Below are 121,896 nucleotides of genomic sequence, written 5' to 3'. Positions count from 1 at the left end.
TGAGCAGAACTTTACCATTGTGTTATCTCTGAGATGGGTTGGCTAAATTAGTGAAGTGAAAAGCCAGATTTGGGGGAGGGAGGTTTAATCTACTGAAAAAAACCCCAAGGGGTTTGACGAAGTTGTTTGTTTGTAAATGGTGCTAGACTGTTAATTACAGTTGGGGTCTTCTGTCCCAGTCACAAGACCATGCTCAGTCCCCATGACCTTGGGAACCTGGGAGTTTTTTGGTAACCAAGGCTTTTTATTAATCCCGCCTCCTGGCCATTCCTGTGAGTCAAGTTAAACCCCATTATGACAAATATAACAATAAAAGCATCCTCTGCCCCCATATAATTTCTGCATATCCTGAATTAGATGTGGGGGAAGGGGGAGAAGAGGCATAACAAGAATGTAGGACTGGAAAAAAGTTGGCAAGCAAAGCAGCTGGTATCCTGGCTGTCATCAATCTGGAGGCTGAGGGGGTCATGTATCCTCGGGAACCCCGGACAAGTCAAATGACTTGCCTAGAGTCACTCAGCTCACAAATGTGTGCAGCAAAATTAGAACCAGGGTCTGGTGGATGCCAGTTCCAGTTCCCTCTCCCAAGTTGCCACACTGCTTCTCACTGGAGGTGTCAGGAGAATTGGAGGAAGGCTCTCCACACATTGGGGGAACCCCCCAGCAAAGATTAATGGGAAGATGCAGGATGGGCATCCATCTGCCTTGTTGGAAGGAGCTGGAATCAGTGTTTGAGAAAGGGAAGGGACTTCAGGGGCCACTCTCTGGGAACCACACCAAAAGTGAATTGAAAAAGGAACCAATCCTGTGCAAAGCCTGTCCACCCATCCACCCAGAGAAGCAGCATCCACTGGACCAGTCAGGATGTAAAGCCCAGCTCTGCTTTTCATGTACTGTGTGGGCCTCAGTTTCCCCATCTGTGCAATCAGGGGGTTGGAGTAGCTGATTACTGATGTTCCTCCCAGCTCTCAAAGACTGCTGCTGTGGCATTCTATCAGCGGCCACTCACTCCTGGGTGTCCCCCCCAGTGCCCTGTGCTGCTGGGTGACTACACAAACATGCAGCCCATATTGGCATTCTCCCTATCCCAGCCTATGCCTTTTGCTTTGTGCTTTGAGACCTGGTGCTTTGCAGAACAGATGATGAGTCTAGCAAGGCAAGTGTGAGGAGAAAAGTGAGCTTCCAGTTGCCTTGGCCAAGGGTGAGGGGACCTAGGGCTGCACATGGTCCTCTAGGAGGGAGGGAGGGAGAAGGGAAGGAGTGTACCACAAGCAGAGAGGAATGAGAGCTTCCCACATATGGCAGATGTCTGGGTGGCAAGATGGCAGAAACCAAGGTCCTCATTCTTAGGAATCCGGGGTTAGCCAAGGCTGGAAGTTCTAATCTTGCCTCTGGCACTTGTTAGAACTACTGAGGCAGTAGTTCTTAGAATGAAGAGAAAGGGGGCTTGTGTGAGAGAGGGGGGGAAGATAGAAACAACAGGATGGGCAGTTGATTTATACCGAATGATTTGACTCTTTTCCGGAGGCTGGGATGCAAAAGGTTTGTGGCACCTAATTCAGTGATGGGGGAGAAAATTAGAAATCAAGGTGACGTTTTTGGTGGATAGAACAAAAACATGTTAAACAACTTCCCTGGTCTTGTCCCCTGGCTCAACACAAGAGGATGACTTTATGTAGTGTGCACCAGCACTAAAGGGAATTCTAGGACATGGGCTATCTTGGGTAGCTCTCCACCAAGGCAAGCCAGAGAGCCTTTTCTCTCAGGAGCTCAACCTTCCACAAAGAAGCAAAAATGTAAAAAGCAGACAGACTCCATTGTGCTAATAAAAACTGTTGCTTTCCTTTCCTTTTCTCCTCAGTTCTGGAGTAAGCCACAAATAAACAGTAAGGTTCTGTTGCAAGATCTTTATTAAAATATGAAAAAGCAATCATTTTGCACATAGAAATATTCATTTTTATTGAGTGTTGCAAGAGCAGCTTAATGCCTATTTCTGAGCGTCCTCTAAGCCATGAGAACTTTAGCTAAGGCACTTGACCCATTCTCATGTCTTTAATAAATATGCTACAAAAAAAAGCAAGCAAGCAGCTTCCTATAGAGAGACAGATCATACAGTGCTGAAGAAAGACCAGGCCAGCCAGGCTTTGCTATGTTTGCAATGAGGCACATTATGGCAAGAACTTTCATAGGCAAAAGGCTAAAATTTTGAAAAGAAACACTAACGGTGGGAGAAGTGCCAACGTTCTGTTCTTGCACCCATCTTTGCCAAAGAGATGGAGTCCATAAAGAAGGGCTGCTTTCCTTAGCAGTGGCAAGGAAATGAATTAGTGCAATCTGAGCCAGAAGAATGCTTTAGTTTCCATGAAAGATGGCCTTCCTGGAATGGACTTCATGAGATGAGCTGGACATACAAGATCCATGCAAATGGATCCCTCTGAAGAAAGTAGATCTCCTGCCTCTCCACACCCCCCCCCCCCAGGGGAGCCTGCTTTGAAGCTGTCCCCACCATTGGCTGGGGGGGGGGGAGGGTAGAGAGTCTGACCTACTGATAAAGGCTGTATTGTGGGTAGCAGGCGTCACTTTGGTCGGGCCTCTTTTGTCACATAGTTGTAACCTTGCATGATATGTGGAACCTGTTGGCCTAGGAGTCCAGAAGATGTTCTAGCCAAAGCTTTCCCACTAATCAATTGTGTGGCCTTGGACAAGTCCCTCACCTCCTCCCTTCTTCAGCCACACAATGAGGGAGTGAAGCTCAGTGGCCTAGGGTTCCTTTCCAGCTATAATATTCTAGGAACTGATGGACTCACTGGATCCAAGAGCCTGGTGGGATGGGAGAGCCCTAGTCCAGCTCTCATTTTACAGAGAAAGAAACTTCAGCCCAGGAAGGTAAATGGGTCCAAGGCCCTCAGAACTGGCAGTGCCCACAGATAGTTCATCATCCAGGATAGCCTGGAGCCACCATCTCCATGGGCCTTCTTCTGGGCAAAGAGACTTTTCCAAAGTGCTTCAGTACCAGGACAAGTTTTTCATGTGGCTGTTGATACCTTTTTGTTCTGAGGCACAGCAGGGCAAAGCCCAGGATGTAGATTCAGAGGACCTGGGTTCAAATCCCAGCTCTGTCACTGGTGATTTCTGGGCTATGACCTTTAAGTAAGTCCCTTCTCCTTCTTGAGCCTCAATTTCCTTCTCTGTAAAAATAATGGAGTGAGGAAGGACCACAATAGAATTGCTGACCACATGTGACTTGCCTGCCCAGAATAAAATAGTTGGGAACTATTTAACAAAATACATAAAAATACAATACCACATACATAATATTAAATTTGTGGTTTTCTAAGCCAATGTGGGGCCACAGGGATCTATGTCTATTTGAATTTGACCCCAGTTCACAGCATGGCCCAGGAAGCCACCCTCCAGCATGGAGTCTAGGCACCTCTGCTCTGACCTTGGGTGGATCCCTTCTCTAGGCCTCAGTTTGCTCATCTGTAAAATGAGGGATTTGGATCAGGTGAACTTTAGGAAGCTGTAGGACCTCAGGGAGGTCATAGGCCTTTTCAGGGTGTGATGACCCCTAAGGGCCCTCATGAGGCTGAGTCCTAGAAATGTGTGAGACCAAGATGCATGTTGGGGTTGGGGTTTTGTCTTGTCACACTCTCTCTCTCTCTCTCTCTCTCTCTCTCTCTCTCTCTCTCTCTCTCTCTCTCTCTCTCTCTCTCTGCCCTTTGGTCTTGCTTGCATCTGAGTCAGGGCTGTTCCCAGGGTCTGTGTCTCTGTGCTGTTTGTCTGGACTGATTCTTGCTTGTGGGCCCTGATCAGCCCCCAGGACCGTGTCTGAGCATCCTGAGGAGGGGGCTCAGCCTTCTCTGCCTCTGGTCCTCAGTGCAACGAAAGAGGAGAGATACAGACAACAGTCACTGAACTAGATGGGCACAGCCTTCCTGCCTGCCTGGGCTGCACTCTCGGGCACCATTCTTCCAGGTTTCAGAGATGATTCCTAATTCAGGCACATTTTGGCCCTAGCTAGAAAGTGTTCCCTTAAAATCAGGACATTACATGATTCCTAAGCCTCTAATCACCAAAGCAGAGAGATGAAGAGCAAAGGTCAGGGTGCAGAGAGGAGGGGCCCCGGGGGCTCTAATTCTCCTTCTCTAGGGATCTGTAATAGTCTGTGAGCACTTTCCAGGCTTTGGGGGCCATGAAGCCATCGGGGGGATTTTCTCCTTCCCGGGCAAGCTTCCTCATCCGTGTCCCCGAGATGAAATCGAACTCATTGTGCCTGGAATAGAATCGAGAGAGAGGTTGGCTGGACCAGCGGGGATCCTGCGCCCCCCAGGATGGGAGGTACAGCTGAGCTGGGCAGCCCCTGCTCTCAGGGGCCTTACGCTGGCCAAGGAAATGCTTTGTGAGGGCTGAGGAGAAGGCCTGGGGTAGAGAAGGGACCACAGAGAAGAATTCCACACAAAAGAAGTGTGGAATTCAGGGTGAGAAAAGGCATTCCATCAGCTGAGGAAAGAGAATACAACTGTTTAGGGGCAGGAGTGAGACAGGAAGGCAGACTAGCCAACCTAGCACAAAGCAGGATTGGAAGATCAGGGCAAGGGGAGGAGACCCTAGTTGGACCCCTCATTTACTGAGAAGTGACTTGTTCAAGGTCACCCAGTGAGTGACATGCCAGGATTTGAAAGCAGGTCCTCTGACTTCAAATCTCCAGCTCTTTCCACTGTACCCTGATGGGAGAGCCATGAAATAAACCTGAAAAGGAATGCTGTGTGATTCTGGAGGGTCCTCAGAGCTCAGCAGAGGAGTCAGAGCTTTTCTTGGGAGGAAATAGGGAGCCACTGAGGATTTGTGAGCAGAGGGCAAGAACAGGACCTTTTTTGGATGTGCAAACAGAAGCAACAGGTTTTGGAGGAAGGTGATGTAGGCTGAAAAGGTCCTAGGCAAACAGCTGTTCCTGTCTGTAGCTCTTAAAGTCAGGAGGGGGATTGGGGGTAGGCAGGGGTCTGCAGAGAATAAGGAAGAGAACGCTAAGGCACTAACAGTTTTCTCTGGTGCTTATCTCTGTGATCTATTTGGGTTTCCTGGTACCCTACGAAATGGATGCTGCCCAGTCAACACACAGTCAGCACCTAACTAAGCACTGGGGAGACAAGGGAAGGCAGAAGACCATTTGAGAGATGAGTGTTGGGGCCCCACAACTGCTCGCAGAGGGACTAGAAGCCCGGTGTCCTTGGCTGCAGCAGATCACCTCCCAGACCAGCCTGCCACTCCAAAAGATGTCTCCTGTCTGTCTGGTGGAGGGCTCAGGCCTCTGGAGAAGATCAGCGCAGAGGACCCTCCCTCCCTTGGCCACTGATTCGGGAGCTGGGGGGCTCACCTTGCTGGGTCGTAGAAGGCCATGGATTTCTGGGCCTTGTTGTAGGCAGCCACACGGAAAGGGATAATTTCCACAGATGTGAGACCAGGAGCCATGCCTAGGACCTTTCCCCCGTGAGTGGGCTCATACAGGTCTTTCTTGGACTCAGGATGGGGCATTCCCGCAGGGTCCCTGCCTACGATGTAGAAATTGGCCCCGGCCATCATTCGGGACCGGCAGTGCCACTGGACCTAGAGAGACAGTCCAGACAAAAAAGGGTGATTATCCCTCATGGACAGAAAAGCCTCCCCCTCATCAGAGGCCCAGAAGAGATCAGGGCTGAGGCCAGACAGACCTGAAAGAGTTGGACATGACAGAAGAGAGGGCAGGGTCAGGGACTGAGGGGGAAGGTGGTCACTTTCCTCCAGGTCATCATAGCCCTGACCACTGGAAGGGCCCTTTGGAACCATCTAACTCTACTATCTCATGTTACTGATCAGGAGAGTGAAGCCCAGAGCCTTGTGAGAATTGCATTTCAACCTAATTGGTTTCCTGTCTTTTATTATGGGCATTACAAATGTCAGTGAGGCAGGTTCACGCCAGCTAAAGGGATCCCTTCCACAAAAGAAGGTGGAGTGTCCCTGAGTTACAGGGTCTTAGGTAAGTTGAGAGAGAAAGGAGAGGACACTCAGTCCAGTCTGACCATTTTACATATGAGGGAACTGGAGGCTGAGAGGGATTGGGTGACATGTCTATGGTAATGTGGAGCCAGGATAAGAAGCCAGGTTTTCTGACTTAATCCAGGCTTCCCTTTGCCTCTTAAGCCCATTCCCTCTCAGAGACTGGATTTCTGCCTCAGGTTAGTCAGAGTAGGTCCAAGAAAGCCCTCACCTCTGTGGGGCCAGCATAGAGCATTGGTGAAGGGAAGATGGCCACAATGGTGGATTTGGGGTCCAGGACCTCCTCCTCCAGCACGGCCGCATGCTGCTTCATGCGCCACGGCAAGGGCACATCATCATCCTTGGTCCAGCCGCCCAGGGGATGCAGCAAGAGCACAGGATGCTTATAGCCTCTCTCCAGAAGGCGTCGGCGAGTGTCCTGCATGAGCAGCGCGTGGCCATTGTGGACGGGATTGCGAAGCTGGAATGCAAACACCGCATCTGCAAAAGAACCGTGCCAAGCCAAAGTTGGAAAACAGCCAGAACAGCCTGCACCTCGTCCATCTCCAGGTCGGGGATCGAGAGTGCCTGATCACAGCAGGCCAGTGAGGCCAGCTGAGGACCCAGATGCCCCAGCCAGCTTTACACAACTTCATATAGAAGGCCCAGGACAGAGCCAGACATGAGACCAAACCAACCCAGGGCTTCCAAACCCAGTGAGCCACACCACCTGGCCAAGGGCCATACACTCCTCCAAAGGGCAGAGGGAGGAAGAGAGCCCAGACTGGGGCTGCCTCTGGAAACCCCACACACACACATACAGCCCTGAGGGCTGCCCTCCTGGGACTGAGGAGAAGTGAGAGGCCGCAGCAGAGGGATACACCAGACCTGCATTCATTTCTTTAAACCTCTGCTTGAGCTCCAGGGGCGTGAGGCGGTACTGGTCCAGCCCGTCATTCCAGCGGATCCTCTCCAGGACCTGGAGGTCTCCACCGACTAGCCAGTCTCCACTTCCCATCACCATCTTCAAAGGAAAGCAGGCATTTCAATGCAATCCAAGCCAGACTGAATATTTGGGTAGCACCTACTGCAGACACCAGGAAATGGCCAAGGCTGCACCCAGGGAGCTCATAGTCTGACATAGAGACCATGAGCAACTCCCTGGGGCCAGACAAGATATATGCAGGAGAGGGAAGCAGGGGCCAGCTCCTGCAGAAGGCACAACTTTGCAACAGGCCAGGGAAGCCAGGGAATGAGGGTGAGGAGGGAGAGGGCTCAGGCCCTGTGGGCACTGACCCTGCTAATAAGAGCTGGGAACAGAATTCTCGTTCTACCTGGAACGCCTGGGAGAGGGGCGGCATTCTTGCCATTTCATAGATGAGGAAGGCCAGGACCCATGTCTTTAGCTTCATAGCTGGGAAGTGGGTATGTTGGAGGTAAAGAGGGGGTGGAGTTGGGCTTGAGCCCAGGGCCTCAATCTAACCACCACACACCTCTCAATGGAGAGTGTGTCAGAGATGTGCTGAGCGCCTGGGATGAGAATTCAGAGGTGGGGTGTCCCAGCGGCCTTCCTGGACAGCAAACATTTGGGTTGGGCAGGAATTCTGTCCTGGGATCATTGGTGGATTTCTGTTTGTTTTAACCTAATGTTTACACACCCTTAAAGGGGCCACAGAGTTCAACCTTCTCCTTTTGCAGAGGAGGAAACTGAGGCCAGGAGATGAGCAATGACTGGCCAGAAGTCTCTAGGAGAGGGGTTGGGTCTCAGTCTCCCTGTCCAGCAGGGGCTTATTCCACTGCACCTACCTCTTATGGTGGGATCTCATGAACAGTTGCCCTCAGCAATCCTGTGCTGCCCATGGACCTCCTTCCCCCCAGCTATCCAAAGAGCCTGACTTGGATCAGACTCCCATCCCTGTTAAAATTCTCTGAAGTGTTTGCTCGAGGTGACTTTCTTGTCCACTTTTTGTCATTAAGTTCAGAAAAACTCCTCAAATACATTTTCTTCTAAATGAGGTGGGAGTGGGGGCTCAGCAAGAGCTGGTGTGGGCCCAGATCACATCCTGGGACCTAGAATATGTCCAAACAGAACAGAGGACTGTCAGAGAAGCCCCTGCTTTCCCTGACATCTGCTGACTAAAATTACTGTTTTCAGTTCCATCTGGCCTCAATGGTAAAGAAGTGGAGTAGGAAGGTCAGGAGGAAACGAAAACGTCACATTTCTAGGGCACTTTTCTGGCAAAGACCTTGGCAGGTACGTATTATTATCCCACTTCACTGCTGGCATAACTGAGGCGCCTACCTCTGAGGCAGGTTTCCCATTGCCAAGTGTAGCACTGTCTCCAGGTTGACATTGCATCCTGGGCCATGCATGTCCTGCCATACTGATGAATATCAGGTCACTGGACCCAGATGGCTCAGGAGAAGAAAGTGAGGTTGGTGACCTTGCACAGCCCTCCCTCACTGAAATCAAAGTCAACTGCAAGTCATGTCATCATCTTGATGTCACGGTCCTCTTCCAGAACAAAGGACAAACACAACAACAACTCTCTCCAGGTTACTCTCCTAGGCTCTGCTGGCCCCATCTGAGCTCCTGCTTGCAGTGGGGGGCATCACATCTTCCAAGGGACCTGTAAAAAGCTCCTGGTCCCCTTAGAGGAACCACAACTAAAGAGTCTCGGGAAATGTACCCTCCTGGTCCCCACCCTGTCCCTGACTCCTCTTGGGGCCCCCAGGAAGCCACCTGCTGCTTAATTTTTGAAGGCAGTGAAAATCATACTTCCTCACTTTATGAGAGTACAGGGAGAGGTAATGAGTGGTTTGGCAAAGCTTGAAGAGTCCAAGATGAAAGACAGCCAAGATCCTGTGGGTTTTGTGATGACATTAGCGGTTCTGGTTCCTCCTGCTCCCTTCTCTGAACCCTGGCCCCTTGTCACACCTTTGGGGTAGGGAGGAAACTCAGGCTGGTTTCAGTCTTAAGTGGAGCCAGTCTCCCAAGTTGATCTCTGTCTTGTACCCTGACCCCCCAACCTTTCCTTGGGGACATCTGTCTGATGGGAACAGGGAGATTGCTCCTTGGCACACCCCAGCACAGGACCCCTGGAGAATTTCTTGGAGGCAGTCCTGACAGTGGTCCCAAAGTGAGGAAAGAAGAGGGGTGGGATTCGAATCCAGACCTGGCCACTTACTGTGTTACCTTAGACAAGTCACTTCACCTGGCTGGCCCAGAGAGGGGTGAGACTAGATGGTCTCTAAATTTCCTTCCAGTTTACAATCCATGAGTCCTTCCAGCTGTGTGATCCTTAGGATGTCACCTAATGGAAAGAGCCTCAAGTCTGGAGTCAGGGAACGTAACATGCAATTTACCAGCTGGGTGATCCTGGGCAGGTGATGTCCCTGCTCTGGCTCTATCAAATATGGGGTTTGGAGGAGATGTTATTTAAGGTTTCTTCCAACCTCTGATCTTTGACCCCTGAGGAAGGTGAAGGACTTATCCAAGGTCACAAGGCTGGGTTAACTTAAAGGGGGTAATGATGACACAGGCTGAAAATTGGGATCCCATAGACTACTGGCAGGGCCAACCCCCTTGGGAAGTTCTGGGCAAAGAGGTCTGGAAACCATCCCATGATCAGCATGCCTGCCTCCCTCCCCAGCAATCCCGGGCCAGTGAAGTGAAAGGTGCAATTACTCCTCTGCCCTTTCTCCTTCATCTTTCTCAAAGTGGTTACGGATTCCTTCTTGGGGGTCTTGTTCACATGCGCTTGGCATTGCTGGATCCCTGTTATGGCCTGGGTGGGGGTGGCTCTTCCTCTAAAGGCATCTCCCTCCTCTCCCTCTTCTGCTCTCCCCCCTTACTCCAAGGCCAATGGACCATAGAAGGACCAGGGACCCCAGGAAAGACTGGCCCTGGATCCAGGCCTCCCATTGTGCCAAAGATCCATAATATGGAACCATGGGAGGGTTTGGAGTCATTAGAGATCTGGGCCTGAAAATCTGACATACTTCTGACCTATCAAATGACCAGACTATGGGCAAGTCACACTTCCGAGTCTCAGTTTCCTTCTCTGTAAAATGGGTGACCAGCACTAAATCAGACTTCTTTAGTAGTCGGCAAAGGCAGGTGGGGACAGACCCTTCTTAGAATCATGTTTTTAAACACATAAAATGAAGTATGTGGGATTACAGAGGACACTGACTATATTGAAATACAGAGATCAATTTTTTTAAAGTTTCTCAGGACTCCAGGCTAAGAATTCCTCAATTAGATTGTCTCTAAGATCCCTTCCATCTCTAAACACTACAAAGACAGAACCTCTAAAACACTGCAGCCAGTTTAAATGAAAGGCTTCTTCTTTGTGTCTCTGGGTGGAGGGAAAATCACCAGCTTGTATAATTACAACCAGGGAAAGGATGAAAAAGATGCCTGATTAAGGTGATTAGTGCATGTGGCTTTGCTCAGATGGGTGCCCAACATGGAAAGAACTGTCTGGCTGAGCCCCCCCCCCCAACCTTCCCATTCAAAGAGGAATATGCCGAGGGTAAGGGTTTGCAGGTAACAAGCTGGCTCTTGTTTTCTGTCCATCCTTTTATTCTTAGAGAGGAATGAAAAGCAGACACAGCAAAGTATTTTGTCAAAAGCCCAGAAAGAAAAGAAAAGAAAAAGAAAAACATGGGAAGGCAAAAATGGGCATCATCAATGCTGGTGGACCTGGGGGAAGGCAGGTTTACTAACGCTGAATGGGCCTAGCGATTCTGGAAAGCAATTTTAAATTATGCTTTTTTTAAAAAAGTGACCAAAATGCCCATGCTCTTGGATCCAGAGCTCTCCCTACAAGGAGGTCAAAGGCAAAAAGAAAGAGCCCAGAGACTCCTCCCTGGCTCCCTTTATTCTCCTGAGCTGGTGATGACAGCACAGCCCCAAAGTTCCAATTCACTCTTATTCTCCATCTTGAAACCACTCCATTCAGTGGCTTTTGCCCTGTCTCTGCAGTTTGGCTCCTTCTTCTAGAGCCTGAGATTCACTTCTAAACCAGATTAAGGCCCATTGTAATCTAGCTCCACCCTACCTATTCTTTTTAAATTCTGAATTTAACCAACACTAAATAAAATGAACATTTATTCCCATATACATTGTGAACCCAGAGGACTGTCCATGAAATTGGAAATCTCTTACATAAAGCTTGTTTTTCTTCTTAAGTATATAAGAAGTCCAACCTGACACTTACAAAGCCACCTCACCTGTCCATGATTCCTTCTCTTTTTGTTTGTTTGGAAGGAGGGGAAGGTAGGAAACACCCTGGTACAGGGATGGGGAGGAAATGCCATCCCTTCTATCTCCCCTCCCCACTAAAAAAACAAAACCTTCTATAACAAACATGCCCATAGAAGCAAGACAAATCCCCACATTGACCAGGTCCCAAAATGTATGTCTCATTCTACATTCTGAGCCCATCCCTTCTATCTGCTGGGGGCAGGGCATCAGGTTCCTCCTCAATTTCTGGCTGGGTCCTGCCCAAGACACAGACCCTAAGTCATCCAAAGTTGCTGCTTCTGCAGTTTGGGAGATATTGTATTATTAGATCTGCCTCGGTTCATACCGGTCATCCCAGGTTTCTCTGAAAACGTCACATCCATCATTTCTCACAGTGCATACCATAATTTTCCCAGTCATTCTCTAACTGATAGGTACCCCACATGCACACATGTCCTCTTTGAGCTCCTCAGCTGGCATTTTCTCTGACTACTTCCCCAGGCCTAGAATTATCTTCCCCCCCATCTCCACCTACTGGCTCCCTTCAAGACCCCACAGAAATCCCACCTTCCCAAGTACTCCTTGAGGCCAGGGCCTTCCCTGGGTTGGTTATCTCCAAATGATCCTGTCTGTAGCTCGTTTACATGTTGTCTCCCCCATTAGACTGGAAGCTCCTTGGGGAGCAAGCACTGGCTTCTATCTTCCTTTGTATCCCCAGGGCTTAGCATTGTGCCTAGCACATAGTAGTTGGTTCATAAGTGTTTGATATACTTTGGTAAACACAGGTTTTTCTTTCTTTGATGGCTGATCTAGGCCTGATCAAAGGGCATGCCCACTTGAATGACTCTTGGGCCATCATGGTGTACCCTGTCTTTTGGAGGCAGTATGGTCTATTGGGTATTGCACTAGATTTGAATACTGCCTCAAATACTCACTAGCTGTGCAACTCTAGCCATGCCCCTGCCCTTCTCTATCTCAGATATAAAATGAGGGGAGGAAGGGTTGGATTCTTGGTCTCTTATAATTCCAAATCTAGAACTCTTTGACCATCATATGCCATTTCCTTCCATCTTCCAACCAACTGATCCCTTGAATACTGGCCTCTCACTGTCCAATGCTTCCCCAACAACTCCCAGCCCTCCCTGGGCCTAGAATGCCTTCCTTCCTCTTCTTTGCCTGTTGGATTCCTGCCCAGCTTTTAGCATTCTCGTCTGTAGAATGGGGCCAATCTTAAGGAACTCTGGAACTAAGCGGACATGGGCTTTTCTGGGTGTACCTTGATGTGGGGGTGCTGGGCACAGGTGGTCCCCCAGACGCGAGCACACCTCTCTTCCTTCCTGTGCTCATAGAATTCCGGGTCTCTCAGGATGGCCACCTTCCGTCCATCATATTCCAGGGCAAATTCACTGCAGCTCTGGAGCCGCTTCTTGTCATCCTCGGAGATAGGGAGGACAATGGGAACACTCAGGTTGAGGACACCATCTGTGGGAAGAACCCAGGGAGGTGTCAGTAGACGGCAACTTCCACACTCAATGGGCCATCCTTGGGATGGAAGTACACAGAGCCAGGAGGGACCTCAGCTATCATCTGGTCCTACTCCCTCATTTTACCGATGGGTAAACTGAGGGCCAAGGTCACCCAAATATCACCTACCTGGGGCTGAAAAGATCCTCAGAGGCCTCCATCCAAAGTCATCCAGGTACAGAGAACTTGGGATCCCTAACTCTAAATCCAACCTTCATACCATACTACCTGGACAGGAAAGGGGGGCCTAGGCTATCTTGAAAAATCCCCTAAAAGAAGCTAGAAAGTCTGAAGCTAGCACTAGCTTCTAGTAGTCTGAGAGGAGGAGGGCTCCTTGGTTCTGGACTTTGGGGAGCTATGGAGAAGTACCTGGGTGTAGTCTGGGGACCAGAGATGTAACATCAAAACTGGCAAATCCTCTTTAGGAGCCCTTCCTGGCAGAGCCTCGGGTCCTGCCCTTGTAACCCAGGAGAATCCCAAAGAAGGGACTCTACCACTTACAACCTGGGTGACCCAGGGAAAATCCCCTGTCCTCCCTGGGCCTCAATTTTCTTATCTGAAAAATGGGGGAATTGGACTCATTGGCTTCCTCGGGTCTGAAGATTCTGACTCACATTTCACCTGGCTTCTTTCAAACCAACCCTGTACTAGAATCGCTGTTTCCTCCTCTTCTGACTGGTCCTTGACAGTCCTCTGCCAGAGTTTATCCCAGGCAAGCCTCGAAGCCTTTGTTTCTAGCTCTGTAACTGGGGGTTTGTAATCCCCACTTTCCTGACAGAGTTTGGGTGAGGAAGGTTCTTTGGAAGCCTTAAAACTGTATAAAAACGGGGAGTTGTGATTATTTTAATCATACGAGAAACAGTTTGGAAAAATCAGCATACCTTGTTTGGCTGATCAGCATGGCCCTCTACATCCCATCTGACTTTTGGGATTGGTGATTGAATGAAATTTGAGTACTGGGAATACCCTAGCATCACAAAGGCCTTTTCCAATGACAGAGAGCCTTCATCGATCCAAGACCACCCAAACCACCTCAAAAAAGTCAATGGGGTCCCCAGAGTGGATTGCAAGAAGCCACATGGGACTTGAGTCATAGTATCACAGAACATAGACCTAGGAGGTTTCTAGTCCAACCTGTCATCTTCCAGTTATCTGGAAAACTCCTTTATCCAAAATACTTTGGTCCCCAAGGATACTAGATAATGATGCCTTAGTGCATGTTCCTCATAATCCATCTCCCTCCCACCCTTTCCCCCATTCCTGGTACTTTGAGGGGTGATTTCCTCATCTGCATCCAAATCTATGGTCCTCATTACTGCCCATATGAATGTCTATGTCCCTTTCCTTCTCTGGGTTGCAGTTTCCCCATCTGCAAAATAAGAGAGGTTGGAGTAGATGGTCTCTAAAGTCACATGCATCACTAATCTATGAAGAAACTGTGGAAAGAACGCTGGCTTTCAAGTTAGAGGCCTGGGTTTGTATCCTGGCAAGGATACTGACCAGCTGTGACCTTGGGAAAGTCACATTTTTTCCCCCAAGCCTCTGTTTTCTTCTCTGTGAAATGGACCATCAAGGTATGGCAAACTACAGCCTTTGGGCAAAATCTAACCCATATTTGCTTCTGTATAGAGCTAACAATGGTTCTTCCATTTAAAAATACAATAAAACTTTATTTTAATGTATAAAAATCAGTCTTAGCATTATTACTTCCCTCCAAAAGCAAGGTGAGCCCGGCCCCCATTCCCTGATCAGAAGGAAGTGTGCAGGCCTACTTGGGTATCATGAGCCACACTCTGGAAACAGAATCCAAGATGGAACAGGGCCTAAAAGGATGGAACAGGATGTGGGGACATGGCCTCCAAACCAAGATAAGCCTGTGAGCTGGGGTGGAAAGCCTCCTGCAGAAGGCATTTTATAGATTCCCTTGCTCTGTAAAGGCCTTCCTTGCCCCAGAGTCCCCAGAAAGTGGTGTCCAGGGAAGGAGACTGGGCCCTTTCTCCCCTCTCCCCCACTTCTCTCCTCCTGCAGGGGCAGGGACCAGACAATGCTATGTGCATCCCCTAGTGATAAAGTGATGTCATCCAGTCACCCAAGACAGTCTTTAGGACTCATGATTTCAGGGTCACAGATTCAGAGAAGTAAATTAAGGTGATCCAATCCCGGCCCTCACTATACAGCAACTGTCTGAGGGCTGCCAGTGATAAGGGGCAGAGTAAGGATTTGAACCCAGATCTTTGCCGTCCAAATTCACCTCTGTGTACTGTGCTAGGGTCCTTTTCAGAGACTTGCCCAGCATCCCATGGGTGAGACAAGTAGTACAGAGTCGTTATCTGAACCCCATCTCCCAATCCTACCCTCTTCCCTCCTCATCCCCTCTAATAACAAGGAGAAACCAACAGTCAAGGACATTTTCCATGTTCATCCTTGCTCATTTGGGACCATCCGAGAAGCATCCATTGGTGTCCAGTTCTATCATTGTCTATCAGTTGATGGTTTGAAATTACTTTCATGCAAAAATCACAGTCTGCCCCAGAAACAGCCCGGCAGTTCATGCAGAATCCAACCAGATGTGCCCACTTCAACTCCCATCTGAAACCCACTGGACCTTAAAGGTCTGGAAAAGCATAAGAAATATAGTGCTTGGGTTCAGTGCCCTGAGAAGAACATGGCCCAGCATTCAAAGACAGTGTGGCTGACAGCAGACCAAAAATGCTCAGGGCCTCCCCCCAAATCATTCTGAACCCAGAGGCCTTCTGCTGGCCAGAGGTGGCAGGATAGACCACAGTACATGGACCCGCTAATTTCCTGGACTTGACTGGTCCAGTCTTTGACCTCCCCATGCCTTTACTCTTCCACAACTGGTTGGATCATGAACTCCAATCAATCAGTACCAACTAATTTGGATTCACTTTTGGTTTTTGTTGGTGTTGGATATTTTGTTATTAAAAAATTCTAGTTCCGATTAATGTAAAATATCTAATTACAATAATTCAATTACTTGAAAAGTTATTAAAATACATACCAGGACAGGGCATGCCTAGAAAAACATAAACACAATTATCAAACATGTTTTCAGTCCCCACTGGAATCATCTCAGACTCATTTCAAGGTGATAGCTCCTGGGAACTTTCCTGATGTATCTAGCACACACAACCATATCTGAAGCCTAATTACTCTCCATGACATTGAGCTTGATGCATGGGGTTGTAGGTTGGGAAGATGTGACCAGGAGAGGACTTTGTGCCGCCAAGGGCTGCCATATGCCTGAAAACAATAGCAGCCCATGGTTAGTGGATTGGTTTTATCTCAATGGGGGCGCTGATTCCTAAAACCTGATTTGGGGGAAGCAGGTGTGGGTACATTCTGATCAGAGCATCAGAGAGTCCCACCCCAGAAGCACTAGCAGCAGTGTGAAAATGATGGCTCAATGTTGGAAGCTCCCAGCCCCTCCCCAAGCTCTAACCCTGTTTACAATCCTTCACTCCAGCTGACAGTTTCTGATTCGCCTTGTCTCATTTGGTCTTCATAACTTTCCCCTAGGTCAGGTATTATGGATCTGGTTATACCATTTTTCAGGAGACTGAAGCTCAGAGACATTATAGAGTTTGTGACTGTTTGGCGGCAGGATTTGACCCAGATCCTCCTGACATTTCCCACTATGCCAATGCTAATAGAGTATGTGGACAAATTGCTTTTTCCCATGGCACCACAACCTTGGGGCTGCTCATTCTTCATTGTTCTTTTTATAGCAAATCACAGTTTTCCAAGGCTGGAAGTCCTCTCTCTCTGCTAATACCAGGGCCCCCCAAAATGTCCCTGTCTCTTTTTTTCAGGAAGCATCTCCTACGCATGTTGGTCATGTAGAAGCTATACCCCTCCATGGGAGATGCAGAGATATCTCAGGAAGGTAGGTCTGAGTAAGACCCTGGACCCCAGCCTAGCCACCTTCCAGCTCAGACTGACCCTACCTCCTAGCAGCCACTGGGCCCTGAACTCCAGGACTGGGGCTAGTGTCAAGGGGTGCCCTGAGCATTGGGAGTGAGTCTCTGCCACAGAGCAGCTGATGGTGGAAGGAAACCATCTTATGGGCAATAATGGCCTGGACCCAGGTGTGTTTCTGAGAGCTTGAGCAGGTGGCTTTGTCCAAGGACTTAGGTTTCCTCTGTCCAGGGCTCAGGCAGCTAGCTTTACATGTGCCTTCAGGGCGAGAGTTTCATCTGCTACATTGTCTTCAATATGCATGCACATATACAAATATATTCATATATGTGCATAGCATGTATATATGTCATATATTGACATACACGTGTTTCTATGCATGTGTGTAAAAGAGATTCCAGGAGCCCTGGGGTCAAAGGCACAAGGCCCAGATCAGTGAAATCGTCATTCTCATCCTGCTTTGGGATGTGACCCACACAGCATCGCAGCATCCACAGAAGTGGTGCCAAGCCCCCATCTGGTCTGAGACCCCCCCAGCCTCTCCCTGCCTCAGCTGGCAGCTCTACCAGGAGACAATGCCCCCAGTGGCCCCTAAGTTTTTCAGACTGGCAGTCAGGGTGGGCATAACAAAGCAGCAGAAGGAAAACTGCCTAAAAGCTTCTCTGCTGGGTACAGAGGGCAGGGTGTCCTTCATCATCATTCAGTTCATCGACTAATTCATTGTTGGTGGAGCTGCGAGCGCATCCAACCATTCTGGAGAGCAATTTGGAACTATGCCCAAAGGGCTACAAAAATGTGCATACCCTTTGACCCAGCAATATCGCTACTAGGACTATATCCCCAAGAAATCATAAAAATGGGAAAGGGTCCCACATGTACAAAAATATTTATAGCAGCACTCTATGTAGTTGCCAAAAACTGGAAGTCAAGGGGATGTCCATCAATTGGGCTGAATAAATTATGGTATATGAATGTAATGGAGTACTATTGTGCCATAAGAAATGATGAACAAGAAGACTTCAGAGAGGCCTGGAAGGACTTATATGACCTGATGCTGAGTGAAAGGAGCAGAACCAGGAGAACTTTATGCACAGCAACGACCACAGTGTGTGAGAGTTTTTTCTGGTAGACTTAGATTTTTGTAATAACACAAGAACTTCTTACAAAAAAAAAAAAAATCCCAATGGTGGATCTCAAGGCAAAATGCCTTCCACACTCAGAGAGAGAAATATGGAAGTCACTCATGTAGCAGATCATGTTTGTGTATGTGTATGTGTTTGTGTATCATGTTCTGATTTGTTATACGATTTCTTTCATTTATCTTAGTCTGACTACATAGCATGACTATAGTGAAAATATACTCAATAGGAAAGTATATGTAGAATCTATACAGAATTGTATGCAGTCGTGGGGAGGGAGGGGGGTAGTGGGGGGTAGGTGGGGGGGGATAAAATCGCAATTGTATGGCAGTGATTGTTAAACATTAAAAAATAAAAAAAGTACGCAGGAAAAAAAAAATCATTCAGTTCATCATCACTGTGACTTCAAATTAACTCCCTGGAGCTCAATATGGCAGGATTTGGGGGCAGAAATCCCGAGTTTGAGTTTGGCTATCTAACCATGTGCCAGTCGGTAAGCCAGTATCTTCCACTGAGCCCCAGGTCCTTTATCTGTCCAACAAGGGGGTTCCCAGCCAGCTCTCAGTCCTGTGATTTTGTACCCAACCAAATTCAAAGTTTGGAGTATTGTGGTAAAACAAGTTAGACTGGCCTGGACCAAGACCTTTTTCTGTCCCACAATGTTTTCAGCTCAACCAAGAACATTTCTCAGGGCCTCTATAGACTTGGAAGGAAAGAATTCCCCTCTTCACTCCCCCACCCCCCACCATGATAAGAAATTGTGTGAAAGAAGAAATCGTACCATCCAGCAAAGTGTCAAAGTGTATCACTTGCAAAAATTCCTTCTCCCTCATGAAGCCTTTGAGGGGTGTGGCCCAACCTTCGCTAAGCACTTGGACCCATTGCAAATCCAGCTGCAAAACAGAAAGAGGTGTGTGAACGGGGGTGGGGGGCAGGTCTGTCCTTGGGGCAGCTCCTCACCCTGGCTGTTGCAAGGTGCTTTCCTGGTCCTAGCGGGCTCTGAGTTCACATCTATCCTAAAGGCCCAGGCTTAGGACATACTCATTTCCATGATCTGTCTTTTCTGGGTAATTAATAATCAGTTTACTAATTAGGCTAGCAAATAATCAACAAATTGATGGTCAGTGGTTTCTCTCCAGGAACCGAAGACCTCCCATGAGCTTTCTAAGGAGGTGGTGAAAAAGAGTTGGGGTTATTCCTCATCTCAACCTCCTCTGGTCCCTGCCCTGATGATAAGGGACTCAGAGATTGCCTGGTCTACCTGTTGTGACTGAGAAACCAATCGCCAGGTAGGTGGGCAACCAACCCCACTTCAGTATGAAGCTTCAAGAGCAAGCTTCCATCTGTTTGAACCACCCACTACAAGGGGATGGGAAATCACATGCCTGGACAGCTCCTTTCTTCCCCCAAGAGGTTGGGGCTTGGCTGAACAGAGTTTCAAGGCCACAGTGTCAGGCACTGAGCCTCACATATCTGTAGTGGCAGTGAGGTGTATACACACACACACACACACACACACACACACACACACACACCACATGATTACTCTTTCGTGTATGGGGGTATGATCCCCTCTTAAGACTGTCATTATCATGAGGCAGGAGCCCATCTTACCTGAATTCTGCCTCTGCCCTGGCTCTGAACATCAGGGTCAGGGTCATGGTCAGCGTTCAAGAAATGTTTGGGGAACAAATGGATGGATGGATGGAGGGATGGATGGATGGATGGATGGATGGATGGATGGATGGACGAATGAATGAATGGAACAAGTTTTACATGAGGCAGAAACATCCTGCGGTCAGGAGTGCTGGTAGGAAACAGTGGGGGGAGTGTGAGCTAAGAGGGAGAAAGGCTGGGAGAAGAGGAGAAGAGATCTGCTGCCCTGCTCACTTGCTAGCTTTGGGACCCTGGGACAGTCTTTGTTTGCTGGGGTAAGCAATTTGGAGTCAGAGGACCTGGAACCAAACCCTTCCTTTGTCACTTATTAGGATGGGTGACCCTGGACAGGTCACTTCAATGAACTTGGTCTCAGTTTCCCCATCTGTCAAATGAAGGAGTTGGACCATATGGCCTCTGAGGTCCCTTCCAGCCCTTGCTCAGTGCTAGGTTTGACTGCTAAGGTCCCTTCCAGTCGAAATCCTAAGATTCTTTCAGTCTATTCTACCCAGCGCCTAGCGCAATGCCTGGTACCTAGTAGGTCCTTAATAAATGTCTGTTGACCTACTGCTCTAACCAGACCAGAAGCTCCTAGTGAGCAGTCAGACAGAAGGAGGTTGGGCTTGGAACCCTGAGGAAGCTCTGGGATGAGATGCTCCAAGAAAAACTCTCTCTACTTCTCCCTTAGAGCTATTTCCCTTCTCCCCCGCCCCAATTCCCTCTTCCCTCCTCATCAACAGGGACAAGTGAGGGCCCTCACCTTGGTGATCAGTAAGGAAGGCAGCTTCTCGGCTTCAGCTCGAACCATATCAACTTCGTTTTCTGGGACAAAAAGCTCATGGATGCCTTTTGTCACCGAATGGGGCACGATGGTCTGAGACCAAAGAGAAACAGAGACACCCACCGTGAAACAGGATCTTAGGAGGCTGGACATCCCCAGAACCTAGATACGCCGCCCATCCCCCCAGCTTCTCTCCATTTATGGGGCACCCCCTCAGAGAAGCCCCCACCCACCTGCTCCTGAAGCAAGTCCACCACCTGCTGCACACAGTCGCTCACAGACGACAGGTTGGTCTTCACAACCAGTTCAGGCGTTTCCGGCTTTTCATATTCAGAGTCGATTCCTGTAAACCCTGTAAAGCAGGACAGGAAAATGGCTTTCACCAGGAGGTGATCTTTGACTTAATCAAAGGGGAAGCCCTTGGCAGGGAAATGGACCAAAACAAGTGCTAATGACGATCCTTGATCTCCAGTTCGTACACTTAGGATGAGTGAGACAGTATTTGTGCCCATCTCTCTCCCCGCTATCCCAAGCAGAATGGAAGCTCTTTGGGGGCGGATGCCATTTTCCTTTTTTTAATTAGGGCAGCTAGGTGGTACAGTGAGCAGAGTATTGGTTTTGGAGACAGCAAAACCTGAGTTCAAATCTGGCCTTTCGTAATCACTGCCCACCTCGGTTGCTTTATCTGTAAAATGGGATATAATAAGAGCACCTGTCTCCCAAGGTTGCTGTGAAGATCAAATGAGATAGTATTTCTAAAGTGGTTAGCATGGTGCCTGGCACCTAACAGGCATTATATGAAAATGCTAACTATTGTTATCATCAGCATTATTATCTTTTCCCACACAGGGACGTATCCCACTCTACTTTCATGTGTGCCAGGTACTGTGCCAGGTGCTGTGCCAGGTGCTCTGACTGAAAAGGCAAAATCAAAACTCTTCCTCCTCCCTCCCCCCATATTATTTTGAACTTTTTTCGTCTGGAACTGAGAACTTAAAATCCAGGAATTCCTCCACAAAAAGAAGGAAGCATTTTTTCTTTTGGAGGGCCTAGAGTTTCCTGAGTACAGGGAACTCCCTTTGCCTGTAGACTGGCACCCACTCTGTGACATATGTGACATATGAGTCAGGTCACGTCCTAGGCTTCTGGGAGGTGAGGGGTGCCAGGGTGCTTGAGAGGCAGGATTTGAACCCAGATCTCCCAGATCCGTCTCTCTTCCCTCTGACATGCTGCTGCACATAGCATTTAGAATGTGGGTGCTGTCTTTCTTTCCACCTGGGAAAGGGCTCTTTTCCTTCTCCCTGAGAATCCCCAAGTCTCTGAGTGGGAATGGGCCAGGGAAGCCCCCCAGCTCAACCCATTCTTGAAGGGTCTGTTGGAGGCCATATAAACATCGTTATCATCATTAGAAGATTTGAAATTAGAAGGGTCTTTGACATATGTGGAAACTGAACGAAACCCATCACAAGCAGCAAGTAACCAAGGCAGAATTTGAACCCCAGACCCCTGACTTCCGATCAGTGATTACAATATACGATCACCTATTCAGAGCAAGAAGGGACCTCCAAGGTCATCTGTTCCCACCCCTCATTTTACAGGCGAGGAAACTGAGGCCCAGAGAGAGGAGGTGACTCTCAAAGTGGCATGCTGTTTCATCTCTGTCTCCCCGGTGTCTGCACAGTGTCTAGCACACAGGAGGCACCCAGATCTGGAGTCTGAACCCACTTGGTGGTTGTTCTCTAGGTCTGCCATTCACTCTGAAGCACCATGATGGATGCCTGCACGCTGCTTCCATCTTACATAACTTGGGCAAAAGCCAGTCATCACTTCTTACAGGGAAGGAGACACCAGGAAGATCCTCCTAGTGGGCCATCTTACCTTTGATTTCCCCAGCCCGGGCTTTCTTGTAGAGGCCTTTCACATCTCTGCTTTCACAGATGTTCAAAGGGGCATCAACAAAGATTTCAAAGAAGGGGAGGCCCGCTGACTCGTGAATTTTCCGAGCATTCTCCCGGTCCTGTAAAAAAACAGATCACTGGTTTCACAGTGAAAGGCATTTGACACCACCAGGGAAGACTTGGTGGGTTTTTTCTCTGTTTGTTTTAAAGTGAAAGTCAAGTATTTAGCAACAAACCCCAATTGGTCAAAGCCCTGGGAGAGGGGGAAAATCTGAAGGCTATATACAAAGAGGAATAGGCACAGTCCCTGCCCTCAAGCATGGGACAAGCCACAGACGTTAGGAACTATGGCGGCAAACTGCCCATGATGGGCTCCTAAGAGAGCTCACAGACATGTCCCAGGAGCCACTTGACTGCTCCCTCCTGGAGGCTTAGGAGGCTACCCAACAACCCCAGAACCTGACAGGGTGCCTGGACTGTGTGCTCTTTCATCAGAGGAAGGAGAAGCTGGGCTTCAGAGCTTACACTCTCCCCAGAGCAGAGAACAAGGAAAAGGGGACTGTGGCATCAGGCACCTAGGATCTAAAGAGCGAAAGTGGAGGAGATTGTGGGCTGAGGAGGAAACAGGAGAGAGATGAAAGGCCCTGGGGCCCCTTCAGGCACCTCCTCCTGGTCAGGGGCCAAGGACCCCTTTGTCCCAGCCCCTGAAACTCAAGAATCCCAGAGAAGGGGAGCCTGGGAGCTTTTTCTGCTCCTCCCTTCCTTTGAGAGAATACATTCATCAGCCAGGGCCAGAGGTCTGAAACCTTCACCTTCCAGGGTGTGTTGCTGCAGAGATGGGCTGCTATCTATTTTCTCTACCTTTCAGAAGCCTTGTCTAGGGCCACAGGGACTGTGGGAGGATGCTGCCACTGACAGGAAGGAGGATGGAGGAAGATAAAGACAGAGGTCATTGCCCAGAAGAAAAGGACCCTTCCCCCAACTGCGGGCATTCTTGTCACCAAACTTGTCTTTACTTATCTGCCTAATATGGTAACCACCTGAGGAGAATAAATTCCTTCAAGGCAGAGACTATAATAAAACCCGAGATTAAAAGCCAGAGGAAACCCTAGAAGACATTCTCATCTGTTTTCCCCAGTGCTTTGAACATGATGGGCATTTCCTAAATGATGGCCAGACTGAATGGCCACCACCCTGCTAGCTCCTCGCAGACAGTCCACTTCCCATCTGTGAGCCTTTGTCTGAAATACAAAATCTCTAGTTTCCTCCAAAGCACAGCTCTGGGGTTGCCTCTTACACAGGACCTCTCATTACACATTTCCTCTTGAGATAATTTCTATTACTTGGCATTTATTTATATCCAGGCATCTGTTGTGTCTTCCCAGTAGATGTGAGCTCCTTGAGGGCAGGGAATCCTATTCTGAGTCTTTACATCCTTAGCAAAGAAACATAGTAGGTGCTTTGTCTATTGTCATCAAAAGGATCCATTGCAATGAATGAATCTTGAGCCAATTCACCTTTGCAAATGGAGAGATGAAGCTGGTGATGCAAACCAGCCCTGCGTCGGCAAACAACTTGGCCACCTCGGCGATCCGGCGAATGTTTTCTTCTCGGTCTCCAGTGGAGAAGCCAAGGTTTTTGTTGAGGCCATGGCGCACGTTGTCCCCATCCAGGGAGTAGCAAGGGATGCCGTGGGACACCAAGTATTCTTCTAGGGCAAAGCTGATGGTTGTTTTTCCAGCACCAGAGAGACCTGTTTGGGAGCAGAGGTGGGTTAGCTGGAAGCATCTCCTGAGTACAAAATGATGTGACTGTTTTAATTAACTAGCCATCAATCAAAGTGGCTCATTCAACAGTTAGCCAGGCCCACTTCACCCCAGAGCATCTGACGCCTTCAAACTGACTCTAAACGCCCCCACAAGGCAGGAATGCCTTAGAGACCCCTGGCTCCCAGGAAAGGAGGATTCCTGAACACCTTTCCCTCCCCAGGGCCTGGCATGATGCAGCGGAGGTGCTGAAGAAAGCATGCTGATTGGCTGATTAAATTGCTGAATCTAGGCCACCCTTTCCTTTAGAGATGCGGGAATTGGGGATTGGATAAGGCAAGCTGCACAGACCATAAATGAGGCGTAGGCCACGCAGGGGTCTAAACCAGGCTCCTCTGATGCCCACATTAGGGAGTGCAGGGAGTAGCTGCTGGTCTGGCTTCTCAGGAATGGAGAGCACATGAAGGACATTGATGGACACAAGACTCCAAAGGTAGGTTACAGCCAGGCTGAGGAAGATCTTTAATGCCAGAAACTCAAGTTTCTGGAGGGATGGGGTTGGAGGTGCCTCTGAATAGGAACATTTCTAGATGTATTTGAAGCATTTTCTTCTCCACAGGGCTTGGAGGTAGCATCATCACCTGTTGTGGCTGTCACCTATGAGCCAGAGCCACCGTCACTGTGGGAAGGCTTGGGCAGAATGGAGTACTGAGAGAGGAGGAGGCATGGAGCAGCCTTGGGCATGGAAGGACTGGGTGAAAGAATGCCAGAACAGGGGAAGGAGGAGGACAGGTTCCTACCAGTTGTTTGCTCTAGGATTGCCTTGAAGCAATTCTGCATACCAGACAGTCCTGCTAAGTAAGTGGATTGTAATAATAAATTGAATCAGCAGGTTTTTACATATTGGCTTGGGTCTACTTGATAAGTTGGGTACAAAAATGACTTCCAGTCTCCACTTTGCACCAAGAAACTCACATCCCCAAGTCCCCAGGGAAACTCTTTTCCTTCTTAGGCCCAATGTTGTTCAGTCATTTTTGTCAAGTTGGATGCTTTGCCATTTCCTTCTCCAACTCATTTTGCAGATGAGGAAATTGAGGCAAACAGGGTTAAGTGACTTGCCCAGGGTCACACAGCTAGTGTCAGAGGCCAGATTTGAACTCAGGTCTTCTTGACTCCAAGCCCAGCACTCTATCCACTGTGCCATCTAGCTGCTCCCTCAGACCCTTTGCATCATGGTAAAGAGAACCAGACAGGAGTCCTAGGTTCAAGTTTTGGTTGTACCAAAACCCAGCTACATGAGCTCAGGAAGGTACATTTCCTCTGGGCTTTCGTTTCCTCAGGAGCTAACTCCAGGATCACGAGAGTCTTTTTTGGCTCTAATATTCAGAGATTCTCTGAAACACTAAAACAGAGGCATGAGCAGCAGCTGGCCACCACCAAGAACAATGCTTGGGTCATCATTGTGCTCCAGCATCCCAGAAGAGTGGAAGCTCCGTGAGCTTTTCTTCTCTTTGTTATCTCCAGTGGTTGGCACAATGCCTTGGCATGCAGCAGTTGATTTCATTCAATTCAACCAGCACTGAAGTGCCTATTATGTGCCAGGCACTGGAGAAACAAGGAGAAAAATCTCTACCTTCCCAGGGTTTCTATTCATGGGCCCTGGGTTTGAATCCTGACCCTGTGATTTACTGGTTATATTGCTTCATAAGTGTTTGTTGAATTGAACTGAGGAATGTGGCATACATTCACATAAGGAGAGAGAGTTGGGTAAAATTTAAGCCACTGACACACGTCTTGTGCGTAAATCATTTCATCCCAAGCATAACATACTTTTGCATCTTTGATACGAATATCAGACTACTGAGTACAACAATGTACCAGCGTATTAGATCATCAGAAAAAAAATGACTAAAAAAGCACCCTTGCCATCCCAAATAGCATGGACTGGATTCTGGAATATTGGGTCAGGAAAGAAGGTTGAAGGGTATCTAGTGCACCTCTCTCAGCGTGCCCCAAGAGGAACAGAGAATCCCTTTGAAGGCTCCCCATGAGGAGTACCCACCACCTCCCAGGTAGCCATCCCTCTTTTGGACAGCTCTCTTTGCTCATAAATTGATTCTTCTCTAAAATCAAGCTGAAATCTATGTCTCTACAGTTTTTCTCCCTTGTTTATTGTTCTCCCCTCGGAAGTCAAATGACTGAGTCCAGGTTGACCAAGAACCCCTTAGCTAGCATGGAGTTTATCAGAGCTAATGTCTTCAGGCATCCTTAACTACATTAGACAAATGGTCACATCAACTTTCAATGACAAGATTGGCTGACTTAGACTAGGAGAACAGGGTCCGAGGACTGTTTCTGATAGACTTAGCCCTTCACAGTAATGCAAGGACCTAAAACGTTCCCAAAGGACTCGAGGCAAAATGCCATCCACATCCAGAGAAAGAACTATGGTGACAGAATGCAGGATGAAGCAGACTATTTTCTCGTGTGTTGTGTTTTGTTTTGGTTTTTCTCATGGTTTCTCCCATTCGTTTTAATTCTTCTATGCAACATAACTAATGTGAAAATGCGGTTAATAAGAATGTATGTGTAGAACCCATATAAGATTGCATGCCATCTCAGAAAGGGAGGGAGGAAGAGGGGGAGAAAATTTAAAACTTATGGAAATGTTGGTGAAAACTGAAAACAAATAAATTAATTAAATAAAAAGAATAAATTAAAAAAAAAAAAAGATTGGCTGACTTACCTGTTAACCATACTGTACAGCCTCGAAATCCTCCTCTGGTCCCAACAACCTGGCCTCTCTTATTCCTACTCACATGGTGAGCTTGGTAGACCACATTTGTAGATTTCTGTTGGACATCCTGCAAGATGAAATACCATATTTTTTTGATTAATAAAAAATGGATTTTGTCCTTTATGGAAACATAGAAAAATACAATACAATAAAATTCTGTGATAAGATTGGTGATCTCCTCTCCTCTCTGTACTGACTGACTGACCAACAGGTGGTGTGAGACACACCACTAACTCCCTTTGTAAGGGAAGAGATGTCTTGAAGAATACAATTCTAAGCAATCCCATTTGTCTTGGGTGCCATATTGCCATCGGGAGTCAAGGGTATGTCTGGGGTTTGTTTGCCTAACCTATGATGGGGACTGGGATCTCTTTGTTCCCTTTGTGTATATGTGTTCAATTTGCATGACTTTGCAAAATCTGGAGAGAGCGAAATAAGAAAGAGCGGCTAAGGCTTGGCAGCCCTTAGCAGAGAGCTAAGATGTCCTTTGGAAGTGGATGCAACACTGCCTTGAGCACAGCTAAAAGAACCAAACTGAACTGTAGCTAAGGTCACCCTAAGTAAAGTATTTGAATCAGTGACAGAGTCCTAGTCAGAAGCGAGACAAGGAGGATTCTGAGATGGGTGGGGGGGGGGGGGGTCAAGGGGTTCATTCTTGGAAGAAACATGATATAAAAACCTCAGACGCTCCCTCCCTGTGAGGCCCTGGGGAGTCACTTGCCCCTCTGGGTTTAAGTTTCCTCATCTGTAAAAACTGTGGGTTGGATTAGTTAACCTCCCTGATGGTGCCTGAGTCGGTGTGTTCCAGAGGGGTCGGCTCTGGGCTCAGTCACACGCAGGATTTCCTAGGCTTCTGAGAAGCAGTTCCAATCACAATAAGGGAGTCTAACCCCTCAAAAGCTTCTCTGCATTCCCTCTCACCAAGGGCTCCATTTAGAATTCTCCCTCTCTTTCATTCCTTACCCATGACTCTGTCCAGAGGAATGGCATTTCATTCTCAATATTGCTCCTGGCAAGGACCAAGGAAGGAGGTATGTCTCATAAGGGAAGGTCCCCACAATGGGGGCTGCTCAGGACAGATGCATGCAGGAGGGGCCTGCCCCACTCCTGAAGGGCAGACTGGCCTCTCGCTTCCCTGAACCCAGACATTGTTGCCTTCCCACTGATTCATGATCTACAGGAAGAGATCCAGCACAAGGCAGGTCTCTGCTTACCTTCTGCAGCAACTTGGGTTGAACTTTTGCTAACTAGCTTTTATTCATGTTTAGGGCTTTTCATCTCCCTGAAAAGTGGCCAGCCAAGAACTACCCCTGTTTCAGAAAGGGATTCAGGAGGAGTTAGCCTAAGGTCCTGTCTCTGACATATGCTGACTGTGTGACCCTGTGTGTCACCTAGGCAACTCTCTAGGATAGGGGTGGCCTCAAGGCTCCCTGTGGCCTTCTAGGTCCTCAAGTGTGGCCCTTTGACCAAATCCAAGTTTGGAGATAGCAGACCCCCAGCTCAAGGCCTCCTTCCCTTCCTGTTTCAGTGGGCTCTTGTCATCTTTGGCATTCTCATCTTACTTCAGTGGCACTCAGACAGAAAGGGTCATTCTCTGGCTCTTTGTGATTTATAGATTGGCCATCACACGGGTGGCTAAGATCAATGCTTTCGCTAATTGAATAGAAGCACTAGGTGCCAGCCCCTCTCCTGGAGGCTCAGGACAACTTCAAGAGGCAGATAGAACCTTATTTCACATGGTCTGGATTATAATTATTCATCATTATAATTATCCCGGAACGAAGGGAAAAGCCAAACCATGCTGGGCAGATCCTCCACGGCCGAATTTCGAGTAAGATATGGACAAAGGTTTTGATGGGACCAGCCATAGGCAGTAGAGGTGCTGCTCACTCATGGATCACGCAGATCTGGGATCTCTTCAGCAGTTCTCTAAACCCCAGCTGCAGCTGCAGCAGAGTGGTGGCTGCTCCAGAGGAAGAGGGGATGGTTCAATCGGCTTCTTTTCGTTTCTTTCTTTTTACTTTTTTCTTTACTTTTTTAGGCAAACTATTTGGTCCCTCATCTACAGCCAGCTGGGCCACAAAAACAAGCTGATCTCTGCACAGTGTCCAGTTTGACAAAGGTCACGGCCGCCAGAGACCTTGAAGCCTCGCCCTCTGGGTACGCATCTTGTTGTGAACACTGGAACAGAAAGGTCAGCAGAAAGATGCAATGTCCCAACAGAGGGTCAAGCCCAGCCTATTAAAGCCTCACAAACAGCCTTCCGGATCTGTCTATGGCCTTGCGGCTGTAATGGGAACAGCCCAGCTCAGTCAGGAGAACAACATTTAGAAGTATGTGTGAGGCACAGGATATGTGCCCGGTATTGCGTGGGCTGAGGTCTGGAGACAGAGACACAGCACACCGACAGCTACAGAGAGAAAGAATGTACACAGCAAGAATGTAAGAGTGCTGGAGAGGAAAGGCACTGGCAGTGGGGAGAGAGGGAGGGGCCTCCTGCACAAGATGGATTGGAGCAGAATCTTCATGGAAGTCAAGAGTCCGAGGTGAGGAGGGAGGGCATGCCAGGCATGGGAGATGAAGAGGGGAAAAGGCATGCAGACGGGAAATGGAGAGGCATGTGCAGCAAACAGCCAGGAGACCAGGGTAGCTAGATCGGAGAATGTGTGGAGGGAAGCCAAGTGTGAGAAGACTGGCAAAGAAGGAAGCAGGGTAGAAACCACTAAGCTTAGCAAGTGAAAATTGAGAGCTGTGAGGTGGCATGTTGGGCAGCCAACATGTTGGGCAGTGAACCCTTCCTTGGCCTCTCTCCACTGGGATTTATCAAAGCCTAGTTTTTTTTCTGGGGACAGCAGTTACTCTGTGGTGTCCCAGGATCTCACCATCTCACCTCAAGTAAATGAGGGGGAATTATGGATTCCTTGCCTAGGATCTGCACTGTTATATTACGTGGGCATTACTGCAGGAAGAGAGAAGCCCTATGAAGGGACAACTGTCTCTTAGGATGCTGGAGCCACAGCCACTGGAGACCCAGAAGAGAAGAGCTCTTGGCATTTTCAAGTGCTTCAACATCTGAAATAGACATGGCTTTCTTAATGGAGATGACTTTAGAGAATACACATTACTGTGCATTTTTGCCAGCTTTGCCACCTCTGACTGGCAGCTGAAACACCCCAGATGTGCAAGGGCAGGAGCTGAGCTCAAGGGCTTGGTGGTCCAGGTCAGCTGTCTATGCACAAACACCACTCTGAAACTCTGGGAACATCTATTATAGATCTATCTATTGACCTATCAACCTGTTATCTATCTCTGCTATCTATCATTCCACATAAGCTATCATCTATCCTCTATCATTCTATTTATCTGTCATCTATGTCGATATTTAAGCATTAAGTAATGCAGAGCTTCTGTTTCCTCAGTCAATACCTTTAGCTGCTCCCTTGCTACTTATAAACATGACTCTCAGTCTGAATGTCAAAACTGGTTTAGGGACTCGCCCTGGATTAACCTAACACAATGCAGGGTACACAGAGGATGTGCTCCACAAATCTCTTTTGCAGCCTCTAGTTAATCCTTTGTGCTCTCACAAGTCACATCCCACATGTCCCTAGCTGGTGATGAGTCTCATGTCTTATGCATATCTTTACTCTCCTATTCCCTCAACTGACCCACCTCTCTGCTCTTAAATGAGAAAGAGGAGGTGTGCTTGGGTCTCCTCTATGCCTTCACATTCCCCAGGAGGCCTGAGACACAGCCTAGCACTCTGGGCTGTTGTCAGACAGCCGACAAGACTAGCAGATGCTGGAGGAAGATAAAATGTTTTCTATAAGGTCAAATGGACAAAATGGACTCCTTCCCACTAAGGAAATACCAAATTCCCAGTGAATTTGGGATTTAATCTTGCCAAAGGATGATGACGATGCATCTAGAGCAGGAAGGGTGAAAACTCATCCCAAACCACAGAAATGCTCGAGACATTTTGAGAACAAATTTGGAAAGGCTAGAGACATACTTGGCATACCTCCACACAGCCAGAGACCTAAGGGGAAAATAGTCCTTATTTTCTTGGAAGAAAATAATGTGTGTGGCAAACACATTGTGATACCTACACACTGCTATTATGGACCAGGAGAGCTAGGACTCTCTCCCCTCCCAACCACTTAACTTTCCTTTCTCTAACAGCAGATCCTTCAGAAAAATAATTAATGTTTTACTCATGTTTTTTTAACATCACTATCACTGCCCAGTGGAAGTTCCACCTCTCTGAAAAGAATTGTTCCTCACACACACGCACGCACGCACGCATGCACGCACGCACATACACAAAAACAAAAACAAAAAACAAGCCAAGAAAAACAAGTCACCCAGAAGATTGGCTTCCAGGCCTGAGGGCATCCTCAAACTGCGACTGTATTCCCCTACCCCAATTGTGGTAGGTTTTTTGACTGGTACAACTTGGAGTGGGATGGGATTCAGGAAGGGATTCTCTGAGGAAGTTCTTGAGGGTGGGGGAGAGAGAGAGAGAGAGAGAGAGAGAGAGAGAGAGAGAGAGAGAGAGAGAGAGAGAGAGAGAGAGAGAGAGAGAGAGAGAAGAAGAAGAAGAAGAAGAAGAAGAAGAAGAAGAAGAAGAAGAAGAAGAAGAAGAAGAAGAAGAAGGAGGAGGAGGAGGAGGAGGAGGAGGAGGAGGAGGAGGAAGAGGAGGAGGAGGAGGAGGAGGAGGAGGAGGAGATGAAAAGGGGGACAGTTTTCATCCATCTTGGAAAAAGATGGTGTCCTTTGGCTCTAGATTTAAGGACCCCATAGCTGATGGGCCTGCAGGCATGAATCAGTTGTTGGAGACCAGATTTGGCTTGGTTTCTGGAGGCCAGCGACGTTCCTTTGCTTGAAGATCTCTCTGTGGGGCTCTCCATGGAAAAAGCACCCTTCAGAGCCTGGGTTATAAAATGATGTTTTGGGTGGCTTTGGGGGGCAGGGGGCAGGGATTTGGAAGGAGTAGACTAATCTTATTCTCTGTACTCTGGTACAGGACTCAATTTGATTCAATAGGTGATGAGGCAGCGGTGACACTCAGTGAATGAAAACAGATGGTTTTCAAAAATCCTTTTAGGACACTGAAATCAAACTTTCATTTCTGTAAAGTGGCCCCTGGGAGGCAGAGATGAGGAGAAGGCAGCTCTCATGGGAAGGCAGCTGGCTCCTCTATAAATCGTCTCCCACCAGGCTGAGCTTCTGGAACTGAGTCCATCATCTGCACATTCTCCATCTGTGTTTCTCTGCCTCCTCAGTTCAACTTCATGTAACTCCTTTCCAAAGACTTTATTGGGGTGTCCATGAGCAAGGTTCTTTCTGCCTAAAATAGCACCCTCCCACTTTACCTGCTGAATTCCTTAACCATCCCACAAAGCCCAGCTCACCTGTCAGTAACGTCCTTTCTCCCACCTCTCACCCAGAGTCTTTCAGCCATACTCTATTTGGCACCACTTGGACTGGAGCCCATAGATGGCTACACATCTCAGAATTTTCCCCATCAGCTCAGATGATGATGATGATTTAAAGAGACCAACTGAGAATGCTGAGTATCCCCCACAGCCCCCTCATCATCAATCTGATCTGCCTCCCATGTTTGAAGCTCTCTCTCTCCTTCACATTGATTCCTGACTTCCTTCAAGTCCCAGATGAAATCCTACCATCTTCTGCAAGAAGCCTTTCCCAATCCTCATTAATGCTAGTATCTTCCCTGTCTTAATGATCTCTGACTTTTCCTGTACTTATCTTCTTCACAGGTTATCTTCCCCATTCAGTGGTGAGACTGAAAACAGGATGCTTCCTGCCTTTCTTTATATCCACTATGCTTAGGCATAGGCCCGGCACACAAAAGGTCCTTCATAAATGCTTGTTGACTTATTGATCTTTAGCTGTTGCCATCTCCCCATTCCAAGAGACAGGAGGAAAGGACGGAGCAGATGAAACAGGACATGGGTGTAGCAAAGTGGACATCCTCTTTCCATTTGCCCTTAAGATTTAACCTTTCTTTCCTCCTCAAGGGCTGCTGCCAGGGGAAGCCAGGGTGCCAGGAAGTTAGGTGGCAAATCATCAGACCAGCCCAAGGGAGATGATGTTTCATTAATACTGCAGCTACAGAAGAGCTAAGGACTACCATAATGTGAGCATAAAGGGTCAAGACAAAACCAGGAAGTTTCCTAAGAGCAAGCAGGGATGGAGGGATGGACTGGACATCATTCTGTTTTTATGATCTGAAGCAAACACTTTGTATCTGAAATCAAACACTTAGTCTGAAATCAACAAGCATTTTCTCCTTCCAGGTCCTCTGAAGACAATGCCTTGGCAGAATGAGACTGCCTATACATACCCACAGAGAGAATCTTCTGAGTAGGCATCGAGGGGCCCCTGATGAAACCACTGGGATGGTCTCTGTGGCAAAGCACCACCTGGAGGGCAATGCTATAAACTCTACTTCAGACTGGTTAAGGCTGAAGTGGGCTCTAGTCTTTCTGTGGGCCAAAGGAAGCCAGTTAGTGTGGGCTGTCATGACTGCAGCAGCACCTTAGGCACTTAGGACACTTTCCAAGTGTACATACAGAACAGCCCTGTGTTACAGATATTTAGGTAATGTTTTTGAAAATCCTTTTAATTCATTTTTTCTCAATTACATGTAAAAACAATTTTTAACATTCCTTTTATTTCATTTTGAGTTTATATAATGTTTTAAGGCATACAAGGAGCTGCACATGCATTATGTCATTTGAGACTCACAAGAACTCTGAGAAGTAAGTAGTATACATACTATTTTTGCCATTTTACCAATGAAGAACTGAGGCTCAGGGAGGCAAAAGGACTGATCTGTAGTCAGATAGCTAGGAGATGTCATTATCACCACTGTTATTTGACAACAGTGTTAGAAATGCTAGTTATAACAAGACAACCAGAAAAAGAAACTGAGGAAACCAATAATGGCAAAGAAGAAATATAATGATCCTTTTTTTTTTTCAGATTATATTATGGTCTACCTAAATGAACCCTAGAGAGTCATGTCAAATTACTGAAACCATTATCAAATTAGTGGGGTACAAAACTAACTTATACAAATCATGAACCTGCCTATGTTCTACCATCAAAATCCAGAATTAGGAGATGGGAAGAAAAATCTCCTTCAAAAACACTATAAAATGTATAAAATATTTAGAAGTTCATCTATAAAGACCCACACAAACTGTATGAATACAGGTCAGGTGAATGAGTGCCCTGTGTTAATCGATGTGAATACAAAAGAAAAGAAGAAAAATGTCCCGGGCTTCAAGGAGCTCATGGTCTAATGGAAGAGACAACACCAGAAAACAACTATGCACAAACAAGGTATATTCAGGCTAAACTGGAGATAACCCCCAGAAGAAAGGCAGTAACTAGTATTGAGGAGAATCAGCAAAGGCTTCTTGCAGATGGCAGGCTTTTAGCTGGTACTTGAAGGAAGCCAGAGAAGCCAGAAGCCAGAGATGAGGAGGGGGAGGATTTCAGGCACTAGGGACAGCCAGGAGTATGCACAAAGTTGGAAGATGCAGCATTGTGTTTGAGGGACAGCAAGAGATCAATGTCATTGGATGGCAGAAGGGAATAATGTAAAAGAAGACTGGAAAGATATAAAAGGGCCAGGAATAAAACTACAAAACACTTTTTACAGAAGAGACAGATCTAAATAAGTGGACAAGTATTAACTGCTTATGTTTGGGTTGTGCCAATGTAATTAAAATGGTGTTATTGCCTATGTTAATTTATTTATTCAGTATCACACCAATCAAACTACCAAAGGATCATTTTAGAAAGCTAGAAAAAAATAACAAAATTCATGTGAAAGAACAAAAGAGAAGTAATGAGGAAAAAAGTGGTAAGGAAGGCAGCCTAGCAGTGGCAGTAGATCTCATAGTACCCTACAGGTCAGTAATTATCAAAATTACTTTGTTCTGGCTAAAAAAACAGAAAAGTCAACCAGTTGAATAGAGTAGGTGCACAAACATCAGAAACAATTGAATGTAGTAGCTCTGGGGCTACAAAGTAACGGCTAAAACTTCCCCTGCCCTCAAGGAGCTCCTGTTCCAATGGGCAAAACAACAGGCAAATAAAAAAGTACATGCAAGTTACATGCAGCTCACCCTGTGAGCTATTATGCAATAGCCCTGAGTCTCTGTCCTGATTGGTTGACTCAGTCTACCCCATTTCTAATCCATCTTGGAGCTGCTGCCAGCTCAAGGGTCACCAAGTATCCCCTTCAGGGTATGATTTCATGCTTTAAACAGTCAGTAGGGAAAAAGAAGTTGACAAAGACAGAGTTGTTCTTCTAAGCTTTAACATGTATTTTAAAGGCACCCCCAAAAAATCAAAAACAAAACTAAAAAGAATAGAGAACCCAGAAAGAACCCAAAGAGATAGACAGACAAACAGATAGACAGATAGATTGTGTGTGTGTGTGTGTGTGTGTGTGTGTGTGTGTGTGTGTAAATCACAACAAACTCCAATTGGATTCATGGGTAAAATAAATTTTTCAAATGAAAAGAAAATGGACTAGAGTGCTTCTCCCCAACATGAACTGGGTGGAGAAAAACAATATATGTTTACTGTTGAAGCAGTAGAACTTAGAAGGCAAGGGAAGATGAAGGATCAGGTAACGATTTTTTAAAGCTGACTCAAACTGAAATGAAAAAATAAACAGTCAGGATGTGTGTGTTCTTAAAGAGTCCTCTAATTTATTTGTACAGTGTCCAATCTCTAATGGGCACACAGGTAGAAACTGATAACTCAAACATTCAGTAAAAACTCCAAAAATGTCCTACTGCATTAATGATTAACAAAATTCAAAGTAAAACAAACAGCACACACTCTTTCATACCCATTGATTTGTCAAAACTAAATCAAAATGATAAACAAGGTCTCTGTTGGCATGGTATTAGTATCTGCTTTTGGCAACAACATTGACTGAAACAACCATTCTGGAAATATGGACCAAGAAAATACCTTCTGCTCTGGGAGCCAGGAATCTTCCTATTATCAAGATACCAAAGGAAGTCATTACCTGGGGAGAGGGGAAGGGAGGGAGACAGATAAACAGACTGACAGAGAGAGGAGAGACAGAGAGAGGGGAGAGAGAGATGAAAGAGAGGGAGGTAGAGAGAGAAAGAGATGAGAGAGAGAGAGAGAGAGAGAGAGAGAGAGAGAGAGGAGAGAGAGATGAAAGAGAGGGAGGTAGAGAGAGAAAGAGATGAGAGAGAGAGAGAGAGAGAGAGAGACAGAGGGATGGAGGGAGGGAGGGAGGGGGAGAGGGAGAGGGAGAGGGAGAGAGAGAGGAATGACTTGTTGAAGATATTTCCAGCTGTGTTATATGCAATGTCAAAAACAAAAGAAGCAAAACTGAAAACAATCCAACAGCTAGGAGATGGCTAAATGGATTATGGACTATATAAAATAACCAAAATGAAATCTAGATATATCTATTTGACAAAAAGAAACAGGGGCACTGAAAATATAGATTACATACTACTTTTTCCATAAGGAAAAATGGCTTATATTTGTATTTTTGTAAGTATATATTTTTATGTATGTACATACACATATAAATAAATTTAGGCAAGTGTGTATCTCTCTTAAGGATTAGAAGGGATTATAAAGTAATTTTGTAAAGATAGTTGCTAATATCTGTATGCTTATGTTTTGTTACAAAATCAATTAAACAAACAATTAAAAAGGAACCCAGAAAATAAATTTCAACCTTTCCTGGCTGCTCATTGCCTGGTTAACATGCCTGTGTGGTCATCAAGACTGTCTAACCTCTGACTTTACAATTCTAAAAACCACAGGGATGTTGCTCAGAAAATACAGCCTATTTTTTTTTTAATTTCACAAATGAGAAATCTGATGATCACTGCAGAGGTAAGACTTTGCTTTGCAGATTTACTTCCCAGTGGCTCAAATTAGGTGTTCGGAGGCATAGAATTAAAGTTGCATAAAAATAATGAGCTGGGCACAGGAGAAGGGGGAAAACCAATCCTTTGCCCACCTTATTTCTCTCCACTCCCCAGTGTGAATTCTCTGCCCTTGCATAGCTGGTCTACTCACTGTTTTCTAAAAAGCACTGGCTCCTTCCAGTTTACAAGTATTTGCTCATGTCGTGCGTCTTGCCAAGAATTCCCTCATTCTTACTTTCTCCCCTATCCAAATTCACTGATGCCCAGCCCACGAAGCCTTCCCCACCACCACAGCCCACAGTGACCTCTCCTACAGGACTTAGTGGATAGAGATCACATTACTGGTATTTTAGCATTTCCTTAATTATATTGTTATTTAACATTTATTTTTCATCTAGCAGCTTCTTTTGGATTGTGAGCTTATTCACCTGCACAAAGATGATTGTATAAGGAACTGTTCCCAGCTGCCCTGTGTGGTTTGTTTTTTAAGAAATAGATGTTGTTTGCATCACTTTCTGTACTTTTTGTTTTCTTCTAAAAATGTATTACTGAGACATTTTTTTCACATATTAGTTACCACCTGCTGCTTCTCACCTCGCCCTGCCAAAGACAAATCTTCCCTGTATCTAGTCAAGCAAAACCAATCATCTCATTGACCACATCTGAGCAGTGGCCTGTCCAACCTGCTGTATGTCTGTCCGTCTCTCAAAGACCCATCGACTCTTCCTAGGCAGGAGCAGGTCTGCTTGGCTTTGGATCTACCCTTATGCCAAACCAGACGGCACATAGTCCCACTGGGAGAGGACTTCCAGAAATATTTTGTTCATGGGTGTGCTTTGATGTGTGATCGCATTCATTGGAGCTCTCCCAAGACCCTGACCCTTGGGGCAATGTTCACCTGTGCCTCTTCCTATTCTCCCAGGAGCCTCTCCCCTGTGCCCTCTCTTGTGATATTGGAAGGGAAGCCCCGATGTCATCCACCTATCTATCCATCAGTCTCACTACTTGACTGGCTTCCCTCTTCTTTTGGTCCTACATTTCCTAGACTCCTTTCACTTCCAATTCCAATAAACCAATTCCATTTAACAAGAATTTATTTAAAGTGTTCTTCCCTATCACATCCCTTAGCTGTGGGTCTTCCCCAACTCAGTGTTCTGGGTTTCCTCTTCCTCAACACATTCTCTCAGTAACTTCATCAGCTCCCTGGGTTTAACTGTCTTCTCAATGCAGGTGAGTTCCAGATCGCTGGCAGCTGACATTCACTCTGATTCTCACACACAGTACTCTGTCTCCAGCCTCTGTACCTTTGTCCTGGCAGTCCCATGCACCTGGAATGCCTTGTCACCTCCCTTCTGCCTCACTCCTGGGCCACTACCAGTTTTCTTGACTTTTGTTCTGCCACTGAACTTCAGTGACTCAGGAAGAAAGAGTGACTTTGTGCCACTCTGCCTCACTTCAGTTACAGTCAGGTGCCAGTTAAGACATCACCCAAGATGTCACTGGTCCTCTTCAGAAATGAAGGATGAAAAACATAGAACTTGTGTCTTCTTTTAGACATTACTCACACTGCCTACAGGAACCCTTCCTTCCAACTGCCAGCACTCTCCCTCCCAAACTGTCTTCTATTTAATGATTTTGTTTAAATTAACTTCATATCTGTGCTATAACACACACACACACACACACACACACCACACACACACACACACACACACCACACACACACACACACACACACAATTTGCATATGTACTTGTTTTTCCTCCATTAGTGTGAAAGCTCCCTGCAAGTAGGGCTTGTTTGATTCTTTGTACTTGTACCTTCAATGCCTTCGCATGATCGATGGATCAACATGTAACAGGCACAATGCTAGGAGCTGGGGATACACAAAAATACACAAAGACACACAAAACAGAAAATAGTCCTCTACCTTTGAAGATGGGCGTGGGGTGGAGGTACTTCCAGAGAGATGAATGCAAAGACCATACAAAGTGATTTCAAAGGAGAGTGGGTGGAGGGGGTGGTAGTGAGAGGGTCAGTTGGAGGTGGCCCCTGGCGGTGCTTGGAAAAAAGCTTTTTCTGAATGATGCCTGCCATGACTCTCCTTGGATACAAACCATCACTGGCAAGATGCCACAGTCTGCTTCCTACTGCCAAACAAGGTCTTCTTCTCCCTTTGCAGTCACTTAGAATTTCTGAGCTTGCAATCCACAGCCAGCAAGTTTTATTTCAGACCAATCCACTTTCCCTATGACCGCCATACACCATCTCAGCATGATCAATGTCTCAACTGTGGCAACTTTTAAGAGTGATGGCACAAAGTTGTCCAACCCTTGTGCCTTGGTGAAAGGGTCACATCACTCAAGGGTCATGTGAACATTTAGAAAAGAAGCCAGCCAACTGCCAGCCCCCATTTTTGTGAAATAACCTCTTAAAATCACATCAATGCCAAGAAAAGGGTTAAGCTTTGACTGGCAAATCTCCCAGTACCAAGAAAGCTTTTGACAATTGGCCAAGATGGCTCGTCACAAGCTGCCAATGCAAGCTCCACTTCTTTGGAGAACATCAAAGATGACCTCCCTCACCAAGACCCACATCAAACAGTGAACTTCAAGGCTATTGTTGAAGTCTGCTGTTCTCAAGACAATGTGAAGCAGGAAAGGAGAGAAGGAAGCCACCAGTATTTATTAAGCACTTACTATATGCCACACACTGCGCCTAAAGGAAAAAATGTCTATCTTTAAGGAGGTTCTACTAATGGAGGAAGACAATCAACAAAAGGGACCTACAAAGGCAAGAGCTCCCTCAAGAGTTTGAAAGTCCCAAAAATGAAGATGGGGTTGGATTTGGAGTCAGAGAACGTGGGTTCAAATCCCAGCTCTACCACTTACTGGGTATAAGACCATGGAAAAATCCCTTCCCCACGTGAGTTTCCAGCTCCTCTATACAATGGGAGTTGCAATAGATGACTTCTAAAGTCCTTCCCAGTTCCTAGATCTCTGATCCTATGGTCTTCATTCTTCAGGGTCTCAGTTTCCTTAACTGTAAATGACAAGGTTGAGCTAGGTGACCTCTCAAATCCCTAAATAAATGATCCCATGGGATCCTGTGTGATCCTATGTGATCCTCTGTCCACTTCTTAGAACAATCTTATCCTGTGTGTTTTTTCCCTGATTTAAATGTGAAACTGATGGCTTTACATGATTCTCTGCTTCCATGAAAGGAGCATAGATGGTCCCAAGGAAATGAGAGGTGATTTAGAATACTAGCTGAAAAAACAAGGGTTCCTGACACAAAGAATCTTGTATCTTGGAAAGGTCTTGACATCAGTGTGCATTCTGAGGTTTCTGCAAGTAGAAAGAAGATAATTGTCAATGTTTTCCATACTTTTCTGGGATTCTGGGGAGATAAACATTGAGGTAAAGCTCCCAAGTCCATAACTCAGTGATTCCCCAAGCCATCCTCTCTTGTACTTCTCTATCGCTAGCCAGGATACCACCATCCTTGCAGTTCCTTACACTCCCAAACCAGGTGTCATCCTCAGCTCCTCTCTATCTAACTCTACCTGTGCAATTTGGTATCAGGTCTTGTCATTGCTACCTTTTCAGCATGTCTCACTTATGCCACCTTCTCTCCTCTGACCCTGCCACCATTACGGTGCAGGCCTCTATCACCTTAGGCCTGGACTCTTCCAACAGACTCCAGGTGATCTCCCTGGCTCAAGTCCTCCTCCACTCAGCTACCAAAGGGACCTTCTTCAATCACAGGTCTGATTACCATGTCATCCATGTGGTCAATAAGCTCCAATGTTTCCTATTTGTTCGAGGATCAAATAGAAAAGCACATTGGGTTTTCTGAGTCCTTAATCACCAGAATTTTTCTTCTTATACTTCACTGCTCCCATGTACCTTAAGTGACACTGGCCTCCTTGCTGTTCCATACACAAGACACTCCTTCTCTCCATTAGGGGTATCTTCACTACTTGTCCCCACGTCTGGAATACTCTTCCTCCTTTCCTTTGCCTCCTGGCCTCTCTGGTTTCCTTCAAGCCTCAGCTAAAATCCCACCCTCCTGAAGACTCTCCTGAGTCCCCCCCCCTCCCCAGGCTTCATGCCTTCCTTCTCAGATTCCCTAACATTCATACACATGTGTCTTGTACATATAGTTGTTAACATGTTGTGAGCTCTTTGAGGGCTGGGACTGGGATTTTTTTTTTTTTTTGCCTTTCTTTATAACCCCAGTGCTTGGCACAGTGTCTGGAAAACAATAGGTGATTAACCAATGCTTGTTGATAAGGAGGAGGGTTTTGGGTTAGTGTTTCAGTGAGACACAGTGATCAAGCAGTGTCAGAGGCAGGAATAAAACCCAGCTTGCTCCGGACTGAGCTTCATGCCTCATCCCAAGCTGTTTCTTGTCTCTAACAGGGTTGTCTTTTTCTTTTGGTCACCTCTGGTACTAATTGGAAATACCACTCGTTCGACTGAAACCTTTTTTTTGTCACAGGTATTTTTATTAACAGACCATTAGAAAAATAATCATGGTAGAGACCTTTAGTTCATTCTTCTAATAAGCTTATTGATCTCATCTTCCCTGTTCCCAGCATCTCCACCTTCCGCAAATTGTGTCGTCTTTTTCTTCATTCTGCCTCTTGGAGAAGATACTTTGAAGGGCCACGGGAAGTTGTTGGCAGCCTTGAAGTGCTACCAACACTTGGCATTTCATGGATCAAGTCCTCCATGCACATAATTCTATATTTACCAAGAGATTTTGCAATAAGAGCATTATCTGTCAGGGCAATTCTCTGTTTCTTGATCTTGCCATAACCATGTTTGCGAATCAAGTCATTCACAGACTTCAGGTTTGGGTAACCCCATGCAATGCATGGTTCCACAATCCTCAGCATGTTAAGTGAAGCCTTGTTAAGCTTAACCAAAGTGCCATCAAAGAAGCTGCAATACTTTTCTGATCTTTGTGCTAATACCATCGACACCTCTGACTCTGATCACAAAAGCTAACTTGGGCTCCGCTGGTACCTAGTAGTTGCCAGCTTTTCATGCTGTCCTAACCAGCCGGATTTCACTTCTGTACATCTGTCTGTACCCCTTATGGCAGGCTTTAGCTTTTTCATAAATCACTTTTCTCCATATTTTATGGAGCTTTTCAATAGGTATCTTCTTCTTCAAGCATTTGGCCTTCAGTATTGCAAAAATCTTTCACTTTTTCAGAAGATATTCTGGAATAGATGGGAGCTTCTTTTCTTCTACACCCACCATGATTCCAGCCAGAAAAAGAGTGATTAAAACCTTTTTAAAAAAACTAATAATAACTACTCGTGTGACCCTGGAGAACTTACTTCTGTTCATTAAGTCTCTGTTTCTTCATTTTTAAAATGAGCACACTACACTAGAAGATGAATGAAAGAGTATTTTTTTAAAGCCTTATTATGTGCCATGGATTGTGTTAAGAACTACGGGTACAAATAGAAAACAGCCAATCCCTGATTTTGAGGTGCTTGTATCTTACAAGGGGGATGGTGGGTGAGTGGTGCCATTGGGAAGGCAACTGATGTTCCCTTTCCTCGTCTACCAGTGGTAGTATTGACTATGTGAAAGGGGAAGAAGGCTTGGGGGCATCAATAGACTGATTCTTTGTTTGATTCACCTTCCTATTCCTAGGCTATTTGTTCTGCAAGTGGACAAGCGATATATGTGAATACTGAAGGGGAAAATCCCATCCAAGCCCTTTTGCCAGTATTTACAAGTTAAGGAGAAGAGTTTCTTGGGATACAGGATAAGGCACAGATGGTCTGTGATCTGAACCTGGGGAAGGAATGCTTACATTGGTAAGATCATGGGTGCCTTAATGTTATAAAGTGATTCCAGCCAGTTAAGGACCAAAATAAGAAGAGTCAACTTCTCATTTATATCCTATATAGTGGTAATGTGACAAAATGGATAGAGTTAAGGGTCAGGAAGCCCTGGGTTCAAACCCTAACTCTGACAATAGCTATGTGATCCTGAACAGTTCCTTCTCTGGGGTCCTGCTACAACTGTCTACAGAACAACGAAAAGAACACTCGAGTTGGAGTCAAAGGACCTGGGTTCAAATCCTAGCTGTTACCTACAACCTGTGTGATCTTCAGGCTTCAGTTCTTCATCTATTAAAAGAGAGGGGTCAGACTTTGACCAGGTTTCTGAAATCCCTTCTAGCTCTAAGTCTCAGACCCTCTTATAGTTCCTGGATTACAATTTGCTGTTATGTTTCTTTACTTGTGTATTCATAGTCTATTTGTAGCATAGCAGTATCTACTTGTTGGCTACAAATGATTTTGCTCACTGGGGACATGCCTGTGATTGTACTGAAGTTTGGTACTGCTGCCACCAGCCAGCTGGCTTTGGTTTTGACCATTGAGGATTATCTCATCATATCGCATGGCCATGCATGTCCCCTTAGACAGGTGCCCTCTTGGCCCCTCAAAGCATTTGGATACTGAGTCGCAAAAACAACCTGTCAAGTGATGCTCTGTATAGTGGCAGCTGCCATTCAAGGGTAACACGGCATCCTGGGATGCCAGAATAGTCTTCTTTCTTATTTGTACTTTGTACTTTGATATTCTTGCTGTGTTTTAAATGTTCAGTGTATCCTGGTTGACTTTTGCAAGGGACTTCAAAATTTCTGAATCTAAAAAAGTAAACTAGCCCTCATGTTGTGAGTGACCCTGTGGAGACAGGAGACTCTATCACCCCTGAGTTCACCAGTTGGTGATGTATTTGAACACGGATTTCTAGGACTATGTTTTTTTAAAGGTTTCTGGGAGAGAGTAACCAGAAGCAAATGAGCAGTCATCCTTCCTGTTCCCTATCACACAGAGAAGAAAGGAGGAAGGTCAAGGAGGGTGCCAAAAATCTTAGTATAGCTTGCCTCCCCATCCTCCTGGGATTCCATGAGTAAACAATGGTGTCAGACGCTTAGAAGCTAAGGCTGCTTTTACCCAACCTGAGGACTGATGAATTGTGACTGGAGAAGGGCCCGAGGAAACTACGTATTTCCTCTCCCTTGCCTATTAAAGAGAGATTAGCTCAAGACTTGTCTCCCCCTTAAGCTGGTGAATGATTTCCCCTCTATTTGGGATGGGGAAGAGCTTTTGAAGCCAGACTTGTTCAGTTACTGGTTTCTTCCTACCCCAATGAACTATGCTCTCCCATTGCTTACAATTCTTTCACTGCTATTAAATTATTTTATTTTCACTTTTACATAAAATAAAATCTGACATTTGATAAACCTTGCTTTTGTGCTCTATGCAGGCATAGGCAGAGATTTAGGAAAAGGCTTAGATCTCAGTAGAGGGAGAAACATCCCTCCCCTCCCAAGAAAGGACAAACATACTTCATTCAGAAATCACAAATCTAAGAGAGGCACATTGAAATAGTACCTCTAAGAAGACACAAGTTTTCACAAGCAGAATGAGATTAATAATATAAATGTAAATTGATCCCTAACCCTAGCACAGATAAGTCACTGAGGGGATAAAAGTGAGTCAAACCCAGAAAAGGGGGGTCTACGTCACTGTTGGGAAATACCCTCTGAGTGCCACAAAATCCTACAAATGGTAACTCAGCAACCACAGTTCGTGAAGAAGCCAATGGTTATGCCAGGTAACTCTCCATGTCTACATTCTGATCCTATGACTTACTTACTAGGTCACAGCTAGGTTGCAATAGGACTTAGGGGGAGGGGGACTTTCCCATACTGTGGGTCCTGTGGCAGAAAGAAGGCAGTATTTAGAGAAAGGAGACATGAGTTTAAATCCCTGTTCTGCCGTGATAGCCAAACCCCTGAGCCTTTCTCGACCTTAGGATTATCTGTAAAATGAGGGTGTGGCACTAGCTGGCCTTTAACTCTAGGATTCCAGCTCTAACTCTAGGATCCCAATGACTCCCCATGATCCCAGATCCTTCCTCTATTCCTGAATGTCTTATAAAGTCCTTGAGGGCGTGGCCCAGGCCTTAAAGTCAATGTAATTCAGCTCCAAAAAAAGGCCAAGGTCTCCCATTGCATCCTGGGTGTTCTCTAGTCATCCTAATGAATATCTGGTCACTGGATCCAAATGGCTCAGGAGGAGAAAGTGAGGCTGGTGACCCTGCACAGCTCTCCTTCACTCAAAACGAAGTCAAGTGCAAGTCATGTCATTATTTCGCTGATGTCATGGTCTTCTTTGAAAATGAAGGACGAACACAACAACGACAAGTCCAGTTCCATGAGGATTTCACTAAAGCCACCTTTGCAAGTGCCCTGGGTTCTCTGGGGATGCAACAAAGCCCGGGAATCTGCTCTCAAGGACCTCAGCTCTAGGAAGACAAGACACATGGAAACAGCTGCAATTCTAGGCCAACTGTGATGAGTGAGCGATGAATGTCCCAGTACCTTGTACTGTGTTTTGTCCTTGGTACATGTTCAACAAACACAGACACTGGAAATGTGTCGCAATAACATTGAACTTGGGAAAGACTGAATACCAAGGGGTGTGTTCCTCAGAAAACATGTCCCAGTCTTGGCTTTGGGTCACAGCTGAGTAAATAATCTAAGCCCTGCCAAGGGGAAAGTTTTCTGGGCTTCTCTTCTTAAAGCACAAAGGAAGGTTTAGTGAAATGCTCCTCTGGTCCACTTACCCCATGTTAAGTTCTAAAGAATGAAAGAGAATGGGAGGAGAGGGAAGGGGAGGAAAAGAGAGGGGAGGAGAGGGGAGGAGAGAAGAGGACAGGACAGGACAGGACAGGACAGGACAGGACAGGAGAGGACAGAAGAGGGGAGGGGAGGACAGGAGAGGAGAGGAGAGGAGAGGAGAGGAGAGGAGAGGAGACAGAGAGAGCACTACAGTTCCAAAAACAACAAAGACAGAATTCAGACTTTTTTAGAAGCAAATATGCCATCATCTCGGGCAATGAACAAAGCAAAGCTGTCTCGTTCTACAAACTGAATGCTCACCTTCCCCTGGGCCTGGCAGAAAGAAATGTCTGGCAGAATAATGTCAGATTCTGTAGACAGAACCAAGTGACATGAGAGAAAATCAACATCTAGGGGAGAACTCTGGAAATCTACCTAGGGGTGCTTTCTGACTGCTTCATTTGTTTGTTTTAAAGTCAAATGTCAGGCTCTTTAAAATACACACACACGCACACACACATACGCGCACACACACACTCTGCACACTCACACTCACTTTATTTTCAGAGCTGGGATTCAGACTCAGAGCCTGAGCCTCCCAGTTCAGCAGGGAGGAGAGCAGGGGCCTTAATGACCATCCAGTTGGACCCCCTCATTTCACAGATGAGGGAAGTGAGGCTCAGAAAGTTTAAGTGACTTGCCCAGGATCATCCTGTTGGCAAGTATCTGAGGCAGGATCTCCACTCAGTCCTTCCTGCTCTCAAGCCCTGTTATCAAACTGGCTCTTCAAGCTCAGCCCTTATCCCATAACCTCAGAGGCCAAAGTCTCTGGAGCAGGAGTCCAACCCCGGGGTTTCTGACTCCACATTCATTCATTACTTTATCAGGGTGAGCCTCCTATGGGCTCCACCCTGTGGGGCACAGAGTTGACCTTTCCCTCTTCCTATGATTTCCATTTGCTACATTAACCTTTGCACATGGCCAACCCAAGAGTCTTACACAGCAGAAGGAGAAAAAAAAAACTTTACCCAAAACTACCTCAAAAGCCAGGAAATCCACTGACATTTCTCATTTTCTCAACAGTGTGTGTAATCAGAACAGACCAGTCCCAGGCCAGGCCAAAATAAAAGAAAAATTTGTAGGTTTTAAAATGTCTTCTCCAAGAGCAATAGGGCCCAATATCTTCTCATGCATAGCTTGATCTTGGATCTCTTTGCAGACGTGCATGTGGTCTCCCCTGATAGAATGGAGGCTTCCTGAGGTCAGGGACTTCACAGGGACTGTATTCCCAATACCTGGCCCAGTGTCTGGCCCAGGGAAGGCCCTCAATAAATGTTTGGTCATTGATAAATGTTGACTTGACTCCAATGGGGTTGATAAAATCTACTCCAGTAACATCTTAGGAGATATGAGATATTTGTGTCTGGAACTGGAACGCCATCTCATTAGAAAACAGAATTGATGTTTGAAATAGTGCTTTTAAGTTTGCAAAGAACACATCTGTTCTCTCATTTATACTTCACAACCATTCTGGGAGGGAATTGGATTATCCTCGTTTTTACTATTGAGGCTCAGAGACATTAGGTGATTTGCCCAGGGTCACACAGAGAGTATATAGAAAAGGTGGCATTGAGTTCAACCTACAGTTACAAAAAGAATTCTGTCTACAACATGCCTGGTGAGTGGGTTGTTCAGCCCCTTCTGGAAGTTGTCTAGTGAGAGGAGTGGCACCACCTCCAGGCCTCCCATTTCATTTTAGGACTACGTCTCATTGTTAGGAAGCTTTTCATGACATTGAGCCCCAATTTACCTCTTTGTAATCCCCCCATTCCTACTGGTCCTCTGGGGCCAAACAGTGGAGCTTCCCCTACCTGACAGTCCTTCAATTGCTTGGAAAGCTATTAAGTTCCCCTTCCTCCCAAGTGTTCTATTCTAAAGATTATACTACCACTTTCCTTCCATCCAAGCCCTTCCTTATCTGCTTGCCTTTGTCTGGGTGATCTTCAGCTCACTGATATTCTTACAAAGATGTTGCCCTGACCTGATCACCATCCTCCAGAAGGGTATGGCCAGGGCAGAGGACAGTGGATCTGGTACCTCCTCATTCCTGTGCCTTATCTTCTTACTGAAGCATACTAACATTTTCTGGATTGGTGGTTTACAAACAAGGGCTGTTCCAGAGGGTGGTTCTGTAAATCTTCAAAGAGAAGCCCATATGGAAAAAAAAGCCATTTCCAGGTCACATGGTCATTCTAGATGGTAGTACCATGAGGACACACTGAGCAGCCTGCATGCACAGCCACAAGGTCGAATCTGGGGGAAACCAAGTAGCTGAGAAGGTGGGTAGAGTCCTGGGTAGTCTCAAATATTCAAATACCCTACACAGGGCTGAGAAAACAGTATGTGCTCAATAAATTCTTATCAAACTGAGGGCTGGCTCTAGGCAAGACCTGTAGCATGTGGCACACTTCAGACAACAGACCTTCATTATCACGACACAGGGTGAAGGAAACTACAAAGTATCTCATAAATAAGGAACCCTGCAGTGACTGGCCAGTCAAGCCTATCTGAGGGACTGGATCTGAAGTCACAAGATCTGGATTCAAAACCTAGCACTGATACTTACTCCTAGAATGACCTCGGGTGACTCAGGTCACCCCTCTTGGCCTTGGTTTCCTGATCTGTAAAATGAGGGGTTTGGGAGAGATGACTTCTAAAGTCCTTGTCAGCTCTAAATCTCATGACTTAAAGAGGAAACGGTTACCTTAGTCATTGTGGTTTTCCACGAAAAGGCCCCTGAATCTTTTGCTTGCTTCCTTCCCACAGCACCCTAATCACTTCTGGCTGTAGATGGTACATACCATCTACACTGTATAGAGCCCCATATACACAGTTGTTAACCCACTGAACCATTAGATTGGGAGTACCTTAAAGGCAGGGGCCATGTTTTGCCTTTCTTTGTATCGTTGGCACTTTATTCAGTGCATAACACATAGTAGGCTTTTTAATAAATCCTCACTGATTTATTGATTGATAATGGACCAGGGTTGTCTCATTTTTGTCTTGGCATACCCAGTGTCCCCCTCAGTGTCTGGCACACAGTAGGTCTTTCCTACATACCTGCTAACTGGCTGATGATGGGTGCACAGATGGGTCTCCAGTACTTGGTGGCATTTGGTTTTCTGGATCTTTCCCATGTTTCTACTCTAACACCAGAATTCTGAGGCCTTCTCCTTTCTTGCTTGCTTGCTTGCTTTTTGAGGCAATCAGGTTTAAGTGACTTGCCCAGGGTCAAACAGGCTAGTAAGTGTCTAAGGCTGAATTTGAACTCAGGTCCTTCTGACTCCAGACCCAGCATTCTATCCATTGTAGCACCTAACTGCCCCATTCTGAGGCTTTATCAAAGAGCCCTTCTGATTTAATCACTTTGTCAGCTGTGACTCACATCAGACTCTTACTGGTGTAGAGGGCTGTTGCCTGAGGAAAATAACACGCATACCTTCTTCTCTTTCCCCTTTCTCCCCTGAGTACATTTTTTGGAAAAAGATGTTTGGATATGTCAAAGAAGACAGCCTTCCTGGCTGGCTGGCACAAAACCAACCTTTGGGTCCCCCTGCTCAGATTCCACATGTGTTTTCTTACACAGATGTCACTCATTAAGTTTTGCCAACAAGCCCAGAGCATTTTCATTAACACTCCCATGGGAGAGCCTTCTCTCAGCAAACCTAGATGTTGGGTGGATTTAACCACCAAACTCGGGCCCAGAGGAATTCATTCTGGAATTCCTGACAGAGTATTAATCACTGCCCTCAGGAAGCTACAGTTGTCATGGGTTGCTTTTTAGTTGTTGGTTTTTTCCTCCCAAAGGTGAATTTTAAAAAGATACAGAGCATTCCCATGATTCTTGAGCAAATATAAACCTGAATGCATGGATGTGCCTATGAGAAACCCACCCTTTTCGTGGTACTGGACAGTGGTGATCTATCTTTTGACCCCAGGCAAACAGAATGACCGCAACACTTGCTTTTACATGCCCTGAGAAAACTGGAACTCATAGTAGGGAAAGTCCAAAGGTACTGAGATTCTGATTGGCCCAAGAACAACAAACAGGTGACTAGAGGTGCAGCAGGAAACACCTTAGGGGAGGGGAATAAGCAAACTGTGCTATTTGGCCAAGGTGTGATGGGGGGACTGGTACACAAAAAGTAGTACAAAGGCATTGGCAAGGACAGATGTGACCAGAAAATGAGGCAGATCAGTCCCTTAACAAGAGGGAGGAAGCATAGATGATCCGCTCTGATATCCAGGAATATCAAAAAACCAAAGGCCATTGAATCAGAGAAAGGTTCTAGGAAGGACCATATGTGGACTTGGAGTCTATGTAAGAAGCCTGGGCCTCAGTTTCTTCAACTGTAAAATGATGAGATTGGATTAGAGGACTTTTGCTTTTCCTTCAGGCTCCAGGTCTATGAGCATTCGATACAATAGGTACTTGAATATTTACATGTGAAACGTAAACTTGTTGAGAGCATGAGCTATTTTTCATTTTTCTTTTGTATTTCCAGAACCTAGAATAATGTCTTGCAAAAAGTAGGTGCTTTATAAATACTTGTTGATCTGAACTGGAGATCAAGACATGTATGAACTGTGACCTGCACCACCTGAGGATACACTTATATCTATGATCCACATATGAAAATATTTCAAAATGTTAATATTAATTTTCTATGTTTTATTTCACATACATTGACTATTTCAACTGCAGCCAGCATGCCCCATTTCTACATGGGGCTCACATACACATTAACAACACCAAATGTCTGTTAACTACTAAGTCACTAAAACACTGACAATGAAATTTCATGCCATCTCTTGGTCAAAGTAACAATTGAAGCATTCAGGATCAGATGAGATGAAGTAATATCATTTAACAGGGTCCTTCCATAGCGCATGCCCATCCTGACATCTGAGTGTCAAAGCCCAACGTCAACTAAAATGTCGCAAGAATACTATCATTTATCTTTCAAGGGAATAAATTCCGATTCATTATTTGGTGAGAAGCAATTGGTGCTTTAATAATATTTATCCTATTCAGTGATTTTCCATCTCTTCAAAATGAGGGGTCTACATTGCTTGGCACATTCCCCTAAATGATCAAAAATTGGAAGGTCTTACATACACCAAAATTTTCATTCACAGCAACACGTTCTGGGGCAGAAAGCAACTAGAAATAGAATAGGTGCCAACAACTGAGAAATGGTTAAACAAATTGCAGTACATGGAAGTAAAGGGATGTTACTGAGACATAAGAAAGAATCATGACAAAGAATTCAGAGAAGCATAGGAAGACTTGTATAAACTGATGTAAAGTGAAGTGAGCAAAACCCAGAAAACACATCGACTCTGACAGCATGAATAAAAAGGACAGAGAATGGAAACCCAAATGCCATATAATTATAATGACCAATATTTGTCATGGAGAAAAGTTGAGAAAATCTCCTTCCCCATCCTTGCTGGGATATGGGTTATGGGTGTAGAATACTACATGTCGTGTCAGATATGGTGGACATGTTCACTATCAAATTTCTCTTTTTTTTCTTCTTTGTTACAAGGGCTTGCCTGGTAAGGGGAAGTGGAGGAATCTATTTGGAAAATAAAGGGAATGTAAAAGAACAAATGACAGCCAGTAAAATGTTTTAAAAACAAAATCAACAATAGCTAAAATTCTGTCCATGCATAAGTCCTGGGATTCTAGGATTCTGGACAGTGGGCAGGAAATTCCCTATGAGAATGGTGACTGTGAGGAGGGAACTGGAAGGCACCAGGTAGATAGAGAGGCTTCGAACTTATCTGTATATAATACCCATCTTTGAAGGTCACATGATTTATCAAGTCTGAGGATGACCCCCAGTGAAACAGATTACATAGCAGATATCCTTGAGTTGCCAGGGCTGATCAATTCATCCCTGAGTGGCCAATCTTAAGTGAGGACATTTGGGGAACTGAGTTAGGCAGGTCTGTGAAAGACAGTGGAAGACCCACTCCATGAGTGGGCCCAGCCTCGAGGTCTCTTTTAGTTCTGCAGGACATGCCTGGACTCCAACCCTGCTGGTATAACCTCTCTGAGAAAGTGATAGGATGATAGATTTTAAGCTGTAAGAGACCCTAGGGAGCATCTGGCCTGACTTTCCTCACTTTAGAGAAAACAGGCTCAGGAAAGGGAATAAGTTAGTCAAGGCCACACAGCCATTGGCAGAGCAGAATTTGGGGCCAGAGCACCTGGGTTCACATCCCTCATATGACGTTTACTATCTGGGCAACCTTGGGCAATGCCTCTACCTCCGCAGGTCCATTTCCTCCTCAACAAAATGAGGAGGCTCCACTTTATTGTCAATGATCCCTTGACTTCAAGGTCAGGGTTCTTTTTTCTACTCCAATATCCCAAACAGGAATCTCTTCTCTAATACCCCTGAGAGATGCCATCCAGCATTGGCTTTAAGTCCATAAGAACAGTGCCTGGCACTTAGTGGGCACTTAGTAAATATTTGTTGATTAACTGAAGAAAATATTTATAGTGACAGGGAGCTCATTACCTAAGGACATAGTCAATCCCATTATTGAACACTAATGATCAGAAAATTCTTCCTTCTTTTAAAGCAAAATCTTTATCCCCACAAATTTTTAATTTCCCCACATACTATTTTCTTATGAGTGGGTCCATTGACTACACAGAACAACAGACTAGATGGGCAATCTCATATCATTCCTCTTGTTCTCTTGAATCCTCTCTCTTCCTGCCTTGACCCCCCATTTCCATGAGGCCCTCTGGCAACATCTACAGCATGTTTCCACAGAGCTAATTAGCTGCTCCAACACTGGACTTTACAAGCCTTACTCAGGGAGGCTGAGTGATATAAAGGGAGGCCAGGGGTATGCAGGGAAGGACTCTGGACTTTGGAGTCCAAAGGCTTGGCTTTCAGTTGTGATTGGGTCACTTGTTACCCAGGTGATTTTAGACAGATCATGGACCATCCCTGCAGCTCATTTGTACAAGAGGAAGAAGAATGCCTGGCCTGCCCAATCCAGGGTCCAATCCTGCGAGGAGAGGGGTTTGCAGATGCTGAAACACTCCAGAAATGGGAGTTCTGAGGAAGTGGCAGATGAAATCACGAGTCCAGCGCCTTTGACTTGTAAAGACGCAGCCTGGTGGTGCAGTGCGTGGGGTTCCCCTTGGAGCCAGAAAGGTCTGTGGTCACGGCGGGCTTCTCACCCACCCTGGCTCTGACCCATGGCCAGTTAGTGAGGCTCCAGAAGTCCCAGGGGACAGTGTCTAGGAGGACTTTATGAGGAGTGGGGACAGTGTCTAGGAGGACTTTATGAGGAGTGCAGATCGGTCTCGGTTGAAGGAACTTTCATCTTGGAAATGCCCAACTCTGATAAAATCATGGATCCACCTCTCAGCCCCTCCCCTGTGAATTCTGAGCCCCCAAGCCTTCCCCGCTTCACTCCAGGGCTTCCTCACCTTCTTCCTCCTGCGCGGTGTCATGGGCCCCCTTCAGCGTGCACCCCACTCCATCCAACCTGTTTCCCTTCCCACCGTGCATTCTGTTTTGGGTGGAATCCTACCTGCTGTTCTGGACAATCCCTGCAATGAAATGTTGTTGATTGCCCAGCAAGCGCTTATTAATCACCTACTGTGTGCAGACCAACAACTAAACACAACTGTTCCTGACTCCTAGGGAGTCCCAACAATCTCAGATTGGTAAAGGCAGGGTCACTGAGTTGTTGAGAATGGGGCGGGGAGTCAGGGAAGACTTCAGGGGATGCCTGAGCTGGCTCCCTCTGACAAGCTCATGCCCTCTGCACTTTGCCCTTGGTCCACCCTTCTTTCTGTCACACTCCAAGTGGAGCAACAGAAGGTCCCACAGGCACATCCCTCCTGCCAGAAGTCGCTTATGTCGCCAAGCCAGTCTGTAGTCACTGCTTGGCCAGCCTTCCCTCAGTATCTGGGAGAAAAAGCCTGGGCCAGCCTAGTTCCCTCCATCCTGCCCACCCCCTTCTATACTTTCCCTGGGTCCTGATACAACTTCCAGAACCCCAATTTCCCACTTGGGCCCAAGCCCATGAACACTGGTCCTTTGCAGCCCTGGGGCCCCACTCCCACTGCACGTTTCTTCTCCAGGTAAAAGCACTCCCAGTCTTGTGGTCTCCCTATCCCTGATGCAGCAAGTCTTTACTCACTGCCCAAACATCTGGGCACTCTCCAGGACTGGGCAAGGCCAGGATAGTCTCTCCATGGGGAGGAAGAATTCTCTCTTTCAAACTGAGACAGGAGGACCAGGATGAACATTTCCAATCCCCAGGTGAAGAAGCTGGGAGGCCATCCTCAATTCCTCCCCGCCAGGGCTGAGGCTTCTTGTTCACCCCTCCTGACTTTAAGGGACTAGTGTTAGGCTAATGAATGGAGCCTTTGTCCAGGGCTCTCCAAGACCTGGGCACCAACAGCAAGACTGTCTGTTCTATCCCACAATTTGCACTTGCCTACATAAGTCTCCGACCACTTTCAGAAGTGAGACAGCAGAGAATGAGAGCAGTGACTCCCCAGCCACAGGGCTAAAGAAAACTGAGTTAATCCCTCAACCAGAGAGTGGAATGTGTGCCATCTTTCATAGAGGAGATGAGGGAGATAGAGAGGCATACGGGAAAGATTGGGAGCTATGGAATCACACTTGGTTTGGTCATCTACCACTTGGGTGACCTTGGGTAGGTCTTTGTGTCCTCTTGGGTCTCAGTTTCCTCCTCTGTAAGATGAGGGAGTGGGACTGGATGATCCCTAAGGTCCCTTGCAGTTCTGGCTCTATGATCTTACACTGTGTGTTGAGTTGTTTTTCTAGTACTGGTCATCCATATGAGTTTAGTACTGAAGGGGTCCCAAAAATGATTACCAAGAGGAGAAGGGTGTAGCAAAGAGTACCAGTCACCATCCTCGTTCCTGGTTACTGGTTGACTGAGGGGATAGCTGGTCTGCACCAGGCCAGCTAGTGATGTTTTTCATCAGCTGTCATACCCATACCGTACTGACTAGCCATGCACAGCTCCCCCAAGACATCTGCTTCCCATTCAATCCTGAGCCCAGCTCATCGTCTATCTGCTCTGCCATGCCTGCCCAGGGCAGATGCACCAATGGCCTTATTCTAGGAGGTCTCTGGGCAGAGGCTGGGTGGCCATCTAGCAGGGTGCTAAGGAAGGGATTTGTTGGTCAAGCATGAGTGCCACTGAGGTCTTTTTCAACTGGAATCTTATGATTCTGGGTCCCTCAGGCACCCAGTGACAAGAGACATAGGACTACAAGAGACTGAAATTCTCTTAGTCTTAGTCTAAAATCACAGGAGCTGCCTTGGCTGCCAAATACCATGCCTTAAATTAAGTCTGTGTCCCATTAAGACCCTCAGGCCTTTTTCAGATACACCACTGCCATTTTGCCCTTAGGATGTTGGTGGTTTTTTTAAAACTCAGATTTAAGACTTCATATTTATTTCTATTAAATTTCATTTTATTGTATTTGACCTCATATTCTAGATTATTAAGATCTTTGGTCATCGAATATATTAATGTCCCTCCCAGCTTGGTGTCATAGGCAATTGTGATCAGCATAGTTACACCTATGCTTTTATGGAAGTCTGATCAAAATGTTCAACAGCACAGGACCAATCAAAGGTCCATAGGTCAGAGGTCCAAAAGGTCTTCCTTCCACATCAACATCAGACTACTACTGACAACTCTGGCCATCCGAACAGTTTGAATCTCCCTGATCACATGGCCATCTGGCCCCCTTCTCTCCATCTATTCCACAAGAACAGTATGGGAGACTAGGTCGAATGCTTTGCTAAAGTCTAACGACTATATCAATGGCTTCACTCTGCCCCACAAAAGTGTCTAATGTGGCATAGTTCATTCTTGGTGAACTCATCCCGGCTGCTTCCTTTTCTGGCTGGCCATGGACTATCCCTTTAACAAAAATGTAGCTGGGTTATGAAGGCCAAATCCCAGACTGCCTGCCCCATGGTAGGCCAGGATCCCTCCAGAGATTAGCTCATTAGCCTTGTGTCCCAGTGGGCAAGCCAAGAGAGAAAGCCATTATTGTGGTCTTGTTGGGGACGCTGCATTGTGGATTCCTCTGTGAGATCAGCCAAACCCTCCACTGTTTACACTGGGTATTACTAACACCTGACCCCTCCATTACTGCTTACAATGTGGTTTACAAAACACCTTACTTCCACCATCTCATTGAACCTCAGAGTCCTGTTTGGGGAGGGCACTGCAGGATTTGCTGTTCTCATTTCACAGAGGAGGGAATGAAGGCTCAAAAGGTAAAAAAAAAAACCTTGCCCAAGGTCACAATACTGTCAAATACTATTGGTTGGATTTGAGCCTAGGTCTCTCCTGAATCCAAGTCTACTACCTCATCCTGTTGTTGTACAGTCATTTCAGTTGTGTGCAACTCTTTGTGACCTCATTTGGGGTTTTCTTGGCAAAGATATTGCAATGGTTTGCCATTCCCTTCTCCAGCTCATTTTACAGATGAGGAAACTGAGGCAAACAGGATTAAATGACTTACCCAGGGTCACACAACTAGTGACTGTCTGAGGTCAGATGTGAACTCAGGTCTTCTTGACTCCAGGCCTGGTGCTGTATCCACTGCACCATCTACCTGCCCACCCAGCCTCTCTGCTAAACCATGCTGGTTCTGAAACTGGAGAAGAGGGAAGATAAATTACACAGCTTTCCTTCCTTCCATTGGGACACTGAACTTAAGCCAGTTGTTATCCCAGCCAAGAAAGATTTGCCAACTGCTTGAACTCACAGAGGTCTCCAAATCCTGCCAGATTTACTCTGGGCAGATGCAAGGACTGCCCTTTAGTTAGGTGTTCAGCACATGCCATTGAGCATGCCAACCACTGGGAAGACTTAGGTTGGCATTCTATTGGATACAACCAGGAATATGAGTTCCCTCTGAAGTTTACACTAGTCAGTAAGTGAGATGGGTTCTGGAAGGGGGAAGCCAAGATAGGAAGCAACCCAATAAGGTGCAAAGGAGGTTAGGTTTGGAGTCAGAAGTCCTTGGTTCAAATCTCTGTGCCTCAGTTCCTTCATCTGTGAAATCTATGTCTTACAATCCTGTCTAGCTATAGTTCCTCTATTGTGAGGGGCACTGGGCCTGGAATCAGAAGGCCTGGGTCTGAGGCCTACCCCTGGCACTCTCAGTCATATGACCTTGGGCAAGTAGAGTACCTGGTAGTGGTTAGGAAGACCTGAGTTCAGATCCCACCTCTGACACTTGCTAGCTGGGCAACCCTAGACACATTACTTAATGTTTTGAACCACAGTTTCCTTGTCTGGAAAATGGAGATGGTAATACTTGTGCCTCACAGACTTGCCAGAAAACGGGTATAAGAAATTTCAGAACTTTGGTGTGCTAAGTAAATGTCAGTTATGATTCTATTTTCTTAGGTCTATTTCTTCCAACAGATGAACCTCAAAAGTCCCTTCTGTGAAATAATAACTCATCCTGCATGGATATCTGAAGAGGCATCTTGCATTGACCAAGTCCACAAAGGGTGACCATACAAACCCCATCCTTCAGAGGGCTATTCCTAAGTTCAGAACATCACAATGGATGTGGCCTTGTAGCAGAAACCATAGCATTTTTGCAGTGAAATTTTTTTTTAACCCAAGCAGAGCACAAAATCAGGAATGCAGGAATGTCAGTTTGAAGAAATTAAAATTAAACTATACTATCCTCTTAAAAAAGCATTCCTCCAGAGATAAAAGCATTCATTTTACCATTCTGCGAGTTGGGTGGTATTAGGATAATTATTAAATGGTTTGGGTTTCATCTGGAAGGGGATACTGCTGGTATGCAAGGTATGTATGACAAAACTGGGCAGGGATAAGGCTATCACCTTCTAATTATAACCCCAAGTTTCTCTCAATAAGCGTCCAAATTCAGGGGATGTGTGAGGAAGCTAATTAGTGAATGTCAAAGAGAATCTATGACACAAAACTCTTTGCCAACCACTAAGACTTCTAATTACAAGGTGTCATCAGATCCTAAGCCAGAGTGGTATCTGCTGGAAGCAGATCTCAATGGAATTTAAGAACATCCCTGATGTAGCAGGAGTGTTTGTGTTCAGCCTGGCACTGATGAAAAGAGAAACACGCAAAAACACATGGGGACTTGTTGCATTAACTTTTCAAGGGACCCCTCTCCCTAAAAAACCCTCAAATATGAATAGTGAAAAAAAGCAAGTGAAACAATTCAAAAGCACAAAGTGGGTACTCAGAATCTCTGAACTGGATTCAGTTTAGCTTATTGAATGGAAACAAACATGGCTTCCCAAAATGGGACTAGGTCCTTCCTTTAAAAAAAAAAGAATCGTCTTGGCTCAGTGATGACTGAATGGGGGAGGCTAATTTGGACCATGGTGAAGTGGAAAGAGCCCTTGGTTTGGAGTCAGAAGCCTGGGGCTCAAATCCCAGCTCCAGCCCCTCACTTTGGGACCAGAGGTCATTTTCCCAGCCCAGGTTTCAGGTTCTTTATCTGTAAAATGGGAATAATAATGGCACCAACTTCACCAGGCTCCAAGGAGATAATGTGGAATGTTTAGCCAATCTTCAAGTGACATGTAAGTGTGAGCTCCCACTGTTTTGGGCATCTCCAGGTACCTCCTTCATTTTTCTGGATGAGGATGCTGACAGCCAGGCCTATCCCCTAGCACTACCATGTAGGGGAGGCCCAGAGCACAGAGGGCAGATTGTAGGGTGTTTGGAGGTAAATCCATGTCGTTTCTGAATACTTTGCCTGTTCCATTACTGCTGATTTCAGAACCTCCATTGTGCATCTGACACAGGTTGCTGGACTTGAGCTAAGGAAATGCCAAGGAAGCCTCTGGCGCACCCAGAGAACAGGCCCGACGCTCCTGAGGCTCTGGGACCTCCTAAGTCATGAATGCCTGGCTGTGCAAAGCCCCTGGGATGGGCAGGGTGAGGTTTTGAGTTTCATGGAAGACCCTGCCGTTCATTTGGTTCTGAGGAGTCTTCTCCAGGGTCTGATTCCAGGACACTAACAAGGAAGCTTTGTGCTGGGAAAGTGAGAACAGCTCACTCACTGCTCCCCCAAAACCACAGCTCCTGGCAGAGACCGAAGGAGGCCTCATGGAGCGTTGTTCACAGAGTTCAGCCACCGGAAGGTCCTGGAGATGGCACAGGACAAGGGGAGTGGCCCTCCATCACACCATGGAGTTCTATAACTGAACAGGGAGGCCAAATTCACAGTAACATTCATCTTCTCATGACCAGGGGCCTTGGGGGGGGTGAGGGGGTAACCTTCATGACCTGGAGACTGGCCACAGTGCTTCACCTCACCATCACACTGATTAGGGAGAAAAGATTACCATCCTCAGTGGATCTGAAGCCTTTAAGAGACTCTTTTCTCTGAGAAACATGAACAGAGCTGAGAGACAGTTCAGAGGCCAGCTGGTTTAATTCTCTCCCAGAGAAGGAAAGTGAAGCCCAGAGAGGGGAAGGGATCTGGCCCAGATTACACATGTGGCTTGGGATCCCAGGCCATATCCCCTGATTCCAAATCTGGTGTTCTTTCCACCTCGTCGAAGTGCCTCATTAGGCAATTCAATTTTTTATTTAAAAAACAAACAAAAAAACTGTTAATGGCAGGTCCACAAGGACAGGGGCTGTGTCCTGCCTAAGCTGTGTATCTCCCTCAGCACCCAGACTGTGCTCCCTATTCCTGTCAATCAAATAAGTGAAGTCAATAGTAACCATTGACAATTCCAAAGTGCTTTTACGTTCACGTAACATTTTCATTAAAATGGTGATACATTCAAAGCAAATATTATCCCCATTCTACAGACCAGAACACTGAGGTAAGGTGAGATTAAGGAAGTTACCCAAAAGGACCCAACTAGTAAATGCATGTTCCTTTTTAAAACTATTGTGTTTATGTCAAGCCTAGTCTTATCATGTTGCAAAGGAGGAAACTTGAGACCTAGCGAAGGAAACTGATGCCACACAGCCATACAAAGAGGAATCAGGAGAGTCAGGATTTGAATCTAGGTTTTTGGATTCCAAGTCCAGAGCTCGATCAATCACACTACCTCTCACTGTCAAAATGATTCTTTCATCTTGGCCCACAATGATGACTGAATGAGGGAGGGTCATTTGGACCATAGTGAAGTGGAAAGAGCCCTTGGTTGGAGTCAGAAGCCTCTATGTGTTAATTTGAGGAAAGTTATTCAGGGCCACTTCCCAGGCAGACACAAGTTCAGGTAGGGTGACAGCTCTGAGACACCAACAGTGACTAGCTGGGGGGGGGGGGGGGGCCTTGACCTTGTCCCCTTCCTAGCAAAACTCCAGATATGGGTGGGCTCAGGTAGCAGTGGGGCCCTCAGCAAAAGAGATCAGATCCCTAGGGAGGAATACTGGTGGCCCTGCCTGGCTTGGATGGGGGCATGGCACATGCTGGTCTGCTTCCCCCATGATGAAATGTTCATTGTAAACCCAGGAATTCTTCACTCTCACAACAAAGCACAGAGAAAGGAGGGGCTGGGCGGGAGATGGGGGTGAGGGTGAGGGAAGGGAGGGGGCGGTGACAGGGCAGGCAAGAGAGGAAGGAAGCCAGTGTGGTAGAGTTTGATGCTGTTAACTATTTCCAAACAAGCAAGTGGGAATTCAGGGCTCGATCTAAACTCAATTGGCTATTTCATTACCTAGAGATATTAGGGAAAGGGAGCTGCCAAGACAGGTACCCAGTAAAGGAGGCATCTCTGCCAGGTGCCAGATGGGGCTGTGTGTGTGTGTGTGTGTGTGTGTGTGTGTGTGTGTGTGTGTGTGTGTGTGTGTGTGTGTGTGTGTGTGTACATTCCCTTCCCAGCCCTGAAGTTCTCTTCCACTTCTACAGAAACAAACAACCTGGCTTGTCCCAGGGGACAGAGCTCAGGAGAGCTCAGTCTCAAATACAGGGGCTCCTTCCCCTCCCCAAAGGCAGTGATTTTAGTTTAATGAGGTCTCTCCTGACTGTCTGCTGGCAAACAGCAGACTCTGGGATTAGGAGCAGGTAAAGGCTTCCATCAGACAGCAGCAAAGCCCTGAGCTGCCACGGAATCCTATCTGGATCTGACCCAAAATCCTTCTGACAACACACTGGCCCAGGGGGCATCCAGCTTTTACTGGAGGTCATTCCATCCCTCAGCAGCCCATCTACTTTGGGCTGGCAAATCTGTCCTGCCCCCAAGCCTCCATCACATGCATTGCTCCTAGTTTGGGCCTCTAGGGCAAAGCTAACCAGACTGAACCCCTCTTTCATGGGCTAGCCTTCAAAAGCTCAAGGACAGTCTCACATCTCCTTTGTTGTTCTCCAGGTCAAATACTGTCAGTAATGGTGGAGCAGAGCAGCACCTCAGAATCAGAGAAAAGAGGATGTATCAATTTTTAAAAAAATCAAGAAAATAGTATCTGTCCATCTAGGCTAGTGAACTTGACTGTTTCCTGGCAAAATTCTAGACTATCTAATTAAAGGGATGGATAGTGAACATCTAGACATGGAGTCAGTGATCTCAAGAGCCTGCCCAGATTCAGCAAGAATAGGTCATGCCAAGAGCACCTTATTTCTTTTGTTGCCATGGTTACCAAAGTAGTAGACCAGGGGAACTCTGAGGAGAGCTTACCTCAATTTTGGCAAAGTACCCTTTAACCAAAAGTCTTAGTCAACGGGCAAATATGACCGAGTGTCTAGATTTACTTTGCTTCCGTTCCTTCCTATTTGGATAGATAGTTCATTTGAAAATAGATAAATAGTGAAAAATAGATTTTTGAAATTTTGCATTTCAAATACACAACTCTTGGAGTGGGGAGGGAAGGTGGTGGACTGAAAGTGCTGGAATTGCTCAGAGTTTCACCAAAGGGACCCACTCTGGGGATTCCTGGCTCCAGGAAGCTCTGACAATGGTCATCCCTCCATCCTCTTCAATTCCATAAGCTTTTATGAAGTACCTACTGCGTGCCCAGGTAGACTTGAAACTGAAACTTGGGAGAAATCCAAGAGGAAGAAGGGCATTCCAGGCAGTAGAGACAGCTGAGACAAGGATACTGATCACATAAACAAGGAAAATCATGAAAGCCTGTGCGTTTGAGAGGGGCAATCCGCTTAGAACAGCAGGTGTGATTGAATCTGGTCCAACCTGCAAGGCTAGCATTTTGATCACCATTACTGATAACCAGGTGTGATAGCCCCAAGCCTGCAGGTCTTGGTCAGGTCAGCACACCCTCACTTGAAGTCATCTTTGCAAGATGGATTCTGACAGAAGAAGCCAATGAGTACACAGGAGGAAGGGCTAGCAGTTTAATGTCATGTGATTTCTCTAAATCTAAACAGACCAAGAAAAGTTTTACAAGGACAAATTCATAGTAAAGAATAAAATTGTACATTTTGCAGACAAAAATAGGAAGTCAACTAATCCTGTTATTTTTTCTAAATCATAGGACCATAAATTCATGGATTTAAAGTTAGAAGGTTCAACAGGTCCAAGGCCCTCCTTTACAAAGAAGGAAACTGAGGCTTGGGGGGAGGAAATAAGCACTTTCATAACACAAATATCTCATGTGATCCACATAACAATCCTGAGAGGAGGTTTAATTATTATACCCATTTACAGTTGAGGAAACTGAGGCAGGCAGTGGTTAAGTGACTTACAAAGTCATAGAGCTAGTATATGTCTAAGGTCCAATTTGAACTCAGGTCTTCCTGATTTCAGGCCCAGAGCTCTACCAGATGCACAATCTACCTCAGGGCCTTGTCTAGAATCCTACCAGCAGTAAGTAGCAGATGGATAGGTACACAATAAGGATAAACAAGATGTAAACGGATCACAGTGAGAGGAGAGCACCTGATTGTTTGGAGGTAAGTGAAGTGTGAAATGGTAAGCATATTAGTCAAAACATGAAACCTGGCTTAAGGAAATGGGTGGAGGGACCAATGGCCAATGTGGCTCCAGGTCATGAGAAAGGTCTCCAAGGGGACCGTGGGACTAGGGTCCAGGTGGTGGCCACATACTAAAACGTAGGGTCACTGAATACAGAACCACACACAACCAGGTGGGGACAGGGACAAATCCACACATTCAGAAGACAAACTGAACCCAGATGCCCATCCTCCAGAATCAGGTGCCCCTTCTATATCAGCACTCCCTGCCTCACTAAGGACAAAGCAGAAAAATATGAGCAAACATTTTAATGATGTGCTGGTCTTGAAGAGAGAAAGAAAACCAGAATGAGCCAGAGACACAGCAATTCAGATGAATTCAGCTCAAGAATCATTTATTACTAGGAAGCACCTACTATGTGTATGGAAATACAGAGACAAAAAATGAAATCGTCCCTGCCCTCAAGGGTCTTCTATTCTCCCGAATTCTTCACACAAGCCTCTACAAGATACCGGACCCTGGTCCAGCCGACTCCACTCTCAGAGGAGCTCCATACATTGGCTGCGTAGTCCCCAAGTCAGCCACATGCAGCTGCACTGTAAGGGAGCTTTCGACACTGCTTCCCTTTCCCCACCTCCTCTCCCACACACCTGGAGAGAGCAAGAGCTCTGTCAGGTGCTCCTCACCCCCTGGTCTAGGAAAACTTTCCAAAATCCTACCCAACATGACTCAATGAGTGCCCATGATGGCATGGTGTTGGCGTCCCAGATAAACAGCACCCTCTCTGGGGACCCAGATAGAGATCAACAGTTCTCTTCATAGACTCAAGGCTCTGGCTCTCATGCTAATTATTTTAATATTGAGAACACCTCAGCCAAGGAGGAGGCAGCAGCATGTTGTAGTGGGAGGGATGCCTGGCCTAGAAGTTAGAGACCTGGAATCAGAGACATTCCACTCTCACCTCCATGATAATTAGCTTCATGCCTTTGGCTGAGCTGATGGATTTGGTACCTTCAGCCCCTTGGTCAGAAAAATGAGGCAATTGGGCTCAGTCCCTCAATGTCCTTTCAGTTCAATTCCAAAATCCAATTCAGTAGGTGCCTCCTCTGGAAAAGGCAGAGTCAGACTTGGAGCCAAGACAACCTGGATCCAAGACTTTCTTCTGGCACATCCTGGCAGCAACACCCTTAAATGGTAAAAATTAATATTTCATTTTTCTGTGCCCCAGGTAACTCTAAAATGCAAAGCTACAAGACAAAGTGCCAACCTGCAGAGACAGAGGGACTTTCCTCACTTGATGCTCCCTATACGGATGAGGTGAGGCAGGACAGGCTTCATAAGGCAAGGGTCCCGGAACTGCACCTTGATGGATAACAAAGATCCTGAAAGCTAGAGATGAGGATGATTAGGTGGAGATAGAATGGTGGTTTAGGTCATTTATCTCTAATATACAGATAATAATTTACAGGTTATGATGAAGAGAAATGCTAGGTTGGAGCCAATTAGATGGTGGAGTACCTTGAAAGTGAGCCTGAGGACTTCATCTTTTTTTTTATTGTAGTGGCAAGAAGGAGGCATCAAAGATATTTGAGCAGGGAAGTAACATGGTCAGACCTCTGCCTTGGGAAAATGGTTTTGTGGCTATGCAGAAGCAAGCTGGGGAAGGCAGAGCCCAGCAGTACAGATGAGAGGCAGGGGGGTGGCTGTGTGAGAGAAGAGACAGTCCTAAGACACCTCGTGGAGATAGATTCAGCCACCGATTGGTTATGGCAGGTAAGAGAGAGGGAAGCCTCGAGGATGATTCTGAGGTTGAGAACTTGAACCTTGAATTGGACATGGAAGTCGGGCAGTGCCCTCTCCAGAGATGGGAGAGTGTGGAGAGGGGGCACAAGGGAGCAGCTGGACAAGCTCTTGGTGGACATACTGAATCTGAGATGGCCATCCACATCGCAATGCCCAGCTCCAGCACTCTGCGCAGAACTGGGGTTTGGGGGAGATATCAGGAATGGATTACAGAATGTGGGAGTCGTATGCCTAGAAATGAGCATGGAAACTGATATACTTCCTACAGGAGAGGAGGTAGAGAAGAGGTAAGGTCCAGGACTTAGCTTTGGGGGACACTTGCTTTTAGGGGCAGAAGATGAATGATGGGGAGCAGAGGAGGGGTCAGAGAGGCAGAAGAGGAACCAAGAGGCAGGGAGTACCCCAGCAACTAGGAAGGAGCCAGAAGAAGGGGGTGGTCAGCTCTACCCAAAACAGTACAAAGGATAACAGGAATGACAGGAAACAGTCAGCTCTCCTGGAGAGAAGAGCTTTGGTAAAGTGAGGGGACTGAAAGCTAGTTTGTCCTGGGCTGAGAGATTAATGAGTAGAGAGGATGCACAGGCAGTGGGCACAGATAATTCTTACTAAGAACTCATAGGCTGATGACCTGGTCAACTGTCCTGGGCATCTTAAGGAAGGTACAGACCTGAGCATCCAGGAAAGAGCCAACAAAGGGATGTTGAGATGTGGGAAAGGGAAGACCAAATGAGCAAGGTCCTGGATGAGACTGGGGAGAATGAGATGGAGGGCACAGGAGGAGGGACAAGTGCCTTTCCTGGCAAAAAGAACTGCCTCTTCCTCAGAGTCTGGAGCAAAAGAAGGAGGACATGACTGGAGATGTAGATGGGATGGCTGAGGGAGATGAGGGAGTTCGAGATGGATGGCTTTGATTGTCTCCATAACCCAGAATGTGAGGTTATGTGAGGGAGATGGACATGGATATGGTGCTGCGCACTTGAGAGTGATGAAGTTGATCCAGCCATTCTGTAAAGCAATGCCCCCAAAGTTACTAAACTGTGCTTACTCTGATTCAACAATACTACTCATGTAGGCCAATACCCCAGAGAGGTCAAGACTCATAATAGGAAATGGAGTCATGTATGCCAAAATAATTATAACAGCTCTTTTGATGGTGGTAAAGAACTGGAAACTATGAGTGCGCCCATCTGTTAGGGCATGGCTAGAGAAATTATGGTGTGTGGGTATCATCAAATATCATTACACCATAAAAAAAATGATGAAAGGGTTTCAAAGAAACCTGAGAAGAACGGCATGAACTGATGCAGAATGAAATGAGTAACATAAAATAACAACATTCGTACATAAAAACCACCTTGAAGGATTTCATAACAGAGCAATGTAATGACAAACACAGCCCCAGTGAAGAAGCAGGTTACCCTCCTCCTGACAGAGAAGTAGGTGAGCTCAGGAGGCACAATGAGCCAGATAATTTTGGACATGGTCCATGTGGGAATTTGCTTTGCTTGACTTTGCATATTTATTTTTAGGGTTTTATGTTTCTAGGGGGGTTTTTTGGGTGAAGGAGTTTCATTCTAGAGGTAGGGGGAGGTGGGAGGGAGAGAAAATAAATATTTGTAAGTGTCTAAGTTGAGACTGGCCTCAGATTTCCTGACTTGAGGCCCAGTAGTTCTCAGTGCCATGTGCCACCCAGCTATAAGGACAGAGGAAAATTTAATACACAGGATCACAGATCTGAAGTTGAAAGGGACCTCAAAGGGTCTTCACATCTTCTCCTTCATTTTGCAGTCGAGAAAACAGAGATCCAGGGAGGATTTGCCCAAGGTCATGAAGATAATGAGTATCAAAGGTGGGATTTAAACCAAGGGCCTCTGACTCAACTCTGGTACAGTGGATAGAGCACCAGGCCTGAAGTAGGAAGACTCGTCTTTCTGAGTTCAAATCTGGCCTCAGACGCTAAACACTAGCTATATGACCCTGGCCAAGTCACTTAACCCTGTTTGCTTCAGTTCCTCAACCATAAAATGAGCTGGAGAAGGGTATGGCAAACCAGTCCAGTATCTCTGCCTAAAAAACCCCAAATGGGGTTATGGAGAATTGGATCCAAGTGAACAACAACCACCTCTGACTAGGGCTCTTTCCACTCTGGTTTTTATTCATTTATTCATTCGACATGTGCTTTTTGAGGGCCTACTATATGGAAAGCATTATTCTAGATGATATCAGGAGTCCAGGGACACAGAATACATAGTCTGGACCTTAAACAGTCCAGAGGAGAGATGAGATGTATACATAGAACCCCAAGAGCAGATAGGGGACCAAAGATTCAGAGCGAGGATGTCTTGGAGGGTAGCATCATGTCTCTCCATCCCATTTTACAGAGAAGGACAATGATGTACCGAGACAGGAGGTGTCACAGAAGGACTTTGCCTCCTACCCACCACACACACAAAGGGCAGTACCATCATTTCTGGAGATGATCACTGCATTGTCCTTTCTTCTCGGTCCTCTAGTGAGGATGCAGCAACAAAGCCCTGGAGTCTAAGAGACATCACACCCCTCCTTTTGTCATGTTCTGCTTAGTTTAAAAGAGCAAAAACAAAACACTGACAGGCTACGGTCTGGAACTTGAACCTACACCAAAAAGGGGAGTCTTTGTTCATTTAAAACATGCAAGCAGCTGATTGAATTTGGGGAGATCAGAAGCCCGATGGCCATTTTTCAGGATCCCAGGCCTCAGCAGTTAGGGTCCTATGAGGCCATCCCTCTTAGACCATCCCTATTCAGAAGTAGTTGACTTCCTAAATCAGGGGATTGATTTCATGGACAAGTGGACAGGCTTATCTGGAAATGCAGTGATTTCTTCTGGCCATAAAAGATTGCCAAGGAGACACACCTAGCTTGCAGTCCTGGGCTGGCCACATGCAGAATTAGCCCTAAACAGGTGGGGCCTGCTACTTGCCCTTCAAAGGAGTGGCCAGCTTATCTCTGCCTTTGGCTAGTCCTCAGTTAACTGAAGTGTTGCTGAGAATTTTATGGATTTAAATATATGTGTGTATTTTGTGAGTCTCATATTCATTCAGTGTCAGCTTTTTTGTGTTTGTTAAATTTTAACCTTGTTCAAAATAAAAAAAAAAAACCAAAACAGGTGAAAGTCCAGAAGAAAGGGTCCGGAGACCAAACAATTGGCCTTCAAACTGCTCTGTCTCTGACAATTAAGTGTCCTGTCCTCTAATCCTCCAGTAGCCCATCCTGGAGGTGGGATAGGTTTTTGGGATGGTCATAAGAAGAGATTCACCTGAACCTCAATGTTGTGCTGAGGAGACACCACGTGATACTGATGCCAAGATTTGGAACGAGAGGAAGACAGCCTGCATGTAGCGTCATGCTAAGTTCTGGAGTACAAATGGAAGAAAAGAAAGACAGTCCCTGTCCACAAATGGCTTCAATTTACAAAAGGGAGCTGGGAGGAAGTGGGGGGGTTGGGGCTGAGGATGAAGGGATCTTGTATGGGGGCATCAGTTGAGGTCTGCAGGCAGGGGCGGGGCCGGGGCCTAAGAAGAGAAGAAAGGTCCTCCTGGGCCCTCGAGCATAATGGAGGCACCGAGGAATTCCTAATGGGGAGAAGGGAGCCTTACAAAAAGGGAGGAGGACCCAGACTCTAGGGGAAGGTCCAGGATGGGAGAGATGGCTTCAGAGACCCCGAGTCTGAATCGCAGCTCTGGGCCTCAGTTCCTTATCTGCCAAAATGAAGGAGTTGGACCAGATGATCTCCAAACCTTACGATCCCATGAAATACAAAGAAGTTTGCCGAATATTTGTCACAGATGATTTTCATGATCCAAGGCAGCAGATGGAAAAAGCAGATTACATGGGGATTCTCCAGTTTATAAATCTTTACCTTACTCTTCTAGTTCCCCTCAAGTGCCCATTCTCTCTAATGCTTAAGTCATTCCAGGTAACAGGGCTCAGCCAGGGGCCCTAAACTGCCAACCCAACTCTTCTCTCCACCCCCTCAGGGCAGCTTAGCTCATCCAGGCCAAAGGGATTCTCCTCTCTGGGGGTGGTATCATTACTCCATCCATCATTATACTCCATTAAATGGCCCTTGAGGGCAGGGCTAAGAACCATGGTTTAGTGACCGTGTCCAGAGAAAGTCTCAGACCCACGGATCTGCAAGCATCTGGTGTGCATACTGTGATGGTAATGGGGGGGAGTGGGGAACCTGAGTTGGGAGCCCCAGGGCCCCCCCCCCAGGCAACTTTGGACAAGGCCAGAATCTAAGATTCTGTAACCATTAGGATCTTCTCATTTACCAGTCACAACCCACGCTTTTCATCATATTTCATGCACATTCCTCAAGCAAGCAGGCTTTGCCCGGGCTGTCTCCCTTCTTTCCTGAACCTTGTGGAATCTGGCGCCACCTCCCACAAGAAGCCTGCCCTGATCTCATTTGTTAGCATTGTTCTGTCATTCCCACCACCACTACATTGCTTTCATTTCTGAGGGCACTGCTGCTAGGTTTTCCTAGTTGGGTGGGCTTCCAAGTGGGCAGACACTGTCCTGTTTGTGTCTGTGGATCCTCAGAACTTGGAATTAAGGAGCGTAATAAATGCTTATTAAATTGAACTGAATTGAATATGGGCTGGAAGTATAATCTATCTAAGCAAGAAGCATCAGTATCAGAAAGAATTAGTAAATTCAACTCTGTGTCCCCTCTCCTCTCTCTCTCTGTCTCCCTCTGCCTTTCTCTGGGTCTCTGTCTCTCCCTCTATCCCTCCCTTCCTCCTCTGGGGCTCCTTTTAAATTTCTGTTGACCCGAGTAGGAGGAGGACAAGCCCCAGCTTGGCCATATTCTATTTTTCTACTTAGACGCAGGAGATAAACTAAGGCCAATCCCCTATTAAGCCCACGATGAAATCACGAAACATGAGAGGGTTACAAAGGATCTGTAGGGTCCCCTGTTGTTCCAGGATGGCACAGTGGCCAGCAGAGTGCCAGTCTGAAAACCAAGTTTGACATCCACTGGCTGTGTGACCCTGATCCAGTCACCTTTAACCTCTCAATGTTCTAGACCAGAGATATTAATGTAAACTTGAGGCCCAAACAAGAACGTAATTGAGAAGCAGTCTAAAAAAAATAAAAATACAATACAACATAGTTGTTGTGTGGTTTTCTAAGTCAACTTGTGTCAACAAACAGTCTCGTGTAAGGTTGGGTGACCCCATTTCCATTTGAACTTGACACCCTTGTAATCTAGCCAATTCTAAACCTTTAAATCACAGAGAAGGGGCTGCTGACCTGTGTTGGTAGAGGGACTTTCCTCCCCGGGGAATTCCTCGTGGGAGTAAAATCCTCAGACCCCTAGCCCTAGAACTTTTCAGAAGGATTCTCTGAAAAGCACTTATTAAGACCCCTACGTGCCTGTAGAAGCCCCTCGGTACTCTTAAGTACAAACTGCAGAGAAACAACTGGAACCTGGCAATTAAAGACAAGATGCTGTTTGGGGCGCCTGAAGTGTGCAGGCCGCACCGCGTTCAGGGGGAGCCGGGCACCTGGGAGAGACGGACCTTGAATGGACTGCTCTTCATCTAAGGGGCCCTCCCCTCCCGCGCCATCCATGCCGCCACCGGTGGCCGGATCCCCACTCCGGCCAGTCCACCGGACCTTTATGGGAAGTTAGTTGGCCAAATCTTGGTTCCGCTAAATGAAGGGGATTTTTCATCTCAAGTCTTGAGGCAACCTTAAACAGGCTTCCCAGGCTCCAGAGAAAGCACTGAACTGGAAGTCAGAAGCCCGGGATTGGGGTCAAATCCTGGCTGAGACCCACTGACTAGCTGTGGAACTTTGGCTAAGTCACGTCCTTTCTCTGTGCCTCAGTTTCCTCCTCTGAAAACTGAGGGGTTGGGGGGAGAAGGAAGATGAGGAGAGAAAGCTGATGAAAATGGAGAGAACTGACAACCTTTCCCTGGAAAACCTGCCTAACTAACCTGAGCGCCTGCTTGCTCCCTCCCTCCCTCCTTCCCTCGCTGCCTACTCCGCGGGGCAGAGTCGGAGAGCCCAAGAGGGGCTGCCGGGGAGGAAGTCTTTAGGGGAGCTGCTGGCAGGGGGCACGAGGCTCCCGGCGAAGAAGGTATTGGGGGAAGTGCTGGCAGGGGGCACAGGATACCCGAGAGGAAGGCGTTGGGAAGCTGCTGGCAGGGGGCGAGGCGTGGCAAGGGGCACGGAGAGTCTGGCCCGGGCAGCCCAGCTCATTTCGCCTCAAGCTGGTCCAGATCCTGGCCCAGGGCTGACCAGGAGGTGGCTGTGCCAAGTCCTACCGTCTTTTGCTTCTTGATCCCGGACATGGTGCGGGTGGTCACGGGAGGCGGTAGCAGCGGAGGCGACGGGACGGGCACAGAGCGGACTGGCAGGACTGGCGGCGGGACTGTCTCGGTCCCGGGGGAGCGAAGGATTGGCAGACCGACGAAAGGAAGCCGGGTAGGCGGCGTGGAAGGAGCTTTAAAAAGGCTGGGGAGACACGTCGCACTTCCCTTGACCAACCCCCAAAGGCTTCCCTCCTCCGCCTCTGTTTCCTCCTCCTTCTCCTCCTCCTTCCCTTCTCCTCCCCCCTCCTCTCTCCTGCCTCTCCCCGCTCCGGGGGCACTGGCCACCTCGGAGCCGTGGGGCGGCCCGGGGCGTGGCCCCGGAGTAGGGAAAAGGAGGCTAGGCGAGAGTTGAAGGGTGGGGACGGTGGGGTGGCGCCCAGCCTGGCTGCGGCCCCTCAGCTCGGGCTCGGACTGTCAGTTCCCTGCCCTCCGGCGCTGGCATCATAGGGGCCGCACTGGAGAGCCCTGAGGCCAGTCCTTTCCCAGCTCGGGAAAGTGAGGCACCCAACACCACCATTACGGGACCAACGAACCACTTAGTCCAATACCGTCATTTTGTATAGTGGGAAACTGAGCCCCGTCCTCCCTTAAGAAACCAGGGATGGAAAGACCACCAGGTCCATCTCCCTCATTTTGCAGATTGGGAAGGTGGAACATGCCGAAGTTAATGAATTTGGGAACCTCGGACTTTTGAGCTAGAGGGCATCTTAGAAATCAACTAGTGCAAACACTCCCCACCCCCTCACCTCCCCGCTCCCGCTGTTTCAAAGATGAAAGAAAAAGAGGCCCAGAAAGGTATGGTGATTTGTGAAAGGTCTCACAGGCAGTAAGGCTCTGAACCGAAAACATGTACCATATGCTACCGCAAAGAACCAGAACAAACTCTTCAAAAAGATTTGAATTTTTAAGTGTTGAACAGTTCTGAATCTGGAGTCAGAGGAGCTGGGTTCAGATTCTGTCTACTGCTTTATGTCTGCATGTGAACTTGAGCCTTATCAGGCCTCAGTTTCCTCCAATGTAAAAATGAGAGTGGGTTAGATGACTTCCAAAGCCTCTCTGAATCCATGTTCTCTAGTCTAGGGCTCCTTCTTCCCACTCTCCATGACTCTGAGGACCTCCCAAGCGCTTCCTGTGGTGAGATTCTCAAGGATTCTTTAAGATGGAATACTTGCATTCATTAGCACTCATTGCCAATCCTCCCTCCACCTCCAAAGCCTGGGCCCTTTTTAACTACCCCTACTCCTCCAGTTGGTGGGATCCCCTGATTGGAAGAAAACCAAGGTATAGACCAAGGTTGAGTTCAACACCGACATTCTGCAGTGGCTTAGGCCCTGTGGTTGATCCAGAAAAAGGACAAGACATTGGTTCTTCCCTCCAGAAGCTTAGTTTAGTTAGGAAGATAATACAAAATCAGGTCGGAAACAAAATATAAGTAGGCCAAAATATCTGATGGCTTGGCAATTCTGAAAGGATCCTGATTTTCTGGCTCTCAAGCCCCCTGAGGGCAGAGACTCTTTCACTGTCCCAGAGCAGAACACTAGGCTATCTCTATGCAGGAAGGGTGCTCAGTGGTCCTCAGTGGGTAGATTAGTTGTCTTGGTAGACAACAGAGTAGAAGCAAACTGGGAGAGGCCAGTCAGTCCCTTCCTGAATAGGACAGCTTTATGAGACTGGAAATCATTGAGCAGGTATGGAGCCGTATTGGGGGAGGGAGTTTCCTCACGGGGAGTTCTGTAGATCAATGAAACCACAAGTCCAGGCCCTCTGACCCCCCACCCCAACTCCCACCCCTTGCAAAGTATTTGTTAAGTGAATTTTTTTGTCTTTTTTTCCCCAGGAAGAAATTAGGAGGGAGAGAATAGATTTTCATTCATTAAGAAATAAAGTTTAATTTTAAACAGAAAGAAAAGGGCCAGTGCAAGGCTCTATACTGGAGACTTACTGGGATACCTGTGACTCTGCCCCAGAGAACTTGTCTTCAGGCTGGTGACAATCCCCTCCTTGGTTCTTTGATGCCACACTGTTGCCAAGGACCCCTGAGAGAAGAACAAAGAGAAGGAGACTTTAATAGAAGATCCCCTTGTGCTCCTGCTGTCTTTTTCTCTAAAGAAGGGTAGGGGGAGAACTCTCTGGGGGGTTCCCTCTCCCTCTGCTACCAGTGCCTATGTGATGGCTACTCACCTGTGGCATGCTCATCGAGCAGAGGCTGAGTGCCAATCTGAAGGCTGTCTCTTCTGCTTTACTTTCCCTGATTTCTCAGTCACAGTGCCAGTCTCATGACCTCAAGGCCTTGGGAGCTCCTGGGTCCCTGAGAGGGGTCTGCCTACTCTGAGGAAAGGGCTCCACGACACTTCTCAGCAGAGAAGAGGATGAGCCCAAGCCTTGGCCTGGCTGGCAGGAACATATGGGCCACCTAGTTGTTTGGGCAGTGCAGAGATGAGGTGAAGAAATGCTTCTTCAATGGTCCCGCTAAGTGACTAGTATTTTAACCTCGTTGAGTGTCAGCTTTTTAGGAGAGTCTTGTGAGAGCTGTGTGTTAATGTTCAGGACATATTCACCAGTCTTTTGTATTTTATGCATTTCTTGTGTGAAGGAAATACATGACTGCTCACATCTCTGACTACATTTTTACTCCCTTTGGGGGAAACCCAAGATAGAAGGCAGATCTGAGCCCTGAGGGATTTTAACTGGGACTGTGGGGTGGGGGTGCACAGTGAGACAAGGAGCCAGAACTCTTTCCTTACAGGCCAGGGGCTCCTCAGGAGGAGGTGATGGATGCCAAGCTCCTCTGGGCCAGACATTCTGTTGTTAGTCGGGGAGGTTAGAGAATGAAACATGTATGGAGGAAAGTCTGATAGAAGGGAAATGAAGAGAAAAAATGAATGATGGTGGGGAGGAGAGAAACCTTCAAGGGGGGGAGCACCTGAGCTGAACTTTGAAGGGAGAAGGGATTTGAGAAGCTGGGGAGGGAGTGAATCCAGGGAGTACAAACTGATGGAGACAGGGATCAGCAAGTAGGCTATCAGTTTGGCTAGAATGTAGATTGTTGTAAGTGGTGGGTGAGAACCAGACTGTGGGGCCTTAAAACACTCATGGGCTGGTGTGTGTGTATGCATGCATGTTATATGTATGTGTGTGGTATGTATATAGCATGTGTATGTGTGTATGGTAGGTGTATGTGTATGGTGGGTGTGGTGTGCAGGGGTGTGGGTGCATGGTGTGTGTATTGTTGTGGGTGTGTGGGGGTGTGGTGGAGGGGTGTGTATGGAAGGTGTGTGGGGGTGGGGAGAGTGTCTGTACATGTGATCTACTGCAAATATGTCAGACTTAGCCACACACTATACACACCCAAAACCTTATACCTTTGAACCTGCAAAGTCATCTTTAAAATGCAAACTAGTCAATCCATATCCCACAGGGGTAGAGAAGAGGGGGTGGAGTTGGGCCCTCTCTCCCACTAAGCAGACCCAGTTTTGGCCTCTCATAGACTAGGTTCATTCTTAGAGGAGTCTGGTCTCTAAAGAGAGGGTGGCCCTAGTTTTCTCAGTATCTGGCTCACTACACCCCAGTTCCCCCCCCAATAAGTATCTAAGGGCAGTCTCTTAGACAATGATTTGGGGTCACGGGCAGGACTTCCCCAAAGTGGGCTAATATTAAGGGTCCTGGAAAGGTCCTCTATGTTCATTGCACAAGGGCAGAGCACTAGGATGCCCCTGGAGAAGGCTGAAGGGGGCTCCTGGAAACCTCACCTCTAGTACCATCTTAGCCCCAGACTGACTGCTAGCTCTGTCTGACTGGCGGCCATCCAGTAGGTTTCACGTCTGAAATGAGGAAGACATGTATCTTTGGATACCTCTACAAGCTCTCCTGCCAGCTCAACAAAACCATCCAAGGTGTGGATTATGAGGAAAGGCAAATTAGGACAGAAGGGAGAACCGAGAATTTGCATGATGCTTTGGAGAGCTTTGAGTTATCTCCCGAATGAGGAAGGGAAGGGCTTGATCCCCAAGACAAGGTCATCACCAGAGCTCTAGTTGGGGCAAACAGAAGTGACTTAGATCCCTTTGTGATCAGACCTCAAGTAGCACAGAGAACAATCGAGAATCAGCCAGGACAACCCCAGCTTGTCTGTCAGGAGTGCCCCTTACTGGCTGTGAGAGGCCAGGCTGGTCACTTGTCTTCTCTGACAGCCTCAATTTCCTCAGGAAAACCTGAAGCATTCCCCTGTAAAGTTGTTGGGAGGCCTAAGTGAGATAACAATGTGTGTAAAGGGCTTTACAAACCTGAAAGAGCTTCAGAAGGGACTGTTACTGGAGTTATTTCTTTGGGACGGATTGTTTTATTGGGATCTCTGAAGGCTGGGTGGGTAGTAGGGACCCTCATGCTGGTGTCTGACCTTCCCTGGCATAAACTGTCACTCCAAAGGCCTGGAGTTTTGTGGAAAGAGGGCACTGACTTGGAGGTGATCAAGGACTTGGGTTTGAATCCTCTCTGCAGCTGTCTACTATCTGGAAGACCTGAATTCAAATCCAGCATTAGGGACTTACTAGCTGTGTGACTTTGGGAAAGCCATTTAAATTTTGTCTGTCTCAGTTTCCTCAACTGTAAAACAGGGATAATAATAGCACCTCCCTCACAGGGTTGGTGCGGGGATCAAATGAGGCATTTGTAAAGTGCTTAGCACAGTGCCTAGAATATAGTAGGTGCTATACAAATGCTGGTTTCTTTCTCTCTCTTCCCTCTCACACTTTCTAGCTGTATAGGGGAAGGCAAGTCGATTCGATAGTCCCTGAGCCTCAGTTTTCTTATCTGTAAAATGGGCATCATAGTACCTGCCACTGAACTTTTCTCTGAACTTCTCCTTTGTGTTCCCTCATTACAACATGAGCTCCTTGAAAGCTGTGGTGCTCACTTGCCCCGTATTCAGTGTCTGGCATAAGTAGACATTTAATAAATGTTTGTTGATTGATTAAAAAGGAGGCAGATTGGGATCGCAGATGGGTAAGCTGAGACAGGCCCTGTGACCCACACTGGGAGTGTTCAAAGATGCTGAGGAAGGCTGGGATCCTTTGGTGAAGGTGGGGGATAGGACAGGATGGAGGGGCATGGAGGGGCCAAAATGGGCACTGCGAGATGGGGGTGGTAGTAAATCAACCTCTGCAGGTCAAAGGTCACCACTCTCAGATCAGGGACTTGAGATGCCCCCAGCAAGAGGGGCATCCCAACAACCTCCACTTAAAAAACTCTAATGCCCTCTGGACAGCCTTGTCAGGAAGCACTTCCTTACCTCCTGCCCAAAGTCACTTCCCTCCCCATTCCTTCTATGGAGACATTCCCCATTTGAGCCAGGATCTTCCCTAGGGGAGCCAAACACAGCAAAAGTAATCTTTCCCCTGGAATTTCTCTCGGTGCCAGGGGGGTGATCGTATGCCCTAGAATACCTGCCTCCCCCTAGGCCTGCTCACTTTGGAATATCTACCCCTTCTCCCATGGGTGAGTTCCTCAAGAGCTTCCATCTTGTGGAAGGGTTCAGGTCAACCTTCCTTCTCAGCCAGCCCAGTGCTGACTTTCTGGCCTTTAGACTGGGCGCCCCCACTCCCTTTCAGCTGCCATTGTGCATATATGTATGTATATGTATGTGTGTGTATGTATATATGTATGTACATATTTATGTATGTGTGTATATAAAAATAAGGTGGGTCAGATTCTCTTAAAAGAGAGATAGAACATAAGCTCCTTGGGGGCAGGGCTGTCTTGTTTTTTGCTTGTCTTTGTAGCCTGGGCCCTTAGAACAGTGCCAGATGCATAGTAGGCCTTTAACAAATGATTGTTTCCTTCATTCCTTCCTCTTGCTCATGAAAGCCTTTCAAAAGTTTGATGACAGCTATCATGTCCCAACCCGCAGCCTTCTCTTCTTTGGTTTAACATCCCTAGTGCCTTTAATCTTTTCCTAACCTGTGTTCTATTCCTCTTAGCTTTTGTGAATTCTTTCATTTGCCTTCACCTTGGTCAAAATACTACTCCTTGTCCTACTTAATTCTCTGTTTCTCACTCTTTTTGTGGTTCAGTCCTGTCCAACTCTTTGTGACCCTATTTGGGGTTTTCTTGGCAAAGATAGTGGAGTGGTTTGCCATTTCCTTCTTCAGCTCATTTTATAGATGAGAAAACTGAGGCAAGCAGGGTGAAGTGACTTGTCCAGGGCCACATATCGAGTCAAGTATCTGAGGCCAGATTTGAACTCAAGAAGATGAGTCTTCCTGACTTCAAGCTTTGCGTTCTATGCACTTCACCAAATGGCCCTGAAGCACCCTAGTGTCTCCCGCCCTGGGCTCTACCAATCCCCTTAAGGAATCTGCAATATGCCATGTTAGGTAGAAAAAATACAAATGTTAATAAATCATGCATGGTCCTTGCCCTTAACTAAGCAATCAACAAGCATTTTTTAAGCATCTATTATATGCCCAGTAATGAACTGGGTGTAGGGGATATAAGGAAAAAGGACCATCCAACTAATGCCACGTTGGTGGAGGTGTGAATCGGTTCAACTATTCTGGAGAGCAATTTGGAGCTCTGACCAAAGGACTATAAAACTGTTCATAACCTTTGACCCAGAAATACCATTACTAGTCTACCTCCCCAAGAGGAGAAAAAAAAAAAAGGAAAAGGAGCTATATGTACAGAAGAATTGGAAGTTGAGGAGATGCCCATCCATTGAGGAATGACTGAACAAGTTGTGGGACATGATTGCAATGGAATACTATTGTGCTATAAGAAATGACAAGCAGTATGGTTTCGGAAGGCCCTTGGAAGACTTACATGAATTGCTGCAAAGTGAAATAAGCAGAACTATGAGAACACTGTACACTGTAACAGCAATATTGGACAATGAGCAGCTACGAATGACTTGTCTATTCTAAGCAATACAGTGATCCAAGACAATTCTGAAGGACTTATGATGAAAACGCTATCCACCTCCAGAGAAAGAGCTGATGGAGTCTGAATGCAGATCCAAGCGCTGCTTTTTGAACTTTCTTTATTTTTCTGGGGTTTTTGTCTGTATTTACTTTCACAATATGACTAATATGGAAATATGTTTTGTATGATTGTACATATATAGTATCTATCAAACTGTTTGCCTTCTCAATGATGGGGTAAGAGAAGTGGGTAGGAGAGAATTTGGAACTCAAAATTTTAAAAAATGAAGGTTAAAATTGTTTTTACAAGTAATTGGGAAAAATAAAATATTAAAATTTAAAGAGAGAAAGAGGACAGGCTATACCCTCAAGGTTACATTTTAATAGGGAAGACAACTTGAACTTATATGGGGATGTGCAGAATAGATAAAAGGTCATTTGGGTCCTTTTAATGACCTTTAAAATGCAATCAGGCATGTATACAGATAAATATAAATTACAATATAGTTAGTGGGTCCCTAAAGGAAAAGAAAAGTATGAGGAAGGAGGGAAAGCGTTTACAAAGTACCTAGTATGTGCTAGGCACCATGCGTTTCACAAATATTATCTCATTTAATACCTGCATCAACCCTGGGAGGCAGATGTTATTATGATCCCCATTTTACAGTTGAGGAAACTAAGGCAGGTAGAAGTTGAGTCATTTGTCCCAGTCACATGGTAACACGTGTCTGAGGCTGGATTTGAACTTAGCTCTTCCTGACTAACCACTGTACCACCAGTTCCCCCCATTTCTCTTAGAACACCAGCCAAAGGAGAATCATCAGATCCAAGTACTTAGAAGGAGTCCTAGAAGCTATCCAATCCAACCCTTCATTTTACAGAGGAGTAAACTGAGTCACCAGGCTCAGGAGGTCTTTAGACTCTAAACCCAATACCCTTTCATCTCTAGTGCTCCAGCCTATGCATGTTTGACTTGGGTTTTGAAGGCTGGAGAAGGATGTCAGCAGGAGAAGGTGGAGAGGCAGGTGAGCTCAGAACATCATCCTGCTTGGGGAGAACCTAGAACACAGGACAAGGCATGAGGGGAGATGAAGCTACCATTGCAGGTCAAACAAAGACGACCAAATGTAGCCCCTTTCGTGAGTGTGTCCTACAAAGAATGAAACAGGACATTTCTTCTAGCAGAGAAGGGGTTGGATTGGCAGGCAGAGGTCATGGGCCCAAACTGCACTTTTGACGCCATTTGTGTGGCCAAACTCTGTGCCTCAGTTTCCTCATTTGTAAAGTGGTGGATGCTCTCCAAACTCCCTTCCAGTTTTCAAATTTATGGTCCAGGTGTCTTAGGAAACTGCCAGATTCATAGGTGTTACCACTCCCACCCCTTATCCCTATCGTCCACTTTTGCTCACAAAATCTCTCTTCCAAAGCAGGAATTCTCCAATCCTTCCCTCCCATACTCCCCTTGCTCTATGGTTCACATCCCTCCTCCAAAAAATATACTCCACAAATATGCATTTTACAACCCCAGTTTTGTGAGTCTGTCATTCTATCAGAGACCATAGAGTGTAGTGGACAGAGCACTGGCCTCTGAACCCAGAAGACCTAGCCTCAGATTCCTGCTGATGGTGTGACTCTGGGCAGCTCACCTACCCTTTGGCAATGCTCTGAGGCTAGAAGGTGCCTACTTGCCCTGGTAGAAGGAGTTTTCTCCGAGCAAGTTCTTTGAATCAGTAAAATCCCAGATCTCATCACAATCTGGTCATCATGATTGCTTCCCAGCAGAGATGAAGGGCTGAGCAGAAAGGCCCAAGGGATGGGAAGGGAAGGCGTCAGGGCCGGGCTGTGAGAAGAGCTGTTCTCTCCTCAGCTCATTCTGCACTGCCCTCGTAGGAGGGTGGCTATTTTCCGTTTGTCTTCTGTACGGTGGGGAGAATAATACCTGTTGTGCCCACCTGAGACGGATGGGGTGAGCACCGAGAGAGATTGTGTCAGTAAAATGCCTGCATTCTTTAAAGCCCCATTCCAAATGCCCAACATTAATTTCCTATTTTTCATTTAAACTCTATCCAATTCCACAAATATATATTAGGGGCCAGACACCATGCTAGGGTTGAGGGTATAGAGAGAGATGCAAACATCTCTCATTGTGTTGAAAAAGCTTGTCTTCTTTTCCTCTCATGTGACTTCAGTTTGAGAAAAATGGGACTTGAATTTCATCAGATCATGAGATCTTATATTTAGACCATGAAAGGATCTCGGAGGTCATCACTTGACTCAGGAGGGCACAAGCCCAGTGAAGTGGCTCACCCACTTTAATTAAGTGGCATAGGGGCATTCAAACCTGGGCAGATTCTCTGACCCCACAGCCAATTGTTTTTCCATGTCACTGTGTGAATACGTCCCTTACATTATGCCACTTTATGTTCTGCCATAACCTTTAAAATATCCATATAAGAAGGTAAAGGAGCAAACTATCTTCCAGCCATCCCATTTCACTGATTTGACTGTTGAAGCCCAAGGATAAAATGACTATCTTTATTTAAGGCAGAGATCACTGGTCAACATTGTTCAGCCTCCCACTCCAATACTATTAGTCTTCCAGATAGTTTCCAGTGTATAATTCTCAAATTGATTAGGCCATAGTCCATTTGGGGGATTCAAAGATGTTGATGGAACCCATAGACATTGGTTTGAAAGGCTTGAAGGTATAGCATGCACATGAAATAAAAAGGATTTGTGGAAAGAGAGCAAAATAAAGAAAATTAAACCTATTGTATGCCCCAAATGCTTTACATGACATGTAACTTTATATGTGTGTAATTTCCCTACGTAAGATGGTAGAGAGGAAAGCATTGCTAGCAAATCTCTTTTCTTAGGAACTCCCATTCGCAGAGTGCAGTACAAGGACCTCATGAGGCACAGTTTGGAACATGACTCTCTTGAATCTTCTCTGGGTCGATGTCCCAACATTTCATCTCTCCAGCTTATTTACTTAGCATTATTTGGAAGCATACCAAGCCAGAAGACAGAAGAAGGAAATAGGAACTCACTTACATAGGCCTGAGTTTCTTTCGTTGTGATTTTATTTCCTACCAGGAACTAGCCAGACTTTGAAAATCTCCATGAGAGGCAAGGGGCCAAGAGCTGGCCTCCCAAGTCTTACTAAAGACAGGGCTCAGTTCCTGCCACACCATGCTGATGGCTCTCTTCCTCTGACCAAAAGACAAACAACTACACACAGAAGTCAGCATAAAGACAGCATAGGTCTCAGGGTTAAGCATGTATATCAATGGGGATTTCAACAGTTTTTTTCTAGACCAACAGACCTTCAAGTGGATGGTCTTCTCTGCTTTCAAGTGTATTTTTCTGCATTGCCCCCAAGTGCTGCCTTTCAGAAATACTCCATGGTTACTACTAGTAGTTGTAATAATGGAGGAAGAGACTCCTTGAAGTCTCAGCATGATGTGGAGTTGACCCTGGGTTCTAGAAGGTTATGCCCATGTTTTACAAGCTACAGAAGATGCTACCATTCCTTAAAGGCTTCGAGTGCAGATCTTATAGTAGTCTATCTAAGGGCCACCTGAGCCAAGGAGAAATTGGGTCTTGGCAGCCAAAGGGTGGCCAGGAAGTGAGGAATGATTTGGCCACAGAAACTTGTGAATCTATCTGCTCATGAGTGGAAAGGTTTTCATCTTTTTTGATGAAGGGATGACCTTCCTTGATGTAATCACCGATTTTTTAAAGTAATGAAGAAAGCAGGTGAGTTGTTCATCCTTCATTTCGAAGCAGTTCAGTGATATCCCATCTTGACTTATGCAGGAGTTGGATCTAAGTGAGGTAACATTGCAACAAGTCATCACCTTCACTCTCTCTTCCAGAGTCGTCAAAGTCCAGTGGCAGGACAAAAGTCGAGACAATCTGGGATACAGGGGATGACCTTGGTGTCCTCAATGTCTGACCGAGCTCTAAGATCTCCACAGCACATGCATCAGACACCTTCATGGCCATTGGAACAAATGGTTCTCACCCACCCATTCTGCCAGGAGAAGTCTTCATATGCTTGGGGCAGAAACTCCCCCGCAACTCACCAATAGGTTTAAAACCCATCAGTTATCCTTCACTTGGTTAGCCTGTCTGCCAAGATGGTTTTCCCAGGGGGTGGCTGCATGGTATAGCTTCTTGGAACCACAAGTGAAAAGGGCTCAGGAAGCCTTCACACCAGTGCTTGTCCTCCCTGAACACACCAGGCACCCCAAAGATTACTGGACCCAGAGTAAGGAGTTGCTGTTCAGTCCTGTTCAATTCTTTGTGACCCCATTTGGAGTTTTCTTGGCGAAGATACTGGAGTGGTTTGCTATTTCCTTTTCCATTTTGATGATGTTGGAGGATGAGGAATTGAGGCAAACAGGGTTAAGTGACTTGCTCAGGGTCACACAACTAGTAAGTGTCTGAGGCTGGATTCAAAGTGACTTTAGGCCCCATGATCTATGCACTATGGCACTAGATGCCCAGGAAAGGAGGGAGCCCTGTTTTGTGTCTTTTCCAGACTGTGCATTATTTTATGGAGATGCTTTTTGTCCTTTTCTATTGACTCAGGCACAGTAACTGGTTAGGGTACAGAATCCAGCTCACTGAGCTCTGAAGGAACTCCTGTCACTCAATCTTTATTTAGGAAACTCTTTAATGACCTAAACATAGTAGACATTGGAGAAAGAGGCCCAACAGCTACCAACATGCTAATATATTGTTGGTGGTTCTGTGAATTTGTCTGGCTGATATGAAAAACAACTTGGACTGAAGGGAAATACTTCATTACATTGTTCAGAAACCGTATTATTATACTGTTTAAATCTAAGTAGAGATTGTTTGAACCCAAAAAAGTTGCCCTGACTTCATGAATGTTCCAGGAATACTAAAGATGGATACAAGAAACTTTGGGTGCCCCCCAGGTCTTGAATCCACTGAAAGCCACCCGTAGGTCTTCTTTTGGGTCCCCCCAAGCTTGTGTTTTGGGTTCACCCAAATTTTATTGAGTCTTTACATTTGTTAATGTCCAGCTCAATCTACTTTGCTTTCAAGTTGCCTTCTAGGCCAGATTACTCTGTGTGTGTGTGATCTGTGTGCTGGTACCCTTGTCTAAATCCTATATAACATAAACTTTCCAGAACCTGGATGAGGGAGAGCCACACCTCCTTTCCAGCTTGCTCTCCTTTACCAAATGACCTAATACATTTCCTTTTAAAAATATTTCAGATTTTGGGGTTTGTTCTCATGAATAAGGACCCAAGGTAGAATAGCGACTAACTTATATGTGCCCTTTGATTTAACAATGCCCCAGTTTAGGAAGCCAACATGTGGAACTGAGCACATGCTCCAACAAAGTCAGAGTCAGAAGGAAAGGTCCCATATAAACCAAAATACTTGTAGCAGAATTTTTTTAAGTTCATTTTTTGTCACCTGACAAAACAATCTACCTTCTCCCCCTCCAACTTCCTCCCTCTCCCTGGAGAAAGAAAAACTTATAACAGACAAGTATAACAAAACAAATTCTTCCTTTGACCATGCTAAAAAGAATGTTTCAGTCAGCCCTCTTGAGTTCATCACCTCTTTGTCAAGAAGTGGGCAGCATGCTTTCTTATAAGTCCTCTAGAATTGTGGTTGGTCATTGGGTTAATCAGAGTTTCTAAGTCTTTCAAAGTTGTTTCATCAGACCAAACTGATGTCTGTACCACATTGTTGTTATTGGATACATCATTCTCCTGGTTTGGCTCACTTTCGCCTGTATCTGTTCAGATAGCTCTTCCTAGGTTTCCCTAAAACCATTCCTTTCATCATTTCTTACAGCCCTAGAACATTCCACTCATTCACAAACCAAAACTTGTTTGGCCATTTCCCAATTGATGGGTATTCCCCCTTCAGTTTTTAGTTCCTTGCTGGAAAAAAAAGAACTGTGGGACATTGCTTCTGTGATAGCAAAGAACTGGAAACAAAGTGGGAGCCCACTAATTGGATAATGGCTAAAAAAACTTGAGGTATAGGAATGTAACTGAATTTTGCACTCTGAAAAATAACAAATTAGAGGGATTTCAAAGAAATGCAAGAAGCTTTGTATGAAGTGACAGAGCAAAATAGCAAGACACATAATGACCACAACAAAATAAAAGAAAAACAACTAGAAATGATATCAAGATTGCAGAGGAGTGATGAAGAAACACATCCATCCTCTTAGTGCGGAGGTGGAGGGCTGTGGGTGCAGAATGTTACTTGTGTCTCTTTCTTACAAGGGAGGGTACTATTTGAAAAGGGAGTGGTACTGAGTAGTAATGACAATGTAAAAAAAAAAAATCAACAAGCATGGAAAAAGGTAAAAGATTGTTAAAAATGAATTCAGGATTATTCAAAACTGTCAGAAGTTCAAATCACTAGGATTCTTTTTTGAGTCCAGACCAGAATTTTCCTTCTTTTATTGATCACTGTGTTAAAAGTCCTAGTATTTTTTAATCAGGATGTTGTAGGGCTCTGGCTGGTCATTCTAGAGAAATTTGGTGGAAAAAACTAGCTGTTCTTGTTGGATGCTATATAAACAGAACATGGCCTTGACTGTATTTTTCCTACTCCAGTGGGTTCCTGGGGGATCCAACTCATGGGTTCTGATCCCATTCTGAGTCCTAGCACCTGGTTGAACCAAGTAGGCTGAGAGGTCAATTCAAAAGTTTTTCTTATTAACCTCATATATGCCACACTCAGACTCTGAGAAATTGGGACTGGGGAGTCAGGAAGAGAAAATCCTCAGGTGACTGAGGCGTCTTTAAAATGAAGGCAAACAGAAGCCTACATGAAAAGTCACAGCCACAAGAAGCCTCCTAGCTCCTTTGGATGCATCTTGTCGCCCGATTTATGGACCCATTGTGTCCTCCATAGGCAGCACCCATTTCCTTCTTGTCTTTGGGACTCTGGAGCTTCACGTGGCTCTGGTGCATACTAAGGATTTCATAAATACTTAGTCAGAACATTCAGATCAAACACTCAATGTTTGACTGTGCTTTCTAGGACACAGACAGTCCCTGCCATCAAGGAGCTTGTATTCTGGAGGGGAAGGAGGCAACAACAGAAAGTGTTGGCTCATAGAGTTTGTCCTTAGCCATGTAGTCAAAAGGATGCCCTCCCACAAGACTGGGCAGTGGGATGTTGGAAAAGGCCAGATGTTCTGGTGACTAGAAGTAAGTATGTCCTTCCCAGATCATCAGTTTCCAAAGAGTTAGAGGACAATAAATTGCGCTTGACTCTAGAATGCTATTTAATATAATTATTAATAAACATTCAGGTGCAATGGACCTGGGCCTGGAATCAGGAAGACCTAAGTTCAAATCTGACCTTTATTAGCTGTGTGACCTTGGGTTAGTCACTTAACTTCTGCCTCATCTCTGTTATAAAATGGGAATAATAACAGCCGTGAGGATCCAATATTTTCAAAGTACTTAGCATTGTACTTAGCATTGCACATAGTAAGGGCTTGATAATACTTGCCCTTTTCCACCAACATCCCACACCACTGAATCTCTCTTTGGTTTAGTGGATATAAAGTTGGAGAGATGACACTAAGTCCCTGTGGGACCCTAGGTAGGTTACTTCACTTCTCCCAGCCTTTTTCCTCAACTGTCAGATGGGGATCATAAACTGATCTTGATTCCCTCCTTGTAAACAGAAACCCAGGATTGCAGAATTTGAGGACTAGGAGGGATCTTTGCCACCATGAAGTTTTGTTCATAATAAAACCCTATATAAAAGCACTAATGAAAGCCTACTTGGAGTTCTATATAAACACAAGCTGTTATAATTCAGAAATGTCTTCTAATTCATGATAATACATTCTTAAAGATAGCTTTGGGGGCAAAACCTGCCAAGGTAAGTCCCTAACTCCTTCCCAATCTCCTTGACCAGGTGTGAGTGGAGGTGATCCCAGACTGTTTTCACCTTGACAAGTAAGTTCACACAGCAGAGCTCCACCCTGGTTGACATGACACTCAATTAATCCTACAAACTTCTATTACACCATATTGTGGGGCAGGAACTGCACTAGGCTGGGTGACACAATCACTTCAACTCAGTTAACAGGTCTCAACTGAGTATTTGTCTAGGGCTGGGTACCAGCAAGGCACTCACTGGGGAGACAAAGTCAGAAATGAGACAATCTCTACCCTCAAGAATTTTATCTTCTTAAAAAAAATTTTTTTTAAATTTTCAAACAACAAAAATCCACCTTCTTTCCTCCCCTTCCTCCTGCCCCCATTGAGAAAGAAAGAAAAAATAAAATATCTGTTACAAATATGTACAGTCAAGCAAAAAAAATAAATCCTCCATTGGCTATGTCTAAAAAATATGCCTCGGCCCATACTTATCAAGAGGTGGGTTGCATCCTTCCTCTCCCATCCTTGGAAATCATAGTTGGTGACTGGGTCCCAAGCCTTTCAAAGGTCTTTGCCTTCACAATATTGTGGCTGTTGTATTGTTCTCCTGGTCCTGAGGGAGTTACCTGCTGTGGGAGTTGGGGGGGGTCAGGATTATAACAGACCCAGAGAAGGCAACACAAAGTAATCTGGTGAGAAGGAGCCCCCACAACTGGAGGCCTCCTTCAGGGCTGTAACCCCTGAGCCGAGCCTCAATAATTTAGAGATTCTGCAGGGAAAGAAGAGGAAGGAGGGAGGGAGGACACTCCCTGGGTGAAGGCCCAGAGGAAGGTCTCAGGATAAAAAGTTCAGGGAGCAGTGAGTAGACTGACATAATGAGGTCATGGGTGAGAGGCAAAAAAAATAATAAATAAAATGATAAATCTGAAGGGCTGGGATGGAGTCAGACTTTCTAGGGCTCTGAATGCCAAGGTGAAAGTTTGCATTTTATCTGAGCCCTTAGAAAGCTCTTGAGGATTCAGGGTGGTGCCCATGATACTCGTGCAAAAGGGGGCCCCTCATGGCATCCAAAGGCTAGAGAGCTGGAAAGGGGCGATGCAGAGAGGAGAGGAGCTGGACACAACCTAAGGACCTGCCCAGGGTCACTGTATGTACTATAGAGAGAATTCAATCCTTGGTTTTGCTGTCTTCAACGCCAAAGTTCATTCTACTATTCCACCAAACTGTTTCTCTCTCATACTGTTCTTAGGGAAAAGAGGTGGAGTAGGGAATCTCTCAGTTCAGTGAAGCTTGCTGTGAAATGATTCCATCCCATTCATCCATCAGATCCAGCACATCCTCTGCAGTTATTGCCATGTGGCCATGGACAATTTGGGGCCTCAGCTTCCCCCTCTGTAAAGTGAGGGAGCAGTTCTAGAGTTCAGTGATCTCGCCATCTCTTCCAACTCCAAATCCTCTGTTCCTAATTGGTTAGGGACTTAGAAAGGCAACCTGGGGCTTGTTCTAGAAAACATTCTGGCATTATGTAAGAAAATCACAAAACTGTTCAATCTCCACAGTCCCACTCCTAGTGTTAGACTTCATGGAAGTCATTTCTAGAAAGCATGGTCCCCTACAGACTATTTGTAAGAGGGAAAGGTAGAAACAAATGATGTTACTGCCACTGGGCATGGCTGAACAAGCCATTGATGAAAGCTTGGAATATCATTTCACCACAGAGTGGGAAGAGATCAGCAGCATGTGGTCCAGTGCACAGGAAGCCCTGGGTTCAAGGATTGCCCCTGATCTCTGCTGGTCATGTGAACCTAAGCAAATGACAACGTCTGGGAAACATCTAAGTGACAGATGAGTTGTTCATCTGTGTCTGTGGAGAGAGTTCCATAGTGGGAGCTCAATGCACAGATGAAATCACAGGTGTAGACCATAAGAAAAAAAGGAATACTGAATATGGAGAATTCAGAGAAACATGGGAGGTACATGTATGAAGAAAAGTCAGAAGATAACATAATAAAGCAATACAACTCAGGTGGGATACGGGAGAGTGATGTTAGCACAAGGTTGGCCTGGAAGAAAAAGGGAGAAAATGTTTTGCGGAGGGAGTGACTAGGGGGCAGGGAGGGGAGATGGGAGGCAGTATACCCAGTCAGATGAAATTAATAGGATGTTTCCCGTGGCTGAAATGATTTTCTTCTCTTTGTCTTTTTTCCCGTTTGTTGCTAGGGAGGCTCACATGTGACAGTGGTACTAAAACAAAAGCTATTCCTCTAATTAAGAAAAGATTTTCTGTGAACTAACCTTCATTTTGTTTTTAATTTCCAGCACCTATGTCAGCTGGACAGGGAAAGAAAGTGGTCAGCCTTAAGAAATAATGAGGAAGAATTGAAAGAAATAGGAGAAGATTTAAATAATCCGCTTAGTGAATGAGGTAAGTAGAAGCAGGTGAGATGTACAAAATGACCATAAAAATAATATAAAAGGAAAAGAAAATCAAATGGGGAACCCTCTCCTACTGATACACACAGAGCCCATGGGGAAGAGGGGAGGGGAGAAAGTAGCTATAAGCACACGGGTAGTGAGGGGCCAAGAGGATGGAGGAAGGACCTACTGGACCATGACAACCTTCTCAAAGTTTGTTCCAGGGTGTGGCCCTTGGGATAGATGGCTTGCTCTGATTCTCAGCTGGTCTTGTTCCTTGTAGAGTACAGTAGTTCAGCCCAGTGAGGCAATCCACTGCTAAGCTGCCTCCTCATCAGGTTGGACTACTGCAGGCTGGGTCAGGTACTTCCCAGAGTGGAGCATTTCTTCTGGATGGGTCAATGAGTGGAACTCAATGAACAGCTATAGCCTTTCACCACCTTCAGGCACTGGCTTGGCTAGGCGGGACTGAGCTCTCTTCGCCTGGAGTGTTACAGTCCTCTTTTCAGCTGGAGCAATAATTGGCAGAACTCTCTCCTAACTGAGAAGTAGGGAAGGTATAGCCTCTGACTTTTCATAGTTCTTCCTAGTTCAAGGCCAGTTCTAGGACTCTTTTTTTTTTAAAGAGTAAATAGTATTTTATTTTTTCCAATTACGTATAAAGACAGTTTTTAACATTCATTTTTATAAGATTTTGAGTCCCAAATTTTTCTCCTACCCTCTTCTCTCCTCTCCCCTCCCCAAAATGGCAAGCAACCTGATGTGTTATACATGTGCAATCATTTTCTCATTGTTAAAGCTAACATTTCTAGTACAATATTGAATAATGGTGGTGATAATGGGCATCCTTGTTTCACCCTTGATCTTATTGGGAAGACTTCCAGCTTATCCCTATTATACATAATGCTTGCTGATGGTTTTAGATAGATATTACTTATCATTTTAAGGAAACTTCCATTTATTCCTACACTCTCTAGTGTTTTCAGTAGGAATGGGTGCTGTATTTTGTCAAAAGCTTTTTCTGCACCTATTGAAATAATCATATGATTTTTGTTGGTTTTGCAATTATTGATATGACCAGTTATGCTGATAGTTTTCCTAATATTGAACCAGCCCTGCATTCCTGGTATAAATCTCACCTGGTCATCGTGTAATTATCCTCATGATAAATTGCTGTCATCTCTTTGCTAACATTTTACTTAATTCTTTTGCATCAATATTCATTAGGGACATTTTCTTTCTCTGTTTTGGCTCTGCCTGGTTTAGTATCAGCAGCATATTTGTATTATAAAAGGAATTTGTTAGGTGCTTAATGAAAATTTATTTATTGATTGATATAATCTGTAAAAAGTGATAGTTCTGTTTCCTCTTTGCCTGTGCTAATTCTTTTGATTCCTTTTTCTTGTCTTATTGCTATGGCTAGCATTTCAACTATAATACTGAATAGTATTGATGATAAAGGGCATACCTGCTTCACCTCTGATCTTATTGAAAAGGCTTCTAGCTCATTTTCATTACAGATGTTTGCTCTTAGAAAGATACTACTAATCATTTTAAGGAATGTTGCATTGAGTCCTATCCTTTCTAATGTTTGTTTTGTTTTTTAACAAAAATGGATGTTGTATTTTTTCACAAACTTTTTTTGCATCTATTGGAATAATCAATTGTAAGATGTTTGTTGTTTTTATTATTAGTATGTTTATAGTTTTCCTATTATTGAAGCAGCGCTGCATTCCTGGTATAAATCAGCTTGGTCACAGCATATGATCTTTGTGATATATTACTGAAGTCTCCTTAATATTCTATTTTAAAATTTTGCATCGATATTCATTAGGGAAATTGGTCTATAGTTTTCTTTCTCTGCTTTGACTCTCCCTGGTTTTGGTATCAAGACCATATTCATGTCATAGAAGGAATTCATTTACAGTTTCATTCACTGTCACTTTACACTAGTAGGATAGCAAGTTGTTAAATCATGAAAAAAATGAGAAAAAGGTTTGAGATTTAGTTAAGGCCCTCTTCCTTCCCATTTTTGTTCATTGATTCTCTTGATATTCTTGGCTTTTTGTTCCTCCAGATGAATTTTTTAAATTATTTTTTCTAGCTCTATAAAGTAATTATTTTATTGATATGGCACTGAATAAGTAAATTAATTTAGCATTTTGTCATTTTTATTATATTGGTTCAGCCTACATATGAGAAATTAATATTGCTCCAATTATTTAGATTTGTCTTTACTGGTATAATTGTGTTCATATAGTTCCAATGTGCTTCTTGTTCAGTAGACTTCCAGGTATTTTATACTCTATAGTTATCTTAAATGGAATTTCTCTCAATGAAGAACCTTGCTTCTTATTTCACAAAAAAAAAAAAAAATAGACTCTCCTCAATGGCTCCATGAGCATTTAAAACCAGCATGAGCTCTCCCTTGCCCCTTCTTCCTTATCTCCTACCACACAAAGGCATCTCTCTTTCTCTCCTCCTCCAACCCTGTCTCACATGAAGAGGCCAGCTTTTCTGCCTGATCCCATTCCACCAGGTCTACTTCAGTAAATTGACTACTCCTATGTCATTCCTACTCTATTATTTATTTTTAATATCTTCCTGTCTACTGTCTCCATATCACTCCCATCCTCAAAAAACCCTCACTTGATCCTTCCATCTCCACTATCATCTTGTTTCTCTTCTGCCCTTTGTGGCTAAACTCAAAAGGCAGATACCTTTGTTCTATCTATAATAGGTGTTTCCATCTCATCTCCTCTAACTCTCTTCTCAGGCCTTTAACAATCCAGCTTCTGACCTTATCATCCATTTGGAACTCTCTCCAAAGCCACCAAGTGATGTAAATCCAATGGCCTTTTCTCAATCCTCCTTCTGCTTGGTCTCTCTGCAACCTTTGACACTGTTGATCACTGGGTGTGTGTGTGTGTGTGTGTGTGTGTGTGTGTGTGTGTGTGTGTGTGTGTGTGTGCATGTGTGTGTGTGTGCTCAATCTTTTTCAGTCACGCCCACCTCTTTGTGACTTCATTTGAGGTTTTCTTGGCAAAGATCCTGGAGTAGTTTTCCATTTCTTTCTCTATCTCATTTTACCAGATGAGGAAATTGAGGCAAACAGGGTCAAATCATTTGATCAGGATCACACAGCTAGTAAGGGTCTGAGGCTAGATTTGAACTCAGGAAGATGTGTCTTTCTGACTTCAGATCCAGAACTCTACCCACTGCACCATCTTGCCACCCAATCATAATACCATTCTCACTTGGTTCTCCTTTTACCTGTCTGACACTCCTTCTCTGTCTCCTTACTAGATCCTCCTCCAGATCACACTTTCTAACCGGAGGTTTCCCTCAGAGTTCTGTCCTGGGTCCTCTTCTTTTCCTCAATATTACTTCACTTAGTGATTTCATCATCTCCCATGTATTTAATTACCATCTTTATGTTGATTATTCTCAAATCTTCCTAGTCTGCCCCAATTTCTCTGCTGACCTCCAATCTTGCATCTTCTACTGCCTTTCAGACATTTCAAACTGGACATCCAGTGGACGTCTTGAATGTAACATGTCCAGAACAGAACTCTTCCTAAGTTCACCCCTCCCACTTCTCTATTATTATGGAGATCCCAGGACAACTAAAATCCCACCTTCTACAATCTTTTTTAATTCCCATGTCTTCCCTCTTTTATTTCCTATTTATCCTGTATTTAACCTCTTTGTATATATTTGTTAAATTATAAAAAAAAAAATGAGAAAAAAGTAATCCCCACTTTGAGTGGTTTACTACTAAAAAGAAATACATTATAAAATATGAACCTAAAGTGTTTCCAGATTTTCATGAGGTGAGGAACAGAAAGTCAGTCCTGCTTCTACACGAGAAAATGGACTTGAGTCTTTTCAGCAGGATGAATGTTCAGTTTTGTAGACAGGTGGACACAAAGCTTCTTCACAGACTCAAATAACAAAACTACAGAGGAGACAAGAATAGGGAGTCAGAAAGACAACTTGTTCCCTGTTTCATTGAGGGCTTTTCATACAGGTTCTCCACACAGCTTTTCTCATTCTGGGAGGACTATCCATAAGACTTCACTGGAGTAGGGAACTCCCTCCCCCAGGAGAGGCCAGTCCCTGTTCTACCATTAGTAGTCTTATTGAGGTGCCTGAGACTCTGAGAGAGTAAGTGACTTGGCAGATCATTGTTATTTGTCCTTCATTCTTGAAGATGACCATGACTTCAGGAAAGTAATGCCATGACTTGCAAGTGAATTGGATTTAAGTGAGGGAGGGCTATGCAAAGTCACCAGCCTCACCTTCTCCTCCAGAGCCATCTGAGTTCAGTGGCCACATATAGATCAAGATGACTAGAGATGGCCCCAGATGAAGTGGGAGGCCTTGGCTTCTTAAGCTGTCTTTCCCAGATCTCAGTTTGACAGGAACAATACCTATTTAGTGATTAAGGCTAGGTAAGAAATGAGGCAAAGAATGGCCTCTTTTACCTTGTTCCGCCCCCCCCCCCCCCCAAAAAAAAAAAATCAGTCTGGGAGGGGAAGGGTTTCTGGCCAAAACAGAAACAGTTGCAATTTACATTTACTCTGGCTATCAGGGCCCAAACAATGACTAAGTGGGGCTTTGACTGGGACCTATTGTTGACCAATCAATGAGAACCAGAATGATTTAGGTTCAAGGCATGGTCCTTAGAAATCTAGCCTCTAAACCGCAATATATCTTTCTATCATTCATTTTATATGCTGTGCTAGGTGCTACAAAGGTCCACAAAGACAAAAAGAAGCAATTTCTGCTTTCAAGAAACTTGTATTTTGCAGGTTTTGTTAACTTTGGCCAAGTCATTCCACCTTTCTGGATCTCAGTTTACTTACCTAATCACTAAAGCTGGAGAGTTGTGTGGTTCTTTTACTGAGTGGTTCGATCTCATTAGAAGGTGTTCCCAAGCTAATCAATCAATTGATGAATAAACATTTATTAAGAGCCTACTATGTGCTAGCACTGTGCTAAACTATGAGGATACAAAGAGGTAAAAGACAATCTCTGTTGTAAAGAACCTCACAATCTGATGGAGGAGACAACATGCAAGCACATACAAACAAAGTGTTTACAGGAGAAATAAGAAATAATTAACAGGGAGAAAGCATTGGAATTACAAGAGTGGGGAAGTCTTCGTGTAGGCGGTACAATTTTAGTTGGGATTCAAAAGAAGCCAGGGAAGCCAGGAGGCAGAGGAGGGCGAGCCTTCCAGGCATGGGGGAGAACTTGAGAAAATTCAGGAAGCCCAGGGATGAAGTGTCCTCATGAAGGAACAGCCAGGAGGTCAATGCCACTGAATTGATGAATATGAGTCGCAAGAGAGGAAGATCTAAGAAGACTGGAAAGGTGAGAGGGGGCCAGGTTGTGAAGGATTTTGAACGACAGAGGATTTTTATATTTGATTAGGGAACCAATGGAATATGTTGAGTGTGTGTGTGAGAGATGATTAGACCTGTTCTTAAGGAAAATCACTTTAGTAGCTGTATTTGGATTGGATGAATGGGAGTGGGGAGAGACTTGAAGCAGGAAGCCCTAGCAGCCATTGCAACAGTCCAGGTGTTGAGGGTTTGCCCCAGGGTGGGGGCAGGGTCAGAGGAGACAAGGGGGCACATTCCTGAGATGCTACCAAAGCAACATCAACAGAACTTGGCACCATATTGGATATGAGAGATAGTAAGGAATCCAGGTTGTGAGCCAAAGGGACTGAGAGGATAGTGTTGTGCTCAGTAGTGATAAGGAAGGTAGGAAGTGGGGGAAAGTTTAAAGGAAAAATGAGTTTTGGTTTCGAGTTTGGCCTCCTGGACAGCCAGTTTGAGATATCTGAAAGGCTGTTGGAGACATGAGACCAGATCTCAGTAGAGATTGGGGCAGGAATCATTAAAATGATCATTAAATCTGTGGAGCCCACTTCAACAATCTGATGACTGTTCCCTGTGATTAACAGCATTCCTTTACAGAGAAGCCCAGTTTATGTTCTAGGTAAGCCCCAAACCAAGAAGCAACTGAAATCAACATTTACTTAGGTGAATTGCTATTCAAATTAGTTACCTGAAGTACTGAGATCTTTACTTCTTGTTAAGGCCACAAATTTGCTTAGCAAATTCTTTCTTCCTGCAAGTGAACCACCAGCTGAGCCCAGTGAAGTGACTGAACTCCCCAGTCTACAACGTATTCTGAGTTTCTCATAAAGATCTAATATAATTAGCAGGTTTTATTACTGAGGTTGGCCCATAAGCCATCTTCCAGTGTTGAATAGGGACTATGAGAGTGACGATCCCAAACACAGAGAGAACCCAAGCAACAATGTAAGTAATAACTTCAAAAGTATAAGCAAAAATAGTACATTAAGGCAGGGGAACTGGGGTTCATTAAATGACCAATTGTGGTCCTGGAGAGGAGAAAATAAAGCATATTTCCTTCTTCTTCCTGGAGAGGTGGGGGACTGGTATGCTGCATGTCCATTCAGATGTAGGGACTTTGTTGGCTATTTTTGCTTGTTTTCCTTTGTTACAAGGATGGATACAAACTAGGGTGTTTGGTGGTGATGGAATAGGTCAGGAAATGACCAATTCCTAAAAGATCAACTAGTGGATAAGCACAGTGGATAGATCACTGGACCTGGAGTCAGGACGACCCTAACTGTGTCACCTTGGACATGTAACTTAACATCTCTCTGCCTCACTCACCTCATCTGTAAAATGGGGATAATAATGGTGCCTGCCTTGAAAGGCTGTAATTAGATAATATTTGTAATGCTCTTTACAAACATTAAAGTACCATAGAAATACTAGCTATTACAATTATCTGATCATTACTATTAATAAAATAACATGCTCACCTGTTTACAGGTTGTATTCCCCAACCAACTCCATCCCCAAATTTAAATTCCTTGAAGACAAAAACTATTTTTTTCATTCTGTCTTATATTCTCCACGGCTGTCACAGGATCTTACATGTAAAACGTACACTTAATAAACGTTTGTTCAAATCTCATCCTAGAAGGATAATTCAAATAAGTCAAGAATGAATTATCAAAGGGGAAAGAGAAGAAACTCTGGTTGGATGAGATTTATAAGTAAACTCTGTCTCAAACATTCAAGAAGAAATTATAACTATGTTTTAAAAAATTATTCTCAATATTTAAGAAAGGATCCCTTTCAGTGATCCAACTATGATTCTAACACACCAAATATGGAAGGATAAGGACTAAAAGAATTGTAGACAAATCTCAATAATGAATATTAGTTTTTTTAAAAAGTTAAACATGAAAATAGTTTTTGCATGACTGCACATCTATAACCTATATCAAATTGCTTGCTTTCTTAATGTGGGGGTGGGGGAATGGAGAGAATCTGAAATGATAAAGAATGAATGCAAAGAATTATTTTTACATGTTATTGGGGAAAAATAAAATATTAAATTTAAAAAATAAAAAGTTAAAGAAAATCTGAGCAAAGAGAATATCCCAATATAAACAAAAACATAATCACTGTGATCAGTCTCAATTTCTACTAGGGACACAAGGGTGACTCAACACTAAGAACACAATTAATTATGAAAACAAAAGGATTGTATACATAGATGCAGAAGAAGTTTTGGATAAAACAAAATACTCATTATGTTAAAAACCCTAACCTTAAAAATCACAGGTCTAACGGTCTTTCTTTAACAGGATCATTTTCTAGATTTAGCCACTATGCCCTGCCCTGGGATCTCCTCTCCACCTCATCTTCAGCTCCCCTATTCTGGGTGGTCTTCCACACTGAAAAACTCCTCGAGGGTCAGAGCTGCCTTTCTCTTTGTTTGATTTCCATTCCCAGCACTCTTAAGCACATATAAGCTTATTGACTGACTGATTAGATGTGACCTTGCTTCCTGAGACTGATGGTTTGAGATAGAGAGGACCAATTCCTTTCTTATGGCGGAATTTAGGGTGTCTCTGCTACAAGGGGCAAGCCAGTGTTCCATAAACTTGAGAATCAAAACTACCATCAAAGAAAGATGTTGTATTCGGTGTTTTTGGGGACAAGTGTATTTATAGTTAAAGGATTCTAAGTCTTCTACTTAGAGACAAAGCCAGAGGGACAGAATCCATCCCGCTTTGAGAATCTCTATTGGACACCAGACGATTTCCCCAATAAGATAAGACTCAGTTACAGAGCTCGAGTGAAAGTCAGGTTAACATTTTGCTTCATCAGACAAAACAAAAGTCACTTAAAATGTCAAGAGAATCATTTTCCTAAAACCATTAAAGCCTTCTTCAGCCACTCCCCATTCCCAGGATTCTCCTGCCCATCTGCTAACCTAATTTCTGTCCTCTTGGAGAACAGTCATCCCTCCCTCAAACCCTTGCCCTCCAACTTTTAAGCAATTTCCTCAAAACAAGTCTTTTGTAAAAAAAAAAAAAACAAAGAGGAGGAGGATTGTTTCCTAAGAAGCTCAATTAAATCCTGGGAAAGTTATCTTTATTCAGGGTAGTTTGAAAAAAACTGGGGAAAATTTGTTTTATTTCCTAATATTTCTAAAAGAGGGAGAGGCATGCATGGGGTGCTTTCATTTAATGGAGGAAAAGAGCTTTCTATTCAACAAGAACCAGTAGGAAAACTGGACAGTAGTTAAGCAGAAATTCTATTTAGTCCAGCTTCTTAGACCATGAATAACAACAAACTCCAAATGAATAAACAACCTAAATATAAAAGGTATATAATTTTTTTTAAATAGTAAAGAAGGAGAGGTACCTTTTATAACTAGAGTTACAGGGAGAATTCTTAACCCCACCAGAGAAAAAATAAAAGAGACTGAGAAGAAAATAACACACTTTTAAATGCATATAATTTAAAGTTTTGCTTTAAAAAGATACAGCTTAAACAAAACATGCAGCACGGAAGGGAAAGTATGCATTAAGTATCTGTGATTAAAATTTGATATTCAAAATGTATAGGGAATAAACACAAATGGGTAAGACCAGGAGCCATTCCCCCAGATGGATAAATTGCCAAATAATATAAACAACTGAACATTTCTCAAAAGAAAAACTATGAACTGCAAACAATCATAAGAAAGACAGCTCCACATCGTTATTAAGAAGAGAAATAGAATATTAAAGAACAACTTGGGTTTCTCTTCACACTCGGCAAACTGACAATAATGACAGAAGATGGAGGGGCGGAGCCAAGATGGCGTAGTAGAAAGACGCACATACACATAGCTCCGAACCCACAACCCATAGAACAACTACAAAGAAGTAACTCACGGCGAATTCTGCACCCAGAGGCCACAGAACATTGGAGCGAGGGAGATTTCTGTTCCGGAGAGACCTGCAAACCTCTCGTAAAAGGTCCTTCGTGCTGCGGACTGGGCGCCGGGACTGGGAGCTGAGTACAGCCCTGCCGTGGCCGCGGCACCGAGAGGAACAGATCCGAGCGGGCTTCAGGGACGGGATCTCCAGCAGCCGCACAAGTACCTCCACCCACAGGTGACGGGGGTCGGTGAGAGAGTCCCTTTGGCGGGTCGAGGGGGGAGTGGGGTGCCCCCATGGCTCGGGCCCCCTCGGGAGACAGAAGCTAAGGGGCAGCAGCAGACCAGGGATCCCCAAGCAGGCAGGAGCCTGGATCCATTGTTGAAGGTCTGTGCATAAACTCCCTGAGGGAACTGAGCCTGAGAGGCAGCCCTGCCCTCACCTGAGCATCTGAATTTAATCTCACACTGAATAGCAGCCCTGCCCCCGCCCAAAGCCCTGAGGCTGGGAAGCAGCATTTGAATCTCAGACCCCAAACACTGGCTGGGAGGATCAGGAGGTGAGGTGGGTGTGAGGAAAATATTCAGAGGTCAAGTCACTGGCTGGGAAAATGCCCAGAAAAGGGAAAAGAAATAAGACTATAGAAGGTTACTTTCTTGGTGAACAGGCATTTCCTCCCTTCCTTTCTGATGAGGAAGAACAATGCTTACCATCAGGCAAAGACACAGAAATCAAGGCTTCTGTGTCTCAGCCCACTCAATGGGCTCAGGCCATGGAAGAGCTCAAAAAGAATTTTGAAAATCAAGTTAGAGAGGTGGAGGAAAAGCTGGGAAGAGAAATGAGAGACATGAAGTCAAAGCATGAACAGCAAATCAGCTCCCTGCTAAAGGAGACCCAAAAAAATGTTGAAGAAAATAACACCTTGAAAACTAGCCTAACTCAATTGGCAAAAGAGGTTCAAAAAGCCAATGAGGAGAAGAATGCTTTCAAAAGCAGAATTAGCCAAATGGAAAAGGAGATTCAAAAGCTCACTGAAGAAAATAGTTCTTTCAAAATTAGAATGGCACAGATGGAGGCTAAGGACTTTATGAGAAAGCAAGAAATCACAGAACAAAGCCAGAGGAATGGAAAAATGGAAGATAATGTGAAATATCTCATTGGAAAAACAACTGACCTTGAAAATAGATCCAGGAGAGACAATTTAAAAATTCTGGGACTACCTGAAAGCCATGCTCAAAAGAAGAGCCTAGACATCATCTTTCATGAAATTATCAATGAAAACTGCCCTGAGATTCTAGAACCAGAGGGCAAAATAAATATTCAAGGAATCCACAGAACACCGCATGAAAGAGATCCAAAAAGAGAAACTCCTAGGAACATTGTGGCCAAATTCCAGAACTCCCAGGTGAAAGAGAAAATATTGCAAGCAGCTAGAAAGAAACAATTCAAGTATTGTGGAAATACAATCAGGATAACACAAGATCTAGCAGCTTCTACATTAAGGGATCGAAGGGCATGGAATAGGATATTCCAGAAGTCAAAGGAACTAGGACTAAAACCAAGAATCACCTACCCAGCAAAACTGAGTATAATACTTCAGGGGAAAAATTGGTCTTTCAATGAAATAGAGGATTTTCAAGCATTCTTGATGAAAAGACCAGAGCTGAAAAGAAAATTTGACTTCCAAACACAAGAATGAAGAGAACCATGAAAAGGTGAACAGCAAAGAGAAGTCATAAGGGACTTACTAAAGTTGAACTGTTTACATTCCTACATGGAAAGACAATATTTGTAACTCTTGAAACATGTCAGTATCTGGGTACTGGGTGGGATTACACACACACACATGCACACACACATGCACACACACATAGAGACAGAGTGCACAGAGTGAATTGAAGAGGATGGGATCATATCTTAAAAAAAATGAAATCAAGCAGTGAGAGAGAAAGATATTGGGAGGAGAAAGGGAGAATTGAATGGGGCAAATTATTTCTCATAAAAGAGGCAAGCAAAAGACTCATTAGTGGAGGGATAAAGAGGGGAGGTGAGAGAAAAACATGAAGTCTACTCTCATCACATTCCACTAAAGGAAAGAATAAAATGCCTACTCATTTTGGTATGAAAACCTATCTTACAATACAGGAAAGTGGAGGATAAGGGGATAAGCAGAGTGGGGGGGGATGATAGAAGGGAGGGCATGGGGAGGAGAGTGCAATTTGAGGTCAACACTCATGGGGAGGGATAGGATCAAAAGAGAATAGAAGTAATGGGGGACAGGATAGGATGGAGGGAAATATAGTTAGTCCTATACAACACAACTATTATGGAAGTCATTTGCAAAACTACACGGATCTGGCCTATATTGAATTGCTTGCCTTCCAAAGGGAAGGGGTGGAGAGGGAGGGAGGAAAAGAAGTTGGAACTCAAAGTGTTAGGATCAACTGTAATGTTCTTACCACTAGGAAATAAGAAATACAGGTAAAGGGGTATAGAAAGCTATCTGGCCCTACAGGACAAAAGAGAAGACAGAGACAAGGGCAGAGAGGGATGATAGAAGAGAGAGCAGATTGGTCATAGGGGCAATTAGAATGCTTGGCATTTGGGGGGGGAGGGGAGAAAAGGGGAGAAAATTTGTAACCCAAAATTTTGTGAAAATGAATGTTAAAAGCTAAATAAAAAAAAATGTCAAAAAAAAACAAAACAAAAAAAAAATAATGACAGAAGATGAAAGTAGTTGGTGTTGGAGGGGCAACACACTGAGGCACTTCTGGGGCAGCTGGGAATGGGCTCAGTTATTCTGCAAAGCCATTTGGAATGATGCTTTTTTAAAGATCACTGACCTAGAGATGCCATTGCTGTGTATCTGCCATGTGCTTGGCACTGTGCTAGGCACCAAGGATACAAAGACAAAAGATATTTCCTGCCTTCCAAAGGCTTTTGTTTTACAGAGTGAAACAACAGATATACAAGTAAATGAATATAGGGATTTCTAAAGTTCTTCAAGGTATGCAGATATCTATTTATATCAATAGATGTGATCTCATTTTCTTTTCACAACAGCTCAGTGAGGCATGTGCATGGGCTAAGCTATAAGAACAATCAGCGGTAGAAAAAGAAAAACATTCTCTGCCCTTCAGAAGCTTATGGCCCAATGTGGAAAAACAACATCCAAAGAAAAGCTGAAGAGGTATGGGAAAGGGATGAGAAGGAGAAGGGATGGTGGAGAAGTAAGTCCTGGCAGCCAGGGGCAGAAATAAGTCCTGAAACAGTGCTGGCCTGGGCCCTTCCATAAAACTGAGTTGATCCATCAGAGGAAAAGGACACAGCCCTGGAAGACTCTTCCAGGGTGAGAAGCCATAGGATCAAATGTGAGATGAATACAATGGAACATTTGTGTGCCTTAAGAAATGATGAAAGGGAAAGTTTCAGAAAAAAACCAGGAAGACTTCTATGATCTGACACAGAATGAAGGGAGAAGAACCAGGAAAGACTTTAGAAGCCTTATCAATTCAGTGACCAAGCAGGGTTCCAGAGAGTTGATGATGGACTATGCTCCTCACCTCCTGATGAACAAACTCAAGAATGACAAGGATATTTTGGGCATAACCAATGAAGGAATTTGTTTTGCTGAACTATATGTATCTGTTTAAAGGGTGTTTTATTTTTCTTTTCAATAGAGGGGGTAAAAATTGGAAGGAGAGAAAATAGACAGTTGCTTTTTTAAAATAAGTTTGAAAAAATAACAAAGTATAAGATACAGGGTATAAGACAGCTTTTATTCCTTCCATCACAGAAAATTCAACAAATGCAAAAGATTCATCCACAGATGAAAATGGAAAATCAAAGCTCTCCAGGATACTCTCAGAAAAGCCTGGAAAGACCTACATGAACTGATGCAAAATGAAATGAGAAGAACCAGGAGAACAGTGTATACAGTAAGAGCAATATTATATGACAATCGACTGAGAATGACATAACTATTCTCAGCAGTTCAATGATCTGAGACAATTCTGAAGGACTCACAATAAAAAATATTAGCCCTCTCCAGAGAAAGAGCTTAGGGAGTCTGAATGAAGAATGGAGCATACTTTTCTTTACTTCCTTTATTTTTCTTGGGTATTTTTTTGGTCTGTGTTTTCTTTTAAAACATAACTGATGTGGAAATATATTTTGCATGACTGAATGAAGATGTATAACCTATAGTAAATTCCTTTCTTTTTTAAAAATTTATTTATTTATTTAAAGTTTTCAACATTCATTTCCACAAAATTTTGAGTTCCAAATTTTCTCCCCATCTCTCCCCTTCCCCCACCCCAAAACGCCAAACATTCTAATTACTCCTATCACCAATCTGCCCTCCCTTCTAACATCCCTCCCTTCCCTTATTCCCATTTTCTCTTTTGTCCTATAGGGCAAGATAAATTTGTATATCCCATTACCTGTATTTCTTATTTCCCAATTGTATGCAGGAACAATACTCAACAGTTGTTCCTAAAACTTTGAGTTCCAACTTTTCTTCCTCCCTCCCTCCCCACCCATCCCCTTTGGGAAGGCAAGCAATTCAATATAGGCCACATCTGTGTAGTTTTTCAAATAATTTCCATAATAGTCATGTTGTATAAGACTAACTATATTTCCCTCCATCCTATCCTGCCCCCCGTTTCTTCTATTCTCTCTTTTGACCTTGTCCCTCCCCAAGAGTGTTGACTTCTAATTTCTCCCTCTTCCCATTGCTCTCCCTTGCATCATCCTCCCCACCCTGCTTATCCTCTTCTCCCCCACTTTCCTGTATGTAAGATAGGTTTTCATACCAAAATGAGTGTGCATTTTATTCCTTCCTTGAGTCAAATGTGATGAGAGTAAGCTTCACGTTTTCTCTCTCACCTCCCTGCTTTTTCCCTCCATTGAAAAGTCTTTTTCTTGCCTCTTTTATGAGAAATAATTTGCCCCATTCCATTTCTCCCTTTCTCCTCCCAAATTATTCCTCTCTCACCCCCTAATTTCATTTTTTTAGATATGATCTCATCCTATTCCACTCATCCTGTGCTCTCTCTCTCTCTCTCTCTCTCTCTCTCTCTCTCTCTCTCTCTCTCTCTCTCTCTTTCTCTCTCTATGTGTGTGTGTGTGTGTGTGTGTGTGTGTGTGTGTGTGTGTAATCCCATCAACTACCCAGATACTGAAAAAAGTTTCAAGAGTTACAAATATTGTCTTTCCATGTAGGAATGTAAACAGTTCAACTTTAGTAAGTCCCTTATGATTTCTCTTTCCTGTTTACCTTTTCATGCTTCTCTTGATTCTTGTGTTTGAAAGCCAAATTTTCTTTTTAGCTCTGGTCTTTTCATCAAGAATGCTTGAAAGTCCTCTATTTCATTGAAAGACCATTTTTTCCCCTATAGTATTATACTCAGTTTTGCTGGGTAGGTGATTCTTGGTTTTAGTCCTAGTTCCTTTGACTTCTGGAATATCATATTCCAAGCCCTTCGATTCTTTAATGCAGAAGCTGCTAGATCTTGTGTTATCCTGATTGTATTTCCACAATACTTGAATTGTTTCTTTCTAGCTGCTTGCAATATTTTCTCCTTGACCTGGGAACTCTGGAATTTGGCCACAATGTTCCTAGGAGTTTCTCTTTTTGGCTCTCTTTCAGGAGATTATTGGTGGATTCTTTCAATATGTATTTTGCCCTCTGGTTCTAGAATATCAGGGAAGTTTTCCTTGATAATTTCATGAAAGGTGATGTCTAGGCTCTTTTTTTGATCATGGCTTTCAGATAGTCCCATAATTTTTAAATTGTCTCTCCTGGATCTATTTTCCAGGTCAGTTGTTTTTCCAATGAGATATTTCATATTATCTTTCATTTTTTCATTCTTTTGGTTTTGTTTTGTGATTTCTTGATTTCTCATAAAGTCATTAACCTCCATCTGTTCCATTCTAATTTTGAAAGAACTATTTTCTTCAGTGAGCTTTTGAACCTCCTTTTCCATTTGGCTAATTCTGCTTTTTAAAACATTCTTCTCCTCATTGGCTTTTTGCACCTCTTTTGCCAATTGAGTTAGCCTATTTTTCAGGGTGTTATTTTCTTCACCATTTTTTTGGGTCTCCTTTAGCAAGGTGTTGACCTGCTTTTCATGCTTTTCTTGCATCTCTCTCATTTCTCTTCCCAATTTTTCCTCCACTCCTCTTACTTGATTTTCAAAATCTTTTTTGAGCTCTTCCATGGTCTGAGACCATTGAATATTTATTTTGGATGTTTGGGATATAGAAGCCTTGACTTTTATGTCTTTCCCTGGTGGTAAGCACTGTTCTTCCTCATCAGAAAGGATGGGAGAAGATATCTATTCACCAAGAAAGTAACCTTTTATAGTCTTATTTTTTTCCCTTTTTTGGGCATTTTCCCAACCAGTCACTTGATTTTTGAATCCTTTGTCAAGAGTAGGGTATACTCTGGGGATTTGTAAGATATCAGTTCCTTCACTTATATGACCTGATGCTGAGTGAAAGGAGCAGAACCAGGAGAACTTTATGCACATCAACAACCACAGTGTGTGAGAGTTTTTTCTGGTAGACTTAGATTTTTGTAATAACACAAGAACTTCTGAAAAAAAAAAATCCCAATGGTGGACCTCAAGGCAAAATGCCTTCCACACTCAGAGAGAGAAATATGGAAGTCACTCACATAATGTAGCAGATCATGTTTGTGTATGTGTATCTGTTCGTGTATCATGTTCTGATTTGTTATACGGATTCTTTCATTTATCTTAGTCTGACTACATAGCATGACTATAGTGAAAATATACTCAATAGGAAAGTATATGTAGAATCTATACAGAATTGTATGCAGTCGTGGGGAGGGAGGGAGGTAGTGGGGGGTGGGTGGGGAGGGATAAAATCGCAATTGTATGGCAGTGATTGTTAAACATTAAAAAAATAAAAAAATAAAAAAAATAAAAAAAAGATATCAGTTCCTTCAAGGTGACACAGTCAAGCTTGTACACTGGTCTGGGAGAAACCAGAAACTTTTGTGCCCAGAATCTGTTAGTAATAGAGTTCCCTCTCCACAGCCACCTGGCCTCCAGTTCCTCCAAGCCAGCATGGGGGGGCTGAGATTCAGATAAGCTACTCAATTCCCCCAGGGGCTTTCAGGGGTGGCAGGGCCAACATTCAGTGTGAGATAAAGATCAGCTGCTCTATTCCCCCAGGATCATTAGGTGGGGACAGGGCTGAAGTAAGGATCAGCTGCTCAGTTCCCCCAGAGGCTTTACGATTCAGCAATGGATGTGGGCTGCTATAGGAGCTGTTGCAGCCTGATGTGGCCTCTGCTGCTGCCTGAGGCCAGAGCTATGGGAAGACCTCACTCTCTTCTTGGTCAGCTGAAAAAACCCTCTCACTGACCTTTGGCACCTGTGGGTTGAGGGATCTGCAAACCACAGCTATTGCTGCTGGGGATTTCACCTCCAAGGTCTGCTCAGGTCCTCTTCCTGACAGACTATGCAGCCAAGCCTGGGATGGGCTCTGCTCTATGTCTGGTGCAACAGACCTTTCTTGTCAGCCTTTCAGGTCACCCTGGGCTGGAAATCTTCTCCACTCCGTTGTGCTGTGGTTTCTGCTGCTCTCGAATTTGTTGAGAGTCTTTCTTCACAGGTATTTTATGGGCTGTGGGGGAAGACCTAGTGCATATGCATCTTTCTACTCTGCCATCTTGGCTCCACCCAAATTCCTTTCTTTGTCAGTGGAAGCAGGGGAGGGTAGGAAAGAAGGGAGAGAATTTGAAACTCAAAATTTTAAAAATGAATGTTAAAAATTATTTTTATATGTAATTGGGGAAAATAAAATATTAATTCATTAAAAAAGAAAGAAAGAAAGAAAACCAGAGCTCTCAAATAGCTTCCTAGACTTGTTAGATTGCCCTCAAACATACAGAAGTTTGAGACACTTGGAGCCACTTAAAAAGCACAGCCCCTCCACCTACCTGCAGTATCTGAATCATTTCCAGAAACATGATGGACTGGCAAGGGGTACATCCCTGACCCCTCATGGTTTGAGTCCTCCAGCTACAGGGAAGTCATCTTCTTTTTCCAAATTACATACTGTTAAAGAAATCTTCTCCCTCATCCAGACTGATGTCCAACCCTTGAACTCAGGAACTCTCAATGTCATGATAATTTTAGAATTTGAGAGCTCTCAAAACCAGGACTTGCCACAAGGTAAGCCTTGGGAAAAACCACCCTCATGATGCTTAGACTATGACCTGTACTCAGATGATAGCCAAAGACTAGTGGTACAGGAGCCCCTCTCTCAGACTCACTGGGGCAAGCTCTGGCTACTTGACATGTGCTCCTCCTGTACTCAGAGAAGAGAGGGACTCCTTCCCTCTTCCTGATTGCCACAGTATGGAAGGCCAAGGAAGAAGAATCTCTTTGAATGAATGAATAAGCTCGTTCACAAGAGTCCATTCCCATCCTCTGACTCTCAATGATCAGGAGGCAGCCTTAGTCACACAAAATAAATCAGAGGAGTCCCCTGTGTAGTGGGGGGGCTCTGGTCCCCTCTCCCAGAGTGAAGCCACCTGCATTAGCGTTTCAGGGATTAAGAGGTTACCCTGGGGTCTTGGAGGCATGTCTTGTCTACTACCGTCTGCTCAATGCACCAACAGTTGGGTCCTCTCCCCACCCCACACTCTTAGGGGCCAGTAAATGACACCTTAGCTCCATTTAGCCATGAGAGAAGATATCTTCAGAGGATCTCTGCATATATTCTAGCCCCTGTTATATCTGTGTCCTCATAGCACAGTAGGACCTGTGCCTACCTCTGTAGAGGATACCTTTCAGAGAAAGGTCAATGCCCTGTCATCATACCCAATTGTTTGGGTGACTCATCAATCAAGTTAAGCAGGGACTCCCTTGGAATGGGGTTCAAGATATATTTTTCTATATGACTATTTTTACAGAAAATGTGAAGATTTGTATTTGTTAGAAAAAAGTTCAAGACCATAGCATAAATATAAGTAAATTGAGGGGAAGAGCCAGTTGTACAAAAATGTTCATAACAACTTTATTGGTAAAAGAAAACACATGTTAACAATTCACAAGTTCAATTTGTATTATCAGAACAATTGGTGGCATATTGACCCAACTAAAGGTGATCCCATCATCTAGAATGGCAAGAATGAAGAATACAAAGACATCCAGGACCCCTCTGAAAAATGCTACTGATGGAAGAAAGAATCAGAGAGGCAATGACATAATAGCAGTGACAATAATACAATCCAGAAAAAAAAATCATAGAAGAAAAAAGATGCAGAAGGAAACAGAATACTTGGTTACTATTCTTTTCAAGTTAATGTGTGTTTTTGAATAAAATCTAAGTAATCAGGATCACTGGGCATTCTGTGAGCCCTACCAGCACGAGCTTGGGACTCCCCAGGTGCTGAGAGTTGAGTACTGCTTCTGACACTTTAGTGGAGGGGCCTGGAAGTACTCTATGCCCCTGTTTCTAAAAAAAAATAGTGGACACAGGGCTACGTGTCCTACCTACCTCACAAAGTTGATGCTGGGGAAGTGTTTAAAAAATCTCAAAGCACTGTCTGTCCTGGTAAGTTGTTATCATTATTGCTAGGCCAGAATGTTCACTGGCCCTTAGTCAAATTGCTATGTCCAAGGCTCTGTTAGTAAAACCTTGTCCCTTTTCAAAGGGCTATTGATTTATTAGTTACTCAAATATTCTCTCATGGTCAAAGGCCCTTTACTGTTTCCCTAAATGATGAAATAGAATAGGATCCCAAGAAAGTGGGTCACTTCAAGGTCATCTTGTTCAGTATTATCCTTCTCTTAGGAACATCTGGTAATGTTCTATTATTGAGTTAAGAGCCAGAAGGATCAGGAATGCCCAGAGTTTGCAAAGGCAACCTGGCTAGTTCTCCTTCTGTGGCTCTCTGAGCTCCCAGGCAGTCTTGAAAAGATTCATTTTCTGCTCTAGGGCATTTAATGTCTTTTTCTAGATTCTCTCTTTAAATTGACTAGACTTCCCCATAAGGTATCACTCATGGTCTTCTGCCTTGTCCATTTTCTGTAAATCTTCTTCTATCTATATTGCAAAACAATATCCATCTCCTCCATTCATTTACCAGTTCACTGGGAATGTTTTTCCAGTTGCCATGGAAACTGGAGGTATTCCAATCTCAGTCTTAACTTCTGGAGAGTAGATCCCATCTCTCAAGAAATCGTGTAGTTTCTTGACAAGGACTTTGGGTAAGATGCAAAAGACCCTGGGGAGGAAGGCTCTCTGACCTCTCTGGTCTCCTACTTCCTGCATGAAAGGGAAGGATGCCATTTAGTGGGGTCTGCAGGTCGTGAATCCTTGGGAAGAATACCTGAGTCTCAGGTAAGAAGATGGTTATGCCTAGATATGGCTACTTCTGTCTTTGGGGAAAGAAAAGGAACCAAAAAGTCTAGGAAAGAGACTCAATTATGACTCTAAGAATCAGCAGTGCATGCAATGGGAAAGCCCTGGCCTGGAGCTCAAGGTACTGGTTCTGTTCTTCCTAAAAAGCCCTCCATGTCATTTTTTTACAAGACTGTTCTGACCATTAGCCTTATTCATGTTAGTCACTCCCTCTATCTCTGTCTCTGTCTGTCTGTCTGTCTGTCTGTCTCTTTCTGTCTTTCTGTCTCTCTATCTCTGTCTCTCTGTTTCTCTGTCTCTCTGTCTCTCTGTCTCTCTGTCTGTCTCTGTCTCTGTCTCTGTCTCTGTCTCTCTCTCTCTCTCTCTCTCTCTCTCTCTCTCTTTTGTTTTACTGATATCTTTTATTTTTCCATCACACTCGTCTCCTGCTATGCCTCCTCATTGAACCCTCCCTTGCAATAAAGAAGCAGTTAAGTTAAACCAGTTACAAAATCAAATGTGGCTGGTAGCATATGCAATAGTCTGCACCCACAGTTCCCCACCTCTCTGCTGAAAGCAGGGATGTGCCTTTTATTATCTGTTCTCTGGAGCCAAGACTGATCATTAAAATCACTCCGAGTTCTTCCGTCACATTTCAGTGTTGTTTTCATTTACACAATGGCAGGATTATGTGAATTGTTCCAGTTCTGCTGGTAAAAGTGTTCTGCTGGACATCGAGCACTGCATTCACAACCACAACAGCAAGGCCACACTCTCCCCTCCCTTCCAGATCCCCTTTCCTGGGTGATGGTCCACCTTAGAATGTAAGTTCCTGGAAGGCAGGGATCAACTTCCTTTTTGCTTGTATTTGTATCCCGAGCATTGAGCCCAAGATCTGGTACAGAACAAGCTCCCCTGTTCTCCCAGAAGAAAGACCAAGGCCTTTGGGGGCAGAGAAAGGACCTACAGCTTCTTGTCTGGGAATCCTTCACATGGTTGCTAACTAACTGAGATTCTGGTGGGTGGGCCCTGGGGTGGGGGGAGAAGAAGCTCCAGTGTACAGAGATCCTAGCAAAGGAGAAAAGGTCTCAGTGGTTAATGTACATGGGGGTAAATGAGAGGCACAAAGATGTACAGAATGTCCCAAAAGTTTTAGTTCATATTTAGGCCCTGTCTGTCCTTGCACTTGCAGTTACAGAATTCTAGGCAGCAAATGTGCTTAGGCCCATCCTACAAAGGGTCACAGAAACCACAAATCAGAGCCTATAAAGAGAATCATGGTAGTCTTAGGTCAACAGGTCCTATAACATTACTATATTAGCAACATATGTACAAACAACCCTAAATACATACAAAATAATGAGGAGGGGTCACAGCAACATGAAATCAGTGAGGTCTCTCCCAGCAAGTACCAAAGAATTGGGCATGCTGCCCCCATTTCATCATTTTATCAATTAATTATCCATTCTGTGTCAAATAGCAGTTCTTGTCATTGGTTCTAATAACTTCTGACAGAAATTGAGTCTGCTGGAGGGTCTGCCAAGTCTTTGAGTTTCATTGTTCATAATATATATAATCAGCTAGAAATCTGTCTTACCTGACAGGAAAGTAGGAGGGGATGAGATTAAATAAGGTGGAGTTTGAGGGTGGGAGAGAGACTGACAGAAGAGTAGGCAGAAGGGGGAGGTGGTAGAGAGAAGCAAAACACTGTGGAAGAGGTGAAAGGAGAAAGAGGACAAACAGGAGGAAAAGCAAGATGGAGGGAAATAAATAATTAATAATCATAACTGTGATCATGAATGGGATGAACTCTCCCATAAAATGGAAACAAATAGCAGAGTGGATCAAAAATCAGAATACTACAATATATTGTTTGTAAGAAACACATTTGAAGCAGAGAGATACCACATAGTGAAGGTAAAAGACTGAAGCAGAATATACTATGTTCCAGCTGAAAAAAGCAGAGTTATCAATTCTAATCTTAAACTAAGCAAAAGCAAAAACAGACCTAATTAAAAGAAATAAAGAAGGGAACTACATCTTGCTAAAAGGTACCATAGACAATGAAGTAACAGCAATACTAAACACACACACACACACACACACACACACACACACACATATATTTACTACTATGCCTTGTGCTATCTATTTCTTCCTGTAACTCACTTTCTCCTCTAAGACTTTGGATGCCATACCCCTTGGTGTATATGGTATCCAAAGTCTTAGAGGAGAAAGTAAGTGAGTTACAGGAAGAAATAGATAGCACAAGACACAGTAGTAAATGACCATAGTAACCTAGATTCTGATAAACCCAAAGACCCCAGTCCTTGGGATAAGAATTCACTGTTTGACAAAAACTTCTGGGAAAATTGGAAAAACAGTAGGGTATGGATTAGGTATAGACCAACATCTCACACTACATACCAAGATAAGGTCAAATGGATACATGATTTAGACATAAAGGGTGACACCATAAGCAAATTAGAAGAGCAAGGAACAGCCTACCTGTCAGATCTATGGTGAGGGGAAGAATTCACAACCAAACAAGAGATAGAGAACATTACAACATGTAAAATAGATCATTTTGATTACATTAAATTAAAAATCTTTTGCACAAACAAAACCAATGCAACCAAGATTAGAAGGAAAGCAGAAAGTTGTGAAACAGTATTTCAAGTGTCTCTAATAAATATGCTAGTTAGTTAGTTAGACACTTTCAAGTATCTCATTTCTCAAACATATACAGAACTGTCAAATATATAAAAATACAAACCATTCCCAAATTGATAAATGGTCAAAGGATATGAATGGGTAGTTTTCAGATGTAGAAATCAAAACTATCTATAGGCATATGAAAAAGTGTCCTAAATCACTCTTGATTAGAAAAATGCAAATTAAAACAACTCTGAGATACCACCTCATACCTATCATATTGGCTAATATGACAAAAAAAAGAAGGAAAATGGTAAATGTTGGAGAGGATATGGGAAAATTGGAACACTAATATACTGTAGAGAAATTTGGAACTATGCCCAAAGGGCAAGCAAACCTTGTGCATACCCTTTGATCCAGCAATAACACCATTAGGTTTATATCCCCAAGAGATCATAAAAAAAGGGGAAAGTACCTACATGTGCAAAAGTATTTGTATTGGCCCTCTTTTGTGGTTGCAAAATATTGTAAATTGAGGGGTTTCTCATCAATTGGGGAATAACTAAACAAGCTATATCATATGAATGTAACAGAATACTATTGTGCAATAAGAAATGATAAACAGGCAGATTTCAGAAAAACCTGGAAAGACTTGTATGAACTGATACAAAGTGAAATGAGCAGAACCAAAAAAAAAAAAACAAAACATTGTGCACAGTGTCAGCAACACTGTGTGATAATCAATTGTCAATGACTCAACTCTTCTCAGCAACATAATAATCCAAGACAAGTACAAAGGACTCACAAAGGAAAATGCTACCTATATCCAGCTAAAGAACTGATCGACTCTGAACGCAGACTGAAGCATACATCTTTTCATTTACCTTATTTTTGTGTGTTTTTTCCCCTTTTCATTTGTTTCATCTTTCATAATTATGACTAATATGAAAATGTTTTACATGATAGTATATGTATAACCTATATCAAACTGCCTACTATTTTAGGAAGAGGGGAAGGAGGGAAGGGAGAAAAATGTGAAACTCAAAATCTTGTAAAAACGAATGCTAAAAATGTTCTTGATATATAATTGGGGGAAAATACTATTAAGAGAGAAAGAGACAAAGAAACAAAGACAGAGGAAGAGACAAAGAAAGAGAGGTTCAGGTTTGAATTCTAACTTGCACAAATTCCTTCAGTTCTCTGGGTCTCTTGGTTTCCTCATCTGTATGAAGAAGAGGTTGACGTTGATGAGCTATAAGGTCACATAGATCTACAGTTGATCCCAATATTCTCAGCCAGCACCAGTCCATATCCCCTCCAGTTTCCTGTAGTAATTTCTTCAGCCTCCATGTTTTGGGTTTCTATGAACTGTCTTTCTGGGCTCCCCACAAGCGGCCATGCAAACTGGCTTGTTCTTCATTTCTGATTTCCGGTGTCAAGGGCTCTTGAGAAGACTCTGTAATGTGGATCCGACTCACTACTCTGCTCTTCCAAAATTTCCATTCTTCCCTATGTCAAGAACAAATAGCTCTCCCTGATTGCTTGATATTTTACAAGATGTCAGTCTGAGCTCCTTGGCAGATAGGCCTCACTCCCACAAAGAGTATTCTACTACCTACTTAGGCCTTTTTGCAAGTAAACCAGCCACAAGCCTGTATCAGAGCTCAGCATCTTGCCATCCACAAGCCTGAGTCATTGTCAAGGATTTCTGAAAGACTGTGGAGGACAGAAAAGGCAGAAAGATCTTTTTTTTTTTCTTGAGGAAGAGAATTTTGTAAAGGTGGGATTTTGTAAGCTATGGGTAAGGAGTTTTAACTTTTCTGTGGTCTAGACCCTTCTGGCAGTCTGGTGAAGCATCTGGGTCCCTTCTCAGAATAAAATTTTTAAATGAATAAACTAAAATACATAGAATTATAAGGGAAACCAATTATATTCAAAAGACAGTTGTCAAAATATATAAAAAACAAACAAATAAACCAAGTTGGTGCTTGGTGAAGAACGCCTTCTGTAGACTAAAGGACTTGACTTGAAACCTGGCAAAATGATAATGTGTAATATTAAAAGGATGGTTAGTAAACACCTAGAGAAGGAAGCAGTGATCACTAGAACCTGCATGGCTTTATCCAGAATGCGTGATGCCAGGTGAACTTCATTTTTTTTTGCAACAGGGTTCCTAACTGTTACACCAGTCAAATGCTACAGATACCACTTACCTAGATTTTGGTAAAACATTTTACACGGTCTCTTCTGTTAGTCTTACAGACACAATGGAATTATGTCATCCATAGTACAGTTAGGATGCAGATTCAGAAGGGTGGACTAGCTGGACTCAAAGAATCATTAATGGCTTGATGTCAGTTTGGAAGGAGGTCTCTAGTAGTATGCTCCTGGGAAGCAGGTCTAGTCTGGCCAGGGCTGTTTTGTATTTTTATCAATGACCTAAATAAAAGCATAGATAGTGTGCCTATCAAATTTGGAGAAGACATAAAACAGGGGTGGGTAGCACTTCTGTATGGCAGAGTTAAGATCTTTTAAAAAGCTCCTGAACAGGGAGAACATTGGAACTAATGTAATAAAATAGAATTTAATAAGAATAAATATAAAGTCCAGTACTTGAGTTGAAATAATCAGCTTCCCAAGGACAACGTGAGTAAGATGTGACCAGACAGCAGTCTGTCTGAAAAAAACTTTGGAGATGTTAGTGGTCTACCAGTACAATATGGTTAGTGTCTGGCACTTGGAGGTTACGTATGAGGTTAACCAAATGCTTGGTGAATTGAACTGAATGGAATAGTACAAGCAGACACTTTAAAAATGAACACAGTCCTGGAATGCTTTAAAAGAGACACAGTGTCTAGGACCTGAGAAGCAAAGATCACACCATATTCAGTCACTATCAGGCCACCTTTGGGATATTGTGCTCAATCTGGGGCATCACAGTTTGGAAAGTTGGAGCAGGACTGATCAGCTGAAGAGTATTGTGAGGATAGCAACCAGGAGGATAAGAAGCCTTGAGATCCTGCCAGAGGAGGGGATTTGGGAAGAAAAAGAAGACTCAGAGTTAGGGGACGGGACAAGAGAGTAATGTAGGAGAGGGATGAGGCTTGTTCTGTCTCTCTTCTCCCTCCTCTCCCCACCCTTAACCTGTACCCTCACCATAGGGGTAGGACCAAGATGACAAGTGGTAAGAGATCCTTGGAGGCAGATGGAAGTTAGGGATCAGGAAGAGCTTCTTCACATTCAAGCCCCCCACCACCACCACCACCAGAGCGGAACAAGCTACCATCTCATGGCTCATTGGACATCTTCAAGCCCACACTGGATGGCTCTTTGCTGGGGAATTTTTGTACAGGTGGAGGTGGAATTAGCTGCCTCTAAGGTTCTTCCCAGCTTGAGGGAGCATGGAATTTGGATTCTGTGACCTCCCTGGAGAGGTTCTCTGCCTATGATGAGGTGGGAGCTCCATAGCTCTCCTCCCCTACTTAGCACCTTGAAAGCCACACTCATCCTCCTTTCCCTTGTCCTACCAACCTGAGGCCTTTTCTTAGCCCTTGAGTTTATCATTCTCCTTCACCTTGAGTCTTTCCCTTTTTCTTCAAGTTCTTCCATGAAGGCCCTCTTTTGCCTCCTTTTCCAATTTCTCAGGGCCTCCCAAATTTCCCCTCACCATAATCAACCTCTGACTTTCTTCATGATTCCCAAGCCCTCTGAAGTGTCTATGGCTATACACTTCCTCATCCTTCATCTAAAGTTCATTTCTTTCTTCTTCTACCAAACCTAGAAGCTGTCCTGGTGACTGAAGTCTCTCAAGCCTGTCACCTCCTGTCCCTGTCCCCATCACCATGTGCACCAAGGCTTCGCTGCCTCTTTTCTGGACTTTTAAAGTAGTCTTCTGATTGGCCTTTGTAAGAGTTAGACAAAGGTTAAATCTCCACAAATGTGGGTTCAACCCTCTTAGGTGTTTCTAACACAAAGAAACCATATCCTTGCAGGTACCTATAACCAATCAAATTAAAGTTAGTGGATTTGCTTTGACCTCAAAACCAAGATATAGGCTAATCCAGCTCAAACTGGTCAGGGCTAACTAGTCTACTAGGACAAAATGCAATTACACATGCTTAATTAGCTTCATTAATATTAACTGACACATCTTAAGGGTGGAGATTGCCACCATTTTTTAACATGGAACGTATGATGGGGGGAGGGGTTACATGCTTACACATAGCAAAGAGGGAATATGGGAGGGGAGTATAAGGAAGATTGTAACCCAGGAGAAGCTACCCCAATCTAAAGTCTGAAGGGAAGAACAGTGCTGAGATAACTATTTAAAAGCCTTCTTGCTTCTGTATTCAGTCCCCTCTCCTCCTGAAGAGGATCAGAGCCCTTTTCCAGCCAGAAGTGTCCATCCTCTGGACTTTCTCAATAAAGATTACCTTGATATTGAAATTCAGTGTCAGGTGCATTTCTAACAGTCTCAATTTCTAGTCTTATCCAAACCTAACCCAGCTTTCCAGTTGTAGGTCCAGATCTGATCCAGTCACCACTCTGTTTAAAATCCTTCCATGGCTCTCTGTCACCTACCAATAAAAGGGCAGATGCCTTAGCCTAACATTCCAGACAGTCTAGGGTTGTCGAGAGAACACAGGATTTGAAATGAGATAATGTGTACATGGCCTTGATCAGAACACATCTGGGGTAGTGTGTTTAGTTCCAGGAAAATTTGAGGTGGGAGAGTGAAAAGCTGGAAGGTCTCCAGCAGAAGGCAGCCAGATTGACAAAGGATCTTGAGATCATGCCATGGGTGAACTGGTCAAGGGCACAAACTAGAAAAGAGGCCCAGGAGGACATACTAGCTGTCTTCTGGCATCTGAAGGGCTGTTTTACAGAAGTAGGATCAGATTCATTCTGTTTGTCCCCAGAGGGCAGAACCAGGAGTGATGAGGGGAAGTCTTAGGAGGCAGATTTAGGATCGATGTTTGAAAAACCTTTGTAACAGTGAGAGCTCTCCTAGAATGGAGCACACTGCTCCTTGGAGGTTGGATGACTCTTTTTTGGGGTGTTTTTCCTAGGACCTCCAGTGTCACTGTCTGTGAGTAATGCTACCTTTTCTGGGTAGAGTTGCCTCATCCTTGAAAAATAAACAAATCCATTCATCAAAATCATTTATAATTGTCTACCAGGTGCCAGGAAGTCCATGATCTAGGCTCTGGGAACATCAAGTAAGAACAAAATTGTCCCGGCCCTGGAGGAACCTATGTTCTCTTAGAAGAATAAACACATACCATAAATAAAGGGCAAATGTATGCAAATGCACACAAGCTGAATCAGGACAGTTTTCTTGTGGAAGGAAGAGCTTAGGCTAGGTTTTTTAATCTACTTTTTAAATTATTTTTATAAGACTGCATTGTTTTTCCTTCCTACCCCCATTAAATGATAAATATAAGTAAATAAAAGCAGAGTCCTCATAGCAAGCATTCATTATCCAACCAAACCAATTCTCAAATAGACTGGCCTGAGAACATACATCTTCATCTTCATCTCTCAAAATGGCAGGTGGGAAATGAGTGGGAGCTTTATGTTCAGTCCTCTGGACTCATGGGACATCATGGCACCAATGAGAGTCTTCAAGTCTCTCTCTCATGCAGTTTTCATGGTTCTTTGAGCTGAGCTTTGAAGGAAGACAGGAATTCTGAAAGGTCCAGGACAGAAGGAAGACCTTTCCAGACATGGGAGACAAGCTGGGCCAATGTGTGGAGAATGGAAATAGCACATGGTGGAGGAGAGATGGCACAGAGTCTTCTTAGAAGAGGAGAGGCAAGCCATGGAGAGAACCCAGAAAGGGGCAAGACCGAGTTTCAGTTTGAAGAGTGAGCACACAAGGTTGTGTGTCCTCTTGGCAGAAAGGAAAACAAGGCTCAGAGTGGAAATGTCTGCACAGCTCAGGCACCTGGACATGGCACTAGCACTGCCCCTTAGTATCCGGTGTCAGTTTGGCATGCAGCACCTTCCAGCTGCTGGTCAGTGCTCTGTGCCCAGCAAGCTGTCTGTGACTGTTTGGAGAATCCCGAGGGTGGCCTGTTTCCTGTGACACCATCTCTCCCCTCTGTCCACATACATGAGGCCACTTGGCTATTCAGTTGGCAGAACAGACAGGGCCAAGAAGTAGGGCTCTGTTTCCTTCCCCAACTTGCCCTGAAGGCGTCACTGTACTGGATGAGCTGTTTCTCCAAATGTTTGCCTGACCTCCGTAACTCAGGACACTGCATAAATGAAGCCTCCTACACAGACAGCAGACAGGCAGGAGACTCCCTGACCATGACAAAGCTGGACTCCAAGACTTGTCGAGCCAGGTTGCAAAAACTCAGCTACCAGTTTGCTATGAATGTGAGGAAAATGAACAAGCCACAAGGGGGTGGGGGGCCCATGGGCCCAGGACCCTCTGCTCCCTAGCTTCTGCTGGGAAAGATTCAGGGGAGGGGAGAAATCAGATGCCCCAAATCTGGCAGGCAACAATATCGAGTTGCCTGATCCAGCCTCTCATTTTACAGGCAAGGAAATGGAGGACTAGAAAGGGAAAGTCTCTTGGTGAGGTAAGAGAGGTACCAAGTGGCAAAGCTGAGATTCCAGTTGGGCTTCCAGGGCCAATGCACAACTGTACAAAATGGCCAGTGACACTGATTGGTCCCTTGGCTATTCAGTAGGTGTCTGGAGGAGCATCTTATGCCCACTCCTCATGGGGCTGTTGAGGCACCCAGAAGACCCAGGGATCCCTGCGATGTCCCATCCTGTTCCCATGGTGGGTAGCTGCTCTCCAAGGGGCCACCTCTTGCTCTCTGAGCAGCTTGACCTCCAGGGTACTCTGGGTCTGCTTTCTATTTTTGCCTGTATCCCAGGGTCTTGCATGGTCCCTGGCACACAGTGCATGCTTAATAAGCATTTGTACCATGAATGAATGAGTGAATGACATCACCTTTTGGGACCAAAGTGGAGTCAACTTTCCCTACATCCATTATCCTTTTATAGAGCTAGGAGAGGCCTATTTAGAGTTTATTAACACTCACCATTCTCTCTTTCTGTCTTTCTTTCTCTCTCTCTGATTTTCTGCACTTTCATACATCCCCCTCTCCATCTACTCAGATTTTGAGAAGAAGCAATAATAAAAGTGTCCTCCCATGGGATTCAGTCTTGTCATCACCCTTAGTCTGCCACTGGTGTCTTTGAAACAGCAAACAGAGTGGGACTAGAGACTGGGTGGTATAAAGAAAGAGCCCTATATGAAGAATGCTGGATCCTGGCCCTTGCAGTTTAGTATCTATATGACCTAGAGAAAGTGGTGTCCTCTCAATGAGCCTCAGTTTCCCCTTCTGTAAAATGTGAGGGCAATCTTGAAAGTCTCTTCCATCTCTACATCTTTGGCTTCACTGTAGGGTGCCAAGGAAATCTGGCTGAACACTATCACGGTTTTTGTAGAGGGAATCCCATTGGGCTAGCGAACCTTTGAGGTCCCTGTAGTTCTTAAATACATTGGGGGAAGGGGAGTTGGAGAAGTGAAATCAGAACAACACAAAATAGCTGACTTTGGGCAGTGCTAGTACAGAGTCCAGCAACATCTAGCACACCCATGGGGGCTCCAGACACAAGCCCTCCTAGAACCCACAGTCTGGTCAATTATATGTTCACCTTTGCAACATTCTAAAGAGACCAAACAAACATTTTGATCTAATTTATGATACTGGGCATCTGTTCGTGAAAGCTGTATTTCAATGCAGCATTCATCACACGGACAAGAAGGTGGGAGTTTGGTACTGGGTCTGTTTGGTTTTCCACATCTTTTTTAAAAAATTCTCTGTTTGAAACTGGTTTACAAAAAATTTCTTATAAATAGCACAGTTCTGCTTTTAAATAAACGAATGAATGAATTCAGCTTATACTGCACTTATGCACTCTTGGTCTCCTGCCAGTGATGGTGGAAAGAGAACGTGGCTGACGTCTGCCAACTGGAACACCAGCAGAACTTAGAGAACCATTCTGTCAGCACATTTAGCTCACAAGATTTCTCAGGAGCACAGAAACTAGCTTCTCTAGCAAAGAAAGCATTTTCCTGCGCAGGGCTCTCAGTACTCAAGCTACCCTTCAGCACAGTCACTTTAGTTTCAAAAGATGGCACACTGCATTTTTCACAAGCATTAAGTACTAAAAATATGTAGTGGATAGAGTGCTGGGTTTAAAAGCCAGAGACCTGGGTGCAAATCCAGCTTCTGGTATTTATTAGCTCCATGACCATGAGTCAGTCACTTAAGTTCTGTGTATGTAACTGAAGCATTAACAGAACCCATTCTCCATGATAAAGTGATACAGGGGTAAAAATGACCTGAAGTCTGAGGAGTTGGGTTCAGATCCCACCTCTGACACTTGCTACTTGGGTGACCTTGGACAAATCATTCCATCTCTCTATACCTCAGCTCTCTCACCTGTGAAACAAAGGGGTTGAACTAAATGGCTTCTGAGGTCTCTTCCAACTCTAAGATCATGATTATAAATCTAGAAGAGGTCATTCAGTACAACTCCTACCCATTTTACAGATGAGGAAAGAGAGATAGAGGGAAGTGAGCTAACACCCACAAGATCACACCCCTAGTCAGTAAGGGAGACAAGAAGGAACCTGGATCCTCGATCTCCATATCCAAGGGCTTTTTTCTCACTCACTCTAGACATACGGTCCTAGAATCCTGAGAAGTCCTTCCCATATACTGAGAGACCACGACTGAAATAAAATTCCGCTTTCTTTCATTTAGTCCCATGGTACTTCTAAGTTGGAAGACACGGTCAGGCATTTAGCTCTCTAAAGTCTATCCCCTTCCCTTTCTTTCCTTCTTTCCTTTCCATCGTTCCTTCCTTCCTATCTGTCTTCCTATCTTGCCCAGGCTAGGAAGGAAAGTAGGAAAGAAGGAAGGGAACAAAAGAGGGAGGAAGAAAGAAAGGAAAAAAGGGAGGGAGGGAGAGAAGGAGAAAAGAAAGAAAGAAGGAAGGGAAGCAGGGAGGAAGACTGAAAATTTTAGTTATAAGTAATTGACCAAATCATTAGAACTGAGAATCTCAATATCTGGGTGCTTATATTAAATAAAATTAATTGAGAAAGGAGGAAGTTGGGAAAATAAAGACTTTCAGCTACCAGTTATATTGAAATTCGTGCTACGAAAGGTTGACTCTACTCTCCAACTCTTTCACTGCAAAGCAATGGTCCCAAGTCTTCAAGGTGCAGCATTTAGCAGTTCAAATCACACACAGATTGAAAATCTGAAAACTTTAAAAATAAAGTTTCCTTGAAAACTCTTCTCTGACTGGGCAGAAGTTGGCTTTTCTTACAAATGGAAATTGTGTTCCTGTTAAAAATAATCAGTTTAAGAGACTAAAAAAAGCCCTTGGAGAATGAACTGGCAAGACTGCGTCACCATCCAGTTCCATAGAATTGCCAGAGCTGGCCATAGAGGCACCACCCACTGCTAAGCTTTATTCCACTCCTGTGGACTCCAAGGTCACTCCTCAAGCAAACACTAAACTCTTTGAATAATGAGGAAGATTCAGAGAAATTCAATATATGGAAAAGCCTCCTCATGTCAAGATTTGTTCCAAAGTAAAAGAAGCTGCTTTAGGAATAAACTCCACATCACTGCAAATCTTCAAGTACATCTGGATGACCTTTGAGTTCAAATCATTAAACATTTATTAAGCACCATCTGTGTGCAAGTCACTTTAGTGATACAAAGATGAAAACAGCTACAGTCTCTGACCTTAAGGATCTGACATTCTGCTAAGGCAGATAGAATCAGAGACTGTCCTTTGATATTCTGATGAATCAACAGAGGGTAAGCTCCTTGAGGGCTGGAATTATACCAGTTTGGGGTCTTTATATGCTCTGTGCATCATACCTGGCCCCTAGCTGGTACATAATAAATGCTTTGTTATGGACTGATTGAATTCATGACTTTATGAATATTGATACAGCCTTTTCTAGAACTTTCCAAAACCCATCCACGCTTTTTCATTGAAGGCAATTCTTGCCCATGCCCTTTGATAATTTATCCACAGAAAAGCTACTCCAAGAATTACCTCCTTTCTCTGATTCTTTTTTTAGATAATATTTTATTTTTCCCAATTGCATGCAAAAAAGATTTTTAACATTTTTTTTTAGTTTTGAGTTCCTAATTCCCTCCCTCCCTTTTTTCTCCCTCCCTGAGATGGTAAGCAATTTGATATAGGTTATTCATGTGCAATCTTGCAAAACATAGCTCCGTTAGTCATATTGTAAAAGAAAAACAGACCAAAAAAAAAACCAACCCCAAAACAATGTAAAAACAGTAAGCTTTGATCTGCATTCATATTCCACCAGTTCTTTCTCTGGAAGTAGACAGCATTTTATTTTTCATAAGTCCTTGGAATTGTCTTGTATCACTTGGATCATCTAGAATTGCTAAGTCATTCACAGTTGATCATCTTCATACAATATTGCCATTAATGTGTACCATGTTCTCCAGTTCTGTTTCACTTCATTTTTCATCAGTTCATCTAAGTCTTTCTAAGTTTTTCCAGCATCATCCTATTAGTCATTTCTTATAGCACAATAGCTTTCCATCACGATCATATACTGCAACTTGCTCAGCTACCCCCATCTGATAGGCATCCCCTCAATTTGCCCCCACAAAAGGAGCTGCTATAAGTATTTCGTATATGATAATTATTGTGGTTTTTTGTTTCATGGTATTTACGTTTCCTGAGTTTTCTTGGTGATCTTGCTGATAAACACATCTCTCCTCAGAAATTAGTACATGGTGTGCCCTCTGAAGGGCTTGATCTGTAAACCTTCCTTAATTTTACATATAGGGCCTATTAAACAAGTTTGACTCCTTGGAGGATACATGAAATTGTGACTGTCTACATATCCCAGTTTATTAAAATTCATGACATTGATGGAAACACAGGAATTATGACTTGTGATGCATAGTACATTTGTTCCCTGTTGTGAGTTTAAAAAAAAATCTTTTTCTCTTTTTTCCCTCTTTGAGATACAGGCCTAGTAGTGGTATTGCTGGGTCAAAGGGTAACAATAGGTGTTTTTATGTTTTAATTTTGTTTTTAATTCTTGCTTTTACTTTCCTCTTTTTAAAATTTATTTAGTGCTTTTTTTCCAGCTACATGTAAAAACAGTTATTAATATCTGTTTTTAAAACTCTGAATTCCAAATTTTCTCCCTCCCTCCCTCCCCATTCCCCCTCATTGAAAAGACAAGAAATATGATATAAGTTATACATGCATAGTCATGTAAAATATTTCCATATTAGTCATGTTGTAAGAGAAAATATAGACCAAAAAAACCTTAAGAAAAATAAAGAGAATAAACAAAAGCCTGCTTCCATTTGTATTCAGACTCCATCAGTTTTTTCTCTGGGGATGGATAGCATTTTTTGTCATAAGTCCTTCAGAGTTATCTTCGATCATTATACTGCTGAGAATAGCTGAGTCATTCACAGCTGATCATATTACAATATTGCAATTACTTTGTACACAATACATTTCACCTTGCATCAGCTCATGTAAGTCTTTCCAGTTTTGCTGAGAGCATCTTACTCTTCATTTCTTATAGCACAATAATATTCCATCATAACTACATATCACAATTTGTTCAGTCATTCACCAATTGATGGGCATCCCCCACAATTTCCAATTCTTTGCCCCCAGAAAAGAGCTGCTATAAATATTTTTGTACATGTAGGTCCTTTTTCTT

The 121,896-nt window shown here is 44.6% G+C and overlaps 1 protein-coding gene and 1 pseudogene across 2 annotated transcripts; both read right to left on the bottom strand.

Annotated features, from left to right (window-relative positions):
- Nucleotides 1-1,892: 1,892 nt before the first annotated feature.
- PAPSS2 (3'-phosphoadenosine 5'-phosphosulfate synthase 2) lies at nt 1,893-70,967 on the bottom strand. Of its 2 annotated transcripts, XM_072628944.1 has the most exons (13): nt 70,522-70,967; nt 26,716-26,833; nt 23,721-23,956; nt 22,184-22,322; nt 20,539-20,657; nt 20,285-20,398; nt 18,650-18,761; nt 15,813-15,827; nt 12,543-12,748; nt 6,904-7,039; nt 6,248-6,516; nt 5,378-5,607; nt 1,893-4,276 (listed from the first exon to the last, which is right to left on the bottom strand). In XM_072628944.1, the coding sequence occupies exons 1-13, from the start codon at nt 70,546-70,548 to the stop codon at nt 4,135-4,137; spliced, it is 1,863 nt and encodes a 620-aa protein (XP_072485045.1). In that variant the 5' UTR covers nt 70,549-70,967; the 3' UTR covers nt 1,893-4,134. The 2 variants fall into 2 exon arrangements, with proteins under 2 accessions (XP_072485045.1, XP_072485044.1); XM_072628943.1 differs by lacking the exon at nt 15,813-15,827 and having other exon boundaries at nt 70,522-70,766.
- LOC140517576 (large ribosomal subunit protein uL30-like) lies at nt 31,349-70,515 on the bottom strand (annotated as a pseudogene).
- Nucleotides 70,968-121,896: the final 50,929 nt, after the last annotated feature.

Source organism: Notamacropus eugenii, chromosome 1, assembly GCF_028372415.1.
Source record: "Notamacropus eugenii isolate mMacEug1 chromosome 1, mMacEug1.pri_v2, whole genome shotgun sequence".
Classification (NCBI taxonomy): domain Eukaryota; kingdom Metazoa; phylum Chordata; class Mammalia; order Diprotodontia; family Macropodidae; genus Notamacropus; species Notamacropus eugenii.
This window is presented reverse-complemented; position numbering and strand designations above follow the sequence as displayed.

Coding starts and splice junctions, on each gene's coding strand:
- PAPSS2 (XM_072628944.1), bottom strand. CDS start 70,548: ATGTCCGGGATCAAGAAGCAAAAGACG. Junction 26,834..70,521: donor GGATCAAGAAGCAAAAGACG/GTAGGACTTGGC, acceptor TTCATCTTGCAG/GATGTCCAACAGAAATCTAC. Junction 20,399..20,538: donor TGGACTTGCTTCAGGAGCAG/GTGGGTGGGGGC, acceptor CTTTGGTCTCAG/ACCATCGTGCCCCATTCGGT.